The sequence below is a fragment of the Fistularia commersonii genome, chromosome 19 (genome assembly GCF_037954325.1).
Source record: "Fistularia commersonii isolate RoL2024-O1a breed Wild chromosome 19, RoL_Fcom_v1.0, whole genome shotgun sequence".
In the NCBI taxonomy this organism is placed as follows: domain Eukaryota; kingdom Metazoa; phylum Chordata; class Actinopteri; order Syngnathiformes; family Fistulariidae; genus Fistularia; species Fistularia commersonii.
Genome location: NC_141302.1, coordinates 14,623,961 through 14,767,819, shown reverse-complemented (window position 1 = coordinate 14,767,819; position 143,859 = coordinate 14,623,961). Strand labels below are relative to the sequence as shown.

Below are 143,859 nucleotides of genomic sequence, written 5' to 3'. Positions count from 1 at the left end.
TTAGCGAGGGTTAGCTTGCTGACTTACTGATAGATGGCGAAATCTTACAACTGAGTCAGGTACAAGAGTGAGGTGCAGGTAGAGGTGGCCAATTTTCAAAATAAAATACCCCGAGAGTAACAAAAAATAAGTAGTGTCGCCTTTAGGTACAAACCACCTTATTTATATAATTTTTAGATACAAAGCGTGATTCGAGCAAATTTTATCATCGAGATACAAAAGAAAATTCATAATACGAATTCAAGAGCGAGAAAATCAAAATTCTAAATTCACACGGTATGTGCCAAGCAAGCTTCCACGACTCAAATCCACTTGATGACTTCGCTGCATCTTCTGAATTGTTGTGCTCGAGGCTCTCACCTTGAAGAAGCCTCGTAGCTTCCAGCATCCTTCAGCCACTTTGTCTGGGTAGTTGGTACAGTACGCATGCCTATCTCTTCTGTGGCATAACTTTATATCTTTGTGATTATTTTGTGTATTGTTTTAAATAATCATCATGGGCCCAAAGAAAGCAAGTTGTAAGGCTAAGTGGTGAACCCAGAAAGAAGATGCTTTCTATGGAAATTAAGCACAAAACAATAACAAAGCACAAATATGATGTACATGTGACCGATATAGCATGTGAATATAACCACAGTGCATCCATGATATGTATCATCCTAAAGCAAAAGGACTGTATGAAGGCTATGAAGCCTTCCAAGGGCATTACTATTATGTTGCAAAAACAGACATCGAAACACGGCGACATCGAAAAATTGCTTCCGATGTGGGGTGAAAGAGAAAGAGATCGCTGGGAAAATAGGGAAAATGCATTCAAAATACGAAAAAATATCAACATACGAACCCACTTCTGGAACAAATTAAATTTGTATCTTAAGGGACCACTGTACATTATTTTAAGCAACTTTAATTCTTTGCAGCCAGTTGGTTGGGGATCTGTGCTCTACGTGATGCGTGAATTAGAGAATGACTTCAGGATATGCGGTACAAAAAATAAATGCATGAATGTTTCTGCTCATCAGTAGACGTTAGCTGCTGGCATCACCCATATATCGCATGGCTGGATGCAATCATAAAGCATTTGAAATGAAGACTCTACCGTACACGACAACAAGTGCAGCGTCGACAGCTCCGGCAAGCTGCGGCTTCTCCAGCTGAGACCAATTATTGCATGATGTGTAACGTAAACAGGTGATTTAAACGCTATTGCTAAAAAGCTTAGCAAACACATACCGCACATAAGCAGTCACGATTGTCTTCACGTTCTTTGGAAAAACATTGACGGCAACTTTTTTTTTTGTAATTACATCCAGGAGCGCGTTCATTTTTCTGCAAAGAACCGCACCGTAATTGCCCCGGTCCGTCTGACAAGGCTGAAAAGAGTCGAGAGGAAAACAGGAGACAGAAAGAAAGAGAAATAAAGAAGGATTGCTTGCAATGCCGGGGTGGTTTAAGGGTGGCCAATCATCCAATTATCTGGATAAAACAGGTGGCACCTCATTGGGAAAAGCTCATTAAAATGGCGTTCAATCTTGGTTCTTTGCTGCCACTGGAAGGTGAAAGCACATTTTTCTATTCAGGGCAAAAAAATTTTTTCAAATGGAGCAACTTGGCGAGGAGGGAGAGGTATTTCCCTTCTGCTGAATAATTGGTTGTTTGGATCTCAGCCAGTCAAAGATTTACTCGCCATTCCTCTCGCGAAAATCTACGCCGCACTGGTCATCATGATGGAGTTCGGTCTGAGGCCTTGGGCTTTGTCAACAGAGCAGAGCGGCCCATCTGTTCCGGAGTTGTCTTTTTAAAGCGAGGCGCCTCTCCCCGCTATCTTACCGCCCCGCAAAATCTCCTGGACGGCTGTTTATGGCGTGTGACAGTTCAAATTGAACTCGCCGACCAAAAGGGACCCGATACCCGAATGTAGCTTTGAGGTTGCACACCTGAGTGAAAACAAGCTCTGCAAAAGGCTTTCCTACCTCCGCCGCCTCAGAGGGAAAAAATGGCTTCTAAAGGTCAGGGGCAGGGAAGAGTTTAATTGTGGACTTGTTTCCAAAGTCAAGTCCTGATTGCTATGAGGGAAAGGTGGGGAAGGAAAAGCACGTCAAAGTGATTTTCCCAAAGTGTTTACCAGATTGAAGATTCATTCAGTCATTCATTCATCAACTACAATGGTTTTTCCCGCTGTGTGCTGGAGGCCATCCAAGCTGTCATTGGGCAAGAGGGACGGGCCAATTACAGGGCCGCGTATGGAGACATACAAGTGTTCACCAGCTCATTCACATGTCAAATAGAGACAAACAACAATTGACTCTTGTGAGGAGTCTTGTCGTTGCAACTGGATTTGAATTTCTTCTCGTGTAGACATTTCAGCCCTCGTCCGAGAGGCTTCTTCAGTTCTAATTGGCCGGTGGGGAGTTTCTGAATATAACTGCTAGGGTTGTGAGCGGGTCTAGGTGATGGTGGCTTGTTATGCAAATGGAAGAATTAATCGGCTAGGTGGAAGGGGGTTGTTTTACTAATAGGGGTGCCATTCGCTGGGGACAAAGAATCGACTTTTGGGGATTTACCTAGATTGGAAAGTGAAAAGGTAAAGCTAAACTTCTCAGAATGTGAAACCTGCTGGATCACATGGACCAAGGCTCACGTGGAAGTTACCGGGTCTGGTTTTGGTGGTGGACAGTTATATTGGGAAACCATTAGAACTGAAGGAGCCTCTCAAACGAGGGCTGGAATGTCTTCAAGTGAAGAAATTCAAGTCCAGTCGCCACAAGAAAAAGATTCAAACAAGAATTCACCGTGATCGAGAGCATCCACAGACAATTCATTCACACGTGGAGACACACAACCATGACCTCACGCAAACACTGGACAGAAATACAACCATTCACTCTCTCATTCACACATGCTCAAGAGACAAACAAGCATTCACTCTGTCATTCACTAATTTTGACACAAACTGATTGAGCTCATTTGACAACGTGTTGAATGTGTCGAACTCATTTAACACAAACTCACTCACTCGTTCACATATCTAGAGACAAATGATTCACTCCTTCAATCCTTCATTCACACAACATAAAGTCAGATCTTCACCTACTTATTCATATGTCATACAGAGACCATCACTCTTCCATTCAAACATCATAGATACATCAAACCATCCACTCTTTCATTCACAAGGCATGGAGACAAACAACCGTTCACTCTCTCATCCACATATCTGTGCAATTTAGGATCTCCAGTGAACATCCTGCATGTGCTGCCACGGACCATGGACCTTCAGCTCCTAGAACCATCTTAGACCCTACTCTGAAACAACATCTTGTAATGTTTCCACAGGACCTCATAGATGCTTGTTGATTGGCCACTCCATTATAAGATACTTTTTCCATACTGCAGCGCGGTAGCTGTACAAACTATTATGGAGAACAGTCAGATGTTTTCTTGCGACAAAATGGCCAGAAATGGACCGTGGACGAGGCCCAAGCTCTTCTGCTAGCCTTCTAAGCCACAGAAAGGATTCTAGGAACATGTGCGCTCATGCAGTCTTTTGTAGATTCATGATCTAATCTGCCTCTGACTCTTGGCGAGAGGTTCACCATGGACCGGTTACCAGTCACTCACTGGACCACTTATAGAGACTCCGAAGCAGAAATACTTTATTACTCTGCAACCGACTGTGTTTTTGGACACAGACAACCTGGAGGAACCCCACGCAGACACAGGGAGAACATGGAGACTCCACACAGGAAGGCCTCGGGGACCCCTGCACCACAGTGATAGAGTCCTGGGTCCAGTTCACACCTGACATTAGCATTCACACACACAAACACACACACAAACACACATATACGCACACCATGTGTTTCCTCAAGTTGGCATTTGATATGAAAACAGTGTGAGTCAACAAAATCAGCATTTTTTTTATCATGTTGCAGTCAAGTTCTTGATGAACTCATGCACCTAGGTGACTGCTTATATTGGCAGTAATAACAACCGCCGATGTCTTCTAATTTTGACTGTTTTTTTTTTTTTTTTCTGAGCGTGACAGCCCACCCGTTTACAAGAAAGGATGTCATTATGGGATATAATAACGTCAAGACCCGAATATGCAAAAAAGTCATGGATTTAATTGCGCCGGCATGAAACATATAATTGTTTATCCTTCAATAACTACAAAGAAAGAAAACCCAATTCCGTGTAGAAAAAATGCAGGAATAGGCTTTGCCTTTTCACACGACTTCCTCAGACAATAACAAATAAACACCAAAGAGCAGGAGGCATGCTCTCGCTGTTCTCCCTGTATAATTAGATTTGCATTGTTTACGGCGCGATGACATCCCGCGTTCTTTTGAGCAGACGTGCAAATCTCACATAATACAAACAGATCGAAACAGGCTGCAGTGCCAGTCTACGTAGCACCTTAATATGGAAAATACAGTTCGTAAGACCGAAAACAAAGGCGCAGATCGGGGGCCGCGCTGCTTCCGACAGATATTAAAGGTGACTGAAGGGAATGTAGGAGTCACGCTGCTTTTCTCGAATGCGATTCTGTGAAAGTGGCAACGCCATTAGTTGGGAGGTTTATTGTGACGAAACCAAGCAAGATATTCGGGGTTTTGTGCTTCAAAGGACTCATCAATAATATAAAGTCTGCTGTTCTTCTTTTCATTAGTCCTGCACCTCAGACAGGTTTAAAAATAGTACTCGGGCTGTAATGGCATCAACGACGGAATTATTGAGAGGATTTTTGAGGCCGTCAGTGAGACAGCCCGGATCTGGAAATCAAAGTGTACGTCCAGCAGGTGCTCTCTAATCAGCCAAACCACGAGTCGATCGGGGCGTTGGAGTTATGCAAAGATGTTACACAGGTCACCTAGACCAATGATCACAACAAACAATGTGCCATCCTCACGATAATTTTGCTGTTGTTGGACGATGGTGTTAATCAGCAGTGACAGAGTAAGGCATTTTAGTGTTTGAAGACAGAACTCTCTTTTGACCTTCATAAAAAGCTCACCAGAGTCTCTCTCTTACATCTCAGACACATTGCTTAAATCAGACCTACTTACTACTAGGAAATAAAGTCCGCCACCTTCTTCATCTCCACTCCCTGTAGCCTCACTATTCCACTTGGGTTCCTCTTATTTACACACATGTAGTCTCACCTTCATTGCCCTCCTCTCCAGAGTTTATCTCCACCTCTCCGGATCCTCTTCTACTTGCTTCCTGCTCTCACTACAGATCACAATGTTATCTGCAAACATCATGGTCCATGGAGATTCCTGTCTAACCTCATCTGTTAGCCTGTCCATCAACACTGCAAACAAGAAGGGGCTCAGAGCTGACCCCCGATGTCATCCCACCTCCACCTTGAACTTCTCCATCACACCTACAGCAGCCCTGTCTCACAGCCAGCACACATGTCTAACATACTTCTCTGCCTCTCCAAATTACCTTATAAGGTACCATGGTCGTCTCTTGTTGTATGCTTTTTACCTCTCTTGATCAGTAAAGAGGTCCTAATCCACGCATAAGCGTAATGATCTGCATACTTCTCCCCCAGCTTTCAGGTTGGGCAGCACTAGACTTGAAGGAGCATCTTGTCTGTTGAACATCAGCCAGGCCTGATCTGGTTATCTTTGTTTGCTGCTGCATACGAGTCCTGAGCAGGTTTCCCCTGGTTTCTCTGGTTTCCTCCAGCAGTCCAAAACATCCAGTAGGTTCACGCTATGTTTCTCACCCCATTGCATCTCTCAGCACAAAACAGATGGAATTGAACATGCGTATTTATTCATTTGTGTTGCGCTCTTATTCTTTCTCACTGGAAATAATACATATTTACATATAGATATGTATTTTTGTTGTTATTTATTATTGCCATTATTATTGCATATTATTGTTGTGGTTATCATCATCATTATCAATGTTGTTTTATAATTATTACGATAACAAAACTGCATTATGGTGGAGAACAACAAATTCAACTTTACCATCTGACAGATAAATCTGCTGCTCTCGATTAACTAGATACAAATGAAAAACACTGAAATGATAATATTAGATGAATAAGTAGATGTAGACATACATTTCAGCTGAACTCAATCCATGCAAATGATTTCCAATCTATTTTTTTGTAAGTTACTCAAACGGCATCCATTAATAAACAGCAACGGTAGACTAATTGCAACCCTCGACAGTCAGGAATTCATTAGCCTCCTCCATCACTGCTGTCCGCGCTCAATCATTTGATCAATCACTCTGCTAATATTACATCCCGCAGGTGGGAACACCATTATTATTTCATCAGTGTCAAACTGCTGCAGAGAAGAGGCTCACTGTAAGAACGCTAGCCCGGACAGTACCTTAAAATTATCCTTGCACTGTTTGAACATCCAGACACTTTACACACTTGCTAAAATTAATAGCCTTGCTAAGTATGTTTGTCTAATCTGAAGTCTATTATACGGTCCACTCTGTCTTATTGAGATGCCGCATCTCAAATATTATGCTAATGGATGTGATATTTATGATCTCTGCAATATTGTTGTTTAATCATACTGAGGAAGCCACACTGAGATGGGAAGTTAGTAGTTGGTCCTGGTGGTATACCTGTGGAGGTATGGACCTATCTAGGAAAGGCAGCATAAGAGTTGCCGGTTAGATTATTCAACATGACCTTGGAGAAGGAGATACCTGAGGAATGGAGAAGAAATGTGATGGAGTCATTTTTTTAAGAATAAGGGGAATGCGCAGAATTACGGTAGCTGGAGAGATATAAAGTTGATGAGCTATACAATGAAGTTAGGAAATAGTGAAAACTAGAATGAGGGCAGAGGTCAGCATTTGTGAGCAACAGTATGGTTTCATGCCTAGAAAAGTACTACAGATGCAGATTTGTTGCATTTGTTTGCAATACATCAAAAGTCCAATAATTCAATGAGATAATGGGAATAAAAAAAAAATTGTAAGCATAATAAATAGCTTCCTCGGGTGCCGTAGCAGTGTAGTGGTTAGTGTCTCTGCTCCACAGCAAGAAGGTCTCCACGTCCTCCTTGTGTTTTCGAGAGAGTGAATGGTTGTATGTTCCTATGCATGGCCCTGCAATGGTGCGGTCCATGGTGAGCCTCCCAGCTGGGATGGGTTCCAGCAGCACCACTGCGGCCCCTTTGTGCAGGATAAGCACTATAGATAATGAATGAATGAATGAATGAACTGGCTTCCCTATTTAGCCCTACTTATCGCTAAAAGGTTTTGTCAAATGAATGAATGATTCCAGACTACAGTACTGTGTCTAAATTGGGATCTGAAAATAAGCTACGCTCAAGCCAACGTGCATACATTTTGACCGATAATGTTCCATTTACAGAAAAATAGGATTTATTTTCCATTCAAGACGGGCCTAAATGAGCTCTGTGCATGCGTGTGTGCGTGTGTTCCTGCTCTATTTGTTATTCTAAGTGAACAACCACATTGCACTATATAGTATCAAGCAATGTAGGTGGCGGGGGTTTCAAGTCCTTCCTTGCAATTATCTTTCAAGCCTGACAATTACACTGATGTCTCACCTAAATGTGGCATGGTTTCCTTTCTTAAAAACTAACATAACCTCTGGGCAAATTGCGGCGCATGACTCCATGTATTCTCAAAGGAGTGACCAAAAGAACCGAGGAAGCGGGTTGTAAAATGTTAATTTCAATACAGAGTCTATTGGAAAATCCATATCATTACAGGGGCATCATTAGCTGCTTTAACACTGTAGGAACATCTTGCAGTTCCTGGAACCTTTTCATGAACAAGGTCATTCCTTCATGCATTTGTACAGCATAGGAAACAGGAACCATTAACCTTCAGTTCCTTCTTAGCTCCTACACCCTGGCAAGGTCTTTCTGTATGAACTAGTAGGCACTTGCTGATTGGTGGAACTCATAAGCCACGGCTATTACCTGATACTTTTCCAGACCACAGAGAACAATTTAAAAAAAAATGTGGTGGTCACTGGTCAGCTGTTTTCTTGCGACAAAATGAACAGAGGCAGCAAGAAATGGAACGAGGAAGAGGTCCAAGCTCTTCTGGCCTGCTACACCTTACTGGGGTTTCCAGGGCTTGCATAGGAACATCAATGTTTTTGCCAAATAGGTCTGTAGTTAGCTAACAACTTCACACGGCAAGGCAGTGCAGGGAGAAGATACAAACACTCCAACCCATCTGATAGTCCATGGCTCTTATTTCGCCATGCAAAATATAAACGCTTCATTCTCCAGCTTCCTCTTCTTCTTCAGTGGTTTGTTTTGGAGTCTGAAGCTTAAGGTGAACGTTGCAGACACTTGCGTCACACTGGTCCCTGCTGTGATCCCTTAATGCCAGTAGGAAAGCAGAACTAAAAGATACCCCCCTGGTGGTTTCTAAAAACAAATGTGAGCTGGACATTTCTTCAAATTTTCTATCCAAAAGCTACTATTTACCCCGTTACTCGGCGGCGCCAGGGTTCGGTTCGCTGATATTTCAGCTGGGAAGTTGAAGTTTGTGAAGCCATTCATAGAGTGCTAGTCTTCTGTAAATGAAAATTTGTATTGATGACTTAATATGGCAGAATCTGAATCATATCAATTCCTATTGCTATATATCGCAGAAAGTCCACTTTTCTTCCTTATGGCCAGCATATTGGGGAGCCAAATAGCGTTTTACAAGATCAAACACAAGTCAGCAGTGACTTAGTCAGACTGCATGAGGTTGATCCAGTTCCTTTGGCCACCCCTGTATCTGTTTGCGTTCACGCAGCTCCTAAAAGTGGTCTCCTTTTTGCCCTCCAACTTGTCTTCTCTCCATAAAAGTGTAAAGATCGAGCCACCAGTCTTTTTCCAAGTCACACACTGGGTCTGATGATGCCCGAAACTGCTTGTCTACTCATCACTGAGCAAATTCCTTTAAGCATACTGCACAAGTGACTTCTTTCGATCAGTTCAAGCTCAGTGGAAGCATCTGCTTCAACGTATTTCAATTTCAATGGTCTCACAACAACAAAACGCTGACCATTTTAACAATCCGTTGTGATTTTAAGGATGATAACCAGGTCTCCTACTGAAAATCATTGACGATAGCCGAGAGATTGCGTTCCTGCATCGAGACTCAGTGGTCACAGAGTGGTAAAGCGCTTTACACTTCTTTCTCCAAGGCTAGCAAGGCGCTAACCAGACAATCTGGAGCCACTAGGAGTTTCAAGGGATGCCCGCTCTATCTAGTGAGCCCCAAATGCTCTCCAAGGCAAGGCAGGGTTACTTCTTGCTCATATACCTCTGTATTACATGGAGTCCAGCTTTTCAAACATTTAACCACTATCTGGAGAGACAATCCAGAGTTCCTGTAAGACCCCTGGCCACCCAGCAACCCTCCTAACACCACCTATAATGAGAACATAGTGGCCCAGTTGGCCCGGCTTTCTTGAGGCTCTATAGAGGTCAGGAGGCATCCTCAGTCATCCAGAAGGAGTCCAGTAATTCTCCCGGACAGCAGGGAACGGCTGCTATCCCGGCTTGTCACAACCACTCTGGGCCTTCGCCGTTGAGGCCGTCACACCGAAACCCAGCGTCTCACCAAAAAGAACAGGACCCACAGGAGGGCAGGAGCAACGGAGCTCGTAGAGTGGCAGCATTTTTCATGCTACCCAGTACACTACGAGCCGGTAGAAGGAATTATATCAACTCCACGCACGACCGTGCCCTAATCTACATTCCTTATTTACACAAGGACCCGAGGGGGCACAGGACATTAGCTTAGCGCACGTACCAGCTACATCGGATGACGTCTCAGCCACCTCCCTCCACGGATTCACTTCAATCAGCTGACTGACTCTCTGTCTTCTTGCTAAAAACGATGAGTTGAACTACTTTAGTCTGCACACCGCCTCTCTGTGACACACTGTCTGACTCGTTTAATGTCACTCATGTTGTCACTCTCGAACCTCCCCCGTATTGGCGGTCTGTGCTGATTTACATGGAGGCAGACAGCAAAGCCTCGTCACACAATAAGTCCTTCAAAATAAAAGCCCTTTGTGATTTGATGTAAAGGTGTACTACAGGTTTACTTCATATTCAGAACTGACAAATATGTCTCCATGTTCACTCCGGGCTCCTCACAAAGTCCAAAATCCTGCTGGAGGTTCAATGTGGACCCTTCATTTTCCAGACATGTGGATTATGGAGTGAATGGTTTTATGTTTCTATATGACATGTGAATAAGAAAGTAAATTCAGATGCAGAGAGACTTGGATGGATGGCTGAACAGATGAGTGATAGGGTGGATGGATGGATGGATGGATGGGTGGATTATAATAATAATAACAATAATAATAATCTGAGGGCAGGGTAAGCAATATAGAGAATGAATGTATTATTGATTGAATGAATAAATTATAATAATGACAATTAATTGTAGTTATTTTAATTAAATGTAATCATGCAAATGCATTATGTATTCTTTAATAAATAATATTTGTACCTCAAATATATTTTACGCCATTCGGACATTTATGGCTACCCACCATGTGCTTCACGCAGCTCCAGAATCTTTATGGGAATTAATTATTTTCAGCTGTATGAGTGATTCACTTCATGTAAGCCTGAAGTTGATTCACCGTCTCCGCTCAAGCATTTAAGAGCAATTTCGATCTAAATTAAGAGACTATTAACGTAAAAACATTCTTTTTTTTATCCACTTAGCACTGAATTTCTAAAAATGCAATTTACAAATAGAAAAGTTTTAAATTTCAGAAATGTCTCTATTTATTTTTGCTTCTTTACAACCCTCTTTACAACCATACTGGTCTTCTGGCAACATGTGAGCCACCTTCTGGAGATTTGTGTTGGCCTTGGTTGTGAAAAGATGTAATGGCTGACTAATTACCTTAATTTATTGTCTGAAAGACATGCAAAACAACCACCCTCTCAGTTTCATGGTGACGTGGGCTGGGTAATTTTCCTTTAACATAAAAAGCATTACTTCTGCAGACTCACTTTAGCCTGCACAGTTTTGATTGTTCCATTGAAGCTCGACACCTACAGTAAATGAGTTCAGTATAATAGGATGGCAATGATAATGATACCAACACTAGCATGCAAGTTAAAATTTATGTGTTGATTTGGCCGTCATCTGTCATCACAACAACCTGAAGCAAACGAAGCAGGTGTCTAATGTTGTCTTTTGAAAATTAACTGGATTCAGTTTCACTTCTGTACTCGGTGTGTGCTCTGTGCAGAATTGACGTAGTTTCCACCCTAATTAGACGCGCTGCCTGTTTCTTGCAACTCAGAGCAAGAAACCACTTTTTGCATGCCGCTTACATACAAGTCCTTGCGCTCTGTCTTGCTTCCCATAGGACGTGGCTTCATCTACTGCGGCGCCTCACAGGCATCAACCATTATTTCTTTATGAATATTTAAGATGTTAGCTATTCACTGTCAGCTATTAGCATCTAACAGTCAGGGCTACCCTCCTGTCTCTGTCATCCTCTTGCTTTCTATCTATCTGTTCTTCTCTCTCAACTGCCAGGCACCCGCCATAGAGTTGTTTCTCTTTGCTAACCCAACCGGTTGAGGCAGGGGGCTGCCGTCACTGGGATCTGTCCAATTATTTCAGCAATTAACATATTGCTTAGAGCACGACTGGTATTAGTAGAGAAATCCAAACTCTCATAATCCCTCTGTCTCGATCAAACTCTTTTTTTAATCCCATCCAGTCTGTAAGGGTTGGGTTCGCACCATGGATTTCTGTGCGATTGGGAGCGCACAGCTGGCCCTGGTTCCTGGTGTCAGTGAGGGTTTAAAAGCCAAAGCTTTGAGCCTCAATTGCTGCCAGGTCATTCGCCCATTCACTCCTTCCACTCAGCGGTGTAAACCCATGCATCCTGTCAGGCCTCTCTCTCTCATCGGAGTATGCTAGCGCTTGTCGACTAGCCTGCTCCTGCCCTGCATCCCTACCTGGACTGCTTTACATCCACCCGGTCTGTGAGTACCTGCTCATTGGTCCAGGTAAACTTGTTGTTTTGAAATCATTCTGTCTTGTTGTGGGGTCCTGGGGGACAGGGGGTTACACTTACAGAAACTGTAACACAGTCAAGACCGGAATATGTCCACATTGACCGGGGATCTGTCCCAGGTTTCTGCGCCGGTAAGAGACGGTTGCCTCCTCGCCGCTGTCGCCAAGTGCTCACTCATGGGGGAACCACAGGTTTCTGTAGATCATATTAAAGAGAGTGGTCCAGACCTGATCTACATGGAAAGGGTCAAAATTGGGCCTCATGTTAAGAAGTTATGACAACACATGTATCTGTATGTATCACTGCATGTCCTGTGTTTCCATCTCTGATGTCATACAGTACGGCGTTAGCGGCTCTGGGTCCCTGGGATATCCAGGAAACCCCCAGTGCATTTGACAAGAGATTAAATTAACATGTGTGTTAACAGCAGCGGACATAAGCCAAGTGTATTAAACTCCAGTAAGTCCTGTTATGTGTTATAGCCCCCTTACCCCCTTATATCACATTCTTTGTACCTTATGATATATCCCCTATCAGCCAATTTGTTTCCTAAATACCTGATTATCCAGTTCAGGAATGCAATTATCTTGGTGGTACATCCCACAATGCCGCAAGCTCGGTGACTTGTTTTCTATCCACAAGGGTTTGGCTTCACAAGACTTCTCTCTCTCTCTCTGTTGAAGTAATTTAAGGCGACGGGCTTGGAGTTTTATATATATAAATTTTTTTTTTTTTTTTGGTTATATCTTAGGGCTACCTGCATCTCTGTCCCTGTCGCCAGTCGCATTTGAAATTCCATTAGCGGTAGACTTTTTCTGTATAAAAAGAAGAGGGTGTTAAAAAAAAAAAAAAAGAGGATGGGTAAGAATGAAGAGAGAAAAATGGATCAATATTTAATTTTCTCCCCGGGAGATATGTTCAGCCGCTAATCAGCAGCGACTGGAAAAGATGACATCTAGAATAGCAAGCAGTGGCGCTGCACCTTCCACTACATCTTCTGCCTCCCAGGGCCGTTCCTGTCAACCCGGCGTTGCCTGTTTACTCAGTCAAATCAATCGCGCCAAATGTTTGTGCTGTTATATCAGCTCCAGGCCTCCTTCATCGTCCTTTCTCTCTCGCAGGGTCTTTCCTTAGCCTTAGCTTTAGACGGTTTTGAGGGCTCTCAGAAGGCAAAGCGGAGATCCACGTTGACGGCATCATGGGGAAACCAACCCTCACGTCTCAAAATTAGAACTTCCAGGTCTGAGGACCATTTGAGGACAGGGACGTTTCCAGGTGCATTAAGAGAGCGTAGAAACCACAAGCCATGGATCTTCAGTTCCTAGAACCATCATAGCTCCTTCTCCAAAGATCTTTTAACGGTTCCATAACTTATAGGCGCTTGGTGATTGGTGGAGTTCATAGGCCACGGCCATTACCACATACTTTTTGCGGACTGTGACGCGGTAGCTTTAAAAATTATTATGGTCACCGGTAACTTCTTTTCTTGTGACAAAAAGGAGAGAAAAAGCCAGAAATGGACCGTGGAAGAGGCCCAAGCTCTTCTGCTTGCCTGCTATGTGGAAGGTTTTCCAGGAACATGAGTATTAATTCATTCTTTTGTTTGTTCATGATCTATTTTGCTTATCCCAGCTGTCACTGGGCGAGAGGTTTACCATGGACCAGTCACTAAAGTGTCACAGTACACATATAGAGACACACGAACATTCTACCTCTGATCAGAATCTAATGTAGAAATCCTTTTTTTTAATCGCAACATGGCGCCCTCCGGGGCAGACGTGTTTGCTCGCTCCGCAGCTACATTCCAACTTTTTTTCAATTAGACCGGACTCCTCCACTCTGAGGACAACTTTTTCTACTGTGTGCGACTGCCTCCACTATCTGACAGCAGGCAGACGCAGATATCGCCAACCATCAAACACAGACAAAATTTTCACGTTTCATACCACCGGAGTTACAGATCATCGTAGTCTCCGGCAACCACCACCACCCCCAGGATGGCCTTAAAGCACTGAGCCCGAGTGGACAGACCGGCACTAGGATGGTGCCTCAGAGACGCAAGTGTGACAAGCGGGGTGGACTATGCTAGGCTAAAGCCAGAGCGAGCCGATCACCGCTACCTAGCCTCTTGCTAGCTAACGTGCGGTCCCTAGAGAACAAACTGGATGAGCTGAGGGCCAGAATTGCAACACAGCATGAAATCAAGGACGCCCTGATCTTCACTGAGATCTAGCTCTCAGACAAAGTCCCGGAATCCTCCGAGGGGACTGCGCCGCAGCCTCTGGTAAGGCTAAAGGAGGAGGTGTGTGTGTGTGTGATCGTGAACAATGTGTGGTGTGGACACCTGTTGACTGTGAGCAAGCACTGTCCTTCTTATCTACAGAGGGAATTCACTGCCGTGTTTTTAGCCTCGTTTACATCCCGCCGCAGGCTAAATACACAGCAGAACTGGGCAAGCTTCATGACCTCATCAGTGCGCTGCAGACGGTGCATCCTGATGCCGTTGTGAGATCGTAATCCTCACGTACCACCAACATGTGGACCCTGGACCACATGTCCAGCAAACGTCCATGGTGCGTACAGGGCTGCACCCCACCCCCACTTTGAGCAGTCAGATCACATCTCTCTGCTTCCGCACTCCACGTACAGACAGAGACTGAAACGGACAAATGCCGTAACCAGAGAAATCAAACTACAGATTCAGAAAGCATCCTTCAGGACTGTTTTGCTACAACTGACTGGGATGTGTTCAAGACCGCAGCTACTCAGGGGGTCTCTTCTGTCATCATACAGGAGTACACTGAGTATGTGACTGGGTACATCAGCACTTGTGATCAAAACATCATGCCCACCATACAAGTCAGGAAGTTCGCGAACCAGAAGCCTCGACTGAACAGTCAGGTATGCTACGTGCTGCATGTCCGCTCTCATGCGTTTAGGTCCAGCAATGAGATGGAGTACAAAGCTGCTAAGAATGGACTGAAGAATGCCTGAGAACAGCCAAGAGGCAGTACAGGACCCATAGCAATTTGCGTACCGGCCCATACCTCCACTTTTGGCGCCATAGTCGCCACCCTCCGCTACTCCCTCTCCCAACTAGAAAACAAAGACTACTATAACAGGATGCTTTTTGTGGACTACAGCGCCACATTCAACATGGTCATACCCCGCAAACTAACAAGGACAATGTCCACCCTGTGCCTGCACCCCATCCTCTGTCACAGGCTCCTGACTAGCAGACCCAAGACTGTCAGGGTAGGTAAAAGGACCTCAGCCAGCATTGTCATGAACATGGACACTCCTCAGAGATGTGCCCCCAGCCCCATCCTCTACACCCTGGTCACCTACAACTGTGCTGCCTCCCATGGGAACAAGGTCATCCTGAAGTTCGCAAACGACACTGCAGTGATAGGACGCATCACCAGCAGACACAAAACAGCCTACAGGACGGACGTGGCCAGTGGTCTGGTGAAGTGTTGTGAGGACAACAACCTTACCCTCAACACAGACAAGACAAAGGAGATGATAGTGGACATGATGAATGAGAGGTATGAGATATTCAAATGCTCTGCGGACAGCAAAGTTTGACCGTACATGTAAACACATTTCTACACTGTACATGTTACAATAAAAGTTTTGAATCTTCTACTTTGGTAGTTTGTTTTTGCAAGTGGCGCTTAAGGTGAATGTTGCCGCTCCAGACTGTGGTCCCTCACTGCCCTTGGGAAAGCAAAGCTAAAAGGTTCCCCCAGAGGAGGCTACTTCCTGGGATCAAATCTGAGCTGGACAATTTATAGAATATGACTCCTGCCTCATGAGAACATACGATCTCCTCGCTGAACACGTATGATGCTTTGGAGGAAATGCTTCTCGATGAGATAAAATCGCAACACAACACTTGAGAGTAATTTCACCACGCTGGTTGTGATTGGATTAATGAGGCTTTCATGATTTAGCGTTCGGCAAATGGAACTAATTTGTATTTCAAAAGCACTTTTAAAATGTAGCTTCCCCCTCTGACTGTGATTTGAACGAAACCCCGAGCATAATAAGTGTTATTTCCATCTTGAACAAATTCATACAAATTGAGTCTCAGGGCTTAAAATGACTGCTTTGATTTCCGCCGAGATGCCTGCCTGACAGCATCCATCGCGCACCAATAATGTGTACTAATATCTCCCTGGAAGGGAAGTCGCACTCTGCAGCTACTTCATCACAGGTTCTGGGTACCACAGGAAAAGTGGAGAACGTAACTTGTCCTAAATGAAATAGCACGCAGGATGGTGAAGGCCGGTCCAGCTGCTCTCCTCGTCTTTTCCACCTCCTGCTTCCGCTCTTAGTATACTTCTCATGACTATGGAAGTACTCCTGAACTGCTCGCCATGGTCTTGTTTCAAAGTCTTGACGAAGTGCCGTCCTCTCAGGGTTCACCACAGCCAATCATCTGCCTCCATCTAACCCTCTCCTTTGCATCCTGCAACTGACTTCCTGTTCCCTTTCCCTCCATATCCTTTCCTAGCTGATCCAACCTTATCGCCCTTCCACCCGGATCTTCACCATCCCACCCCTGTCTATGTCCAACCCTCTCGGTCTGACTTGTATCTCCAGTACATCGAACTTGTTCCTCTGATGGACTCATTCCTGCTCCTCTCCATTCCTCTCACTCCCAGACAACTTCAACTTCTTCGTTCATCTCCACTGCCTCCAGCTCCACCATTCGTCTTTTCCACCTTTCCTTTTATTCTGCCTGATACTCCTTTCTCCAACCCATTCTAAACCTGCTTGCAGATGTTTCTCCATCTCTTCTGCACCCTCTCCGGGATCCGCACATATATAATTCATGAACATCTAAACACATTCAACACGGCGCTATACGAAGAAGACAGCTCTGTTTACATACGACAGTTGCATGTCATCTTGGAGTGTTCTGCGTTCACTTTCTTCCATTTGTGTTGTTTTTTTGAAACTCTTTACCCTTCAGTATGGATACCAAGTCTTTTTTTTTATTTTTACTGCACAATGTTTTCATGTTCTAGATTTCACCACTTTTTTAGCATAATTAACTGACGAGGACGGATACGATTAGCAATGATTCAATCAGAGGATAGGCACATGTTAGATGTTTTGGGGAGAAGGTCAGAGAAGCCAGATTGATTGTAAAGCAAAGGTTGAAAGGTTGGTTAAAATGAAAAAGTCTTGCTGCTCAGATTTCAACATCAACACACTGAGATGAACAAATGAGTGGGGTTTTTTTGAGGACAGTCTTTGATACACAGTGAATCTGTTATTTAGTGCACCAGAACAAAGACATGGACCCTGGCAGCTCTACAAAATAGTGAAAAGTATCGTCTTCTGATTTATTAACTCAGAAACAGTAAATAGATATAGCTTCCTACTACTATTATCAGTTTTATTTTATTTTTTTCAAATCTCCAAGCTGCTTCAAGAACCAAAAGTATCTCTCCTGTTGAGAATTATCACCCTCTTATTTATCATTTATTTCTTTTTTTAATTAATGTAATTTTTTAATTATTAATTTAATTATTTTTTCACATTTTTATTTCATTTTCTTTTATTTTATGTTAAGGTATATCAAGGTATCGCATTCTCTCATCTACTTCCTGATCAGTGTTTTGCAGCCAATGAATGAATGTGTAATGTGAAATATTCATTGGTTTTTTTTTTTGCATGACAGGCAGTGACACTGCAAGATCCGATATTCTAAATTCAGAACCCTGGTCGGGTTCTCTCATCCACACACGGATTACTCGGGTTTATTGAAATATGATAAATTACCTAATTCCATTAATCCATAATAAAACTATTAGAAAGCCGGAGGGGAGTTTTGTGTCGTTCTTGTTTTTCCCATCCTTATCACAATAATTAACAACTCATTTTACATGGGCTGGGTACAAACGAGTCCGTGTTTTCATTTCAACTCTTTACGACTGGAGTAGGAGATAATGCATTGGTAAGACGGTCAAAAAAACAAACTTAAAAAATAAGACTTGGTATACACTAATTGCCCGTGGCTAGAAAATTTCTCTGTCTGAGAATAATGGATTTCAGTCTCTGTCCAGTTTTTTTTATATTTTTATTTCATTGGCTTCTCTTTTCTTTTTATTTTTCATTGTTTCCAGCTACTCACCCTGACATAACAGCAAACAAGGTCCATCCCCGAAGTCGATTCCAACTTTATTTGTTCGCCGCCAAATAACAACACAGTTGTCTGATGACAAAGCGGCGAAAAAACACTGCCTTTTACCGGCGGCGTAAACCTTGGACAGATCCCGGCTCAGTGTTGGCAGCCTTCTGCCTCGCCCGATCAAGGTAGAAAGAGCAAGCATTGGGAAAAATATGCGAGGAAATGCTCTATCGCCGCTAACACAAGTAGTGCTAACAGTTGAAAGCTAATAAGTGAAGCAATACAATACTAGCTTTTGGTGTTGGTATTGGTATTGATCCCAGAATGGCTCTATACCATTGTGAAAGGTTGTTTCTGAGGCCCCCTACTCTGTTCAGAGATGGATTTTCTGTTTTTGACAAAGATGGCTTATTTGACTCTTGGACAATCTGTCTTCCCTGGCCAGAATGTGGACATTGCTGTCTTCACAGGAGTGTCCCTTATCTTTCATGTGTAGGTGCACTGTGGAATACCGTCCTAAAGTGGTGGCCCTTCTGTGTTGGACCATCCAACGTCCATAATTACAAGGTGTACTTTTATTTCCTCTTCTATCCACCTCTTCGATATTTTCAAGACAAAGTAATCCTCTCCCCCTCTCTCTCCTGCATTTTCACCACAGCGAGTGGTGAGATAAGACTTTCCTAAAGACAAGTGGACCTTGTCAGGTGGACAGAGAGGTTGCCAAAGGATACCCCGAATCCCCTGCACTGTAGAACACATACAGAAAGGGACAGAATTACCATATGACTGCCATTTTGCCCACGCTGGTACTCGCTCAGCTGTCTGCGGGCCGTTGGTGGGTGAAGCTTTGGTCTCGGGGGGGTAAAGAGGATCTTTGAACGTGTGGATGAAGGTCTTATCTGTTGACACGGAGAACAGAGAAGCAATAAGACAGACAGGAAACCTTCAGCCGCCCTGATGGGAAGTCCCTCTGCAGCTGGTGCCTGCCTTCCCATCCGACTGTCTGCACGCACTGTCAACTTGACGTCCCACACGCACAGACATTTTTAATTAACAATGGCGTTGAATCCCCGTGCATGTGTTCACAATCGAACGTGAGGCTGCAGCTACACCACGTGGACTTTTGTAATCTGGAGGAGTTCCAAGTGTTTAGTGATTCTGCAGTACTCATGGGCAAAATTCACCTCACAGCGTGAAGGTCACCGGTTGGATCCCCACAAGGCACAGAGTCTCCATGTTGTCCTCACGTGTACATGGGGTTCCTCTGGGTTCCTCCCACAGTCCAAAACATGCACAAGGATCATGGGTTGTGAATGAGAGGTTGAATGGTTCTATGTCTATAACCTGTGAATTATAGAGTGAAAGGTTGCAGTTCTCATGAATGAATGAAAACAAGGAGAGGGTAGTTACGCACTGAATCCTACAGTTATTTCCGATGAGTTTGTAAAATGTGTACACACACACCCACAAACCCACAGCTTGGGTTTCATTTTCTTCTCCATTACACGCACGTCGACGCCGTTGCTCGGCCTGATCGTCGAATTTCCATTTTTATGGTGCAACTTAAATCGTCTGCAGCCGCAGTTTTCCGTGTCGAGCGCCCGGATAGTTTTATTTTAGAGTTTCACATTTCAGTCTGATGACCTGCCGTTCCAAATATGGAGTTCATAAACAGGGACCATAAAAGGCCTGTTGAAAAGGAGCCGTGGCCAGCCGGGGCCGACAATCCTTTATGGTGTACCTTCAGACAGGACTGTGAACAAAATGTGTAATTATTATTACAAAATTACAACCAAACAGAGTTATCATTGCTGGAGCAGAAACTCTCCTCCTGTCATCCCAGGACTTTTTTTGTCCTCAAAGATGGACATTCCCTTCTTAGTCTACAACATGGTACCATAAAGAATTCTAGCCTCTCTTCAAATCCTACATCAGCAACATCTCCAGGACTTCATACTTCCACCTCCAAACCGTCCCTGCACCCCCCTCTCTGCTGCAGAAACACTCATTCACTCCTTCATAACCTCAATACTTGATTAAGGTCGTAGCATCCTCTGTGGCCTTCTGTCTGCTCACCTCCAAAAAGTACCCAATATACCCAAAACTCACCCCCACCCACTCCATAGACAGCATCGCCCAGATCCTCCAAGAGCTCCACTAGTTCCCCGTCCGATATCGGTGCAATACAAACTTGCTCACCTGACGACCCTCAACTTTCCTCCCTCGTACCCCGCTGGCCTTCTCCAGTACCATTTCGGCTTCCAATTCCTGACCCCCATCGCCTGAGCGAAGCACTAAGGAACTCCCTGCTACCTACATATCAGCAACTTGGACTCTTGTTTTCAAACTTCCATCATCCAAGGAGACTTCCAGCAAATTCTTAAGAGGTCTTCCCTCTCAGTTGGTGCCAAGACTCATTATGAAGAAGAAATACCTTTACTGTCACATTCAGTAAAACATACAGCACAACTTGTCCACTGCATTTAAGCAATCATGGATGACCCATGAGCAGCTTGCGGTTCAATGTGCTTCAAGGCTTTGACTAGCTAGGAGGAGTCCGGAATCGATCCAGAAATGTTCAGTTTCATGGATAAACACTCTGAGCCACGGTGTACTGTATGTACTTCCAGTTACGACCAACGGGGGGAGGTTAGCCTCAGAAAAAAGTGTAAAGGGGTCTTTGATTGAAATTTATAAAATTATTTTTTGGAAAATTAATTGTCTCTTCCGAGAAGAATCCAAAGAGTCCTGGGGAGAGGACTAATACAACAGGAGAGGGATTATGGAGGAGATTATTGACCCCCATACAATTGCTGGAAATATTCTATTGTACTGAATTCTTGTTGAAATCTTCTTGTTGTGGCAACTTGACTTGAATTTCTTCACTTGAAAATGTTTCACTCCTTATCCGAGAGGCTGGCAGTTATATTTGGAAACTCCCCACTGGCCATTAGAACTGAAGAAACCTCACAGATAAGGGTTAAAACATCTTCAAGTTGAGAAATTAAAGTCCAGTTGCCATGACAAGAAGATTTCGACAAGAATTCACTATAACCTGAATGACTGAGAACCTCCATAGACATTTATTGTACTGACTTAAATTTATTCATCCATGCTTTCATTTTCGCTTATCTGCTCTCAGGGTTACAGGCTGGCTGGAGCTTATCGCAGCTATGATTGGCCAAGAGATGGGATTCACCTTGGATTGGTCACATGGCCTCATAGAGACATACAACCATTCTTTCTTCACTATTTCACTATTGGGCAATTGAGGCGAAATGACAGGCATGTTTTTGGACTGCAGGAGGAAACGTTAGAACCCTAAGGAACCCTACGCAGAGGAGAACATGGAGACTCAACACTGAAAGGCCCTCCTGTCAGAATCAAATCAGCAACCGTCGCGCTGTGAGGCAGACGTACTAACTGCGGCGCTAATTCTGGATGTTTATTTTCCATACTGCCTTTCAAATGCCTGCTCCATTTCCATGGAAACAATCCAGGCGTGTGTGACCCAGGAGAACATGCTTTTTTTTGCAGTACTAGAATAAAGTGTAAATGCACATCCACTACAGTAGTTAGCAGCGGCGCTATCATTGTCAGTGTGACTACAGTGTCACTGTGGCTACGAGGAAACTTAACACTTCAAATCTTTTCTGTTACAGACTAAAAAGAATGTTAGTAAAGTTATTCTTTGTTGTAACTGAACTATACTTCTTTCTTTTTTGTTTTCTTTAATGTTAATGAGGATATAATTTTATGCAGAGGTGTTAATGGCAGGTAGGCCTCTATTTATTCGTCTATATGGTTTGTTTTGTGAACCAGAGACGGGTAAACAGCAGTGACGGTGCAATATGTATATTTTTTTTTCACGTTTGTTTAATCCCCCTCGTTTGAGCCGCCAGACAGAAACATCAGAACGGGCGTCAGACTGAAATTTTCGCCCCAGTGATAATGAAGAATGGCCTTTGTATTATTTGGTTCATATTTCTGTTTTTACCTTCAACGCCACTCATAAGCCCCTGTTTAAATTGCCCGTTTATCCCAACACTCTGTTATTAAAATTAAATTTAGCTCTGCAAATCTTCATTTGCATATTCTTCTTGTCAGTATTCAGGGCGATCCCGAAGGCCCGAGTATCATGGCAACTCCTAAGTTCTCTCCCTAATTTTTAATTTAGAACAACGTGGTCCTTGAACTTAAAGATAATGATTCAAATCGGAGTCTCCATTAAAATTAGAGTACTTCGGAGCAAATTATATTTCTGCCCTTTTTTCTTCTTTTTTTTTTCCTCGGGACAGAAAAAGACTTGCCGATGTTGTCGGCGGAGGCTCATCTTTTACATCCCATAATGACTATAGTGAACAGAAGAGAGAAGAAGAACACCAGGAAATTGTTAGGTCTCAGTTGTTGTGTTTGAGTGAATTGATTCATCCTGTCATGAATCCTAAGTTTGTGCAGACAATTAGAAATTAAAATAATGGTGGTTTGGAGCAGAAATAGACATCAGAGGGTTAATTTTCTTGCAGAAAGTCAAATGCAGTCTCAGTTATAGTTGACGGGTTTCATTCATTCATTTATTATTTATAGAGCTCAGCCTGCAGTCAGGGGTGCAGGAGGGCTGGAGTTCATATATTCAATGTTTTTGGAACATACAGAGACATACATCATTTCTACTCTTTCATTTATCATCTAGACACAAACAACTGTTCACTCACTCATTCACGTCATGGGCAGACATACAACTATTCACTCTTGTCAAATAACCACTCACTCTGACATTTTTTGCAATTTAGATTCTCCAGTTAATGCCAGTTAATAATGTCAAAGTCAGCCTTATTGTTATTTTTTCCTCATGCACAGGACGCACACAGAGGAATGGAGAAGATGTTTCTCACTTTCCCATGGGGACAGGAGATTAACAAAATAGTAATAGTGCACATTAAAAGTAAAGTACACAATAAACAAACAAACTATAGAGTATAAAATGCTTGCATATACAATCTACTTGTAATATTGCTTGTAATTATAATCAATAGAATTTTAATTATATATAACAGCTTTGTGTGTCACTATGATACATGGATGAATGAGTGAATGTTGTCCGTCTCCATATGCCTCCATAGAATTTAGCTTCTATATTTAAAGTCAAAGTTAATTTATCCACATGTACTGGACATGCAGAGGAATGGAGAAGACTCGCTCTCCCACGTTGACATGAGATTAACAAAATAATAATGGAGTAAACATTAACAGTAAAGTGCACAAAAAACAAACATAAATTGGACTATGGAGTGTTAAGTGCACACATGTGGGGGTGAAAGGATGATTTAACTGCTTAAAAACCTGAGACATATCAATATATGTGATATTAAATTGAGTAGCAGCAGAGTTATCTATACTCTTTAGTTAGTTTAGTCATTAACAAATACCATAATTATCCATTTTTGGACAATATCTATATTTACATTCATTTTAAACTCCACTTTTCCTGCAGTCAGTGTCATAGGGAGCTGGAGCCTGAGGCCGGAGGTGAGGTTAGCCTGGGACCGCTCATCACGCAACCACATAAATTCAACATAAATTCGCTTTCATATATCTGGCTGTCCAGTGGGTCTCCAATAAACCTCCTGCATGTACTGAACTGCATGAGGAACTCCATGCAAACATGGAAGAACATGGAGACTCCACACGGAAAGGCCCCGTGTTGGTATTCAACCAGGGACCTCTTACTGTAATGTAAAAGCGCTAACCACCGCGCTACTGTGTTGCCGCAGTTGATATAACTTTGATATTACTTGATACAACGTCGAGCCAGCTTCCCGTTCCCTGTTCATTCTTAGTCTATCAAGTATATTCTATTCTGTCCGTATCCATCCATCAGTAATAAAACAAGTGATCAGACTAACCAGCCTATTACATGGACAGCTGAGCTACAAACCAACTTTGTGTTACTCTGTTGATGAAAAATGAAGTAATCTACCAGGTTACTCTGCAGCTGGTTAGGCATGACATTAGGACGCCATGATTTTTCTCATGGTGACCCTATTGTCCTCATATGAGGACGACTTTTTTGCAAAATGGTCTGCCACTGCTCACTGGTGATTTTATCACTCTTCAGAAGCCGTTGAACCGAAGACGGAGTGTTTCAGGAGTAGGGAGTGTTCTGTCCGAGTGTGTCACACTGCAGGGGAGAGTTTACTCTGGAGTTAGTTCAGAGCTCGGCATACCTCGTATGGACGCCACTGGGAGTCTCGTGCGTCAGCAACGCGCGCCGACGGGAACAGGCTGCTTCCTCGCAATTTCCTTCCCCTTGTCCCCTTCCCTTCTCCTGCCCCTGCAGGCGGCAACCGTCTTGCACAAAGTGACATGATGGTTATAATTGGCTGCCCTCTGCCACAAATCAAATCACGACCAGCGCCCGGGAGTGCTCCGGCGATTACCCATAATCCCCCCCGTCCCACAGATCAGGGGTAAACTCCGGAGGGAGCCGAAGAGCCGAAGATTTATGTAAGGGCGATGCCGAAGTAAAAAAAAAAGTGGGCAAGACGGTGTCGGGGATCTTCTCTGATTTCCGAACCGGCAACAGTCGTTTTCTGTCTTGAAAAAAGAAAAGGGGCTGATGAGATGCCCCCGACCTGCGAGCTTATCGACTGGAGGTCGCTTGGGCCTCCCAGACGCTCCATCGACCCTCCACCCTCAGCGAGGAGTCACGCTCCACGTGCTCCTTTATTACCCCAAATTAGGCTTCTGTTTCTCAAAGAAGGGAACATCCATCTCTTTATTCATTTGTTCCTCTTGTCCCATTAATTTACTTAGTTGACTTGGCAGGGGGAGGCAAGGAGGGGGTTGTTTGGACAGAGAGCATCAGTTCCCCCCCCGGGCGGGGACACAAATAACGTCTCGTGCACATTAGTTACACATTACCGACGCCCGGGTGAAGGTCAGAGGACAGGAAGTAGGTGACGCTAAAAGAAGCGAGGAAATATGAAGTGCAGTGGGTGCTTGAAAAACAGGATTAGTGCAATAATGCTAGTAATCCACTAGTAACACATTGGTGTTTTTCATTCATTCACTCATTCATTCATTTTCCATACCATCGCGGGGGACTTGCAGCCTATCCAAGCTCCAAGCTCACCCTAAACCGGTTGCCAGTCGATTGCAGGGCTACATACAGAGACATACACCCATACACCCTTTGATTACATCATATAGAGCGTACAACCAGAGGTTATAGAGAGATATTCCAACAGCGAACCTCTCATTCACTGTAAATCCCCAACTTTTGATCATCACATCATCCAATTCAGATGGAGCCTTCTATCCGTCCTCTGCGTCCACTTTGAGGTCACGGTCGTACGCAGCAGTACCTCCGGGAGTCTTTGGGGTGTGGTTTACGCGATATGCTCAAGAACGACCAGCAAAAGGAACAGACAAGAAGATAGCATCAGTACGACCAGGGAAAAGAATTCTCCATCCGGCCCGTTTCTTAAAATGTCCAATCACCAGCTCCTCCGCCCTCACCAGGAAGTGAGCTCTGCACTCCCCTCCGGTGGACGAGTTGCTTTTCATGACGATGTAAAGCAGGCATTGCTATTCTCCCGAGGTACCGGGACTCGGACGTGTGGATCTGCGAGAAAACGTGTCCGTCTTGGCCGTTAACAAGCAAAGACCAGGGGCCCCGCCGGAAATCCCCCGTGACTGCGCTGCTGACCTTTTCACTTACCACGCCATCAAAGCGTCAAGGATAACACTGGCTAGACGCCAGACACCGCCAGCTAGTCGGCCAGTACGTGGGCATGCTAATTCAATCGACCGCAAGACGCTGAACTTCGGGTCACGGCCTGCCGTGATGATTCCGTCTTATGAATATTGTTAGGAGCACCGAATTGTAAAAATAACCCGGGATGACTCGGAAAATACTGCAATTCACTTCAGATAAGGGAAATTTACAGGCTTTTGCGCGCCCACCCACCCCCTCCTGCCTCCTGCACTCACACAGACTCGTATATCACGCCTTTCCCCACTGTGCCCTTATCACAGACCCTCTTGTAAATCAGGACGCCGTACCTACACCTATAAAGAGCTTCACGCTCGACGCTGCCCTCGCAGCTCGCGGCACAGAACGCTTCTGACTTCATTTGAAAAAGCGCGTTTTACTTCAAAAGGCCCCTTCTCATCAACAAATTGAGACATGTCATTCATGGATTAACGTCGCCTCTGTCCCAGAATAGCATCTTCTGGTGTATCAGGATGGAAGTAGTCCCAGTTTCTGAGCTTTTGTCGCTCCGTCGCTTTGGATACCATTTATCAAACATGGTGATGGTTGTCTTTTCTCAGCTGCTTCTAACCAACGATCAAGACCTTTTGAGAGCTTGCGTTTTTTGAACAGAGTACCGAAAAATACCCCTTTCCTCAGGTAGAAGTCAAGTCGGATTTTATTTCCATGGCGCCAAATCACAACTCGGTTGTCTGATGACCCTTTCCACGTAGAGCAGGTCCAGACCACACTAGATTATCTACAGAAGCCAAAGTTCCTCCAGGAGCAAGCACTATGCAGGGAAGCATAGCGGTGCAGAAATACTGGACAGGGTTTGGCCCAATGTTAACAGTCTTCTGCCTCAAGCAGTTTGGATAAAAAATTGAATGGGTTAGGAGGGTCGGGAGGCACAAATGACCACTAATGACCACTTACCACTAATACCAGTAGCGCTAACAGTTACATGCTAATGGCTAAAATCATAGTACAGATCCCGGATCCCTTGATCATGTTGCGCCGCCACACCTCAAAAGTAACGTAACATTTTAGTGATACTCAACTTTATATGAAAATTGGGAAAAAAAAAGTTTTTGAAGTACTTAAGTTAAAAGTTGAAGTACTCTTAATGTATAATGCATTAATGCCACAAAGGAAATTACAACGCACTCCCCTGCCCGATTAACGAGAAAAGCTATTAATGGATCAAGCCTCTAAACAGATACAAAAGCAGGGATTGTTGTCTGTTAAAAGCATACAAAATATTTTGACCCTGAGTAGAACGCATGTGATTATCATACGTTCCCCGCACATAAACGCATCTGCAGAGCACTCCCCGCCCACTTGAGGTTTTCATCGGCAGACAACCGGTATACTCGCTGGTGCTCCTCGCCTACATGCGGCTGCTTTTCGTATACATTGTGTTTATTATAGATGCATGTTTCACGACCACCGGGTAAGATCTTCATGCTAAAAGGACACAGAGCTACTTGTGGTGCCTGGAGCCTGTAAATGTAGAAACAGGAGTCTGCATTTTCAGTTACCATCTCCTCTGTGGAACAATCATCCAATTGCCCTTCCTTTATTTAAAAACTGTCCTAGAACCTTCCTTCAGAAGAAAGCTCAAAGTTAGCGCAAGGTTCCCCCTTTTACTTTAACCCTTGTGTTGTCTTGCGGGTCAAAAGTGACCCACTACCATGTTTAGCTGTAGAAAAAACACCTTAACCTATTTTTTTCCAACTTGAAATTTTACGACTTTATACTTCTTTTTTGTTTATGTTTCCATGTGGGCTGTACACCACTAGGGTACAAAGATTGTCTTATGGGTCATTTTTGACCCGAAGGACAAGGGGAGTAAACACAATGTTAAGATCCCACAAGGGTTAATGAATATTAAGACTATGGTTGTATCATTTCAACTATTAGGATGTAACTATTAGTGCTGCTGGTTGTAGCAGTAATCTATTTTTGGTGCCCTCCATCCCCCTGTATCTATCTATCTCTCTTTTAATTCCCGCCGGTTGAGGCAGAAGGCTGACGGCACTGAGCTGGTCCAAGGTTTCCGCACCAGTAAAAGGTTGTTGTTTCCTCGCCGCTGTTGCCAAAAAGTGCTTCCTCCTGGGGGAATATTGTGTTTCTATAGATCGTCTCAAGCAGGGTTGGCCACACTTTTTCGTCTTCTGAGCTACATTTCAAATGACCATGAGAAAATAATCCACCAACAAGAAAAATCCAAAATGTATATTTGAAATATATATATCTACTGTATATTAATTATAATTTACTGTTTTTGCACTAAACTGCAGATAACTCTGCTGCTACTCTATATTCAAATTCAAATTTCAAATATTTGTTTGTATTGTTTGTTAATTGTGCACTTTATTATTTTGTTCATTTCCTGTCACCAAGAGATAGTGAGAAACATCTTCTTGATTCCTCTGCATGTCTGGTACATGTGGAGAAATTGACAATAAATTTGACTTTATTGACTTTATTTTACTAGATTATTTGGAGATTCAAAAAAGGGAAGAATCCAAATTTCCAACAATGTGACAGTGTGAGAGGTTGTTCGACAAAGTGAATATATATACATATATTATGTATCATGTATATTGTATTGTATATATGTATATATATTATGTATATTATTGTATCAATTCAAGTGTATGGTTCAAAATATGACCCATACATGGTTCATTGAAAATATAGACTCCAGCCCTCCGGAACCGTGACTGCAGGATGAACTGTATAAATAATGAATGAATGAACCCCATCCACTGTAACTGAGACTACATTTGACTTTCCACAAGAAAATTAACCCTCTGATTCTATTTCTGCTCTTAATGCTCCACCATTACTTTTATCTCCATTTATCTATCCCAGCTTAAAATTCAGGACTGTGGAGAAATTTAAATATTTGGTAGTTACCTGACTTACTCTCTTGCCAGTCAGCGGCATAGTCCGTAAAGTAGCTGCTGGTCGCAGGTCTCTGAAATCAGCCCCAGAAAACTGACTGCTGTCCGAATAACCGGGATCTTATTTCCTTCACCTTTTACCCTCTCATCTTGCTTTTTTTCCGAAGGAAATTCGTGTCATAACTTTAGAGGAACAGTCCAAAAGTAGATGGGCAGCAATGTACTTTGAATGTGACATCGTGACAGAAAAGTCTTCCTCCCGTTGCACATAGAAGGAGTAAGTTTTCAGGTTCTTACTTGATTCCGTTCCTGAATAATTTTCCCCTTTTTAGAGGAAATCATTTGAAAGGCTATCTTGCTGGTTAGCTCGCTGGATGTTGGTGCGTGCCTGGTTTGTGTGTCAGAAAAGACTAGATCTCGGAACTAGTCCCTGGTTTATCATTGGGATTATGTTCCACAACTAGCCACGAGCTAACACATGTATTTTCATTTTATTATTTATAAATATTTCAAAGCTTTATGACCCTCCCTACATTCTTATTAACTTTTCCCATACTCCTATCAACACTTCCTATTCTCTAAAACGAGTAGCGATCGCACATCGATGTTAAAGCGGACAGGACGAGATTGTAAGTGCATGCGATTCAAGGATATTCTACGGTTACTGAGCCAATCAGAGCCCAGGATACAGAACGCAATGTTCTGGTTGGCCCTAGAAAATACTTGTTTTACCATGAAACTAACTGAAATTATAAATGTAAAAAAATGTTGTGGTGACACTACAGTTATGTTGTGTTTACTGTTGGGAGTTAAGTGATTTCCTACTGTCTGTGAATATGTTTGGATGAGAGATGGGGTTGCGAGTACAATAGGAATGGAGTTTCTTTTGAGCTGCTGTTGTTGTGGCTTTTTGGATGAAAAGGAAAGGTTTGTCAACAACAACTCATCCTTAAACACATCCGCTCGGACGCTACAAGACATCTTTACAGTAAAAAACCTCAGCAGGGCAAAAAAATCTATGATATAAAATTGTATCATAATGCAGTGTGGATGGTATTTCAATCAACTTGCAAGTGCCGTAGCGAGGATAGCAACGTTAGCTTCCCCATCCAGAGTGTGGTCCAGACCTGCTCTACACGCGATGTATCATCAGCATCAGACATCCAGGTTGAAATTCGGCTCTATAGAAATACAACAGTCTCGGCTTGATCTTCTACATTTGTAATTGTAAATCTACATTGTCACGTAACCTGAAGCCATTTTTGTTTTTTGCACAAGCCCAGTAGAGTAAACTCAGGTCGCGGTTCCAATTCACCAAATCTTCCTGTTGGCTTGCGGTACAATAATTGCCCTTCTTGTGCTTTTGTACAAAAAAAAAAAAAGAAATTATAATTGGCTAAAGACTGCGGTGACGCATCATTAGGCTGCAGCCAAACCTCCTCCGTGGATTTTTACCCCGCCGGGAAAAGGTGTGATCTATGACATAATTAGCCGCAGCCTGAATACAGTCCATCTGGTGTGTCTCCCCCCCCCCCCCCTCCATCATAATTCATTTCAATTAAGTTGTATTTGTTTAATGGTAAATCATAGCAGATATCGTCCCGGGGCTTCACTCACGCCCAGCTGGATTGAGTGACTTTCTATTTCCGATGCATCCGGTGTTTAACATTTCCTTTGCTTTTTTTTTTCTTTGACCGTAGGGGTTTGGATGCGTCGGATCTTTTGTCATTTTCTTGCCATTAGCCGCCGCCGCCGCCGTCACTGATGCACAGCTCAATTAACAGTCCCATTAATGCAACATATCAATGTATTGATTGATGGACATGGAGCGCGGGGAGCGCCCTCGGCAACGGAGGGGGATCGAGCTAAAACCGCATTTCTTCTCTCGCGGCTCGATCCAACGGAGCAGATGTGTAAACTCATGCGTGTTTCCGGGTTGGGGGGGGGGGTGCTATCCAGAAAGCCGGGTGGTTTTAAAATGCCAAACAAGCTTTATTAAAATTCATAGGTCTGTGTTTTCTACCTCTGATTCTGGGTAAATTTGGAGGAGGTTCGCAGATGGGAGCGGACAGGGAGCAGAGGTTAGCGTCGAGCAGAGACCTCCTCTGTTTCGCTTATCTCACTTTCTCTCTCCGTCTGTTCGCGAGTCGTCATCCAATCTCAAGTCAAGCGAAAGCAAGGAGGGACGCCGGCCGCCGCCGCCGCCCCCACCCGTCCGCCATCGGCCATCTTCATCGCATCTCTGTTTCCTCTCCCTCCCTGCCCTCCCGCCTCCGCCATCCGACTCCGGGGAGGCGCGCTGGCCTTTAAGAAGGCAAAAATTGTAATCTGATAATTAACAATCTGCTAAATTTCTCAAAAGGGAAAAAAAAAGAAAAGAAACCGAGTCATGAGAAATGTCTGTCTCATGCCTGTGAGTAGGATGACCTTTCGGGAACGGCGGCCGAGGCGACTCACTTAGAAGCATTTAATTAGCTCCGCTCGCGGCTGTGTGTGCTGCCGGGGAGCAAAGGATGGAGGGAGGGAGGAGATGCAGGATGAGATAGTGGGGAGAAGGAGAGAGATAAGCGGGCCGGGGTGGAAGCGCGAGGGATGGAGAACGCAGACGTTATTTCACATTTGTTATCCGTTTTAATCCAGCCGAACGCCACAGGAGCGTCACGGACCAAAAGCAACTTCCTGTTTTTATTCACTCTGACTTGGGGAAGAGAAGAAGGACGGAAGGGTGGAAGAGGGAAGAAGAATTCTACTTCTTTTTCTTAGAACAGACATTTTCCTCCGCCACCGCCGCCATGTTTGTTATTGTCTGAAACAGAATTCGGAACCGGGAGGTGAAATCTGGACTCTGCATCGCCCTCTGGTGGATGTAGCCTGGGTGACGGAAACTACGCAAATGTGCAGTGACGCTTTATGCAAATATGAGTCTTTAATAACTTTTTGGAAATGACTCAGAGAATCGAGCCCTAGAATTGAACTTTGCATGACAGTCTGAAAAACAATAAAAAAGAATATAATCGACAACAAATTCAAGAGTCATAAAAAGAAAAATATATAGACTTTTCATACTACTACTAACAATAATTATAACAATTCAAAAAAAATTCAGGAGGTGAAATAATGAAGTCTTTGCAATAATGAAATAATATATATATATATAATAAAATAATATTATAATAAAATAAGGTCTCTTCTATTTTTCGCCCTATATTTTTGCAGACTCATTACCCCCCTCCAACCATGCTGAATAAAAGATAACACAATAATAATTTTGATGGGAAGGATGGATGTAGATGTGAGGTCTGTGGGAAAATGTACCAAATATAAGTACACATAAATTAAACAAAATCAGGACATCTTTTTTTTTTTTTTTTTTTTTTTTAATTTCGTTTCCGAAATAAAAGCCCTTTCTCACTCACTTGAGAAATTAAAATGAATCCAATACAAGTATCTATTTTACATTGGACCGTCCCTTGTCTGTGTGCATGATAGCAGTATTATAAGTAGCACAGATGATAACGGGGTCACTGATGTTTTACTTTAGAGGGCAAAGCCTGGTTTGGTGTTTTGCATGTGCAAGCGTTGAGCTAGTGGGCAGCCCAGCAGCTAGCACTTCTGGCTCACAGCATGAAGGTCCCTGGTTGGATTCCCACAGGGGGGCCTTTTGGTATGGAGTCTCCATGTTCTCCGGGTTCCTTCCAACGAAGTAAATTGGAGAAACTGAATCCATCTGTCAGATCAGGTCATGTGTTCCTCTGGGAATCGTCTCGATGCAAATCTGGAAAAGGGAGAAGAAATTTGATTCTAATGACATCAAAAACAATAGGGTTTCCTGTGTCCTGTATGTGTGTGTCTGTGTGCATGAATCTGTGTGTGTGTGATCTCGCTCTCCGCGAGCACACACTCACCTCTGCTGTGTCACTGGAACGTATGAGCCCTGTGGCGACTCGGCTGCTCGGCAGCTGTAAATAGAAGCGAGCGGCGCCGTGGAGCGACTGTTTCCGGCGTCACAGATGGAGACGTTCGCGAGTCAATGCCCCAGACCAAAAACACACTTCGCTTAAAAAGTCTGAAGCCGACTGGTCGGACATCTCTCCGTGCGGCCCTGTGATTGGCAGGTGAGCGGCCCAGGCTGCACCTGCCTCTCAGCCAGTGACAGCTGGCATAGGCTGCAGCCACGGACGGTAACAGCAATATATGTTTTTTTTTTTTTTTTTGTCCTCAAAAGTATTTCCCTTTCATTAATAAATTTAGCCAGTCGCCTCTTCGTTGTTTATTTCTTCGTTCTTTCATGATAATACGCCTTACAACACAGATGTGTTGTCATTTGTAGATATTTGTAAATATTCTGAGAAGAAAAACTATGGAAAAGAAGAAACAATGGCAGGTGGGGATGAAAGACGGTCCCAAATATGTGCTCCCAGGATATGAAAAATGACGACACACCTATGTAATACTTTGAATACTTTGTTGAAATGCTGCGTTTCCATCGTGCTGTATTGTTGTTGTTTTTTTTCAATGCAGCTTTCTCCCACTCCCTATATTCCTCTATGAGATGCAACCCTAATTCCTACAAATGTTTCTATGCGATTCACAGCAATAAAATAAAATAAAATAAAATAGAATAGAATAAAATAAGATAAAATATGATAAAATGAATAAAATAAAATAAAATAAAATAAAATAAAATAAAATAAAATAAAATAAAATAATAGCTAATTAAATTAAAGCTAATAAAATACAATAAAAAATGGGATTAAATTAAATTAAAACCCCTGATAGACAATCCAGCCAAGTCAATAAAACCTTATTATTCCGGCTCATTTAAAGCGCAGATAGACAAATGGCGAGTGACACATTAGCAGCGGTGGTGAGAAGCTAATGCACTTAGAGGGTTAATCACTGCATTTGTATGCAAATATGTATTTAAGTGTGTCTGCCCTTATGCGGGGGGTTTAATGAAGGAAGTGGGCCCAGGCAGTAGGTGACATTCAGCGCCCGCATAACCTCGGCGGACAGCTTCCCCAACGCCATTTGTGAATGTTAATTGCTTTTTCCAGCCGCCGCCCCCTGCCGCTGTTTTTTTTTTCATCCCCGCCGAAACCGTTTTTTTTTTTTTTTTTTTTTTGTTTGGAAGATGTGGAGGGAAAAAAATCCCCCACAAAGCCCCGAAACTGATGTCAGGCCGCGATTGAAAGCGTCGCGGTGAAGGAGAATAAAAAAACAGAGGCTTCAATTATCGGAGGGTTGACCCTTCGTCTACCTGTCGGGGATTCATCTTCACTCCCTGCACGAAATAAAGCCGACCAGCCTTTGGGTGTTAACTCTCTTGGTTCTTCTGGTCCACATGGAACACAAGCATGAGAGAGAAACTGAGATGTGAGGAGCCTAGATTGGGATCTTTCCATTTCTGACGGAGGCTTTGAATGGAGGTAATCCACTGAAAAAACTGTGGAAATGAAAACCTTGTCTGTTTGGGGAAAAAAAAAAAAAACATGCAAATAGACCTTTTGATTGAGCCGCGGAGGGAAATTTGCCCAAAATCAAAAGATTAGCGGCAATAGTTATGGATTATGCTTCACTTGTTTGCCTCGCTCTCTCTCCCCCCAGCCAGATTTCCCCGTCAGGGTATTAGGATCTCGCCGATTTGCAGAGAGAAACACTTCACACTTGTAAATCTACCTGGGATCTAAATTTGGCCGTTCCATCCAATCGCATCTCTCAGCCTGTTAGAGGGAATCATGGCGGCAAATGACATGTTTAAGGTGGTAAATCAACCACTAAATGGCGCGGATTAAAACTCTAAAATAATCAAGTGTTCGTAAAAATTGCGAGACCTGTGATTGGTCTGGGGGGGGCGACTCAGCGCGAAAGCTACAAATCCACAAAAAATAAAATGGCAGCTTAGCTTAGCGGCTGCGATATTGAAGAAGAAGTCATAGAAACAGCAACAACAAAAGGCCATTGATTTTTCGTGTGTGTGTGTGTGTGTGTGCGTGCATGTGAAAACGGTGCTGTCTTTCGTCATATATTGTGCTGAAAATCAGCCATACAGGACCCAAAGTGTGGTAGAATATTTGTATTGTTATGTTTATATATGGAGAGAGAGAGAGAGAGAGTTGATCTTCATGCACACATACACACACACACATACACACACACACGCACATACACACACGCAAGAAAAATCAATGGCCTTTTGTTGGCATTTCTATGGTTTCTTCTCGAATATTGCAGCCTGCGAGTTGGGCTGCCAATTTTTGGGGGATTCATGTCGTTTGCGCCGAATCACCCCCAACATGAGCCGTCGCCCCGATCATTGGGCCACATAGAGAGACATTCAAGCATTCATTCATACATCATGTAGAGACCTAACACCATTCATCCTTTCAAATAGGGTATATATACAAATATATACAATATACAGTATATATAAATACATGTCTTGAGGTTTTAAGTCATCCAGGTGATGGTCAGTAAGTTATGGTATAACTTACTGACCTTTGAACTTAACTGTACAAAAAAAAAACATCTGTCACTTTATCACATTATCAGTAGTTTGTATCTACATGCACTTTATACCTCATAGTTTGCTTACTGTTGTATGTAATGTAACATTTGCAACAATTTGCATTGTTTTGTTATTTTATTTTATTCATTTCATGTCCCCCGTGGGATTGTGAGAAACGTTCTCTCCATACTTCTGTTTGTCTGGTACGAGCAGAGAAATTCACAATAAAGCTGACTTTGACTTTACACTGGATCCATTCATCCATTCATCCATTCATCCATTCATTCATTCATCCATTCGCGCACCACTAGGAAGTCGGGAGGAAGTGCGCAGAGCTGCCATGCAATGTGCTGAACCGGGCCAGCAGGAGCAACAGAAAATTAACTCAACGCCTTATTTGGTCATTGGTAAATTAAACTCAAATTGAGTTCTCAGACGGACACGGGGTCGCTAATAAAATGTAACAATACGCGTAATTTGGAACTGCGATAAAGTACTCGAGTGCTTTCTGCGCTCCACATCCCTCACGCCCCTAGGATGTTCTGACAGTGAGACTCTTATACAATACACCAACATTGACCTTTGACCTTCTAGATATAATGCAGCTTTAGCTCCTCAGTTTCAAACATTTGGTTTGCGCCTGACGAGTTTCACGGCTGCAGACTAAAAGCTAAAAGTCGGAAGGAAATCTAAGGGGTTTTACTGGTGTCGCTGCTGTCATCTTGATAATAGCAATAATAATAATAATACATGGGATTTTTATAGCGCTTTTCATGACACTCAAAGACGCTTCACAAGTAAAAAACGGAGGGAACAGAACATACACAGAATTATTGGGAAGAAGTCCATAATTGCAGAGCGATGAGCGCCAGTCCAGGGACAAGCTGGAGGAGCTTCGCCGGTTTGCAGCTGAGTGTCGTGCTGCTGTGAGGAAGCAAGTGTTGGAGCTGGATGTCGGAGATGGATTTTTGGTGGAGGGAGAGATGGTGGAGCAGGAGGAGCAAGAAGATTTCGGCCGATGGAAATGCAGTCTTGCTAGGCGCCATCGGGATCCGGAGTTTCGAGAGGCTGGCCGGCTAGCTAGCCAGCAAGCCGGCCAGCTAGGTCACCGTCGAGATCCAGAGTTTCGAGAGGCTAGCCGGCTAGCTAGCCAGCCAGCCAGCCTGCTCAGGTCGCCGTCGGGATCTGGAGTTTTCAGAGGCTAGCTAGCCAGCCACTCTGCTCAGGTCGGCAAGCTAGTTTGGTAGCTTGCTGGACATTGTCCAGGTGAGCCTTTGTCTTTGGTTTGGTTGATTGGTTGGAGAGCGGGAAGCGGCAGCCAAACGCGCCAGCGTCCTCCCACCTGCCATCTTGCCAAAAAAATGATAGTTGATAGTGATATTGTTAGTAATAGTTCAGTATAAGGTGTTCCTTTCCTAGTCTTGGTCTTACGACAGTAAGTGCTCAATATTATCCCAAGTCTCAGTCTCGGCAGTGACGTAACACCACCAACTACCAATAGATGAGCTCACATGAAACCGGAAACAGAGAGGCTGGTAGACAAACAATCACCAGAGGGGTATTGGCAGCAGAGACGGTATTTGTTGGCCGTATGGATGAACGGGAGCGGAGAAGGATAATCAGGATGGAGCGTCCAGAAAGGGGAGCGGATGTTGTAGATGTGGGCAGAACAGCCCAACTTGGACCATCTCAATTCTCCTACGTATCACCACCTAGTGGAGAAAGGGGATGGAAAATTGAGGCTCTGCAAATACAAGGTGAAGTTAAAAGTCAACGTCAAAGTTAGCTTTATTGGCAGTTTTTCCACATGTACTGGACATACAGAGGAATCCAGAAGACGTTTATCCCAATCCCACGATAACATGAGATTAACAGACCAACAATAATAAAAGAGTGCAAATCAAACAATAAAGTGCACTGTTACACTAAACAGTTAACATTTAACTATGAGGTATAAAGTGCACGCAGATAGAAACTGCTGGTGAGGTGACAAGATGACAGACATTTGAGGGCATGAAGACTGAAGTGTATAAATATGTGTCATTTGAATATAGAGGGCTGTATGTACCATCATTTCCGGCCTATTGAGCACACCTGAATATAAGCAACATCGGCTAAAAGTAAACAAATAAATATATGTATATATATAAGCCACACTTGTCTATAAGCCACAGGTTGTAACACGAGATATTTACACAGAAAGATGTTACACAGAAGCATTTTTTTCAATAAAATAGATACTGGTAACATCCACGAATACGTACTGGAAATGCTTTTAACACGGCTCATGAAAAAGACTAATAATAAATAATAACACAAGGAAAAGTCCATCCATCCATCCATTTTCTATCCCGTCTTTGTCCTACTCTTGGTTTTCTACCTGCACAATAGAACCATGAAAGTTGTCTTCTTCGGTGTCGGAATTGATCGGCCTCTGAATTTTCCGATAATTTCATTGGTCCGATGTGACAAGGCTAAATGTTTTGGCAGCGTGAGGCCTGTTAGCACCCCCCCCAAAAAAAATCCATAAATTAGCCGCATCATTGTTTAAGCCGTAGTGTTCAAAGCATCAGAAGATGGATGGATTAATGTTGACTGCCGTGAAAAAAGTAACGGCTTATAGTCCGGAAATTAAAGTAATACCATAATGGTATATGGCACATGCAAGCAGCATGATGGTTTTTTTTTTTTCTGTGACAGTGTAAAATAGCAGAGGTGCAAAAAAGTGGTAATATTGCAACATATTCATAGCGTTTTGGTGAATGGGAGTGCGGCATCCTGACAGCCTGGTGTATGAAGCATTGCATTATGGGAAAAATGCTATAAGAATTGAGTTATAGTTGTAAATAGTGACCCTGGAAGGCTGTGAAAAATCTCAGTCTGAGAGACTAAAACTGAAAAATTTGGCTTTCAATGCGAGCGTCCAAATCTTTCCAAAGTCTTAAGATGTCTGGACGGCACTCGATTGGAAGATCGGCAGAGCAGATCATTTGGGCACAAGGAGGCTCCCAGGATCTTCTGGAAACGAGGTTCGTCATCGAACTTTTAACAGTTCCTAGAACCTTCACGGGATCGAGGCCGATGGCGTCACGAGAAGATGCCCACAACTTTCTTGAACGGTGTAACTTTTTTTTAGAAGGATGAGCTCTTGACACTGAATTCATCATTTCTGTGTTACGGTTAATACCGTGCGGACGGATTAACACGTTCACAGTGCAGAGGAGATCCTCCTCCTCCTCCCGCCCAGTGGTGCAGGACAAACGGGCCTCTGAACTCATAAGCCTTTTTAATCAGCGTGAGAGATCGTCCACGTATCTGCTAATTCTATCACTAATGGCTATTCTTCCTCATTAGGAAACGCCGGCACCCCCCCCCGCGCGATCAATTCCTTTATCATTCGGGAGCAGATCGATCTAATAGCCCCGTCCTCCTTTCTCAACTTCAGTATCTCCTCTGCCCATCATGGTACATTACAACATCTAATTAGTCGCAGAGACCGGGGAGCCAATGGGAATCCGGCCGCTCGCCCAAGGTGGGCGCCCAGAAACATCCCATAATCTCTGTTTCAGATCATTTATCCGTTCGTTTTTGCACCGTCTTCCTCCGATTCTTCTTTCAAAAAGAGAATTGGAGAATTGAATTGAGTGAATGTTTTCATTTCTCTGTATGGCGAGTGAATGAATGAGCAAATTGTCGTTATATGACGTGAATGAACAAGTGAATGGAACCACCTGGCATCGGATGAATGAGTGAATGATTACAATTTTGCATCAAATGTCATTTTCACAACAGCAAAAGCATGAATGAATGAATACCAATACTTTTACAGAGTAATGTGAGAAAAATGTGAGACCATAGACCAGTTTTGGTTCATTGGGACAAAACGATTCTATCCATCCAAGCTCACGTTGATTCAAATGAGAAATCAGCTCCGCCCCCGCCGAAATATTTGTTGATTGTATCATTTATTAATTATCATTATTTATTCACACGATATTTATTTTGCTGTTGTTGTGTCTGAGATTTATTTATTTATTTATTTATTTATCTATTTATTTATTTATTTATTTATTGATTTATTTATATTTGTACATTTTTGGATTTGGCTTCCCTATCGGATCTGGCCGCGTTGGCTCGGGCCGTCTCTTTTGGCAACTGAAATAAAGCTGCTCCTCTGCAAAAGGGTGGCCCTGTCGATCGACTAAAAACATGGCGGTGATAAAACACGGGCGCCGCCCATGCGAGCGCGAAAAGATGAAGCGAAAACACGGAGCATCACATAATAAGAAGTGGAGGAAGTGAGCGAAGATTTTTTTTTTATTTTTTTAAAGCCTCTGCCAATTTTCCTTGGAATGATAATTAGACATACTGTTTTGATGACGGTTTAATCAAGCTGACTTGATTATAACTTCCTCCCTTGCAGCGCGGAATCTATTAACTGCCGGCGCAGGATTAAAAAAAAAAGAAGAAAAAAAAAAAACAATACGCCAGTCTTTGATATGCAACACGTGCGACGGAGACCCCTTTTTGCAATATCACACCAGATAAGGCCGGATTTAATAATCACGTGCTTCTCGGCGCCGGTGAACTACACGTGGATTCACCGTTAAACCGGGTTTGAACCAATAATTAAAAATCGCTTGTTTTCTTCCATGCGACTGGACAGTTCGATTTCTCTACCTTCTTTTTTTTTTGTGTGTTTTTGTTTCGCGTTCCTCGTGGCTCGGCCTTGTACCGAGCAGGTTATCGAAAAAGCCGCTTCCGCTGCCTCTCGGCCGTACGGCTCGCCGTCATGTCGGGGAGGAAGGTGAAGACGAAGGAGGGCTGGGGGGGAAAGAAGGGAAGGGAGATATTATTTATTAATAGCCGGTCTCCCGAAAGCTCTGTAAAACATCCTGTTGAGCTCCCCGAGGTGAGCGCTCGGCTTCAAAGCAATTAAAACCAAGGCTGCGGGAGCGGGAAGTGAAAATGGATGGTGAGACGGAGAGGAGAGAGAGAGACGGGCTCAGCAGAAAGCAACAACGGGGAGTGCGAATCCACCTTTCACGCCTGGGAGGAGCCGGGTAACCGGTGAGGGATCGCCTCCGGGGTCAGGGGTCCCGTGTCTGGGTCGAAAGCCTCCTGTCAGCCGGGGGAGCATGCTAATATCTCCCCGGGGGATTATATAACCCCGGCGAGTGAATGTATATCCTCTCCCTGCCCGTCCCTTTGCGCCGCGCTCAGAAACTGCAGAGGAGGAAGAGCCTTCAAAGGTGAGGAGGAAACGCGGGGGTCTGGAAACATTTGCACAACAGTCGGCGGTGAAGTCAGATCCTTTGCCTTGGATGGAGGACAAAAGAATCTGAGAGAAAAGGCACTGCTGGAAGTCAGATAATCCCTCACTATATTATAATTATTATTGTTTATTATTGTTATTATTGTCATTGTTATTCATTTATACTGCTTACCCCTCAACCAAATTAAACCATTTACTTTATTTCATTAGTTTTATTTTGATTATTAGTGATTTATAATAATAAATGATAAAAAGAATATATTGAAAATACTTTTTTTATTATTGTTGTTATCATTATTGTCTGTGGAGGTTCTCAGTCATCCAGGTCATGGTGAAAGCTTCTTGTCATGGCAACTGGACTTTTTTTCTTTTGAAGACATATCATCCCTCACCTGAGATGCTTTATATTATCATTAATATATATATATATTTTTTTTTTCAAATGCAAATTCAAAAAATGTTATTCGTCCCCCTTAGGACAATAAAAATATTATAATCATTACTATTATTATTTTTAATCATTGTTGTTCTTCTTCTTCCTGGAGACGGGAAGTCCAAGTTGAAGACCGTATTTTAGGTGAAAGTGTATTTTCTTCCGTCATTTTTTTTGCCCTGTGTGGTGTGATATAGTCGTGTTAGTGGTTAAATTGTGTGCGTCTAAGGGTTTCGTGTTTTTTTTCTTCTTTTTTGGTAGCCGTCTCCATGCTCTTTGGCTTACGTCAGCGGCTTCTCCAAGCTAACATGGGAGCACGGTATCAGTACAGGAGCGGAAGATGGAGGAGGTGGCTTTGTCTGTGGGAGCGTTGATCAGTCACAGATCCGTCGGTGCACGGATGAACGGATCTGCCGTTCTGTTTATGGAGAAGGTGGAGCAGGCTCTCCGGCTGGTGGAGACAGAGGTACGAAGCCTTTGACTACATGTTGTTCGCGACATCCTCGCACATGAAGTGTTTCCGTTCATGAAGTCAGTGAACAGGTAAACCCAAACGAAAATGCTGTGACAGAGGAGATGATGGAGCAGGAAGCTTCAGCAACTCCGCTGCCAAAACAGAGGAGGAGCGAGCGAAAGCTGGCGCTGAACGCTACGAGGGCTGGCGAGCAGGTGGCAGGGAAACACGGTCTCGGACGGCGGCAACATGAGGGCCGCTGTTCGGGTGACAGTGATGTTTCACTCCCCAACTCGCCGTCGACCTGCCAGGGAAAACTTTGCTACTCTGCTGAAAAGCCACCTTCAGCAGAATAAATGCATGAAAGCATTTCATACCAGTGTTTTATCATTTAGTGAAGCACAGCTGCAAAAACAGATAGAAATAGATTTTGCCAACTAAGAAGTGTATGATTAAAGAAAGGTATTTCCAGAAGACAACTACATGAGTATGTTGCTGGGCAGAACCCCCATCATCGCACCACCTATTCGCACTCTACATGGGTGCCACCTTTGACCGTTTTACCTTCGTTGTAATCAATATTTATTTGATTACAAACGGAGGTTCAGAGACAGTTCTTTTTCAATGAGTCAATGAGAAATTAAAAGACCGCAGGTCTTGCGAATACATTTTCTTAAGAGGTGATTTTATTTGCACTGAGAACAAACTTACAGCTTGTTCACATGGTCCTGACCGGTTGTGCATTTTTGAACACCATTTTAAAAACTTGCAGGAGATTACTTGTCAGTTATACAGAGCATTCATTGCTTGTAGGTAAGGTTTTTATTAGAAGAATCCTTCCTAAAAGTGTCTACTGGCACTTCAGTTTTAACTCAAGACACACTCAATTATTTCTGGCCTGGTTTTTAGACAAAGGGAAGATAATTTTAGCTGTTAGAGGCAGTGCTTGGACCACAGGAAGGTTCTAATCTGATGTCACATACGCCATCACCGGATTTATCGAGGATCTGGAGACTGACATTGTGGGACTGGGACCAATCGGTGAGTTCACTTGGCTTTTGAGACTCTCAAAAGCAAAGAAATTACCTTGGCCAACTTAGCCAACGGGTAGACACAAAAGTACAGGGTGCGCTGGTCAGGTCCCAAATCACGGATAAGATAAGATTGAGCAAACTTTATTGATCCCCATAGAGGAAATTACGGTTCCGGTAACGGTTATAATGTCTGAGAAAAAAAGGGAAATAAATATGAATATGATATTATTAAAAATATAGAAATATAAATTCATAAATAGAAAGACAAAAGACAGGATTTAGCAAGAAAACAGGCAATAGACAACTATAACAAACAACAATATCAGTGATGACAATGGGCAACATCAAGGAACAGCGCTCCCTGTTGTCAGACACAGGGCAGGAGTTGATAACCAACCAGATAAGAAAGAGGACAGTCAAGTTTCCTGAAAAATGAGATGTTTGAGGACTTCTGTGGAGAAGTACCTCAGGTCTCCGCAGAAATCGATGCTAAGCTTGAGTGCAAAAGATCTCCACATGCAGGATGGACCGCAAAGCCCCAGGCAAAGATGGGCTGGCGGTTGACTTTTATAAAGCTTACTGAGACCTCTTAGCCAATCACGTTGACATTTTAGACAATGATGATTTTCATGAATGTCTGGCTGCAGGTTCACAGCTACCTTCAACAGATAAAAACCTGCCAAGAGGTGTCTCTCCTGTGCGCCGACTATAAATCCTCTCCAAAGTCTTGACCATCAGGCTGAGAGCATCTATGGACCAGGTTGTCCATATTTACAGGTCCACTGTAGATAAAGTCTACCTCTTTCGGGAAGTTTTGAAGGTCTGCCGTTCACTGTTTGTGAAAATGGGTTTGATCTCATTAGATCAAGAAAAATATATTTATCCATGTTGAACACCGCTTCCTTTGGAAGACCATGTCCTGGCTGGGATACACTTCTGGTCTTAGTGCAAAGTCACCTTGAAAGAACTGGACTGGTGACCTGCAGAGGAGGATACGCGCCGCTATTGTAGCGAGCGCATTCTTAGCTAGGATGAATACCTCCATTGTGAGCAAGTGTCCTTTCTGTGAGCTGTCTAAAAATGAATTTAATATTTTCAAGTGTATTTTTAGTGTAGGAGGCTCACTGATCTTTTCAGCCTCCAAACAAATGTTTTCTACCTTTTTGGCCTCACTTACTCTGGCCCTGTTTATATTTGTTGCGTCAAATAAGACAAAAACAATTATATGAAAAGCCAATTTTTGAACTTTTTAATTGGGGAAGCTAATCTGGCTGTTTTACACTCTGTTCCAAATCTATGCCCTGTGAAGGCAAGGCCTTCCACAAGGCCAAAGGGGATTTGAACACATTTCCAAACAACAGCTAAAGTTCACAACCATCCTTTCTTGAGTTATATTAAGTCACAACCATGCTGTTGTTAGCATGTCTCCACCTGTAAAAATCCCCCCCGCAAAAAAAAATCTATTATTTTGAAATATATTGAATCATTATTGCTGTTGTTGTTGTTGTTGTTGTTGTTGGTAGTAGTAGTAGCAGTAGTATTAAGATTATTATCATATAATTATTGTTATTATGATTATTGACATCTCACTATTATTAGTATTATTGTTGTTGTTATTTTGTAGTGTTTTTTTAACCAATACTGCCTGAATTTTTCAGAGTCGCATCCAAGCACTCTGTTAAAGGTATTAATGGTATCTTTAGATACTTTTCCCACTATGTAGTGATTTGTCTCTGTACTGCTACGTTCCCCAGCTGAGCCAAGAGGAATCTTTGATTTCATTTGGTTTGTGAAGCGGGATGAGACTTTTTCTTAACCAATAATGACATCTACTCCACGACTGAGTCGAGTGGATGACGATAACTGAGAATTCAACACAAAACCGGAGATACGAAGAACTGTAACCCTGCAAGATAACAGGTGCTTTACTTGCAGGTAAAAGTGACAGAGTAGAAAGTACAATGACTTCCTCTGAAAAGTAGTGCGGTAGAGGGAGTCGCTGTCGGACGGCAGGTACAAGTCTGGGAGGGTGGAATCTAATATCCAGAATTTATTAAGTAAACAAAAACAAACAACAGGAAGCAGAGCTGGAAACTTAATAGAATAGAATGCCTGAAACACCATGGGAAGAGAAAGCGGAGGCAAATAATCCGGCAAAGACCTAAACCAACCATGCAGCTGTATTTTCACACTCAGTTTCCTGTTTGGGAATTGAAAGCATCACCTGCAAATCTCTCTTTGCTGTCCTCGTCTCATAGAGTGCGTTTAGGCGTCTTTTTTGGACACCTGAGCAGAGCTCGTAGTGCTATGCTGTGGAGATAGGTGGAAGGGAGGGGCAGAAGGGAGTCAGGTACTGGAGGGACGTCAACAAGGTAGCACAGTATTGTCAGGCAAGGGATGGACAGAGGCAGTCAGGACCTTCCAGGATCTTCTAGGATCTTCCTGTATAGGGAGTACGTGGCGCAAGGGGTTCAGGGACTGGAAGGATATCAGTTATGTCCCACAGAATGATCAGAGAGTGGTGCACACGGAGTTAGGATCTTCCAGAACCTTCCAAGATCTTCTAGCTAAGCGAGTACGTAGTACAGGGGAGTCAGACAAGAGATGGACAGGGGCAGGGAGCACGTTGCCCACGGTGTTCATGGACTGTAAAGATGTCAACAGTGTAGCATGAGGAGTCAGGATCTTCCAGGGTGAGGAGTATGTAGCACAGGGGTCAGGGACTGGAATGATATCAGCGATGTCCTATAGGGGGGTCAGAGACTGGAGCACATTCAGCTAAGGTTCTTCTAGAGTCATCCAAGATCTTCCTGCAAAGAGAATATGCAGTACATAAGGATCAGACAAGAGATGGACAAAGGTACTCAGGATCTTCCAAGACGTTCTTGGATTCTTCAGGACTTTCCTGTATAGAAAGTACATAGAGTTGGGTGCTTAAGGGTGTTGTTTAAGGGCGTTGACAATATCTCTCAGGATCTTCCAGGAATATGTGGCACAGGGAGTTCAGGGACTGGATGGACAAAGCACAAGGAGTTAGGATCATCCAGAATTTTGCTGTCTAACAAGTACGTACTACAGGGGGTCTGGAAGGACATTTCCAGTGTAATACAATGAGTCGGGATAACTTAGCATCGGAACTACATGGAATAGGGGTATCAGGTCCTGGAAGGGCATAAGGTACATAGCTCAGGGGGGGTCAGGAACAAGACGGATGTCGGCAACATGGAACTGGGGCACCGGAAGGACTTCAACATAGCACGAGGAGTCAGCACCTTATAGTAAGAGGGGTTTGTAATACAAGGGTGATGGGCTGGAGGAACATCGGCAACCTAGCACAGGGGAGTCAGGAACAGGCAGAAGTTTGGCAACATAAAACAGGGAGGTCAGCCAGGATCTTCCAGGATCCTCCTCCCTGTTTAAGGCGCACCTAGTGCATGAGGTTCAGGAACTAGAAGGATGTAGCACAAGGGGTCAGGATCTTCTGAGATCTTCGTATCTAGGGAGTACAGGGTGGTCAGGGCCTGGGAGGACATCGACCACATGGCACAAGGAGTCAGGATTTTCAGGGATACTCCAAGATCTTCCAGGTTCCTCCTGTATAGGGAGTCAGATGAGCAGACACAGGAGACTAACTCGGGGTGCATGCTGACCACCATGTGGTCGACATGATGGTTTAAATCCATCAAGACTGTTTCAGAGACATTGGAAACAGCCTTAGCTGTGACAACTATGAGTCAAAACCACTTTGTATTTCATTACATTACATTACATTACATTGCATTTGGCAGACGCTTTTATCCAAAGCGACTTACAATAGAGGACATAGGGACTGCAAATGCACTTGCAAATACACTTGCAAATTTCACCCACACCCACACACACACACACACACACACACACACACACACACACACACACACTGATTTCTCAAATCTTCTTATCGTCACTGTCACATCAATATAATTTGGCCTTGATAATTCAGTAAACTATGAGCTCCTATGATATAATAACCATCTCGTGTAAAGCCATCATGTTTCTGTCCACCGTTTCATCCTCAAGTAATGAAATCCTTCTGGTTAGTTTTGCTTTTTCTCCTTCTTTTTTTTATTTTTTTGACACTGTCATAGCGCGGGAGAAGCAGTGGCAGATTCATATCCTGCATGTTGCCTGATAGCAGAAACTGTCAGGGCATCAAATGCGGAGAATACTCTCCGCAGCCTGAGCCGTAATACCGATACAGAGACATCATTTCAGCTGTTAGGCAGGCTCCGCTGCACAGTAACGCCGGGGGACTCTAAGCTCCTCCAAATTAGAGAAACTGAATTCTGCAACACACTTCCTGTATGTTCGCATCTGGATATGCGCCTTTTTTAAAATGTTCAAATCTAATCAGGAATAACAGGTCATTTTCCTGGTTCACTCCTGCTTCTCCAGGTTCACACGGTACAAACGCATGCAATGATTTAAGACTAATTTTCCAAAGGTGAGAACGACAGAGTGAATGGTTGCATTGTCTCTATACGTGATTCACCCCTGCATCTTGCCAGGTGCTCGCCATTGTTATTTGTTTTATGACTATTACGGCTATTATTGTATCATGTCAGCTATTAGCATGTCGCTGTTAGCACTGCTGTTATTAGTATGAGGCTGTCCCTCCCAATCCTCATAGCAGGTTTACTATAGCTCTGTCCTTCCCTTTTCACCTCGACGAGTCGAGGCAGAAGGCTGCCCACATTGAGTTAGGATCTGTCCGAGGTTTCTGCATCTTGTTCCCGGGGAAACCTTGGGTTTCTGTGAATAATTTTAAAGAGTTTTGTCTGTGGAGGTTATTAGTCATCCAGGTAATGTTGACTTCTTGTCTAAATCTTCTTCTTCAATCTTTGGCCAACTTGACTTGAATTGCCTCCCTTGGAGATGTTTCAGCCCTAATCCAAGTGGCTTGTTATGTAAATGGAGGTTACCGTCACCTGGTCCTGGTATTGGATTCTTCTGGATTGTTTGGAAGGTGCAGAAGGTCTTGGTCCGTGTGTGCGTACCTGTCTTGGTATCGATCACAGTACGATGTTGGATGTTGGTGAAAGGTTGTGTCTGAGGCCGCCTCCTCTGTTTAGAAATGGATTTTCTGTTTAGACAGAGATAGCATCTTTGACTCCTCTTTCCGACCAATTGTCTTCTCTTGCCAGAATATGGACATTGCTGCCTTCAAAAGATTTTAAAGAGTGTTCTCCAGAACCGCTTTACATGGGAAGTGTTTTGATCTGACTTGACGTGAAGTAGTGGTTAGCACTTCCACCTCACAGCAAGAAGGTCCCTGGTTGGACTGGCCGTTTCTGCATGGGATTCTCAGGGTTCTCCAGTTTCCTCCCACAGTCCGAAAACATGCAGGGTGGTTGATCTGAAACTCTAACATAAAATACCCGACGTATGAATGGGTGAAGGTTGTTTGTGATCGGTTGGTGACCACTCCAAGATGCACTCCGCCTGGACTCCAACATACCTTCAATCCTGAATGCAGGTTAAGCGGTTTCCATAATGAATGAATGAATGAATGAACCCACAGATGCGTGATGTTTTGCGTAAACCACTTGCACCACTCCGGAACCCGAGGTGTTAAATAAAATGCACCGTCAAATTAGCAATGGGTACGAGATGGCTGTGAGTTTTGCGATATGTCCTTAACCATCGGGCGCAGGAACAGCAGGCTCCAGAAACTGTATCCAGAACTGTTAATCTGTAAACCCCATAAACCTCCAAATGAAGCGAGGTAATGAGCAGCCCAAATCCACTAGCACTTGCTGCCAGGCGTCATAAGGGGCAGCTTAAGTGGTCTTTAATATCGGTGGGTTTTACACGCTCCTCAGTCAGTTTCTCATAAAAGCCCAAAAAGGTGTCGGCGAGTTCGCCACTCTAATGGGCTTGTAAAACCTCAGCGTCATCCTTTCAGCCGCAGCAACAAAAGGAATATCTCCCGCTGAGGTTCCCCGCTCCTCCGACTGTCTCGTAACCTTTGCATTATGACCCCCAGGTGACGCACCGTCCTGGTACACCCAGACGTTGCACCATTTCCCTTCCTCCGATCTTGTCACTTGTCAACCACATTTAAATTCGCCATGAGCTTGATTCGATCGGAGGGTGGAGAATGGGAGACCTGAGAGGGAGCTGTGAATAACTTATGAACGCTCGCCACTTGAAACTGAGGCATCATGATATGTATATTAGTTCCACTCCTTTCACATTCAGCGCCCAACGTCAAGGTGGGTTACGCGAGCAAGCACATTCTTCAGGGCGGAGAGGTTGTTTTTTTTTGCTCAGGGGAACCGAGGAGACATCCCCGGCGCTTCCAGGCATAATACCAACAATAAAAATACAATAAAAAAGACGATAAGTAGCAGATAAATTCCCAGCCACCTTTGCTCAGGAGGCATTGAAGAGGACAGTTCTTTTCAAGTGCAAACAGTTACCGGAGTAAACACTCATTCATTTTCCGCTGCTTATCAAGGAGCGGGCGGTGGCAGCGGCAGGGAAAGTAATAAAGGAATAAAGTGCAAATCAGGACTTTAAGTCCATCCCGGTGGGTCCGGAGTAAAGGGGAAATGCTTTACTTCACGGACACGGGAGTTCACTTCCCTTTGAAAAGTATGTGATCGAAGGGACGAAGAGCTGCATTCGAAGGAAAGAAAATCCACCCATCAGCCGAGCAGGTGACATTATTCCACGGTGACAGAGGCACTTTAACAAGGTCCGAGTGATGGCTGATGGTTACTAATCATCTAATGGTCATCTAACGATGGGGTGACAATGGGGGTATGTCTGCTGTTTCTGTATCCACCTACAGAATCGGCAAGTGAAGGCGAAGGCGCAGTGATAAGCTAAATGGTGTTTAGTGCTTCTGCTTCGCAGCAAGAAGGACGCTGTGTGGAGCCTCTTCTTCCATGTGTGGGGTTCCTACCACAGTTTGAAAACATGCAGGAGGTTCATGAGAGACCCCAAATTGCCCAGATGTGTGATTTTAAGAGAATGGTTGTAGGTCTCTAGACGTAGCCCTGCGGTAGACTGGTGACCGGTCAAGGGGGAAACCCCGCCTTTCGTCCAATGACAGCTGAATAGGCTGCTGGAAGTGCAGGATAATTGTTAGATAATGAACGAATGAATGAGTTTCATGAGCCCAATCTGAAGGAAGATCACATTTCATAGGAGAATATGTTGGATCCATTGTCATCAGAGCTTCAACGGAGGTACCACCTGGTGGCGGTGAGCAAAAGGCATGAGGCACAGCTGGAGGATGGAGAGGATCAGGGATGAGTCCATCAGAGGGGCACAAGTGTTAGATGTTATGGAGATAAAGTTGGACTGAGATAGTTTGGACATGGACGGAGACAGAAGCACTGTGAAAAAGACTGGAGGAAGAACTGGAGGTAGCAGAGATAAAGATGTGGAGCTTCCCTTTGGGAGTGAAGAGGACAGGATGAGTCCATTCAGTTAGATGTTTCGGAGATGAGGTCAGCTAGAGGTGGTTCAGACATGGACAGAGGAGGGATGGTGAAGATCTGGATAGAAAGATGCTGAGGTTGGAACTACATAGAAGACCAAAGAGGAGGATTCTGGATGGAGTGAAAGAAGACAGGAAGTCAGCTGGTATGAGAGAAGAGGATGCAGAGGAGATCAAGGCAGACGATTGGCTGCGACGACCTTGAAGGGAGCAGCGCGAGGGAGAAGAAGAACCAAAGTGCTTAAGCATTAACTTTTAACTCACAATATGGTAGTGATATATATATGTAGCTTGTTTTTGGGTGGGATGTCACCTGTCAGTAATGTGCCTTAGAAGATGAGCGATCAGCCCGTGTTCTCGTCCAAGGCGTTCTGCTCATACATCACCGCAGACAGCGTGACAGATGAGACGTATCGGAGGCTCATTTTTGTTTTTCTATTCGGAATTTGACTTTATTTGTTCTTTTCAATTATTTGTAAAGCGGCCTCGCAGCACCGCCGTCCGTCAGTCCATCCATCCGCCTGCCCGCCAGTCCGGATTTCCAGCCGCCTGAGTGACCTCTGACAGAGGGACGGCCGAAGGTGTCAATAATTCACATCAGTTTCAGGCAAGACGGACATTGACTCGACAGATGTTAAATTTTAGATGAAATTGAAAATGGGGTTTCCCCCACGCCTCCTCCCCGAGGCCTTTTATATCCTGTCAAAACTTTTTTCACAAGTTTCGCGGAGGTCAACATTTGGAATTTTCGGAATATTTGGTAAATTCACAACGCAGTTTACACAACGCGAACAGCATTCAAGGGATCTCAAATCAATATTTTACTGCCCATCGACGTGTTGGGGAGCCCCTGAGCCGGGATGTCGGACGTCTGATATCCTGGAGAGAGGTGAAATTCAAAGTGCGTGTATCTGCACCTTCATTCTGCCCTGAAAGCAAGAAAACTTCAGGCCAAATAAATGTCATTCCTTGTATCTGGGAGGTTGTGGCTCGGTTGGCTGAGCAAGTGTCCCTCTAATCGGCAGCGTCCTTGGGAAAAACACTGAACCCCGGTTAGCGGCGTGAATGGCACGTCTCTGTGACTTGTGAATGGGTGAATGCTCTCCGGTGTCAAGTGCTTTGAAAGCTTACCGTAAGTGGAAACCATTTACCGTTTATATCTTCAGCCTTTTTCCTGGTTCTGGTTCTTCCCGCACCTTCGGAGCGTAAACGTCGCCCGGCTTATTGGTTCCTCGAACGGCACGACGGCGCCTTGAATAGTATCTGCCTCCGGATTCAGACTCGCCATCTGGCTCATCGGATGGTATTTAATGTTTCACGATAACAAGTTTAATATTCATAGATATCGTGGTAGCCAGACGTATCGGTGATGACAGCGCCACGGCAAATCCGCTGGCTACAGCTGCAGGGTTACCGTTAGCAGTAACACTGCAGCAGATAGAGAGAACGGAGGACGACTGAATTGGAGCAGCACCACTATGGTCCGATAGATGAGGTTTGTCTTTAGAAAATCATAATTCTCAACAAAATCCAGGAAACTGTTTATTTGACGTTGTCGTTTTTTATTTTCTTATCTGAATCGAAAGTTCTGTGCAAAGAACAGATGAAGGATTGTACGAGATTGGATCTACAAACTCTATTCTGTTTTACTTAATTTTGTTGGATTTAATTGAAGGTAATTTCTTTGCGTGATTGTGATTTATTACATATTATTTTATTTCACTTTACTTTATTCTATTTTCTTTGTTTTGTTTTGTTTTATAATATTTATATACTATATTTAAATTTATTATTATTGTTATTATTATTATTATTTATTATTTATTATTTATTATTTAATTTTATATTTACATTATTTTGTTGTATTTTAGCTACATTTTGAATTGTATTTTATTTTTTCAGTAGCAAGCAGAAGGTATTAATCATATGTTACTGGTATGAAGTCAAACATAGACAGTCAACACGTTTGGATTACATTAAAGTATTACATCAGTGTTTTTAATCACAATAATAATAAGGCAGGAAATATCCAAGCAAATATATTATATTATATCATCTCGTATTATAATATGTCATGTATCAAAGAATACTTTGGACAAAACTCATAACGCAGTTACTTCGCCTTTCATATTCATGTGTGATGTTACAATTTTGTGAGCGGTTGACTAAGTATCTGTTTGACTGCGCCAGCAAAGAATCTGATGGAATAAATGAGAAGACTAAAATGAAAATCATCCTCAGCGAAAAAGCATCCGGGCTTTCAGGAAGGGATCATGGCCTGTTTTTTGGAAAAAGTGCCATTTTTGCTTTCATCGTCTATCACATCCGCACCTTCATAAATCCCTCCAACCTGGGCGATCAGCGGGTAAGAAGTAAACCCGGCCAGGTCGGCGGTGAAGTCGGTGGGTGAGGCTGGTTGTCATGCCTTCTCTCCTTCATCTAAGGTTTCGAAACTCCTGACAACGGTGGCGTCCGTTCTGTAGATAAGTGTGAGGTGCAAGGTTATCTGTGACATGTGATACAATCTATGGCGCCATCCGTCAAACCCCCACCCACCGCTTCCACCTCCACGAATATGAAACGGGAGCTGCCGCCGCTGCAGATGAGACGTCATTGATTTTGTGTCAACCCCACCCACCAGCGATCGCCACCAACCCCGCCACGCCTACGTCACTGATTTGATATCGCCGACGGCTAAAAGGGTCCAGGGGTGAACGACGGGTGAAAGGTTGAGAAATTGTAAGCGTGAACGGTTACATGTCTCCATTTGCGTCCCCGTGATTGACCGCTCCGAGGCGAACCCTCGTCCAATGACAGCCGGGATAGGTTAGGATTGAAAATCTTTGAGATGAACTTCACAAAGCCTCATATGCGCAGAGAGCATCGTCCGCTAGCGTGCACCGATGACGCCTTCAAGTGTGATTCTTCATTTTAATTTTCCCGCCGCGTCTCCTGGCATCGCTTCCTCCACTCCGACGGAGAGTCTTTCCTGTCCCTCGCCGTAGCTCCACATTGCCACCAAGTGGCGAATCGCGCCTCCCCCTCGCTCCCCGGCATTAGCAGGAGGTAATCATCTCCGGATGATTCCAGTCGGGACACAGATGCGGGCGTCATGGTAGCATCGAGAGGACACAAAGCGTCTGTCCAATTACAGCCTTACGAGTAAAAGGTGCGGTCAATAATCCCTCTATTTGTTCTTACAAGCGCTCTGAAAGCGATCAGGAACATTTCAAAGCGTGTTATTATTCCTTTCACCTGATTATGAATTACTGGGAATATCCGCAGCACAAATAACCCCCTGTCCGGCCGATCAAAGTAGGACCCCGTGGACCGCCAGCCGGCCAATGGCGGCACGGCTCAAAGCCAATCACGGCCTGGATCTTTCCTCTCCTTGTCGTCAAGGTCGCAGCGTGAGAGAGTGCGAACAATACGCGGGTTAATCCCCACCCCCCCTTGTTTTCATTACGATGTAATTAGCCAAATTGCTATTCGGGTCCTCTGCTTTTTTCTTTTTTTTCCCCCTTTTTTTTGGATCAATATCACTCGCGCTGCAGGCTGAATGGTTGAGCTGCTGGGGAGTCGGGGAAAAGAAAAGAAAAGAAAAGAAAAGAAAAGAAAAGAAAAGAAAAGAAAATATATAAATAATACAACTTTACATGTGCTCCTCTGTGAATAATGTAATTGTCATGGTTTTGCGAAGACAGGTGGAGTCTGCATCCATTTGGGGACTCATTGCGCCTTCTGGTGTTCATAATTGTAACTACATGCTGAAAATCAATATTTTATTCAACAAAAATGATAAAGGGGAGAGAATGTGAAGTGACTGAGGGGGGAAATGAAAATTTAGAAGAAATTTTTGATTTGCCTTTCCAGATTATTAACAAATTGGAATGCCGTGACGGCCTATGTCTCTTCTTTGTCAGCAAACATCATCCATCCATCCATCATCTGCATATGCAGTTTAGATGGTGGGGTTCACCCTGGACACAAAATAGAGACGCACAACCATCCACTCTTTCATTCACACATCTGGACCATTGAGCGTCCCCAGTGGACCTCTTGCATGCTTTTGGACCGTAGGAGGAAATGGGAGAACCCAGAGGAACCCCACGTAGACAGAGGGAACATGGAGACTCCAAATTCCCTGTGGGAATCTTGAATTATAGAATGTTTGTACGGCACATAGCGCAAAATAGGAAAGGCACCATTGGTGCCAATAACCTACAGGGTACCACTGGAAATTGGGATTGAAAAAAGAGAGGAGAAAGGTGGCAGAGAAAAAAGAGGAAAGGCAAGATTCCGGGACTGAGAGGCGGGACTTTGAATATTGGGACGATGACAGGTAAAGGTAGAGTTGGTTAACATGATGCACCAGAGGAAGGTGGATATACCGTGTGTCCAGGAGACCAGGTGCAAATGTTGCAGGTTTCAAGTTGTACTATCATAGTATTGTCAGGGAGAAAAATGGAGAAGGCGTTATCTTGAAGGAAGAGTTTTTTCGGAGTGTTCTGGTGGTCCAAAGAGTTTCAGATACACTGATGAGTCTGAAGCTGGAAATTGAAGGTGCAAGGGATGCTTAATGTTGTTAGTGGCTATGCCTTGCAGTGGTAATTGGTGCAGACTTCAATGGACGTATTGGTGTAAGAAAGTGTCCCAATGAAGAAGTGATGAGAAGGTTTGGCATCCAAGACAGGTGGTGGTAAACTTTGCAAAAGGGATGGAAATGGCTGAAGTGAATAACTTTTCCTGAAGAGTCAGGAACATGGGGTAACTTATAAGGTCGGATGTAGGAGTGCGCATCTACACTCCTACATCTTGTATATAAAGAGAAAGAGGATAGCAAAGAAGAAGTGGGGCACTAAGGGAGCACAGGGAGATCCAGGACAAGGTAAAGGAAGAGGTAGCAAAGGCCAAACAAAGGACGTATAATGACTGATATGCTGTGTTGGACAGAAGGGAAGGAGACAATGATTTATAAAGGTTGGCCGAACGGAAAGATAGAGATGGAAAGGGTGGACAGCAGTTTCAGGCGATGAAGGATAGAGAGGGAAATGGATTGACAGATGCTAGACTTCCAGTGATGGAAGATGGAGGAAGTTGATGAATAAGGAAGATGAAAAGAGGGAAGGATAGAAGAGGTAACTATTGAAGAGGGCATTGAAGAGGATAGAGAGTGGAAAGCCAGTTGGTCCAGATGATGTATCTGTGGAGGTGTGGAAGTGTCTAGGAGAGGCAGCGGTAGAATTCCTGGTTAGATTATTCAACAGGTTCTCAGAGTGAGAAGATCCCTGAGGAATGGAGACAAAGTGTGATGGTGCCCATTTTTAAGAATAAAGGGGATCTGCAGAATTGCGGCAACTACAGAGAGATAAAGTTGATGAGCCATACAGTAAAGTTATGGGAAAGAATTGTGGGAACTAGATAGAGCAAAAGTCAGCATTTGTGAACCGCAGTATGGCTTCATGCCTGGAAAGAGCGCCACGGATTGCAGTAATTGCTTTAAGCATGCTGGTGGAGAAGTACAGAGAAGGTCAGAGGGAGCTCCATTGTGCCTTTGTAGGCCTTGAAAAAGTATAAAACATAAAACAAGATGCAGTGAGAGGAGCTCTGGTATTGGATGAGGAAGTCTGGAGTGGCAGAGAAATATGTTAGACTGGTGCAAGGACATGGAAAGATGTGCGACAGTTTTGAGGTGTGCTGTCGGTACAATGGAGAAGTTCAAGATAAATGTAGGATTACATCAGGGATCAGCTCTGAGCCCCTTATTGTTTGCAGTGGTGATGGACAGGCTGACAGATGGGGTGAGACAGGACTCTCCATGGACCATGGGTTTGACCATAATGTTTACAGATGAAATTGTGATCTGTAGTGATATGTATAGAGGTGGCGGTATGCTCTGGAAAGGAGAGGAATGACGGTTAGCCACACCAAGACAGAATATATGTGTGTGAATGAGAGGAACCCATGTGGAAAGTGAGGGAGATAAAGAAGGTGCAGAATTTGAAGTACTTAAAGGCAACCATCCAGAACAATGAAGAGTGTGTAAAAGAGGTGAAGAAACGGGTTAAAGCAGGTTAGAACGAGAAACTTGTCAGGGTTACGATGTTAAAGAAGGATACCGGCCTGAATGAAAGGAAAAGGTGTACATGACGGTGAGACCAGCGATGCTGTGTGCTTTGGAGACAGTTGCACTGAGTAAAAGACAGGAGGCAGAGCTGGAGGTCGCAGAGATGAAGATGTTGAGGTTCTCCTTGGGAGGGACCACGATGGATAGGATCAGGAAGGAGTCCATCGGAGGGAGAGCACATGTTAGATGTTCTGGAGATCAAGTTAGAGAAGCCAGACTGAGATGGTTCTGTCATGCACAGAGGAGGGAGTGATTATACTAGAAGAAGGGAAGTCGGGGTGGAAGTGCTGAGCAGGAGGTCTCGAGGAAGAAAAAAGATTTATGGATATACACTGCTCAAAAAAATAAAGGGAACACTCAAAAAACACATCCTCGATCTAAATGAATGAAATATTCTTATGAAACACTTTGCTCTTTACACAGTTGAATGTGCTGACAACAAAATCACACAAAAATGATCAATGGAAATCAATTGTATCAACCCATGGAGGTCTGGATTAGGAATCACACTCAAAATTAAAGTGTAAAAACAAACTCCAGGCTGATCCAACTTTGATGTAATGTCCTTAAAACAAGTCAAAATGAATCTGTGTTGCTTCCTGAGTGGACACTATGATTTCACAGAAGTGTGATTGACTTGGAGTTACATTGTGTTGTTCAAGTGTTCCCTTTATTTTTTTGAGCAGTATATTTAAAGAAAACATGACGATAGTTAGTGTGAGAGAAGAGGATACAAATCTAACACCTCCTATCTTTCTATTACTGAAGATCAATAATAAGGTTGCAGGGTATGATTTGAACAGTGTTTCGGCTTCATGGGTTCAATGCAAATTGCATCCTCTTCGCCGCCGCGTGCGCTCGTTGGCAATCGATCGGCGAGTTATGAACACATCGGCTCATCGGGTCACGACGAGGGTCCCCGGCGTCCTAAGGCTGAGCATCGGCGAATCAATGTCCTCCAATCAGTCAGGAGGGGAGGGATCCAGGAGACCGGGAGTTCTGGGTTTCACTTCCTTTCTGAGTAATTAGACATGGCATCGACCACGAGGCTCATTTGGAGCTGCTTTATTAATGTCCGTAATAGACACCGCACGTGAGGGATGGCGCGACGGCGGCGCTCGTGCGATCAATTCCTGAACCCTCCACAAGAAGCTGAGAGGATACAGTTGCAGGTATTTTCCTTTTTTTTGCCTAGTGATGTGTTGTAACTAACTGTTGTAAGAGCGATCAGGACATGGATAAAGTCATAGGTGGTTGGTGTGCACTTTGGTGGAGGGGATTGGTAATGAATTGTTCTGTATTAGATGGAAATAAAAGGGATTGGCATCTTGCGTGTTCTGTTTTAAAGCACTATAGCTTCGGTGTTGCACCTCCCCGTCTGATGTTTTATTCAACCACGGCGCCATCATGCAGATCAGGCTGCTGCGCCGTGCCGCGCCGCGGCGTGAACGTCGCTGTAGTCGCAACCGATGCGCCTCCGTTCCGAAAATGTCAAAAACGTGCAGGACGGATTAAGAGGGGGAGATGATGAGCATCAAGTTCGACTGCATTTCCGGTGAGAAGTTATGTGCTCCAAAAAAAACCTCCAAGCGATCGCAGACTCTTCAAACGCGGCTCTCGCTTTTTCTTTTTGCTAATAGATATAAACTTGAAAAGCGCTGTAATTGACGTCCTGTCACGCTCCATTGCCACGTTAATCGGTAACGGCTTCAGATGTGAATGGGCTCCTCTGATCAGAGAGATCGCTGGAGGCCAAAGTTGTCGGCCTAAATAGTGGTGAGATAGCGTTGCAGGACCCAAACAAACTAGTCGCATTTATTTGCTCATTACCTTTCCCGCTGATACTGCAGTCAGGGTTGCTGGAGTCTATCCGGGGTGTCATTGCGCAACAGGCAGGGTTTACCCTGGGTCGATCATAGAGGTATACAACTATTCACCCTGTTTGAAACATCTGGAAAGAAACTGGAGAACCTATAAAGATATATATTCAATAAAAGTATATACTGTATCTTGGTGGAGGTATATTCCTATATAGCAGTGCTTCTCAATTATTTTCTGTTACGCCGCCCCCTAGCAAGAAGAAAACAATTTGCGCCCCCCCCACTCTCCGCCGGGACTATAAATAATATAATTTGTCTATAAAATTCTTATAAGTACTACACTGCATAGAATTAAATCCTTCTTAAAATTAAAGAAAACAAAAAACAAATATAGTTCAACTCACAACAAAGAAAAACTTTATTAACATTGTTTTTAGGTCTTTCCTCGTCTCCCACTGTAGCCGCAGTGAAGCCAAGCGCTACATACGCTTCGTCATATTTCCTCATCTTAGCTTTCGGGTGACTTTCTTTTGTCTCATTATCTTCGTCTTACGCCGCCTTTTTTTTTCATCCCTGTTAAAAATGTTTTCATGTTGTCTCTTGAGGGTTTTGTTTACTGCACTTCATATCGCCTGCTCGGTGTAAAAAAAAAAAACCCACGCATCTAGCTTGACATCTCTATATGACCTGTGAATGAGAGAGTGAACGGTCGTATATCTCCATAGGGCGTGTGCATGAGTATGAGATGTTCACTCACTCATTCACATCTTATTAATTCATCCTCTCATTCACACATCACAGAGACATACAATCATTCACCCTCCTGTTCTTATGTGTGGACACTTTTTTAGCATGTGAGCTACTTATAAAATGATCCACCCACAACAAAAAGGCAAAACAGTCTTCATATGAACAATGAGTGTTGACGTACCTTGCATGAGCCAATGTTGCACAACACAAAATAAATATGTATTTTTTGTCATTACTCAAGTTCAACCTATTGACTTGCACTGAATTGAATCATAGTCGGGACAGTCGCTGCTTATTAACGATGACGTGACTCACCAGGAACGATGCTTCGGTCGCGGCTTGCGCTTTTGAAGTATGTTGCGGGAAAAATGACTGCACGGACAATTGGGATTTTAGCTCCTTCACCTTTGTCTTTCTCAGCTCGCTTTTCGGCGGGATGCCCGTGTCGTATTTTCCGTGAACAGTCCGAAAATGCCGCTCCACATCTTTGTGGACCGGCAGATGAAGCAAACGCTCTTCGAAAATGTTATTATGAAAAAAAGTCCTCCTCCAATGCCGTAAAAAGAACAACAGTGGTACCAATAACGGTACATTTATGTTACACAGAACTGAATAGGTCCTTGTGATAAGTTTTTGTCTTCTTACTTGGTCCAGCTCCCCCACTCATTTTATACCCTTAAGTTTAAGAGAAAAAAAACGAGGACTAAAAATTGGGGATAACTTTTTGCTGCATTTTGCATCTTTGTCTATGCATTTGCGGTGTCCTCAGTGTCAGAAAAATCAGATGTCATCTGACTGGCTGCCCTGACATCTATTTTTATTAATGTCCAGCGATCTACCAGTAATACCTTCGCGACAAACTCGACCGAAAGATTGCGATTGACATATTTGCTCCGACCTCTTGCATGTGTTTGGAATGTGTGAGAAACCCGGAGACCATCAAACGGACACGGGGAGAACATGGAGCCTCCACGCAGAAGGAACCCCGCCGGGAATCCAATCCATCCAGGGAACTTCTTGCTGTGAGGCAGGAGTACTACCCTCTGTGCCAATATGCTGATAGTATTTGCATTTATACAATTTTCACATTAAAGTTTCCCATTATAGCTTTGCCTCCTGAAGGTTCTGTTTAGATCCGCAATCAAGATGATCTTCCAGAAGTCATGCCTTCTTTTTTATGTTTCTTATTACAATTCAATCCCCAACCCCCTCCTCAGCAAAGAAAATGCTGCTCTCATCATGTGTGTAACATTTTTATTTCTTAAATATGTCAGATCCAAAGTGGGGAAATCCTGAAAGAGGAGACGTGGTGCATTTAATGGCGGGGAGGGATAATCTGGAGAGCACGGGGTGGGAGTGGAGTTACATCGGCCCACGGGATTAAATCACAGGACAATAATGCATCAAGAACATCCTTCATCGAGCAGGGGAGCACGAGCTAGTTGGTCTATTTACATGGAAACCTCGTTTCCCTGACTCACCGGAAGGACCGATAACTCGGCGAGGGGAGTTTTACGAAAGACTGACTTCCCGGCATGCATGATGAACAAAACCCGAACAAATTCATGCTACCATCGAACACGTGTTATTTCTGTTTTGGTCGTATCGTTTTGACGATCCCGCGGTCTCGCAACGCCATCCCCGTTCGCCAAGAGGAGTTCTGGAGAGAAGCACAGTGCAATACAAAAACAGCACAACAGCGACACCTACAGGATACTGATGTTCAGGTGGAGGGTACGGCGTCAGCTCTCGTTGTCATGCCAACGCAAAACAAAGGTCGGTCGTCGCTGAGGAGGAAGTGAGGAACCACACTCGTGACCAGAAGAAACACCACTTTAGAAGTTTTAAAGAAAATGAAAAATAAGAATGGGGAGACAGCCGTGGCATCTCGACTGGGTTTCGGTGCTCGAACCTTGAAAATTAAACTCTAACGACAGGGAGAGACATTCGTGCTTTTGGCCGATGAACGGTGGAAATGCGTCCCGTCACATTGCCACGCAGTGAGAGTAAAGATGGGAGGCGCCGTTGTCGTAGCATCGTCCACCATGTGGCTGCACACCGGCGTCCCGGCTTGGGTGTTGAATCGCACAAAATCAGATGTTCCTCCCGCGTCTCTGTGACGACTGTCACCGTCGCACGCCAATCCTATGAGGTATTCTGAAATCATATTGATTGAACGAATTAGACTTTACTGCCTCACAGCGTAAAGGTCCTGGATTGGATTCCCACAGGAGGCCCTTCTGTGAGGCTTTTCCATGTTCTCCCAGAATCTGTGTTGGGTTCCTCAGAGTTCCCCGGGTTCCTCACATACTCCAAACACAAGCAGCAGGTTCAATGGAGACCCTAAAATTAGCCAGACGTGTGAATGAGAGGGTGAACGATTGTGTGTTTCTGTAAGTCCTTTTGTCCAGGATGAACCCAGCCTGTTGCCCAATCACAGCTGAGAGGCTCCAGCGGCCCTTCAACTCTGAATGCAGGATAAGCGTCATATGTAATGAGCAAACAAATTAATATAAGCGCCTTTCTTTTGTTTTCTTGCAGAGTTCACATTCCCACCACTAGGTGGCAGCAAATGTAAAGAAATGACAACTTCCTAAGTCAATTTCAGTTCCAGAGGGGACCCAATCACAAGTTTCTGTTGCTAATTCTCAAACACGTGTAATTTGAGGAAATAAATCAGCTTTCATTTGTTTATCTTATCTAAGCTGACATTGAGAGAGAAGCAGGGTTCCCCCTCGACCAATCACAGGGCCACATATTGAGATGTCCAGCCATTCACCCTCTCGTTCAGAACTCATATCGTGACATACAACCGTTCACACGTCTGGACAATTCGGGGTCTCCGATGCTGACTGTTTTTGGACTGTGGGAGGAACGCAGTTTGAGAACAGCGACACTTTCATGGACTTTTAACCACCTAATAGGGATATTCAAACAAATACATGTATATATTTGTAAAGACAGAGAAATAAGTGGATACCCACTCATATCTAAATGTATTTATCTTTAAATGAACAGCTCACAAGAAACTTGAGCGATTCTGTGACTGACTTGTGTGAAAATGAATAAGTAAAGCACCCTGAAGAACCAGGGAGGGGTAGAAAGTCAAGGTTGAAGGTCAGCATTTCTTTGTTTCTTGTTTGTCGGATAAATGGTCGATCATTGGTTTAAAGCATTAGTCAGTATCTCTCACCTGCTTATAGGTGCACGTCAAACACCCCCTCCTCCACTGCCTCCACGTCCTCTTCAGCGATCACTGTGTGGGAGAAAGGTGCGTGAAATAGGTATGGGTTTGGGCGCCGACCAAACAAGATGGATTGCAAATTAATCTGCATTGTTTGAGAACATCTCCCGAATGACGGCGCGCCTCATGAGGAAGCGTCAGTATTGCAGGGGGCCGTGGGAGGGCACGGGGGGCGTGACATGAGGCTCGAAGATGAAAAACTACATGAAGCGATTCTTTTCTGAGAAGAGGAAATTCAAGCTCTTTGTGGTTTCTCAGACGGTGAGTCTTTGTGGCAAGACACCATTCTGAACAAAGTGCTCGGATCTTATCATCTACCTCTATCTAACTTACTCCTTTCACACCAACATTGTGTCTTCTCTCCCTCCATCCATAAACCCTCGCGACCTCCTCCGACCGTCCCTCCTCTGTCCGTGCCCAAACCATCTCAGTCTAACTTCAGAACATCGAACATGTGCCGTTCTCTCCATCTTCAAGAGGAACCTCCACATCTTCGTCTCTGCTGCCTCCAGCTCCTCAGTGTCTCCAAACCAGACAACGTGGCTGCTCTCACCTTTGTCTTCTCAAACCTTCCTGGCATTCTGACTGATGCTCTTGTAGCGCTTTTCTCCACCCGTTCTAACCTGCTTACGCACATTCCTCCACTTCTTCTCCACCCTCTTTTGACCTTCGGCACTTCAAATCCTCCACCTTCTTCGCCTCACCAGCCTGAAGCCTCACTCTCCATTCAGGCCCTTCTCCTTTACATATTAGCAATATAGCTAATGATGTTACCATCTTCCGGATGATGTCTTCATTCCCATCCCTGGTGCAGAGTGACATCTTTGTTGAGCTTCATATTCTCAAACTCCCGCTCTTTGGTATTTTTTTTTTTGTTTATTCGTTTCCAGAAGAGGAGCTGGAAATCCAAGGCCAGGTGCAGAAGGTGGAGGTCAGACAGAGGGTGTTACATTTTGTTTGCGATTTCGTAGTGCACTGACGTCACCGCCTACATACTTCCAACTTTAAGTTGCCATGGCTGTTGAGCAATATATCCACTGGAAGGCTGCACAGAGTCCACCTCCTGTTCCCAAGTTCCAATTACCGTAACTTCTGGACTATTGAGTGCACCTCAATATAAGCCGCACCGGCTAGCCAGTCGCTATCTCGGGCTTTCTCCTGCGCACTAAAACCGTCAAAGTCGTCTTCTTCGGTGTCGCAGTTGAACGGACTCAAAATTTCCCTGTTATTTCATCGGTCCGATGTGACGGGGATAAATGTTTTAGCGGCGTGAAGCTCGTTAGCCCCCCCCCAAAAGTCCATATATTAGCCGCATCGTTGTTTACGTGAAAAAAGTTGCGGCTTATCGTCCGGAAATTATGGCACAAACATGTCGTTGGCGGAGGAGCTGGTGACGGTGCAGTAGACAACGGCCATAAAGCACAAGGCGCCATGTGGACGGAGAATTCTTCGCTCTGGTTATACCAACGCCATGTTGTCTTTGTCCGGCACATTTGAACATACAAAGAAAATCTACTCCCCAGGTTACCCGGTGGTCCTGCTCCGTTTGCTGTGTTAGGCTACGCATCCGCTAAAACGAACGTAAGTATGCACAAGATGCATACAAAAGGACAGATGCAAGGCTATATGATTATTTGAAATTGAGCATTAATGAGCTTTTAAGAAGACCACAAGTTGTGTCCTGGTGGATTCTTGACAACTGCTAGTTCTGTGGCATTAACTTCTTACAAGACACTGTATGTTTTAATGTCATTTCTCTTGATATTATAGGGCTTTTAAAAATGAGTCCCTGTTGGAGTGAGGTAAAAAGATAAACCCTGCAGCTACTATGCATCTGCTAGCTTCCCGAAAACGTACAGTATTACACAGGAGATGAACACAGACGGGCCGTCTGTACACACCTGTGTTCTGCAGACTCGGCGGGTTGTTGGCAGGCGGCGGGAAGCTGTAGGATCTGGCCTGGAGGGCAGGCGGCGTCTCGTGGCTGATGCTCTTGGTCCTCTTCCGGCACTCGACGGCCAGGCGGCTTCGGCAGGCCTTGTGGCAGTTCACGCCGCAGGCTGCTCCCAGGGCGTCCACGCCGGCGGGGAGAGACGGCGGCAGGGAGAGGTTTCGGAAGAGCAAGGGACGTCGGGAGAGTCGGGGAAGGGGGAGGGAGAGTCGCCGGGAAAGGGGGCGAGACGGCGAGGAAGAAGAAGAAGAGGAGGGCGGAGAAGAGAGGAGAGGGTCAGAGGGCAAAAGAAACATTGGGGCGATCGGGAGAGCGAAGGGCGACAGCGCCGAACTCTGGCAAGCCATGCAAACACACAAACAATGGCACACACACACCGTGAGGCTGAGCGTCTCTGACAATAGCGCTGCCAAGTGGGGGGAGTCTGGGCCAACGGGGGCGACGGGGGGGTTCATTCGAAGCAGATTCTTAATCGCGTCACAGAAGTTCAAATTCATATTCGGATCATTTGGTTCATTCGATACCTTCACTGAACTTCTTTTCAATACCTTCACTTCAGTATCTTTGCTTTAGCAACTCTACTTTCGGACCTTAACCTTTATTGCCTTCGCTTTAGAAACTTTTCTTTAGTACCTGCACTTTAGTATCTTCCTTTTTGTACCTTTATTTTAACATATTTGCTTCTGTACCTTAACTTCAGTATCTTTAGCTTAGTTCCTTTACTTCAGCACCTCAACTTTAGTACCTGTCCTTTCATACCCTTACTGAACTCCTCATTGTTATATTTTGGAGAGCCTCAATTTCCCTCCTTGTGAAAGAGAAAGTGGCAATATGTTGCCATATTATGTGTAAATGAGAGGATGTGAATGTTGTATGTCTGTATGCTGTGTGTATAAGAGGATGAATGTATGTGTTTAAGAGGATAAATGTATGTGTATAAGAGGATAAATGTATGCCCCTATATGGCATGGGATTGAGGGAGTGAATGGTTATATCTAGGCTCCAGCACCTTCTGCAAGCCTGATGGCAGGATAAGCAGTATAGACAATGAATGAATGAATGAATGAGAGGGTGAATGGTCCAAGGTTAATCCTGCCTCTCACCCAATAACAGAGAATGAATGAATAAATGAATAAATCAATGAATGAATGCAAGTAAAGTAGTCAGAAGGAAATCACGGTCATTTTTCTTTCTTCTTGTTTGTTTCACTTGAGAATAATTCTATTTTGTTGGATTTATTGAATTCTGTATCAGTAGTTGATATATAAGGAATCATGACAGCACCGAACCGCCAAAACAAAATGGAAGATGGTGAAATTACGCTCCTCTCTGACAGCTAAAATCCTTCTCTCCTCCTGAAAACGCATGCCGACTTTCTCGCTACACTCCAGCGCCGCCACGGCGGGCGATTTGTTCCAATTACGGCGCCCGCCAATCGCTCTGCCTTTCCGGGTGCGAGCTGGCAGTGCTAAATAGCCGCGGGCTCCTCTCATTGACTCCATCTTGTCTCAATGATGCACTGGATCAACATGGAACACTCACACATTCTGACTCACACACTTTTTGAGTAGTATTGTGTGTGTGTGTTCAAATTGTGTAAATTAAGGCGTGCCTCTGCTGATTCCATTCTACCTCCATACCGCTTTCCCTTCTTCCTCCTTGCTCCGATGGTGTTTGAATAAGAGTACTTTCCAGACGAGCATCACTTCGTGAATAAGCTGGGAGGTTTTTTTTTTTTATTTTGCAAAAATACATCTCTGGCAATGAAGGAATTAGCCTGTGACCGGAACCGCATCCTTCTCCTTTCAGACGGTAGCGCTAACTATTCTTGTTGCTATGCAACGCACATTTTTGACATTAACATGTAAGTTGTTTTTTTTTCTTAAATGAGAGGAGCCAGGAACGTAGAGCTGACGAGACAAAACACTCGATTATTTAGTTTATTTTTGGACGAGTTGTTAAAATATAAATAACCAAAAACCTGACATCAACATCGGATGTAAATATTCTTTCCACTAAAATACAACATATCCTCTTTAAGAGCAACCTGTGTTCACCAAGTATATAAATATATACATACATACAGTGGGGAGAACAAGTATTTGATACACAGCTGATTTTTCGTCTTTTCCCACTTGCAAAGCATGTAGAGGTCTGTAATTTTTAATCATAGGTGCTCTTCAACAAAATCCAGAAAAACACATTGGATGATTTTTAAGTAATTAATTTGCATTTTACTGCATGACATAAGTATTTGATAGATTGGAAAAACAGAACTTAATATGTGGTACAGAAACCTTTGTTGGCAATTGCGGGGATCAGAAGTTTCCTGTAGTTTTTGATCAGGTTCGCACACTGCAGCAGGGACTTTGGCCCACTCCTCCACGCAGATCTTCTCCGGATCCTTGAGGTTTTGGGGCTGTCGCTGGGCAATATGGGCTTTCAGGTCCCTCCAGAGATTTTCTATTGGGTTCAGGTCTGGAGACTTGCTAGGCCACTGCAGGACCTTGAGATGCTTCTTACGGAGACATTCCTTAGTTCCCCTGGCTGTGTGTTTCGGGTCGTCATCATGCTGGAAGACCCGGCCTCGACCCATCTTCAAGGCTCTTACTGAGGGAGGGAGGCTGTTGACCAAGTTCTCGTGATACATGGCCCAATCCATCCTCCTCCAAATACCATGCAGCCGTCCTGTCCCCTTTGCAGGAAAGCATCCCTAAAGAGTGATGTTTCCACCTCCATGCTCCATGGGATGGTGATCTCGGAGTTGTACTCATCCTCCTTCCTCCAAACACGGCAAGTGGAGTTTACAACAAAAAAGCTCTATTTTTGTCTCATCAGACCACATGACCTTCCATTCCTCCTCTGGATCATCAAGATGGTCATTGGCAAACTTCAGACGGGCCCAGGATTTTAATCCATAAGGGCGCAGTGTGTTACGAGTGGCTTTCTTTGAGACTGTGGTCCCAGCTCTCTGCAGGTCATTGAGCAGGTCCAGCTGTGTAGTTCTGGGCTGATCCCTCACCTTCCTCATGATCATTGAAGCCCCGCGAGGTGAGATCTTGCATGAAGCCCCAGACCGAGGGAGATTGACCGTCATCTTGAACTTCTTCCATTTTCTAACCAATTTCAACAGACCGTTGTCGTCTTCTCACCAAGCTGCTTGCTTGTTGTCCTGTAGCTCATCCCCGCCTTGTGCAGGTCTACAATTTTATCCCTGATGTCCTTACACAGCTCTCTGGTCTTGGCCATGGTGGAGAGGTTGGAGTTTGTTTCATTGAGTGTGTGAACAGGTGTTTTATTCAGGTAACCAGTTCAAACTGGTGCAGTTAATACAGGTAATGAGTGGAGAAAGGGAGGGCTTCTTAAAGAAGAACTAAAAGGAGATCCCCAATTCTTACTGATTAGTAAGTGATCAAATACTTATGTCATGCAATAAAAAGGAAGTTCATTATTTTAAAATCATACAATGTGATTTTCCGGATATTTGGTTTAGATTCCGTCACTCACAGTTGAAGAGTATCTATGACAAAAATGACAGACTTCTACATGCTTTGCAAGTGGGAAAAGCTGAAAAACTAGCAGTGTATCAAATCGTCACCCTCTTTAAATAATCGCCTAAGTCATTTTTTCAGATTTTTCAGGAAACACAAAAAACTGAGCCATTTGACACACTCTTGACATAAGCAATTTCTACTAAGGGGGTAGAATGGCACAATCTGTTTAACTAAGGATGTAGACAATTTTGCCAGAGGTGATCAGCATCATGAGGAGATGATTTAGGCAAAAAAAAACATTTTTGTAAAAAAAATGACTTTGGCGATTATTTTAAGAGGGTGACGAAATACTTGTTCTTCCCACCGTATATATGTTTATATGTGTATATAAGTATGTATTTATACATATGTATATATACACATGTGTACATGTGTGTATATATGTGTATGTGTATATATGTGTGTATATACATATATATATATATATATATATATATATGTGTGTCTATAAATGTGTGTGTCTGTATATATGTATGCACATATATACATATATAAGCATACATATATAATATAATTTCTGGACTAGTAGCCGCTAATTCTGTACACGCTTTAAACACTGCGGCTTAAAAATAATTTGGCTAATTTATGGATTTTTATGAGCTATTGGGCTTCATGCTGACAAAATATTTATCCTGGTCCCATCGGACCAATGACAAGTGACGATGAGAGCAATGACGAAAGAGACTGAGAAGTGTGTGACGGAGGAATTCTGTGTATTGCACACACACACGCACGCACGGACATCTGAGCCGTTTGTGTGTGTGTTGCCATTCCCGATGTATAGACATGCAACCTTTCACTCTCTCATTCGCACATCATACATACAAAACTCAGTAACTTCCCTTCTCTCTATTGTGTCTGAAGTACAAACCCCAATTCCAATGTTGGAACATTATGTAAAACGTAAATAAAAACATAATACAATGATTTGCAATCATTTTCAACCAATATTCAGTTGAATACATTCCAATGACAATACATTTAATGTTCAAAATATGATAAGTATAATAATAATAAAATAAAAATAAAATAAGTTATTGATATTATTTTGCAAATATTCACTCATTTTGAATTTGATGCCTGTAACACCTTTCAAACAAGCTGGGACAGAGGAAGTAAAAGACTGAGGAAGTTGAGTAACACTTAAAAAACGCCCGTTTGGTATTGGAAACAAGTGTCATAATTGGGTATAAAAGAAGCATCCCTGAAAGGTTCCACTGTTCACGAGGATGGGCCGAGGTTGTAAAAAACTACGTGAGGAAATAGTCCAGCTGTTTAAGAACAACATTTCTCAATGTGAAATTGTAAGGACTTTAGGGATTTCATTATCTACGCTCCATAATATCGTCAAAACATTCTGAGAATCTGGAGAAATCTCTGTGCGCAAACTGCAAGGCCCAAAACCAATATTGAAAACCCATGACCTTCGATCCCTCCGACAGTTCCGCATTCAAAAACGTCTTCTTTGTGTAAAGCGTCGTGCCACGTGGCTCAAGAACACTTCCGAAAACCATGTCTATGGAGGTTTTCAGTCATCCAGGTCATAGCGAATTCTTGTCGAAATCATCCTGTCTTGGCAACTGGACTTTCTTCACTTGAAGACGTTTCAGCCTCATCAGAGATGCTTCTCCAGTCCTAATGACCTGTGGGGAGTTTCCTAATATAATTGCCAGGGACCCTAGCCCGGATCGAGGTTATGGCTTGTTGTGTAAATGGAAGGGTTGATCTGCAGAAACTAGGTGCAAGTGGGTTGTTATGCTAATACAGGTGTCCTTGGTTAGAACAAATGGGTAACTTTGTGGGATAACCTGGATTGGAATGTGATTAGGTAAAGCTAAACAGCGAAATCTGTTGGATCACATGAACTGAGGCTCAGGTGGAAGTTACCGGGGACTGGTTCTGGTGGTGGATCTTTCCTGGTTGTTTGATGGGTGCAGATGGTCCGTCTGTTGGACTATTTGCTCGCACAGTTGTTCACAAGGTGGTGAACCTCAGTACATCCTTGTGAACAACGGAGCCATTCGTGGATGCTCCTTTTATACCCAATTACAACACTCACCTGTTTCCATTTCCAAACAGGTGTTTTTTGAGCGTTCCTCAACTGCCCCACTCCCCATTGTTGCCTCTTTCCAAGCTTTTCTGGAATGTGTTGCATCAATTCAAGATGAGTGAATATTTCCAAAAATTCAATAACATTTGTCATTTTGATCATTAAATGTATTGTCTTTGGAGTACATTTAACTGAATATTGGTTGAAAATGATTGCATATTTATGTTTTACACAATGTCCGAACGTCATTGGAATAGGGGTTTTATAATGAAAGCATAACTGTCCTCTCAGCACGGTTCAGAAAAACCCAAGAAGGTCTTTGGAAACTAAAATTCCCCACGTAATGCCTCTCTCGTGCTCTTCATCAGCCCTTAACCTCGGCATCAGTCTACCAGACAGAGTAACCATGGAAGGACGGAGTAGATAATTCAGATGTAAAATGATGCATCTTTTTTGTGAAATCACAGTCCCACCGCGTTCACTTACTGCTGGGAAATTTGACCACTTTTAAAAGAGCGTCCGCCCATCCATTTAAGGGCAAAATGCCAGTGAAAGTAATGTTATCTGTTAACCCCGCAAATATGGCAGAAAACACTGGGACGTATTTACCAGGGCGGCCATGTTAATGGTATTTGCACAGCACTCCAGCTCTGCAGAAGTTCAGTGTGTGTGTGTGTGTGTGTGTGTGTGTGTGTGTGTGTGTGTGTGTGTGTGGCTGCAGCCGGCGTATCTGTGGTGCAAAATGGAATTGCTCTCTTACCTTTGCACTTGTAGCCTTGCTTGTAGAAGCCCCATATCTTGAAAACAGAGAGAGAGAACAGGTTCAGCTGAGGAGGAGAGGATTATGTAATGCTCTCGTTTCCATTAAGATAAGAAATAAAGTGTTAAGAGACTATTTCATATGAGTCAACGACACACTTTCAAACATATGAGGCATTGCATGCCGTTGGTAGAAGGTTCCTGCTTCTGAGGCTTCTACAGTGGCCGAAGGGGCGACTGGGATTTCTGGCCTCCAGAAACACCCATAGGACGGCAGACCACAGACTGCCCGGACCAGTGAATGAGAGGGTGAATGCTTGAAAGTCTCTATATGGGATGTGAATGAGAGGGTGAATAGGTTTCTGTCTCTGTGTGATTCCAGAATGAGAGGATGAATGGTTGCATGTCTATATCTGACAGGTGAATGAGAGGGTGAATAGTTGTATGTCTCTGTAAGATGTGTGAATGTATGAGGGGGCGAATGGTTGCATGTCTCCATTTTATGAGTGAATGGTTTTATGTGTCTATATGAGTTGTGAATGAGAGGGTGAATGTGTTTGTGTCTCGATGTGACATTTGATTGAGGGTGAATGGTTTTATGTGCCTATCTGAAACGTGAAAGAGGGAGTGAATGGTTGTATGTCTCTATATGACACGTGAATGAGAGGGTGAATAGTTTCATGCCTCTGTAGGATGCTTGAATGAGAGGGTGTGATTGAGTAAGTGAATGTTTTTATGTCTCTATACATCATGTGGGGGTGAATGAATGAGGGTGGATGACTCGTAGCATGTCTCTGTATGACCCCTGAATGAAAGGGTGAATGGTAGCCATATGATATATGCCCGAGTGATCAAGGAGGAGGTTGAGCCCCACCTCTCATCCCACAACAGCTGGGGTAGGCTCCAGCTGCCCATGACTCCTAAGTGTAGGATAAATGGTATAGAGAATGAATGAATGAATGAATGAATGAATGAATGAATGAATGAATGAATGAATGAATGAATGAATGGAAAAACAAGCCATTTTTTAAAAAATGAAACACAGTATACATACGCAGATACAGCTAGAAGAACATGCAAACACTACGAAGAAGGTAGAAGATACAACAAACTCACAGAGTGGTTGTTGTATTTATAAAAACACCTCAGTGAACAGATGAATGGCACTGAGATCGATTATCCTAATTCTGTGATCATTCTGGTTTAATGTACTTGCCGTCAAGCCTTTATCAACGTTATCATCGGGTTTATGGCCATAAATCACTACCTGAGTCGTCGCCTGGTCGTTGATACATTCAAACCCGTCAAATTAATCGGCACACACCGGTATCCAGATATTATTTGTGGATGTTAAGGACAGTTTTGTCCATTAACTGTCACATGAGGAAATTACTTATCATAGCATTATCATTAGCATCATCTGTCTCTTTTAATTGATGCTTCCATTGGTTCCTTTCAGGAGGCAGTTTTACGAAACATCTACATTTTCCTGCTCGAACATAAATATGACAAAAGGATGTTAAAACTGATGTACAATTACACACAATTACATTGAATTTTTACCATAAAACTACCCCGATTAGCAGAGATACTTTTATGGTGCTGCAGAAACAACTAAATCCCCATAAATACATAAATACATAATACATTTATGAATATAAAAAGTATTATACTAAATATAAATAATACTTGGAAATATTTCATAAGCACGTGGTCATTCTTTTATTCGGCTTATTTGTGCCGCATTTTTTTAAAAAGAATTTACCTTTAAGCACTTCCGTTCCAGTTCATTAGATACTGTTTTCACATTATTATTTTCACTAAAATTACAGGATGAGGTAATTTCCTTCAATTCTGCAAGAAATACCAAGGGTTTGTTGTTTTCAGTGTTGTTTTCTCATTGTTATTATTTTTCCTTAAATTTGGATTATTCCCACAGTCTGAAAACATGTAGTGTGAATGATTTCATTCATTCATTCATTCATTCATTCATTCATTCTCCAGGGGTGAGTGCTCACCAATCAATCACAGGAGACATACAACCTTTGATTCACTCATTCACAATTCAAATAAAGCCATGCACGGGGACTCCTCACAGAAAGGCCCCGCTGCCGTAATCCAACCAGGCTCGCCAGGGAATCCAAGGAGGAAGCGCTTACCACTATGCAATCTTGTTTAAATACAGTTGTCCCTTAAGATAGAAATTTGATTAATTCCAGAAGTGTATCTTAAATGAATCTTCCCTATATGAAATAACAGAAAACTAAAAAAGAAATTACTAAACTAACTAAAACAAAATGAATTTGTTCCGCTATTATTTTGTTATTTTATTTTATTTCTGGGTTCCCCACTTGCCTTACAACTTGCTCTTTCAGAGCCCATGATGATTATTAAGAAAATAAACAAAATAAGCACAAAGATATAAATGATGCCACATGTATATTGTACTAACTGACCGGACGAAGTGGTCGAAGGACGATGGAAGCCGCAAGGCTGCAAGGTGAGAGCACCAACTCAGAAGATGCAACGGTGACATTAATGGTATTTGAGTCATGGGAGCCTGCTTGGAAGATACTGTGCAAATTTCTAATTTTAATTTTCTCACTCTCGTATTAATATCATGATTATTTTTTTTTTGTATTTCAAGGATAAAATTTTTCGAATTCTTCGAATCGCGCTTTGTATCTTAAAAAATTTGTATATAAAGTGATTCGTATCTTAAGGGGCCACTATCATTGCTGTCAGTGTTAGTTTACTGTTTATTTTTTTCACGTTCTCTCCATTTTAGGACAGGCTTTTATCTGCTTTTCGCAAATAGGTGATATCAGAGAGGGGAGGGACAGCAGGAAGCAGGGGCTGGCAGGACAGAGGGGTGGAGGTGGAGGTGGAGGTGGAGGTGGGGGGGATCAAGGGGGACGCAGGGAGCGACCAGACAGTGGGGGGAACAATGACATGAAAGCGGCGAGCTGGAGATCACACACCGCCCTGGCACATCTGAGGAGGCAGAAAATATCCTGACCTCTTCACACGGAAGCCTGTGCACAAAAAAAAAAAATACTTGCAAGCGAGTGCACACAAAGACACACACACACACACACACACGCATGCAAACAAGGAAACACACTCCCACAGCCTGAGGCTGTACAACAAAGAGGAGGGTAACGTACAGAACATCTAAACACAACTTTCACCATGGCCCTGCCTCCACCAGCTGACCTTTACTGTCCCCGCAGACACACACACACACACACACACACACACACACACACACACACACACACACACACACACACACACACACACACACAGCAGCGCTGGAAAAACACTGTGCGTGCTACAAGTGCACAGGATTTTGAAAACTACTCTTATTGCAAATATTACAAAACCTGCAGACAGTATATTTATAATACTGAATCTGCATACGAGCAAGCTTGTTATTTTTGTTTTACCATAAATTCCGGACTATTTGGCACACCTGAATATAAGCTGCACCAGCTAAAAGTAACTAAATAAGCATATTTGTGAATATATAGGCCGCACTTGTCTATAAGCCGCGTGTCCATGTTGTAACATGAGATTATTACACAGAAACTTTTTTTTTTTTACTTATCATTAAATGCATACCAGTAGCATCAACAAACGCGTACTGGAATTTTGTTTTTTTCTGAACAGTTCCTTTGACACGCTGATGAAAAAGATGAATAATAAATAACTCAAGGAATAGTCCATCTATCCATCCATTTTCTATTCCCGCTTCGTCCTACTCCAGCTGATCTTTGTCTTCCTCCTGCGCACTAAAACCATTAAAGTTGTCTACTTCTGTGTCGGAATTGAACGGCCTGAATTTCACGGTCATTTCACTGGGCCAATGTAACAAGGTTTGTTTTGGCGGCATGAAGCTCGTTAGCCCAAAAAAATCCATAAATTAGCCGCATCGTTGTTTAAGCCAAAGAGTTCAAAGAATCTGAAAAAAGTAACAGCTTATAGTCCAGGGAAATTATGGTGTGGTCAAATTTGCTGCAGAATGACAGAGGCAGAGTAACCGGATACTCAGCTGAAGTAAAAGTACTCCTTCTGCCACCCTTCTGCACAGTAGGGATTTCTATTTTGGCCCATGAGGCGAAGGTCACGCATCCAAAACACATGTGGAGGCGAGGTGTGATCGCAGCTGATGGGTTTTTAGGGTGCGTGCTAAAGGTGTGTTTCATTTTATTTGCAAGAGACTGGACAGCCGGATCTCAACTTGATTTGATTTTGTTTGTATGAAATTATCATTTTGTTTATTTATCGTCACAGTTGTGTTGAGGCATTTTGTGGCGCTTCTGTATTTTGTTGTTTAACAGCCACTGCGGGGAGCTAGGAGTGGCGTGAGATTGAATATTGAATATTATGTGTGTGTGTGTGTGTGTGTGTGTGTGTGTGTGTGTGTGTTTTGTAATTCCAGTTCATAAAAGCCATCAATTCAAATTGAAGTAAGCAGACAGTGAAAGGAAACATGAGCGATGATGCCGTCTGGAGTCGCATAAGATCTGATTTACATTAAACAAAGTTTCATTCATTCATTCATTCATTCATTCATTCATTCATTCATTCATCATCTCCCCCCCCATATTGTTTCGTTCGTCAAACCAACTTCTTCATTTTCCACCTCAGCTGAAATAGACGTGCAGCATCTTGTTCGAAGGCACGTCAGCAGGCCAGGAGGAGCATGAGAATAGAACCGGGGACATTCGCTTGCGAGACTGCAGAATTCAGAACGTTTTTTTTTTTCTTTCCATTTCTAAAAACCAGAAAGGAAGCGACGCTTTATCGGCTCCGAACAGACGGCATGAGTGTGTCATCCTTTCCTCCAAATGCGCTCGGCTGTGCCGCGAGGGCCAGCAGAGAGCGACGCCCGCGCTGCCGACCCCCATCCGAGCCTGTCATTGGTTCCTTTCGTGTCTGTCAGTCACACCACTGACTTTTTTTATCAAAATGTCTCAAAAAAGCATCCACAACTGTGGCAGGGAGCTACGAAATGTGAGCATACACACAAAAACACACACACACACATACTCCAGTGCAGCGGGGTTTGACGCCTTGATCATGAGACTATAACCATTCCAGCTCCAGGCTTGACCGTCCAATGTTTTTACATCATCGTGAAACCAATCTATCACTTTAAATTAACACATGGAGAAAGATGCACCAGGCGGCAGGGTGGTCAGCGAGTCCAACTCCCAGGTTCAACAGTGGATAAGAGGCTGAGTGCATGTGTGTGTATGAAGTGGGAATGGATTAGCAGTTGCTAGCATGGAGGGGGAAATAACAAGGTGGCACAGAAGCAAAGGAATGTAGGACTCAAAGCGCCGACGTGTCACTGAATCAGCTGAAAGGGCACGCCGTCGCCTGATTAACCCGACGGCGCCGCTACTTTGTCCTGTCCATTCCCAGGGTGCCGTGAAGAGAACGTACCAACGCTACAGGGGATGAACCAGGAAGTGAATCTGACCTCTGCGTGGCCCTCTATTGGACGCATTTATGACTTCCTATCAAAATTCTTATGATGGCATTTAGGACTGGGGTTGTAATGGGAGTTGAAAATGTCAGTTTAGGGAAATTATGTTTCACTTAAATATTAATTCTTTCATTTACTACACTGCTTATGTGGCCATGGGCGAGGCTGGAGCTATAGCTGTTATTGGCCGAGAGGCGGGTTCACCCTGGATCCACCAATCACAGGGTAACATATAAAGACATACAACCATCGCCCTCTCATTCACGTCCCATCAAGAATTTTTGTGGACTGTGGGAGGAGCCAAGAGAACGTAGAGAAACCCCACACACACACTGGGAGAACATGGAGACTCCACGCAGAAAGCCCTCCTATGGGAATCCAACAGGGGCCTTCTTGCAGTGAGGCGGGAGCACTAACCGCTGCAATGGCCGCTCGCAAAAACAACTTTTCTTGACCTTTTTCTACAAACGAGAGTAATAAAGGTAATAATAATTAATCCCCTGGGATCCAGGGCTGGGCAGAGGCCTTGCAGGGGAGCGCCCTGGTCCCCGAAGGCCCCAAACAAGCATTGCGGAGCCGCCGCATCTATCGAACTGACAGCGACAATCTGTTCACGCTCCCCATTATTACTCCATCATGAGGTGTCGTTGAGAGGCGAACACCTGTCAACTGTCTCTTTCTTCCACAAGGGCAAATCCAGATGGGTCCTCTGTCAGTCTGCTCAGTAATCTAATGCTCTGACATCCCATCATGTCACCAGTGAACTCAATCCGCCGCACGAATCATCCTATCAATTATTAATGGCTGTTCTTCAAACTGGTTGTTCGCTTTGTCGCTGTCGGTGCCCGAGTTATGGAAATCTCACAACGTCTGTGTTTGTCTCCCCCAATTCGCAGGGTTTTGTAGAGTTGCCAGAAAAAGTTTTTCAGTCTGCATGGGGTTCCTCCGGGTTCATCAGTTTCTTACTTCTTCCAAAAACATGAAAAAGGTTCACTGGAGCCCCTAGAATGACCTTAGATTGTTTACCTAGTGGCTTCCCAGCGAGCAGAACGAGACCAGGGGTAGGCCAGTGTTGACCCATTAGCCCCTTTTCCTTCATTCGCTCAATCGTCAAAAAACCAAAAAGCTTTTGTGCCTCTCGCTGTCATTAAAACGTGTCGGGAGCCTCCAGCCGAATCCTCACTGTGCCATCCTGCGATCCAACAACGCTCAGTGGGACGTATTCCCACTTAGCACATTTAGTGGAGTCATCAGAGCGCCATTAAGTTGTACGGGCAAAAGCTGGCTGCGAGCAAGAGAGAAAATGATCAGGAGGTTCCCAATGATTTGGGGTGCTGGAGGTGAAATATGTTAGCCCTGCCCGCCTCAGCTAGCGCAAAGTGCTGAAAAAGGGGGGAAAAATATTGTTTTTGTACGGCGGCCAAGAGGAAAGCGTGGAGCAGACAGATGAGGAAGCGGCTGCTGTATCTACCTCGGTCATACATCATTGCACATTTTCAATGGTGGAGACACTCCACTGCAATGCTTATCTCGCCTCGCTCCTGAATCCACATTTCCCCCCGCCGGGACGATATGAAAACACACGCCCCCGAAGGATGAGTATGTCTCTCATGCTGCACTTTGGAGAATGACAATCCACTTCTCTTGTATACAGAAAAAAAATCCAATATGAGGGTTCCCATTGCTATTCTCATTAAATTCTGACTCACTGTCAGCATTTAAATAGCAGATGATCCTTGGGGACACGCACAGCCGCAAAGATATCACAGCAGGGTCATCATTTCCCCCAATTACTGTCCTCCAGTTTTTTCCAGGGAGCAACTTCAGCAGCATGTGGCTCTGGCTCAAAGTAATTGCCGTTGGCCTGACCCGAAAGGGGGAACCTGTCAGACACGAGGCCAGCGAGCGCTCGAGGCAATACCTAATGAAAGTCGCCTCTGCGGGCTCACATCATGGCGGCGTGGCAGTAAGAACACCTTTGACCTTTTTAAACCAATGGCGAGGTATAGCGTTGATTGGTTCGCCGCAGACATCGATGCATTTGAAAGCACAAAAGGCTAAAACAACAGGGATCGATCGTAGTTGAACGCTCACGGTATGTTCATGGATCATGTCAACGATTCTGTGCTTAAAACGATCCCCGCAAAATCTATGTCGGTCAAGCATAAAACTAGAGCCGGCTGGCCCTTTTTCACGGTATGGCTGTTTGACCAACATGATTTACGCGCAAAATCCAGAATGTGGTGTTTGCTGTCGCATCCAGTGAGGAATGCAATGATCCATTTCGGAGAGATAAACAACCTCTGAGCTAACAGGGCTTCAGGTCAGGACTCCATGGTCCACGTATACCTTAAGAACAAGGGCCAGTCAGCAATGTCAAGCACACCGGCCAAAGAAAAGAAGTGGTTTGAGAGGATTCAATGAGGCCATTTTTGTCCAATTGGACCTTCACTGAACAGAGGAGGTGATGTCCGACACAACCTTTCACCTACATGCAACACTTAGATCTATCCCAAGACAGATCAACACAAGCATACCCACAGATCCAACAGGCAACTCATCCAGAGATGTGAGCCAAAACCAGAACCCTGGCAACTCCCAAGTGAACTTAAGGACTTCATTTTTTTTAAACATTGGCCTCACAAATATCTGTGAGACCATTTTTACAACCTGAATTACCCAACTCAGGTGAGCTAGTTCCCAATACGACATGTAAAAATGCACACACTAACTCGACAACCTCATTCAGACTTGTTGCTGCAAACAGACTCATGCATGAACACAATGAACCCTCTCAACTTGGACCAAGAAGAAACAGCCAACCTACCAAAATTACTGTTGTGATGTTAAAGTAATATTTCAGACAGTATTTTTGACTCCATGAAGAATTAAAGCCATTTTTTCAGTTTCCGACATGTAAGGGATCAAGCTAGATATCAAAAACCAAACAAGTTTTTACTCACAAAGCCGGCGCAGTGCTCACAGAACGTCGGCTTGACATAGGTGGTCTCGGTGAAAGTGTGGATGAAGCCCATCTTGCAGTTGAGCAGAGAGCTGGCTTTCATGAAGTAGTCGATCATCTCCTCTCTGCTGATCTGGCCATCTCTGCGAAGCAAAGCGGGTGGGCGTACGGGATTACCGACTGTCTCTCACATCTGAGGGCCAACGTGCGATTGGCTTACTGGTTCTTGTCCAGCTCTCCAAACTTGCTGAGGTACGGGAAGTTGTTCCTGATCGCTTCGAATTCGTCTCTGGAGATGTGGCCGTCACCATCTGTGTCGAAGTTCTTGAAGACCGACTGTAAGCGAGGGGGTTGCAGAGATTGGTGTCAGCGGGTATTCCAGCAGATAACATGCAATTACGTGATTATGCTAGCAACCAAACCGTCATTAAAATCCCTGAATATGTTCACTGACACAACAATAAATTTTGTTTAATGATGTTTCATTTCAATACTTCTCCAAGAAATAAATATCTTCTTTTTAATAATCTAGTTGTTGGTATTTTGGAGTATTTTGAAAGAGTTTCATGGATTCAGAAAAGACGTTTCCTTTTGGGGTTCCTTGCCATTCCAAGGGTTCCGACAAAAGTCCAGAAACATGCAGGAGGTTCTTTGGAGACACTAAATTGTCGAGACGTGAATGAGTGGGTGAATGTTTTTTGTGAGCATTCGACATATGAGTGAGAGTTGTATGCATCCATTTGACACATGAATGAATGAGTAAATTATTGTTTGTCTCTATATGATGTGAAAGAGAGAGTTAATGTTCATGTATCTCTATCTGTCGCGCAGTAGTCGACTGTGCTCCCTGGAAATATTATTATTATTATCATTATCATTATTAGTATTATTATTATTGTTGTTGTTGTCTGTGGAGGTTCTCAGCCATCCAGGTCGTGGTGAATTCATGTTGAAATCTTGTCATGGTTGAATTTCTTCCCTTGCAGACGTTTCAGCCCTTATCCGAGAGGCTTCTTCAGTTCCAATGACCTGTGTGGAGTTTCCCAATTTCACTCCCAGGGTTATGCTGCCTAGGTTATGGTGGCCTGGTATGTAAATGGAAAAGTTGATCTGCAGAAACTAGGTGCAAGGGGGTTGTTATGCTCATGGAAGTGTCATTCGGTGGGGACAAAGGTACAACGTTTGTTGGATTACCTGGATTGGAATGTGAAAAGTTAAAGCTAAACAAAGTTTGAAGTCTATTGGATTGCAGGGCGGGTGATCGGAGGGTGAAGATGGTCTGGTCAGTGTGTGCAAAATCCCCAACTATGCTTTACGTTTTCACATTCCAGCCCAGGTCATCCCCGAAGTTGCTCCATTGTCCCCAATGAACAACACACCCATTACCATCACCCCTTTCGACTGGTTTCTGCCGATCAACCGTACCATTTACATAACAAACCACTGAAACCTAGACTCGCCCACAACCCTGGCGGTTATATTAGGAAACTCCCCACACATCGCCACGTGTTTAGCGATGTTGTATGTGACGGAGTTGATGCTGCGGATGAACTGAAGAAGCCTCTCGAATGAGGGCTGAAACATCTTCAAGAGAAGAAATTCAAGTCCAGGTGCCACAACAAGAAGATTTCAACAAGAATTATTGTTGTTTTGGTACAATATTCCATGAACTTAAATGCATTAGCAGATAACCCCCCCCCCCCATATGACTGATATTAGTAAAAACATAAAGCAACATTGCAGTGGATTTCAGCACAGTTCTCCACATGTTGCTCGCTCCTCACATCCACCATTATATTTTAATTGTATTTATCAGGACAGCGTTTCCTGAGTAGCTCTCACAGCCGTAATCATTTTGCACGTAACATTATTACACTTATCAATTCTGCTGAGGAGCCTCGAGTAGATTTGGAGATGCCGGGCAAAGACGACAACAACAGATAATTCACCCCCGTCTTTCCACGCTCATTACGTCTGACACCATGCGCCGCAATTATCTCCGGGGGAGGACGTTTGAACGCACCTCCACCATCTTCTCGATGTGGTTCTTGATGACGGTGGGGTCGGCGTTGGGCTTCACGGACACGGCCCACTCATCGATCATAGAGGACTTGGGCTCCGGAGCAGGGGTGGGGCTGGAGTTCTGCTGCTGGTCATTAAAGAACAAAAGACCGCCATGAGATTGATGGCGCGCCCAGGAAGAAAGGTCACTTCGGTAAATCAAAATGTATCGAAAGGACGGAGCCAGGCTCACCACCGGTTTGCGAGGCTCCCTCTGTAAAGACATCTGGTAGATCTCCTCCTCAGTGTGGTACTGGTCCAGAGAGACCTGAGAAGGACACAGGGTAAGGAGAACCACTGTAGAGCCCCGGCGTATGGCTTACTCAACCTCAAATCCGGCGTTTCCAGGACATTTGGGTTTTCCGGTCACTTTCGGCGTGGAGATAAAATGTTTTGGAGGTTCTCAAGATCTTCCAGGAACCCCCAACATGACACCACTTTAACATACATCGATAGTGAACAGATTTATAAACTCTGTTGGTTGAATGGGGTTGACTAGCCTTCACCAAGACTGCAGCGAATATTGACGTTTGACCTATTTGGTTTGAAATGCCAAGCTGAAGAAGGTGGAGGATTTCAAGCACGAAGGGTCAACAGTCCAGCAGGTGGAGACGAGGTGGAGCGACGTGTGCAAGCCAGTTCTGATAAAAGAGTACGAAACAGAATGAAAGGAAAGGTGGAGAAGACGGAGGTGAGAGCAGTGTCTGTTTCAAAGACACTGAGGAGAAGTTCGGAGGCAGAGCTGGAGGCAGTAGAGATGACGATGTGGAGGTTCGTCTTTGGGAGTCAGGAGGATGGAGAGGATCAGAAATGAGTCCAGAAGGACAACACATGTTAGATGTTCTGGAGATCCTCGTCAGGCTGAGATGGTTAGGGAAGATTTGGAGGTCTAGAGGAAGACCAAAAATGGGAAAATTATGGATGGAGGGAGAGAGGAAAGGAAATGAGTAGATGGAGACCATTTAGCTTAGCATCTAAACCCACCTGACACGCTCACCATTTTGAATAGAAGGAAACTATTGGCGGTTGGTGTTCCATATTCTGACTATGACAATGACGACATCGAGCCAAAATGGCTCACAGTGCTCACAGTGTTACAGCTAAACAACCTTCCCCTCCATCCATTATGGGTCAAGCGCTCCTATTAGCATTCTTTTTCTTTGAGTTGAACTGGTAATAGCTTGACCGTGGGTTTATTCTGGTGTGAGTCCACCATGTGTCATAAATTGCTCAACACTTTAAGGACAATTCAGAATCTCCCTCCCAGGAAAGGCTGATGTAATAGCGTGAATAGAGGAACTATTTAAAATACGCGATTGACTTAATCAGCACGTGGGCATGCCTTCGCCCATTCATTACTTTCAAAGATTTATTGACTCCTTTTCTGTCTCCTCTGCAACGGGCAGCTACATCGACTCCAGCGCACACAAGCAAATAATAACCGTGTATCGACTCTGTCCAGCAAGTTTCCTTCAGCCGGGGGAAGAAAAACAGGCTGTTTCCTTTCAGCCCACTTCAATCTCACACCAGCACCTGCAGGTGGACAGTGTATTTCATCTCCTTGGATTTACTTCCACTAGGACAGTGCTCCTATACAAATACAACTCTTATCGCCGTTTGCCAGAACTCGCTCAACCACACACACACACATGTGTGCGCAAGTTAAAGGACGTCCTGAAGAGTGTGGAGTCCTGAAGAGCTCCCGGCGGCAACAGCCGGAAGTAGTTCAGAGGCTGTTGTGCATTTCCTCAAAGCCGTCTGTCGTACAAGGACTCGCTGAAAATACAACAAGTCCAATTCCTTCAGCGCTCATGGTAGGCTTGACAAAATGATGCCTTCAGCGTTTGGCAAGTTGAAGCCAGTATCTGTCCACATCTATTTTAGCACAATTGTTCTCCCAGGCAACATGCTTGGGAGGGAGTGATTAGTATTCCCGCCTCAGATTTTGATTTCTCAGTGAAGAAAGAGAAAGCGTTTCTGACATTTTTAGTACTTATGATCAACAGTGGAAAATGTTTAGGTGCTTGTGCTGGAGTAGAGTACTTTAGAGCAATTTTAAGATTTTTAAGATACTTTCCACTCCGTAAAGCCTGCTTTCACTTCACAGCAGTTTTGTATTTGTACATCAAAACATGTATTCAGCCTTATCCCTATTAAACTATGATTGGACATAAATCCAACAATAAGTGGCTCCATGTTGATAAACTAAACCTCCAGTCTAAGGGTTGGCCGTGCTATCCTTGGTTCCTCCTGTCTGCATGCCAATTGTCGCTCTCTCTTCAGTGAAAACCCCCAGAACCACAAGGTGGTCTTCTTCTGACTTGTATCTCCAGAACATTAAACCTTTGCTGTCCCTCTGATGGGCTCATTTCTGATCCGATCCAACCTCTTCACTCCTAAAGAGAACCTCGACATCTTCATCTCTGCTTCATGTCTGTCTTTTCCTCAATGCCGCTGTCTCCAAACCATACAGCATCGCTGATCTCACCACTGCCTTGTACACCTTTCCCTTCATTCAGGCTGATGTCATTCTATTGTTTAGTTCCCCAGACACTTTTCTCCACCGTTCAAAACTGCTTAACCTCTTTTCCACACTCTTCATCCCAAGTACTTAAAATTCTCCAACTTCATCTCCCTGTGGCCTTACCTTTCCACTTTGTTTGCTCCACATCTTCATCTCTGCTACCTCCAGCACTGCCCTCTGCCTTTTCTTCAATGCCACAACCTGGTCTCACTTCTGACTTCACAAATATGTAGTCTGTCTCATTGTGGCTAACTTTCATTCCTCTCCTATCCAGACCATACCTGCACCTCTCTGGATTCTCCCCCACCTGCTCCCAGCTCTCACTATAGATCATAATGTCATCTGCAAGCATCATGATTCATGGAGATTCCTGTCTAATCTCATCTGTCAGTCTGTCCATCCCCACTGCAAACAAGTAGGAGCTCAGAGCTGACCCAAAATGTAGTCCCACCTCTATCTTGAACTTCTCTGTCACACATACTTCACCACTGTCTCCCAGCAAGCATACATGTCTTGCGCCAGTCTAACATTCCTCTCTGCCACTCTAGACTTCCGCATACAGTGTTCCACAAGGGCATGAAGACCATTCATATATCATTCTCTAAAAGTATTTATATAAATATAGATTGATATTCATATTTTGATATTTCAAGTACAGTTGAGTAATACTGATAGTTTTGTTTAAGTAACAGTTTATTCTCAGGACTTAAGATTTTGATTAAGTATTTTAGACTGAAGTGTCCATACACTTAAGGATGGACTGCATCCATTAGCTTAATGTTTCCATATCCAACTTTGCAGTAAGTACTGGCTGGTACCCAAGAAAGACAGAGATCAATGGTAGTAAACTAATCCATATAATTTAAAATACACTCACTCTTAAAAAAAACACAGATTTTACATTCTGCCAGAGAGAGAGCCTTGGGTCAGCCAGAGAAGCCATTTTTTCTTTAATAAGGACATCAGGTCTGACAGGGAGATACATGAAGGTCAACGTGACTACGTTCAACGAATTGGAATCAAAAGATAAGATATATATATATATATATATATATATTCGCGTGAATCGTACGATTCATAATCTCGGCACCTTTAGCCTCTGTCAGCCACACTGACATGTGACGATATATTCAAAATGAAAAAAAAAAACAGAAGAAAAATCAGGACACAGCAGCCTCTTTGCAATAATATCCCAAAGACATTCAATTTTTTGTAACATACCAAAATCAGCACACCTGCCAGGTCTGACAATATTGAGATAGAGGGTGGGGACCAATGGAAGGGCACTATCATGTCCTATTCGGACGCCCCAGGAAGGCCCCTTCCGGTGTCACCATTAAACTACTCGTTAGCCTAACTCGTTCCTGCTGAACTGAAAGGGAAGTTGAACCCATTGCGGTCTGACGCCGCAAACAAACCGCCATTGCACTCACTGTCAGCAGGTTGAGCAAGTCTGTGTTGGCATCGATGTTGGGTGGCGTGTTCTGGATCAGCGCCAGCTCTTGGAGGATGGTGTACAGCTGCTGGGTCTTTGCCAGGTTGACCCGTGTTTTCTCTTTGTCGGCCCAGTCCGGCAGCGCCACGTGCACGGCTATCAGGTCCTTCAGGTGCACTCCCAGGATGGGGAAACGAAACCCCGAGCACTCGGAGAAGCGCTTGCGATACTGGCTGTAATTGCCACACGATGTCACCAGTTCAATGAGCCTGTTGAAAAGCTGTGGGATGCGGGGAGATGAAATGAACAAAAGGGGGGGGTTGGATGGGAGTTGGCAGGAAACAAAGTCTGTCTCAAGAGAGATTTGTGTAGAAAAGCTTTGCTCCAGATGGAGTTACATAAGACCGTCTGACTGTAACTTCGCCGACTGTTGCATTCGACTTCCCAGTCATATGGCACAGATTCACGGCTTTTAGGAGACACTGCGTGGGAGTACCGCGCACACGTATGCAGCTCGCACAGATACGTGGGTGACTAAATCAATACCGCTCATTAGCTGAACACACTGACATGCTTGTTTGACGGCAGATGCGGGAATGGCTGTCTCTCCAGGGGCTGGGCGTACCTTGTTGGTCTCTGCACTGATGTGGCTCTGCGTGTCTTTGAGACGAGAGATGGAGCTGTTGCTGAGGCCGCCCACCACCGCCATCAGGGTATTAAAGTTCTGCAACTGGAGCAGCTTCTGTCAACAGAGTGGGAGAATGTATCAGGGAGGGCTGTGAGTGATGGTAAGACACATGGATAGATGGAATCGGTCTAATTCATCAGATTCACCAGATGTCAAAAGGTGTACTGGACAGTTGCGAGGCCAGCGATACTAAATGCTTTAGAGACAGTGGCGCTGAGGAGAAGACAGGAAGCAGGGCTGGAAGTAGCAGAAATGAAGATGTGGAGGTTCCTCATTGGTAGCGAGGAAGATGGAGAGGGTCAGGAATAACAGCACATGTTAGATGTTCTGGAGGTACAAGTCAGACTGAGATGGTTTGGACACAGACAGAGGAAGAATAAGGAAGATCTGGGAAGAAGGATGCTAAGATTGGAGGAGGTCTAGAAGAAGACCAGAGAGGAGGTTTATGGATGTAGGGAGAGAAGACATGGAGTTAGTTGGTGTGAGACGAGAAAGTTAGATAGAGGCAGATGACATGATCGAAGCACTTTGTTTACAATGGTTTCATTGTTGAGGTTCTCTTTGGGAAAGCACTAGCTAGATACTCTGGAGATAAGGTCAGACTCAGATGGTTTGGACATGCAGAGAAGATGGATAGCGAGTATATTGGTAGAAGGAACTGTCAGGCAGGAGGTCGAGGGGAAGACCAAAGAGAAGATTCATGGACGTTTCCAAAGAGGATATAAATGTAGTCGGTGTACAAAGAATAGGGTTAGACTACGGAAGTGATTCACTGTGGCGACCCCTGAAGGGAGAAGCCCAAAGACAAAGAAGACCAGATGTCTCTTCTGCTTCACCACAAGGGGCAACATCTGAGTCAACCCTTTGCACATATTCACTATTATCCACTGAAGGTACATGGTGGGCCCGCTTGGCCGCCCAGTACAAGTCCATTTTTAAGACTTGTCACACCCAGAGTGCAGGTTTGAGGTTGTAGTTGTATTTCTGACTTTCAAAAAATGCAGCACAGGGAAAGTGTAGGAAGCAGACAAAGCCATCTGAAATAACCGTACAATTTCCAAAAACACACAAAACAACTTCTATGGCCGCTTAAGATATGAATTGCTTTATATATGATTTTTTTTTTAAGATACAAAGCGCAATTTGAGCAAATTTTATCCTCGAAGTATGAAAAAAAAAATATGATACAAATATAAGAGCGAGAAAAGCTACATTTACAATTCGCATGGTGCACGCCAATCGAGCTTCCACAACTGGAATACACTTCATGATGTCAATGCACCGTCTAAATTGGCACTGCTCACTGCTCTCTGCTCTCACCTTGAAGACCGACAGCTTCCAACATCCTTCGCCCATTATGTCCGGATGGTTGACACAGCACACGTCTCATGTTGTTTTACGATCTCTTGTGTTGCATAATCTTAAATCATTGTGCTTATTTTGTGAATTTTTTAATAATCATCATGGGCCCTAAGAAGAGAGTTGTAAGGCAAGCGGTGAACCCAGAAAGATGCTCTCTATGGAAAATTAAGTACGAAATAATAGCAAAGCACGAACATGGTGTACGTGTGATCGATATTGCATGTGAATGCAATCGCAATGCACCCATGATATGTACCATCCTAAAGCAAAGATGGGGAAAATTAATTCAAGATACGAAAAAATCAACATATGAACCCATTTCCGGAACAAACTAAATCCGTATCTTAAGGGACAACTGTATAACCACCACAGGGGATATGGTTTCCTCCCCCGGTGTCGGCCTTCCACAGATGAACATCTGAACCCATTGGCCAATGTGTGCTGACTCAATTCTTTTGAGATTATACACACTTCACAAATCAGATGTGGATATCATGAACTTGTTTTATAATTGAATGCCATTCAAGGGTCAGGGTTGCGAACCTATCCCTGCAGGGTTCACCCTGGACTGGCCTATTACATGGCCACACTCTTTCATTCACAAGTCATTGGAACATAAAACCAATCACCCTCTCAAACATCTGGACGGTTCAGGGCAGGTGAGCCCAATAGGTCGATCGCGATCTACCGGTCGATCGCAAAGGTAGTGTGTGTAGATCGCATGGCATTAAAACGTAGACATCAGCCGATCCTCCTCACTATGACATTTTCACTTGATTGACAGTCGGTCTGTCCAATCTGACCTTTGCTGACACAGGCGTCACTGCGCATGTGCACATAACGGCGCATTCTAGCAAGCTAGCAAGTTAGCCTCCGATTTACGTCTTCTAAACTTATGGGTTATAAAAATGAATGAGGGAGCTGGACCAAGTAAAAAGACTAAAACGTATCACTTCCATACTGAATAGGAGGTGGACTTTTTTTTACTGTTTCATTTTCAAAGTGCGTTTGCCTCATCCACTGGTCTGTCATTGCTATATCGAAAAAGGGAAATGTGGAGCGGCATTTCAGACTGTTCATAAAAACTACAGCACTGACTTCCCTTGAAAAGAAGAAAGGTGAAGGAACTAAAATCCCAGCTGTCAGAACAGCAGTCATTTTTCTGACAGCTAACTTCAGCTATGCTGCTGACTCTATTCAAGTCATCAGAATTAGGTATTTACCAAAAAAGCACCCTGTCGTGTGCTTTAAGGGTTCATGCAGTTGTGCAAGAACATTCATTGTGTTAAGTATACTCAGTAGATGTATTAATAAATATATATTCAGCATTTTTAGTGGAGGTAGATCTTTTCACATGGTCATTTTAAAAGTAGCTCACAAGGCAAAAAAGTGTGGGCACCCCTGGTTTAGAGTCTCCAATGAACCTCCTGCATGTGTTTGGAGGAACATAGAGAACCTGGAGGAAGTGCACTCAGACAGGGAGAACATGGATACTCCACAAAGAAAGGCCATCTGTGGGAATCCAGGGACCTTCTTGCTGCGAGGCTGAAGGGCTAACCCAGGGGTGGGCAAACAACGGCCCGCGGGCCACATCCGGCCCGTTGTCTTTTTTTTTAATCCAGCCCGCCAAAGATCGGTACAGAATTCATATTTGATGTGAATGATTCAATGATTGGATCAATAAATGTAGGAGCTCAAACAGGAGATTACTTCATTTTTGGAGCAACTTGAGAACACTTGAGAATTTTCCTGAGCTGATTGACACAGATTGGCTTTGTGATTTAGCCTTTACTGTGGACGTACTGACACACAAGAATGAGCTGAACGTGAAGCTACAAGGGAAAAACCGGTTCGTGCATGAAATGCAAGCAAACGTCAGAGCCTTCGAAACCAAGCTGGTTTTATTTTCAAAGCAAATGTCAGACAATGTTCAGATAAATGTCAGACGAGTCTGATATAAACAGTAAACAATGCGTTTTTTTTTTTTTTTATATGTATCATATCTTGTGCAGAACTGGTCCTTCTAGCAAATTTTAAGAGTCAGTGCAGCCCCTGAGCTAAAAAGTTTGCCCACTTCTGGACTAACCGCTGCACCTGCATGTGAATAACAATTGAAGTTCCTTCAGGAACAAAGTAAACTTGAATTGTTCACTGTGTGAACTCATCACACGGTGAACCCCAGGGTTCTGATTTGTTGTTGAAGGCAAAGCAATGCAGCTTAAAAGTATTGATCGACTGAGATCATTGAGCACATGGAAGGCAGCCAGTGACTTCCCTCTTTAGATGATCAGCCCCAAAAACGTAGCACCAGTTGGGCTCTAGAAGATAAACAGAAGCTTAGAAAGGACTTTCAGAGCGGGAGAACTTTGCAATATCATAATATTTTCACAGCTTGACCATTTCATTTTGAGGCACCAGGGTATATAGAGAATGTTCAGACCCACCTGAGTCAAAGCTAAGCTAACACTTTGTGAATGGCGCTCCGCGGGGCTCCACACTGCCCTTCAGCTCCTGTGGCACCTCACTCTGAATCAATGCTGGTCACAGTTGTGTGGGAGGGCCGCCGGGGGGATCATTTGATTCGGCTCAAACAACCTTTAGAATCAATTGCCAACTGAGAGAGGGAGCGGCATTTGCGTGCTCGTGCACGTGCCGGCGGGAGCGAGTCGCCGGGCATTGTTGCATATTTTTTGCACCGCGGGCGGGATGAATGTACAATAGCGAGGTGAGCTCCAGTTCCACTGATCAACCGGCTGGTTGACGGGCGCGAGCACGCACCGAGAAATTAATCGGAACCAGGGGTTTGCGTTTCGATTCACACCGCAACTCCTCGCGGGCGAGAGAAAAACAAATGGCGCGGGGCTGATGCCGTGCACTCAAAATGGACAGCTGGAATGGGGCCCATGCCGTGAACCCCTGAGGGAAGCTCTGTGAATTGTTGGGTCTGTCAAGGCTGCCTTCTGTGCAGACTCTCACACCGAGCCGCGATTGTTCAATACAAACGTACGAAGCCTTTCGGCATGTAGAGGAATTACCTATAAAGGAGGACTTTCAAGGACATCTTTTTATCTAGCAGACAACCATTCCAACCGCCAGTGATGGGGAACCAGAGCAGTAGGGTTATCTTTCAGACGGTACAAATCTTAATTCATTCATCCCGGCATTGAGAAAATAAAACCTTTCGCCTAATGGAAATGGAGCCGTCATATAAAAAACATACTTCAATATTTGTGCCATAATAGCTTGCAGAGCATCAAAAACCACGGAAGGGATGGGATCTCGGCGAGTGGAACTACATATCTGCCTTTCTAATTCCCGAGTTTCTCTTTCTCAAACCTCCTGGAAGCGACAACTCAAGCCAAGTCATGGTTTAAATCACAACAGAGTTGCCCCCTGCCGCTTTCCATACAGAGCAGGTTGGTACCAAGCTACGGAAACCCAACCTGCACCCCAGGGATGGTGAGGAAACGCTGCCTTTTACCGGGCAGAAACTTTGGACAGATCCAAGCTTAATGCTAGCGGCCTTCTGCCTCAACCGGCCAGGGGAGGTAAGCGCTCTTGCCCCCGTTGTGCTTGTAGAGACCCTTGGGAAAACATGTAGCCCCGTGTCCTGGGACGCATGGAGATCTGACCACGTGGTAGGGTTCCCAGAGTTCTTTGAGATACGATGGCGACGAGCCCTTGAGCGCTTTATGGACAAGGAGGATTTTAAAAACTTCTGCCTCGACCAGTTGGGATAAAAGAGTGTGATAGAGGGTTGGGAGGGATGGGCATAAATGACCGATTACTGCTTCCGGTAGCGCTGACAGCTTCATGCTGACAGCTGAAATGATGCAGAATAAGCTTTAACATTCATTAAAGAATGTGAGTGCAGGCAGGAGGACAGAGAGGTGCGTCATGGGATATCCATCGGCAGAGTAAGCCTACGACAGTACATTAGCCAAATGCGCTAAATATAAACTTTCTTAGGGCGTCAGTCCCACAAATGGAGATCAGAAGATGGGTTGATGGAAGAGGAGCTCAGGAACTGTATGCTCCGGCCCAACCTCTGCTTTTTGAGACCCTCGGGACCACAAACAGCCCTGCATCCTTGGAGCATGGAGATCTTTGAGATATGATGGAGCCATTGAGCGCTCTATGGGCGAGAAGGATTTTAAAATGTACTCTAAAGTGTACTGGGAATAGAAAATCCTGCCTATACAACCCCTTGCACTAGATCTTGTCGGAGAGTGAGCAGGGAGACGTTCCCCTTTTCAGTGCCGAACACTTGTGAGCATCTAAAGATCAATACGCAACGCGACATGAATAGTTTTGGGACTGTGGCGCAGTGACGACAGAGGCGGTGTTCCATGATGCTCCCATACAGGGCAAACCTGGGCCATCTGGCAGACCAAACAAAAACAACAGAATCACCTGGAATCGAATAAGCGACAGTGCAGCTGGGGACACCGTTCCTAGGGGCTCCTGCAGGAAGGGGAGGCAAGACTGAGGCGGTATCACCAGAGAGCCATATAAAGGCAGGAAAGTGGCAAATTAATTTAAGGGCTGGAGAGAGAACACAAATTAGATTAAAACCAATCTGACCGGTGGAAATGATTATGTTTCATGTCCAAATAAAATACATCAGAGAGATAATCTCATAAACCTTTTTATATCATTTGTGATTTACTTTCAACAGACTGAGGGGACGTACTTAAAAAGATTTAGCTCAGTGATGACTCTTGTGACCTAATGGTTTTCACAAAGCATTTTAAGAGGCTGTTGTGGCGCAGTTTAATCAGAAGTTTGGTGTTTTGATCCCCTGCTCCATGCCTAAGTGCCCTTGGGCAAGACGTTGAACCGCCAGTTGCAGCTCCGCCACCATCAATGTGTAATGAATTGCTGTATAGGAGGAGAACATTTAGCAAGTGCAAAATATCCACCAAAAACACTTGTGGACAAAAATATAGTCTGGTGATTCATTTTTTCATTTAATTTCCACAAAATGGGAAATTCCAATGCTGATTTTAATGCTGAATGGTCTGAACTTGCCGGTAGAAGGAGCTGGGAATTTAACCACCAACGTTCCAATAGGAGGGAGGCCTGAGCAAACAACTGGCCACAGTTGTCCAATATGGCTTTCTCTACACTTAGAAACATTGGGAAACCAGAAGCTAACAAGGATCTGGACAAAAGATCATTGATGTCAGGCCAATATCTCAGCTTTGATTTAAAAACTGAAACCAAGACCTTGATTGCGGGACACGTTGAAAACAAGCAGCCATTGAAAAGCCGAAAATGCACAGAGGGAAGACGACTTTACCAGCCATAGGGTTCCAAAGGGAATTTGTTATTCACATTTCAGTTGGACAAATCAGGAACAGTTATCTCCGGAACCAAGATGATTGGAGAGCAAAACATTAAATGAAAAACAAATAAATGAAAAAGGACAAAGGTAAGAGACTGTGTTCATTATTATCTCAAAACTACTGCAAATCATGAAATGATTACCAAAACAGCCCCAGCATGTAAGATAGATATTCTGCTCATGCAGGTAGACGTATCTCAGACCATTGCACATTCCGTTTCTTTATGACAGAGTGAAAATAGAGCAGTGTGAGCGGAGTAGCAGCAGGCTCCAAAAAGATGGAGCTCAGCGTTGCGGGTACTTCTTGTGACACGGTCAAGTGAGCCGTGTTTTTCCCAAATCGATGTTGGTATCACAGAGGGCATTTTCTAACCGAGCACAAATAACACAGAGGGTTCCGCGGGCGAGTTTTATTATGGTTTTCTGGCTCCGGTGCCTTTGTTCATCCAAAGCACTAAACATTGGTCGTTTGTACCACTTATCTTTCATTCAGGGTCACAGCAGTGAGTTGATTCTGGCTGGCGCTGGCAGAGCCAGAGCACATTCTGGCCTGCTCAACCATCAATCACAAGGCTCCATATAAAAACATACAACTTTTGGTCCTCCCATCAGTTGGCGTTTTGTCTGGTTTTGGATGATGGAAGGAATCCAGGAGACCTGAAGAGAAGCCATGCAGGCACTGGGAGAGCATGGAGACTCCACTTGAAAAGGGTCTACCTTCTTACTTAGGCCGCTTTTATACTGCAGGAACTTTCTCTGTTCCAAGAAATTGGGCCACTTCCTGGTACATTCAGGCAGCAGAGGAACCAGGAACCATGGACCTTCAGTGTCTAGAGCCATCTAAGCTCCTATGACAAGGCATGGTCTTTTTCCAGTTCCATAGGAACTCATAGGTGATGGTGAATGGTGGAACTCATAAGCCATGCCCATTGGCAGTTACTTCTTATGATCTTGTGAACACCATTTTTTTCAGCTAGTTTTGTCACTGGACAGCTGTCTGTCTGGCAGCACAATGGACAGAGGCAGGGAAAAATGGAGCGGTCCAAGTTCTTCTGGCCTGCAAAGCCTCAGAGGGGTTTCCAGGGTTCGAATAAGTCACACAGTGAAGCAGCGCAGAAGATAAAAACAGCGATCTAATAGTCCATGACTATTATTCCATGAACGCTGTGGCAGCTTCCACCTCAATGTTGGCCATGTTGTCCTCTTCTTCTTCTTCAGTGGTTTGCTTTGGTGGAGTGCTTAAGGTGCACGGCACAATGGTCCCTACCGCGCCCTATACTGCGTGTGGGTATGCAAAACTCAAAGGTTCCCGAGGAGGAGGCCTCTTCCAAAAACGATATTTGGGCTGGAGGGTTCTTGGAACTTTTTTGTCAAAAACTTGCTCATGAGAAAGGAGCTTTAATGCAGAAAACCGGTTTAAAATGAGATTTTGAATTATAATTAATGAGCATTGTGCCAAGCCAAAGCTTCCCTGCCAATAACAGCTTCAACCAGAGATTATTCACAACGTTTGCAACATTCATATTTAATTTCTTTCCAGAAAAAAAAACTATAAAAACAATATTCCCTGCCAGTCACCAGCAAAAAGAAACCCTTTTTTTATAGCAGAAACAACTTACTGTGTTTTGGTTCATCTTCAGGGGTCCTCCGACATATCATTAACTTAAATAAGCACCCAGATTGAAGAAGACTGGATTCATCTTTTAAATTTAAACAACCAAATTGGACATAGATGAGTGCATCATTAATCAATCCTCATTCAATGTAGGATTAGAGTTTATGACATTCCGAGGGCGATGGCAAGAAGGTCCCTGGTTCGATTCTGTGTGGAGTTTGCATATTCTCTGCGGGGTTCCTCCAGGTTCCTCCCACAGTCCAAAAATATGCAGGAGATTATTGGAGACACTAGATTGTCCAGATGTAAGAACGAGTGTGTGAATGGTTGTATATCTGTATATGTGGCCCTGCAATCGACAAATGTCTGGTCCTTTCACCCAATGATGGCAGTGATAGGCTACATTAGCAGCCCCTAACCTTTTTTGTAGCAGGGACTAGTTTTATGCATCAAAATGTTTCCATGGACTGATTGCAGGCGCGGGGTTTCAAATAATAAAAACTTTTGTATTTAATCTGAAAACACTTTATAGTAGGCAATTTCAATAATCTCATTTCATTTTAATTCCATCCATTCACCACAAATAATGGATAGCGGGCGCAGAGCTTTTGTATCACTTATTGAGATGAACCCGTAACTTAGGTAGGAATCTTGATATTTTCTTTTAAATGCAGCGTTCTTTTTGCTGGCAATCTGCAATGCTTCTGTGGTCTCATCATTTGCTCGTTTCCTCCCAAAAAAGCTCTCCAATGACTTTTGTTTCTGGCACATGTTTTTTCAAGGGCTAGCTTATGGTAATTTATGTGTGAAACAAAGTTAAGTGCAGCAATAAGGTGAGGGCAGAAACAGTTGTTTTTCAAAATAAGATCCAGAGGGTCGAATGAAAAAACTATCATTTGTAACAAGAAGGATTTTCTTTGCAGACCGGAACCAAATGATCCTCAGACCGGTACCAGTCTGGGGACCAGGGGTTCGGGACCCCAGGTGGTCTGGATAATGAATGAATGAATTCTTCTCACCCTGGATCTTTGACGAAACCCCCCAAATACAACTCGCGGTACAAACACACCTGCGCCACCCTGATGAAGTGGGAGATGACGACGGCCCTCTGCTGAGCCGTGGGCTTGCTGAGCACCATGAGTTGGATCCACTGGGAGACGCTGTTGAAGAGTGTGATGAAGCGCTCCAGGATGGGATTGTCCACTGTGCAGCCGTGCATCACGAAGCTGTGGTAGTCCTGGAACTGAAGGGGAATGAGTTTGGATTCAGATTAGAAGCACTTCTACCCCGGTGTAGATTAATCCAGGATTTAGGCATTTATCTTCAACTATGGTGGCACGGTGGCACAGCAGTTAGACCTTTGAGAACATTTCTGCGTCAAGTCTCTATATTCTCCCCATGTCTGCGAGGAGTTCCCCCGGGTTCTCTGGGTTCCTCCCACAGTCCAAAAACATGTAGGAGGTTCTTTGGAGACCCTGCATTGTCCAGATGATGTGTGAATGAGAGGAAAGCTGGAGGAACTCAATGTGGGAGTTGTCGTCGTTGTTGCTATGTGGGAGTTTTCTTTATTTCTATACATGGCTTTTTTTGGAACGTTTGTGTTTCCAGGGTCAGTTTTTACATTTTTTTGTGTTTTTTTTTTTTTTCTCAAGAACCACAATCCTAATGGAGGAGAGCTGAGGTCGAGAGCTTTGTAGTTCTAATAAAAATAGACTATAAATCCCATAACAATACACTAAAAAAACAGTGAGGAGAGCTTCCAGGGGAATGTCAGTTATGTGCCTGTGATGTTTTGTGGGAATAAAATAGAGTCACCGATCAACACACGTATCATTACGTCCCGATCAATAACACACTTCGTGAAATAAATGAGTTATTTGGATATCCTATGACGTGCAGTCATTTAAAGTCTTTTGAAAAGCTACTCTGATCCTCATACTAACCAGACGAAAGGCCCAAAAAGACTCACTAGAATCTTGCAGAAGGACTTGTACTCCAGGTAGGTCAGGTGTTCGGCCAGTTCGCAGGAGTCGAGGTGATCAAACAGCAGGGACATCTTCCTCTTCTTGGTCACCGATGGGACACGCTGGGTCACCTGACGCTTCCATTTGTATGAGGGCCTACGAGGGATGAGGGATGGAGGCTTTTCTACGGTGTTCACAACCCGTTTGAAGACTCGTTCTGTCTCGGGCAGATCAGACCGGCACTCTTTAGGACAATATACAGAAACCCAACATCCCCCCCTAGGACCAAGTCGGCAAGGAAGCCAGTGCAGAAATCTTGGACAGATCCAAGCCCACTGCCGGTGGCCTTCTGCCTCAACCGGTTGGGATAAAAAGCTGAAAAGAGAGTGGGGGACGGGCACAAATGAGCTACGACTGCTTCCTGTAACGCCTTCCTGTAAATGATGCCGTATTAGCTTTTACATTCAAAGGAGTAACAATGGTGGATGCCTGGGGCAGTGGATTAGGCCACGCTCCCTGGGAACCTGCAAAATGAGAGAGCCTAGGGACCTGGGACAAGATCACTTTTTTCTTCTCCACCTTTTGGCTTTTCCCTTTAGGGGTCGCCACAGCTAAAATCGACTTTCTCCATCTAACCCCATTCTCTGTATCCTCCTCTCTCACACCAACTACCTTCAACCTTCTCTTTGTTCTTCCTCTAGACATCCTATGTGGCAGCTCCAATTCCAGCATCCGTCTACCAACATATTCACTATCCCTCCTCTGTACATGACACAACCATCTCAGTCTGGCTTCTCTGACCTTCTCTCCAAAACGTCTAACATGTGCTATTCCTCTGATAGACTCATTCCTGTTCCTATCCATCCTGGTAACTCCCAAAGAGAACCTCAACATCTTCATCTCTGGGACCTCTAGCTCTGCCTCCTGTATTTTGGTCGTTGTTGCTGGGGATAAGATTAATATCATGTAGTGATACAGCGATGTGAGTATGTGTAGTACAACAAGGGGCTAGCGCTAGATAAAAACTTTCTCAAAAAGGTTTTAAACCTGTTCTTAAACAGACAGATCTGAAGGAGATCTGAAGATGGTTCCGCAGAAGAGAAGCTCTGTGACTGAGCGCTCTGGCCCCTGCTCTGCTTTAAGAGGCCCTGCGTCCTGGGAGCGTGGAGCTCTGACTGGGTGGTAGGGTTCTCAGAGTTCTTTGGGATATGATGGTGACAAGCCATTGAACTTTTTATGGGTGAGGAGAAGGATTTTAAAACCTTCTCTTAAGTGTACTGGGAGGAGACAATACTTTGGATTTAACCCCTCATACTAGATCTTGTCAGAGAGTCTCTAACTTGTTAGGAGACAGAATAGACACAAGCAGGAGTCAGTCAGATCACACAGAGGGGACAAAACGTCATGGACAGCACAACTAATACCCCCTGCTGATGACAAATGGCGATGAATCTGGAAATTGAAAGCAAAGGGAATGCTCACAAGGGAGAGCAAATCCCTTGCGGGAGCAGGAAGTTGACTTCTAAATGAGTACCGGCACTGTACTACAGCAAGGAAAGCAAAGGCTTCTCCTACAGCCGAAGTCAGAGCAGAAACGGACAAGTCGGTGACCCCCGGCTAGGTTAGGCTAGGCTAGGCTAGGCCACGTCTGAGAGCAAGCGATGAAAAAGGGCACACTGACAAACCGAGCTGAGGACGGAAGACCTTTTTGCGGCGGCCTTCGGCGGCTTACAGGCTGTCAATGTCGATTAGCCGACTCTGGCTCTCGTCGCCCTCGGTGGTCAGAAGGTCTTTGAAGCCCTTGATCTGCTCCGCCAGCTCCGGGCTCAGGTTGAACTCAGCGGGAAACTCTGAGATCCAGTACCTGGGAGGCAGAGTCAACGGCTTTGAGGAACTCAGAGATAATCACTGCTCACGTTTGAGTTTTTTGAAAGTTTTTGTATAAAACATAAAATAGAAACGGCAGGGGAATACTTGACTAAGTGGCATATTCTTGTGCGGTACTCAGCTGTGCAGCTCTCCTCTTGAGATCTGGGACAAACGTCAAGGTACAGCAGTTCCTCAAGTTGTTTCTTTCACATTTAAAAAAAAAAGATCATTTATATAGCTCAACTCTGAGGATAAACAAACAACAAAAGTATCAAAGGATACTTGAGCACAAGCTTCTTGGCCATGTCGGTGGAAGGGATGTACCAAGGATGCATCATGAGGAACATCCGGACCAAAGCCGCATCCTTCAAAGTGCCCTTCTCGTCTGAAGCAGACACAGATGCCTGAGTTGAATCTTCTAAAATCCACCTAATGTTTCCATTTTAAACCGATTTAAATAGGAAAAAAAAATTACTGACCGAATGCTTGAACGCAGGATTCCACCAGCTCATCCACCGTGGCCGACTGCTCCGACCCCGCGGGCTCCATCTTTCTTTTCTGCTTCCGTTCCCGATCTCCGGTCACGTCTTTTATACCAGCGGCTCTGGCGGCACAGGACAGTGCAAACAATTAGTCGAGGCACCGGAATCGACAAGGGCGGCGCGGCTCTGTGTGTGCAGAGACGAAGCTCCACAGTTTGATTCTGCGTGGATTTTGCATGTTCTCCTCGTATCTGCAAGGGGTTCCTCCAGTTTCCTCCTGCAGTCCAACATTGAGGAGGTTGAAAGTTGACCCTAGATTGTCCTCACATGTGAATTATTTGTCTCTATATGACATGTGAATGAGTGAATGGTTGTTTGTCCAGCTAATAGAGGTTTAAACGATGAATTATGAAACAGAACATGTGACCTTAAGTTTAATGCCAGCCTTTAAGGAACCTGCAGCCACCCTTTGTTCAAATTCAGTGGAAATGCATTTTTAGTTTCAAACAGGAAACAGATAATCTCACAATAATAAAGAGGACGCAAAAAGGAATTTTAAATGATTTATAATCTTTTTCTTGAATTGTTCATTTTGCTCTCGGGAGCCGTTTCTCAGATCTGTAACCTCTGCAACCTCTCGTCTACTCCCCGGAGCTGCAAAGGCTCATCTTTGGCCACCGCAAGACACACACACACACAACCACACACACAAGAGAGAGCCTCCGCATTTACATAGTGAAACCATTTGAATGCACTTTTAGGCTGCTGGAGATGATAGATAGATAGATAGATAGATAGATAGATAGATAGATAGATAGATAGATAGATAGATAGATAGATAGATAGATAGATAGATAGATAGATAGATAGATAGATAGATACTAGTGACACTGAGTGTAGATAATGAATGAATGAATGAATGAATGAATGAATGAATGAATGAATGAATGAATGATCGAGTTAGTCCTTGCAGCAGGTAACCATGGCAACTAGTGTATAATGTCCAGTTTACACACACACCCCTCTAATTCCAGTGTGCGCGGACACACTCTTTCCTGGAGAGCTCACAGCAGCCCAGGAAGGTTCTAATAATAGATCTGCGGGATCAATAGAAGGCGTGCTTGCTGGAATATTCTAGATCAAATATTAAACACTGGGTGTTTTTTGGTTAGTGGAGGCAAGGGGCAAAGTTCACCCGCGCGACCGACAACAGCACACCCCGCCAGCGCGTACAAGTGTGTGAAGGCTGGGACGGATGTATTTACAACGGCCAGCAAAATGGAAGCCTCAGCTGTAGCATCACCGCCGCAGCACGGTGGGCAGACGGGCTCCATTACACGAAGACGGAAGATGGAGGGGAGAAATGGACGGTGAATGCAACCGCCATCTTGCAAAGATGCCACGTGACCGGTGGGGTGTCGAGGGTCTATTGTCATCGATCCCGGATCAATATTTCTATTGATCAGGGCCACTGCCACTCTGCCGGCAGAGCTCGGATGGTTAGCAGTTCCATTCCCGGCTCGTTCCATCCGCATGTCGAAATCACTAAAAATCCCTCCACTTTAACAAAGAATGAATAAATAAAAATGGAATGATGATCAATAATCAATAAATTAAATTAAAAATATATTCATAAATACTGAAAGAAAGAGAAAGACAGAAAAACGAATGAAAAAAGCAATGAATAATGAATAAATGGATCAATATATATTAATGAATTAATTACAAAATTTCAACAAAAGATGAAGAAATAGATTATTAAAAGTGCTGAATAATAAGATGAGTAGATAAATAACAAATAAACATATCAAGTAATAATTTAAAAATAATGGCCAAAAAAATAACATGAATCAGAGCTCGGATGGTTGCCGGTTCCGATCCCGGCTCATCCTGTCTGCGTATCAAAATCACTAAAAATCCCTCTGCTTTAAAAAAGAATAGATAAATGAAATGGGCAAATAATAAATAAATGAAATCAAAAAATAGATTCAGAAATACATACCGAAAGAAAGAGAGGAAGAAAGATAATGAAAAAACAAAGCAGATGAAAAATAGGTCGATATATATGAATAAATTGCTAAAAAATACAATTTAAAAATAAACAATAGACGAATAAATAGATCAGTAAAAGTGCTAAATCATTAGATTGGTGGGTAAATCATAAAATAAATAAATCATTTTTTGAAATGTTTAAATTTTTAATAAATAAAAAATGGATGAACAAAAAAATAACATAAAAAAATAAAAGATAAATAAATACATAAGGAAATTAAGTCAGACAGATGGACGGACTGACAGACAGACAGATAGTCTTTATTGTGAAGCGTGGGGCAGAAAAGGGCAGTGAGGTCACCACAAACGAAGCAGGCTGTTCCACCAAAGTCCGATTCAAATATGAATTTCTGAACACGAAAAAAAGAGACTTGTCGCCTCAGACTCTCCGAAGTCAGATCCCACCATTGATGTCTCAGAGGCGTCCTTGGCGTCCTTGGAGTTTAGTGCGGCCCCAACCAAAGGAGTGTTTATGGGGGCTGAAAGCCGTCTGTGTCCAAGCACAAATCGATTTCCGAGTGACAGAAGTGAATCTGGTATGCTTTTTTACCTCTCGGTTTGTTTCAGGCAGAGGGTGAACGAGGACAAAAAGCTAATGACGTTCCGCACCAAAGCGCCAAGGCTCTGAGGCTTTAATTCGGCGAGCTGGACTTTTTTGTTTTTTATTTTAACTAACTAACTGGTCTGCAAATGCGGTACAGGCTCTGCCTGCCTGATGATGATACCATCTTGCCACCGCAGTGGAATAAGACCATTCATCATCCGGCTGACAGGAGCCGATGCCAAAAAACAATTCATTTTGCTCTCAGGAGAATTGAAATACCAATTTCTCCTTAACAAGCGCTTCCCTTCTACAGCCCTCATGTCCAAGAGGGAGCCAGGGTCTAACATCAGATCTTGATATATCCAAGTCCAGACTTTAAGGTGTATCTCCTCACCACTGGCATAACACCATCTCATCTATCCCACTCAGGGATGTCATGCAATCCTGGACATGCAGGGCCCCGAGGTCCGGGGATGCTTCTTACCTTCTGGAAGGAATGAATGAGTTGAATGTGAGTTGCTATTCATGTTTGTCGTACACTTATCTCCACTCACTTGTGCAGCACTTCGATGAAACATGCTAATGAATGTTTTTGTTGTTATTTCTTCATAATCATATCGTTATTATTAGTAGTAATATTGTCATGATTAGGATTATTATTGTTGTTGTTGTTGTTGTTGTTGTTCCACATTATCATCACTGATATTGTTATTATTACCATTATCATTTTTATCATTATTAGCATTATAATATAGTAATTCTAATTATTAATAGCCATATTTGCATTATTATAATTATTATTATGATTATTATTGTTTTTGTTGTTATTGTTGTCACATCATCATTATTATTATTACTAGTGGTAGTAGTAGCATTATTAGCATTACCATTATTACCATTAGTATCATTATTTTTATTATTATTACTATTATCTTTATGTGTTGCATATAGAAAACTTCCCCCTAAGAGACACCGAACCAGAGAGTCTCTCCAACCAGAGAAGATGTTGCTGTCATCTCATTAGTATAACAACCCCCTTGCACAGTTTCTGCAGATCAACTCATTCATTTACATAACAGCCATAACCTAGACCCGCCCAGAACCCTGGCGGTCATACTGAGAAACTCCCGACAGGTCATTAGAACTGAAGAAGCCTCTCGGATGAGGGGGGGGGGGACATCTTCAAGTGAAGAAATTCAAGTCTTGTTGCCGCGACAACAGATTTTTGCAAGAATTCACCATGACCTGGATGACTAAGAACCTCCACAGGCATAAATGTGCTTTCCATGGTCTCTGCTGCCCCAAAAACCTCTTCGCCTCCTGAACGTCTCGCCGCTCGTAGCTCCTTTCCTCCTTCACCCAACCCACAGTCGACGGCGGGTCTGACCGATGAGGAGATGCTAGCATGATGATATCTATCCTGCTATTGATATTCCCATTATGGACTCATTTCCATGCTAGTAACTACCTGGAGCAAATGCACAGTCTCCATAAAAGCATCGATTTACACCCTCCAGCCCACCATCCCTCTGGCATTTGGGTGACACCGGTGTGATTAGTGCATTCATGGATCATTGAGCAGAAAAATGTGGATCCAGTTTTTCACTCTCATTAGCCATGCAGATACAATAATAAAGCAATCGCTTTCCGGGCTGCGTTGAACAAGCAGATTAGCATCTGATGCCTTTTATTCTCCGCTGACGGCCTCGACCTTTGACCCCCTGAGTGCAAATATTGAAAACCATTTGAATTCATCCCTTCGCTATCTATGAGAATGGCGTTTCGTTTCGTAGGACTTTTGGAAATACTGTCAAGGACTGGTTAGAACACTGAGCCGAGAGAAGAATGAGAGTATGAATGGTCGTACGTCTCAATATGTACCCAACAACCCTGAGTGCAAGATAAGTGGTATAGATAATGGATGAATGAATGGATGAATGAATGAATGTTTGTCTTCTGAAAATCACAACATAATTTTCAAGAATTTTCATTTCCTCATTTGCTCCACATGCTAGCAAATCCCTCTTGTGACATGTTGCTCTAATCCCAGCAGAAATCCTACGGAGGCCTCCAACCAGCATGTTGGCTATCCCCCCCAACCCAAAACACACACACACACACACACACACACACACACACACATCATCCACTGTAGCCTATCCTCTCCGCATTTACAGCCTCTCCTCACCTGGTGAAGTTCATCACCAGCTCACTTGCATTCTTCAGAACCATGCTTTTTGTGCGCACAACCCATAATTGTCATACTGAGTCGCTTTGTGTCAAAATGGCGCCTCATATCGTCTCTTTCCCATTTGTGCTGTTACTACCCGTAGTGTCGTGTGTGTTTTTGTGTGTGTGTGTGCGCGCACTGAAGCGTTGAGCAGCCACGGGGGAACCGACTTCTTTTGTGTTTGTTTACTCGGGATTGCAAAGATTAAGTCCACTTGTGCGCCGTTGTTTGTCTGATTTGCGAGGCGACGCGCAACCAGGGTCTCATAGGAGGATCCACCGAGATCTATCAGAGGGACTTAACGTCACAGGATGTTATCAGAACAAATAAAAGAAATGTAGAAATGGGCCTTTTCCCAGGGCTGTGTCTCCTGGAGCCACATCTTCCAAGTGTGCCGTCGAACAGATTTCATTAGAAGGGGATTTGAGTTCCCTCCAAGTGGACGATTGCGATACTGCATGGTTTCTATTAACATTCAACATTAACATCAGAACAGTTGAGCGTCTCCGATGAACCTCCAGTTTTTTAACTCCGGGAGGAAACCCGACCGGTGACAGACCACTGTGCCACCCTGGGCAAATGAAAATTTTCCAAATTGTTCGAATCATAGAGAATCCATTAAAAAAAGTCTTTTTGAAAGACTTGTTTTTATTTCCACTGGAATGGAAACAGGCTGCAGGCACTTCCGTTTCCAGATTGGCTTCTCCACCCCTCTTTACGGGCTAAAATAGAGGGGCATATTCCCTGTAAATGTCTTTGGTTCACCACCAGGAGCCTCCTCTGCTAATTCCTTCGCCTTTTAGAGCAGAAAGGAGGGGGAAGAAATGCAGATCTCGCAGAGCACGTTTAGGGAAGCGATTCCTTGTGAGTCCAAGTGTGCAGAATTACAAGAATGCAATGGATATAAACAACCCCCCACCCACCCACCCCGAATTTACACACACACACAACACACACATCGCTGCAGTGGGTTTCAGGAAGTCGACGCGAGGGTGTTGCATGATGGGACAGATATAGTTCTCCAGAGGGGCCCCGGTGGCAGCCTCTATTTACGGCCAGCGGGGCACCGAGTGCAGGAAGGGAACATTTCCTTTTCTCTGGACACGTAGAACGCCACAGTGGCGGGGGGGCGCCGGCTGCAGAGCGAGATTAGCCGCTACATTTGCTCCTCCGGGAGGCAGGAGGTGGAGGGCGCAGGAAGGAGAGGAGGGAGATAAAGAGGAGGTCAGGGAGGGAGGAAGGAAGCCAGTAGTCTGGATGGGTCATTTTGGCTGAACCTGACAGGAGAGTCGTCGTAATCGTGAAGAGGCTGGAAAAACAACGAGTGAAAGGATGAAAATACGTGGAAATACAAGCATCCCTGGTGGGATTCCCTGGATGTTCTCCGTGGGGTTCCTCAGGGTTCTCCGGGTTCCTCCCGAAGTCCAAACACATGCAGGAGGTTCAATTAAAACCCCGAACTGTCCAGATGCAGGAATGAGAGCGAATGCTTGTATGGCTCTTTATGTTGTTTGAATAAGAGGGTGAATGGTTGTGTGTCTCCGCTTGTGAGCCCTGCCTGTTACCCAGGGACAGCTGGGGTAGCCCTCAATAGGTGATGAAGAAATGAACGATTATCTTTACGAGATACATTTCATCACAGTGTTATCAAGACAAAGACACTGTCAGAACGTCACGTGTATCGCATTTCACACACATCTGGTGTGTGATGTTTGTGAGATGCAAGACAAAACAAGATGTTTGCCCGCCTGCTACCCTCACATATGACAATAGATCATTGTGCGTATTCGTGTGTGTGTGTGCGTGTGTGTGTGTGTGTGTGTGTGTGTGTGTGTGTGTGTGTGTGTGTGTGTGTGTCTTCCGCCTGTTTCTGCGCTGCTTTGTCTTCACACTTCCTACTCTAACGTCTGTCCCTTTTGCCAGATGCGAGTTTTGTTTCATAACAAACACCGGAAAAGCTGCATTGGTGAGCATGTGTGTGCATCCAACTGTGTGTGTGTGTGTGTGTGTGTGTGTGTGTGTGTGTGTGTGTGTGTGTGTGTGCGTTTGTGTGTATGCACATATTTTCACAATCCTGCCGGTTTCACAATGCATGCATCAAGGCTCATTTCGCTCAGACCTTTGTTTTTTCCCTCCACATTCCTTTTCATTATTTCGTCTCCCTTATCTCACTGGACTTCCTGCTCGAACTGGGCTCACGCCGCGCTTCCAGGAATGCGCCATCGCCACATGAACAAGCCAATATGCAAGCAGCATCTCTTACAACAGGCGCGGGCGGGCGTGTCACTCACAGTTTCAGGAAACCGTTGATGAAATTCAGACCGTGTTCATCTGCGGACGAAAATAGAAACGTCGCTTCCTGTCGTTATTTCAGAGCTTGGGAAGATCAATGTGGTCTCCGAGGTTGACCTTTGAACTCTGGGATAGAAAACACCGCAGTTTAATTTGGCGGCTTTAGAAATGGTGGTAAATGTAAATCTCTCCAGATGCATGCCTCTCTTAATGATGTCATTATTTTACTTTGTTCTTGTTGTTCGACGTTTTCAGTATGTTCAACTTTGCAGCCCCGTGCAAACTTTAAACAAGGGGTCCTCGATTTATCTTGGAATTCCGTTCCTGCGGCGCAATGTAGCATGATTTTCTCAGTTAGTCGGACATTGCATATTGTATATAAACACCTATTTCACTCTCCTACGCTTACACAGTGGTGAAATCATAATCTAAGACATAAAAATAAAAAAAATCGATCAAAGAAAGTCATAGGAGCCATCATGAAGGTCAACAGGTTTCCAAAAAAACAACAGAAATGGAAGAAAGTGAATGTAGCTCAATCCAATATGGCGTACAACCAGCCAAAAATCCTCATATAGCGCCGCACAGCGATGTAGTCATCGGCTTCGCTTGCCAGCTAGTTCCCACGCCAAATGTGTTTTGTCTCAAACACCATGCGCCGGAATGATAGAAAAAGACTTTCTTGATAAATATAATATGGGAGATGGCAATCTTAAGACCAAACGGCGTAAACCAAGGCGGGCTGCTTTGCTTAGAAGACGTCGTATCCGGAGGGTTTGGTTTGCCTTCCAATCAAATCGGGCCCACCAGGCGACTGTCAAGGGTGGCAAACGATGGCGGCCAGCAGGTGAAAAGCGCCGGGAGGCCCTTTTATAGCTGAGTGAGTCCAGTGAACGCAAGAAAATACAACTCCTGAGACAGGTTACAACATTCGCCGTTGCAAATGCTGAACCAAATACTAAATACTGATTTAATTCCCAGGATATAGACGGGTCCCGTTTACTCAGAACACCTGACATGGGTGAGGTGAGCTCCTCACGGACAGCCCAGAATACTTAAAACTATCCCCTGGCAACTAACACAGAACTGCTGTGTCCTGAATACCGAGCAGCTTTTCACTTATCTGTTCCCATAGCCGATCACACATTTACTTTTTAAGCAGTTGTGAGCAAGAGAGTCCCGGGTTGGATTCCCACAGGGGGGCTCTCCTGTGCAGAGTCTCCATGTTCTCTGTAAGGGGTTCCTGCAGGTTCTCCGGGTTCCATGAATGTTGGAACGGTCTATTTACAGGACTTGATGCCATCATGAAATATCAGAGCCAAGAGCTTCTAGGAGAAACAGACCCGCCATTTGCATCAACAAAATTCCAACACCAGCAGCTTCTCCTGTCTCCTGTGTGTGTGTGTGTGTGTGTGTGTTTGTGTGTGTCCATGACACAATCGTCGAATCGTCGTCCTGGCCAGGAAGTGTCACGCTGAATATAATCGACTCACTACTCCACTCCACCAGATGTGACAACGGCGAATGACTAATCTGACCTTTTTAGATTCAGGTTTTTAATTGCTGGACTCGTTCCTGGTTTCTCTCCGTCCTCCTCGCCCCAAACAAGAACCTCCATGCTCCATCTCCTTTAGTCACACTTTACAAAAGCCGCTGCCGACAAGGCCTCCTGCCAGATGGGTCACACAGGGGTGGGAGCCTGTGCGTGTCGAACCTGAGGAAACACCTGCTCAGACGTTTCATTCGGGGAAGGGATGGAGATCAAACCGGTTTTGATCGCTGGAGGTCCCTGCAGCTGAAGGCCTGCACACACACCCTGCAGAACATCCTGCACTCCACGGGCTTTGTGTCAAGCATGGGGCTTTTCATCAACAATATTATCTAATGACATCCCTATGACATTATCATAGGGATGCATTCATTCATTCATCATCAGTTAATCTGTGCTAAATGGGTTCACTCCAACCCAGCCAATCATAACATGCGAAACATGCGACCATTCACCTTCACATTCACATGTTATATGGAGATATATAACCATTCACTCACTCATTTATAAATCATTTAGATACATGCAACAAGTGCTCTCTTTCATGCATCTTATGGAGACATACAACCATTCACTCCGTCATTCATTAAAATTAAGGGTCCCCAGTGAACCTCCTGCATGTGTTTGGACCGTGTGAGGAACCTGGAGAACCCTGAGGAGAATAGAAAGGAATCCAATCAGGGACTTTCTTGCTGTGAGGCGGAAGCGCTAACCACCCTGTGACAGTGCCACCCCATTATAATCCAATTTTAATCCAAAAATCACTAATAGTATTAATTATTATAATAATATTGCAGCAGAAAGCCTTCATTCCTGCTCCAAGTAGAATCTTGATCCTAATGTTGGCCAAAACAGAGCCCCTTAGGGAACATAAGGAGTTAAAAAAAAAATTGAGAGATCTCGCAAAACTTCTGCCAGGAGAAGGGTGAGAAAAAAATGCAAACTTTCGCAAGATGTTGCAAAACTGCTCCAAATCCTCTACCATGACACCCTTTTTTACAAGTAGCGACCACAACTAATCAACACCAGAAAATACAGAACATTCCTCTGAACTGTTGTTAATTGTCTTTTTTTGCCCCCCAATTTGCGAGAGATCGTGCAAAGTTTTTACGAGAGATCTCACAGATTTTTTTTTTTTTTTTTTTACCCTTTGAAATTTGTTGTACCGGCAGCTTCTGTCACAATAGAATTATACCACCGCAACCCGGTGCAGACAACACGCTCTTCAAAACACAGACGCTGCCTCTGGCAGCTTCCAATGCATGTTGTGCTTTCCCTGTTGCCTGGAGGCTCCCGAAGACGAAAACACGATGTAAAATCCTCACGTTTTCTGGGGGGGTTCACGTTCATTTCTGTTCACAAGCATACTTTTAAAGCACATTAGCCCTAAGTGGCATCCTCCCCAACCCTGGGGGGCGGGGGACCCTGAATTTCCTGTCGGCACGGAACGTGTTTTTCACCACCAACCCTTCTTTCAAAAGAAAGGCACGCCTAAGGAGGGCGTTTTGTGTTGCGAAGCGAAACCCGTCGTCACAGCTGATAACTACAAGCCGCGGCTGTTTTTCAATCCATCCTCCCGTCGGCTTGATTTATCACCCCTTATGTGCGTTGCTTTCCTTTCCCAACCCCCCCCTGCTCCCTCTCCCGTTCTCTGTCGCCTCCCTCATTTGCGCCGGAGCCTTCTAAGGTGAGGAGCGTATTGAAGATTGTTTTGTTTTTTTTACAGCGCTGTGACCCTAGCTTGAAACCGAATTCCAGGTCTTCCCAAACCACAGGATCTTTCCTCCATGGCCTCGCTGGCTCGCTTTGAAAGTGACCATTGTCCGAACCATGAGCGGAGACAGTTAGCTTAGCTGGAATCTGACCGAATGCAGCAAAGTAAGGGAGGTTCATTAACAAGGCCACGATGGACACATGAATGCATGCATTCACAGGGTCGCAGGGTTAACCCTGGACCAATCACAGGGCCACATATAGAGATACACTCATTCAAGCCTCAAACAGAGACTATAATTTTTCATTCATAATTTTTCAATTTTTCAGACATACAGCCATTCACTCGTTTGGAAAATTTAGTGTCCCCTTTGAACCTTTTTGACATGTGAGAGGAATCCAGAGAACCTGGAGTTGTTCCGTGTACACATGGGGAGAACATGGAGACTCCGCAGAGGAAGGCTTCCTACAGGAATCCAACCAGGGACCTTCTTGCTGGGGGGGCGGTAGTGCTAACTGTTGTCAACCACTGTGAAAACAATTCTCAAAAAATTCCAAACACTATACATGTGTTTTTAAGTATAGGTTTGGAGGTATTAATTTCCATTCATTAATTCAGTAGTAAAAAAATTATTATAATATGCAAAATATAGTACTATAATTGCACATTTATTATCATTATTATTATTATTATTATTATTATTATTATTATTATTATTATTGTGCTTACAGACAGCAGCCTGTAACACACACATTTCCCCTTGGGGACAAATTATGTATCATTATTTTTTTCTTTTTTTATTATTAGTAGTAGTAGTATAGCACTTCTACATATGAGAGTAGGACACATATGAATTAATATTAACATACTGACAGTGCAATTGCTCTACATATAAGAGTAGACGCCCATGAATTTCTTAATAATGTAACTGAATTGGAATCACATTTACGTCCTGTATTAAATAACATGCTGCCTGAAAAAATAAATAAATAAAATAAAATAAAATAAAATATATATATATATATGTATATATAGAGAGAGCGAGAGAGAGCCCGCAATGAACAATGAAGCAATCAATCAAAATAAATATGTTCAAAGTTAATTATTCCCATGTAGATTTTCACTTCCAAAGCTTTTACCCCGTCCTACTGCTTCTGATTTTTGAAAGATACACAATGGTTACAGTATAGTCGTGATAGATGTAGTCGTAGTAGTAGTAGTAGTAGTCATTATGTGAAATAATAGGGTTGTCCCCCATGTGATTCAGTGTGTCTGTCTGAGCATCTTCTCCCAGTAATTATTATCATTTCCGCCTAATATTCCTTGATCTCCTCCCCTCCTCACCCTGTCACGTCTCTTTACCACCTGTTGCCGCCGGTCCTTTTGACGTGAAAGGGGGTTTTGGAGCGGAGGGACAACGCTAAATATCAAGAGTGGCCGAGATGGGGGCTTGGAGTAATTGCACTGCAGCAGGAGAGGAGGAGGAGGAGGAGGAGGAGGAGGAGGAGGAATGCAGAGCTTTCTCTTGTCACAATCACTTCATTACCGCAGCCTTTCGTGGACGCTTTTCCCAGTTATGTCTTAAAAGTGCCTCATCTGCATCCCTCCAATCGCGCTGCTGGGGTCCAACCTGCTCCCCGCTGGCTGTTAAGTCCTCCTAACGTCCACGTGGGCAGATGACCACGGATTAGCGATCAAATCCGGCGCGGTGTGAGCCAAATATTTGGGGATAAGGCGCTGAAGAAGCTGCAGAGCAATCATCAGACCGCGGTGCGTTCAAATGCTTCACAATCCTCCACACATCTTGAGCTTCACCTTGAATTGCTCCAGAAGATGGTGAAGCTAGAGAGGTTGATCCAATCTCTGATTGGTTTAATTCAAAAACCCGAGGTCCGGTGATTCCCGACGCCGCAAGAAGCTTTCAGGGGTGTCAAACTCAAATACACAGTGGGCCAAAATTCAAACAAAATTGCGAGCCAACATTGATATTTATTAAAAAAATCTTCCTCCAGATATAACAATGAACCTTTTCATATGGATCCAAAACTGAATATTGTGTTTCATTTAATATTGTCATAAAATGTTGTACTCCTGGGATGTGTAGTATTAGCGATACATGCCCAGTAGGCTATAATACCGGTGGGCCAATATTATTTGGCTTTGCAAGCCAAATATAATTACACTGTAGGCTAAATTTGGCCCGCAGGCCAGAGTTTGACACCTATGGTCTAGAACAGGGATGGGCAAACTTCTGTCCGCGGGCCACATCCAGCCCATTGGTCTTTTTGAGACTCTTTTTGATACAGATTGGTAAAGAATTCATACTTGATGTGAATGATTGAATGATTGAATCAATGAATGTGGGAGCTCAAACAGGAGATTATTTCATTTTTGGAGCTACTTGAGAATTTTCTTGAGCTGAATGACACAGATTAGCTTTGTGATGTAGCCTTTACTGTGGACATACTGACACACATGAATGAGCTGGACGTGAAGCTACAAGCGAAAAAACGGTTTGTGAATGAAACGCAAGCAAACGTCAGACAATGCTTGGACAAATGTCAGACGAGTCTCATATGTACTGTTGCGTTTTTTTTTTTTTTTTTTTATATTTATCGTGTCTTGTGCTGACCCGGCCCGTCTGTCAAATTTAGAGTCTAGAGCACGTGCCAAACTCAAGGCCCGCGGGCCAAATGTGGTCCGCCACATCCCTTTCACGTGGCCCACAAGAACATATTAGAAGGTCTGATTTTTAAAATAAATAATTTAAACGTGTGCATTGACCATAAACTACATAAACTATCGTGTTCATACCAAAGTGACGGCATCCCACCGTTAGATCGCAGTGAATCCATATCAATGCGGTTTTCAACGAGTGAAATTGAGAAATACAAATAATCCCTAAAGGTCCAGGAAGAGAAAAGTTGATGCAGATGGAAGGCTGTTTCAAGAAAGATGGGTATGCATCAAACATTTTGGATTGGAATGAGTTATAAATTCAGAGTTATAAGAAGTAGTTACATTTATTTTACATTACGTCACATTCAGTTATATTTATACGGTTACCATCACATGTGGCCTTTGAGGGCAACCGTTATGCTGACGTGGCCCCCGCTGAAAATGAGTTTGATACCCCTGTTCTTAGATTCCCCTCTAAGCCTGCAAGGCTGCAAGGCTTAGAGGGCAAAGGATGGGTTGGATGGGTTGGAGCGAGCGGCACACATTTACAAGAAATTTACAAGAGGAGCTTTGTGATATAAAATAAAACAGCGTTTGTCGGTGATGTATCGAAGAATCCGGTCTAAGATTTGTACCGATTCGGATTCAGGAAGTAGCCGCCTCCAGTGATGGACCAAGGTAGGGACGGGTGTGACGTGCACCTTGAGCTCCACTCTCAAAAACAAACCACTGAAGAAGAGTAAGAAGAAGCAGACTCGAACATCATGGAAGTAGAAGCTGCCACGGCATTCATGGAATAACTGGTTGGAGTGGAGTTTTATCCTCTCCCTTCACTGTTTTGCCGTGTGAAGAACCCTGTTAGCTGTTATTCTGGCTGAAACGTTGATGTTCTTCTGCGAGCCCTGGAAACCCCTCTGAGGTGTAGCAGGACAGAAGAACTCGGACCTCTACGTCGCTCCACTTCTTTTGTCCAGGATAGTTTTTAAAAAAAGTCCATTAAAAAGTGTCTTCTGAGTTCTACCACTCATCAAGCGCCTATGAGTTCACATAGAATCGTGAAAGGAAACTACCTCAGAGTAGGAGCTAAGATGGTTCTGGGAACTGAAGATCTCTGGTTCTCAATGCAGCAAATGGTCAAGTTCATGAAAGAGTTCTGGGAACTGCAAAAAGTTCCTACAGTAAGAAAGCGACTCATGGTGCTTGGGGTTGATTGGCGGTAATGCTAGAAATGCTAACTGGATAGCATTGAGAAGCAAATGGAGATTCTGTAAGAATTTAAAAGCACTTTGTGCATTCAGGGAGTGCAGAGTGACATCCCAAGGACTGCTGACGCTGAAGATCCAAGAGTCTATACTCCTTTCCAGGTTCTCCTTCCTCTTCCTGCCCTTCAACACCTATGAGGAGCTTCCACAACATTTTAACTTTTTTTTTGGAAGGGAAAATCCAACTGTTTACTCTTTGGAGCCGATTTAGGCATTGAAAAAACTTGTTACAACTCTCCATGTCAAAATACAAACCACACTTGGACAATGTCTATATGTGTGTGTGTGTGTGTGTGTGTGTGTGTGTGTGTGTGTGTGTGTGTGCCAACAAACAGGGGAGTAATAATTAAAAAAACAAACACTCCCTGAGGCTATTTCGGGAGCAGGCATTCCTGCATCCCTCCCCCGGCTGCTGAAGAACACTTTGCACAATACATCCAAAAATCCTAAGAAGGTCTGCTTATTATGGGATTCTTGCATCACCTCCATGCAGCCATGGGGTCATTGCCTCATTGCCTAAAGTGCAAAACAAAATCCCGGGTCTTTGCAAAAGTCAGAGCAACAACAGCAACAACAGCAACCCACGTCTGAACTCCGGAGTCTACATCCTGATGGATGGCGCAACGCTCGCAGCAAGAACACTTTTGCAGCACATCATCCATGCACTAACCTCCTAACGTGCACACGCCTTACCTTCTCAGAATCCCAGGGCTCCCATGCCCTGCGTGGAGAGAGAGAGAGGGAGAACTGGGTGCGCACCGGGATGAGACGCCTTACATCACCCAAGTGAGAGGAGCACCAAATCGGCTGGTGAGAGGAACCCTGGAGAAGTCATCCGAGGGAGCTGCAAGGCTCGGTCCTCCTGCGGTGCGTTCAGGTTCCTCCCCCCCACCCCCCACTCCCTCCGCGAGTTGTGGATTCGACGGCGACCCTCTGCGCTCGGGTTCCAGCGGCGCACTGCAGAGCCACAGTCCCGCCTATCGGCCGTGTCACAGCAACACCCCGGCACACGCACGGCGTGTGCGTGCGTGACGCGCAATGCAAAGGGGTGGGCAAACCGCGCAGTCGTTTTAAGATGATTTAAAAATGTATGTTTTATAAGTAAATGCAAAGTAAGCGTGCACTGAGGAGGTGCAACAATAAAAGCAAGACTTGAGTGCTGCGTTCAGGTAATCCTCAGTAACTTCAGCGATTAAATGTTATCAGACCGGAAATCATTTAACGTGCACGATATTTAGGAGATTAATAATCTCTTTTTCTATCTTTAACACTTTTAAATCACACAATTGAGTTTCCCTTAATTCACATGTCAAGTGTGTTGCGTTCAAGTGATGCAGGAATTGTGTCCGCTGCGTGCGAGGCTCTGACAATACTACAGTCACATTTCATGGAAGAAAAAAACTTCCCAAATAATTATTAAAGTCACTTTTATTCAGAAGTGTAGATATTTCTTTGACATTAAATCATGTCCTTCGCATTTCTCACCGGCCGGACTCAGATACAATATAACATTAACACATGTGCGATGGATGTGTATTAAATTATACAATACTATAATTTCTCAGACGAATGTTTGATTATATTGCGTACGTTTAATTGATTTGCACTGAACAACTGGTAAGAAAATATGATACAGTTGTATTTACGTTTAAAATACCTATATATGAATTTTAAAACAACCGTATACCTCTTAAGTTGTTTTATTTTTCGTAAAGTTAGTTTCAACTGCTCTGAGAATAAATTACACATCTCTCGCCGCTAACTCTTTAAATTACGACTTTTCTGTCAGTACGTGAAGGCAACGTCCAATTTCCGGCCCCGCCCCTTTTCCCTCCCTGTGACTTGGACGAGGAAGTGACAAAGTACCAAGGTAACTCCGGCTTATGTCGAATTAATTCGAATGTTTCGTTTTTTTTTAAAGACGCTAATTTTAATCAAGAAACTGATGTCGTCCCAGCTAAAGGAGGCTTATTTGTGTTTTGAGATTGTCTTCTACATCCTGGCATATTAACGATTCTGTTTAACAATTTAAAGCTGTGAATATGAGACTATTTAATATCATGTGCTGATAGTTCGTAATAATTTCTTGAGCAATAAATGTAAAAAATAATAATAATAGGAATAAGCTCAGTTTTCATTTTCAAGTTGTGTTCACGTTGGGTTTCATTTGGCAACAACTGAGAATCTGTGCCTCCTCTCTCTCAGAGGTTCTCCTCTTGAACCTGTCTTTTGCAGGACAAACAAACAAAGAAAACAGAGTTTCTTAGCTGGAGTATCTGTTCGTGGAGGATGGACAGCCAGGAGACGGAGGATTTACTGGACGGGTGTCTCAAAGCAGCAACGGCAGCAACATCTGGACACCCGAGTCCACACGGCGAGGCGGACAAGCTCCATTACTGCAGTTGCAGAGGTCAGCCACTAGATGGCGCCGTTTACCCCTTTCGACGCAGCCCTTAGATTTTCCGCCGACAGTGGATTTTGGAAAATAATAATAGTCTGTTGTTATTGCAGAGCTCAAATTCTACTGTGCATTAACATAACACAGAATATCATTTGAGTTTTACAGATTACCTAAGTCTTTTTTAGGGAGGTAAAATGGTCCAGGTGTGTTGCCTCTATTGCATCTGGATTCCAAACTTATAAGTCTTCTATTGTTTTAATTTTTGTAAGGTGACCTTAAGTTCAGGAAGGCGTCCATTAATAAAATTATTGAGAATAAATATGATCTTGACTAGAGAAAATGCAGACATACAGATCTTTTGCACATTGTTGTGAGTTATGGGTATAAATATGAAAACATTGAGAATAAAAGAATGAAGGGAATCCAAGTGATAGTGTTGTGCAATGTGCATTCACAGATCCATACTTTGTGGTGCATATTCAGTCATAAACTTCATAGATATTATATACAGCGCAGTGCCAATAGTCATCCAGTTAAAAAGTAACCAGTGATTTCATTGCAATTTCCGGCTGACCGTATATATCTGTCTAAATACCAGGCTAATAAATAAAGGCTACTCACAGTCAGTCCATTTATAATATTAACATTTTACAGTGTTCGCTAATGTGATGATTGATCTCTCCGTGGAAAAAAAAGAACTGATCAATATTAAGGCTCTATCAGAATTGTCCCCAAATCTTGCCGGGAATAAAATAAAAGGAAAATTAAGGACTATAAGGTGACATGATGAGGAGATATGAAAAGGTGGGCATTTAAAGCAAAAGGAGAATTCAGGCGTGTTACACGGACCTACTTTTACTAATACGAGATCAGTTTCTGAGGAAAAGACTGTGGCTACTGAAACACGGCAGCCTGTTTTCCACCGTGAAAAAACAAAAACATCCGTAGTCAAGTTAAGTTGCTCTTCTCCAAAATAAGGAACCGCTTAAATGTTTCCACTATTTCTCAAGAATCCTGAAAGCAATTTGGGTTTCACATGAAAAAAGGTTGGTGGGGGAACCACATAGACTCATAAAAACAGGAAGTGGGTGTGAAATTCTGTTGTTATAACATTATGATGTCTGACAGAGAAATACACTGTTGTGATATTTTTACATCCATCTGGATGAAAGGTCAACTGTGTGTTGACCAGTGAAAGAAAAGAAAAAATCAGGAGAGTGAACTTGAGGGCAGTGTCAGGGAGCGGCCGTCGCACCGCCTACATGTAACATTCATTCATTCATCTTTACAACTTATCCTGTCATTAGGTGAGAGGCGGGATTCAACCCGCCTGTCGACCACAGGGCCACGTATAGAGACAAACACGGGTTTAGTCACTCATTCACTCGCCATATAGATACAAAAAACATTCACGTTCTAATTTACCGTTGCTGTGACAAACAACCATTCACCCTCTCCTTATGTCATTCAGACATTTTCATATCGTAGAGAAATAAAACCATTCACTCTCATACACACATCATAAAGTCAAACAATCATTCACTAATTTAACAGTTTTTGAAGACATTCAACACATTAAACATTAATCACCCGCTCACTATATCACATGTCTTATGAAAACAAAAAACATTCACCTTTCCCTCATTCACATATCTTACAGAGGCAAAACTTTCCAATTTACCATTAGAGATAAATTAGAGATAAGCGACCATTCACTCACTCACTCATTCACACATATAGAAAAAAAATACATTCACCCTCTCACTCTTTCACATCTTATAGAAGATAAAACAGCCATTCAGAATCAGAATACTTTATTGATACCCCAGGGGGAAATTGCTTTTTGTTGAACACAGCTCCTGCTACAGAGTAAAGTAGGGAATAATCAAAGTAGAACTCTATATAAAGAATAAAATTGCAAATAATAAAAGTAAAATAAAAAAAACAGTAAAGATATAAACTGAAATAAATAAATAAAAATAAAGTGAATATGTAGAAATATATGTGAAATAATCTATCCTTTAGTAATCCCTTGTGGGGAAATTGGTTCTCTGCAATCAACCCCTTGTGGATGAACCATGAGCAGGAGGCTCCTGTCCATCAACACTGGCGGACCAGTTAGGGCTTCAGTGTCTTGCTCAATAAAACTCCCGACAGATGAAGAGGAATTTTCCAATGACATTTGCACCACCTCCTGCACCACACCGCACCCAAATGTGATCACACTGATGGAAGGGGGCACCCAGATTTGAACTGGGGACCTCTTGATCTGCAGTCAAATACCACTGAGCTATACCCCCTCAGATTACAATTGCATTTAGTAATTGTGTCTTTTTGTCAGAGTTGTTGTACAATAAAACATATATTGCACAGAAGACAATGGAACTATTGCACATAATGACTCCAATGCCAAGTGTCTGACACCCAAAGTGGGGAGTGGTTTCTTATGGCGCTCGGCGATGCATCGTTGTGGGATCAGTCTGGAACTGAAAGTACCTGACCAGCACATCGTAGATTGGGTTGGTTACAATCTCCAATCTGATATATAGACATACACCTGCTCACGCATTCACACGTCTTACAGGGACGTACAACCATTCACTCTGTCATTTACCCATTGTATAAAGACATAACACACATAAATCACATAAAACATAAATCATCCACTCACTCATTCACACGTTTTATAGAGACAAAAAAAACTCCACTTTCTAATTTACAGTTGCCGAGAGACAGGCAACCATTCCCTCACTCATTCACTCATCATATAAACATAAAACACTCACCCAGTCACTAATTCACATGTGTTACAGAGACATAACATTCACTCTGTCATTTACCCGTTTTTAAAGACTTAAAACACTTAAAACATAAATCACCCATCCTCTCATTCACAAGTCACAGAAATAAAACACATTCACCCGCTCACTTGTTCACATATCTGATAGAGACAACCATTCACTCACTCATTACAGGGACACATAACTGTTCACTCTGTCATTTACCTTTTTTAAAGACAAAAAAAACATAAATAACCCAATCACATATCTTATAGAGACATACAACCATTCACCCTCTCATTCACATTGCATTTAAAGTTATTATATTCAGTTTAGTTTAGTCTCAGTGCAGCGCGTTCATATAAAATGGACAATTCATCATTAAGATCGATCCAAATGACAGTCTGCATTGAAATTTTGAGGCTCACCGCCTGCTTGCTTAAAGAAACGCCGTGTCTCCTGCAGCCTCGCTGTGTGCAGAGCTGGCCTGTCTCCTGCAGGAGGCCTTGGACATGAAGTGGCCTTTTGTGCCGGAGAAGTGGCAATACAAGCAATCAGTCAGCGCCGGCGATAAGACCAACCTGAATGACCTGATCAGCCAGCACCTGCCTCAGCTGCTGGTAAGAAATTACACCCTCGGCCATTTCCCATTGCGGTGTTAGAAATATGTACTCCCTGTTAACAGAAAGTCCTGAAAGCCGCCATCGTCGTCAAGGAGACGCAGGTTGCCCTGGCCGTAATCTTCCTCGTGGATCGCTTCCTTTACTGGAAGGACGAGTCCCGGCGGCTGCTGACGATCACCAGGCTGCTCCACAGAAATCACCCCGAAGCCCCCGTGGCCCCTCAGCTGGTCATTCGACAGGCCAGGGTCTATCTGAACGCCGGTACGGTTTAAGTGCATAAATCCTTTATTTTGGGGTTTATTTTCTGGGTTGCATTCACCGGGCTGTGAGTCTTCAGTTAAGCTGCTGCGTGTTTTTGGACGGCAGGACACAGCGCTAACGGCTGTGTCAGCGTGCCATCCTGTATTATATCAGTGTATCTTAATTTTGTAATGAATGCATTGTTTTTCATTTTATTTTCACATCCTTATTTTTGTGTTGGACAATCGCCCGCAGGAACTCTGCAGGAGGCTGAATACATTCTGAGCAGCCTGATCAACAAAAGCGGGGCCACGGGTAAGTTCCCTGTCACCTGACCCATAGATTTAGCAAAAATCAAGGCCTTAAATGGCATAAAAAAACATGAGATTCAATGTCTAGCCACATTTATATACTCTTGATGGGGAAAAAGCATTATTATTTGCAATTTATTTTGATTAGGATAGATAAGCATTTAATCATTTTGATTGGGAGAGTGTGATGATCCGTGATGATTAACAAGTGGAACCCTTAGATTGGCTATTGCTACGGGCCGGTGTTTTGATGGTGCATGAAGCAACAACACCAGAGTTGGAGCAAAAAGGAATTAAAAATAAATTAAAATAAATGTAAAAAAAAAAAAAATTACAAAAAGCATCAATAATTACAAATAAATATGCATTGATAATCAGACACAAATTCAAATCTATGTGATTCTTTAGTTCTATTGTCACTCAGAATACCATATGTACATATCTGCTACTGATATTGCTGATTGGCAGTGTAAATAAATGTATCTGCAGTTGGACAGGGGCATTACATTTGTTCAAGTGGCATTTAAAAGAGCTTTAAAAAGCATTAAATTCGATTAGGTGATATTTGCAGAAACCCTGTTTAAACTGCACATGCTCTCTGTGATGTTTATCAGTGCTGTCATTAGCATCAAGCTAACCCATGTCAAACAGGCTGCTGGGTGTACCAGTCCGACAGCGACAAGGCTCTCGTGCAAGCTGTGAGCGTCCAAGTGCGAGGACAGATTTTAGAAAAACTAGGTAAAGTGAGTCTTTTGCGCTAAAATTCCACGGCGTCGCAGCCAACTGATGCCGCGTCTGCTTCCGTGGGATGTTTCAGGCCTGTGGCTGGAGGCTGCAGAGCTAACCTGGGCCTCTCTGGTGGGCTACTATGCGCTACCCCAGCCTGATAAAAAGGTGCGTCTTCATCACCGCAGCCATTTGATTGTGAAACTCTTGCGTTGACCAACCATATCGCTTTGCAGGGTATCGGAACATCTCTTGGCATTCTAGCCAACATCTTGGTGTCCATGAACGATGAGGACTTCCACACATTCAGATCCAGTCCACATATTGATTTAGTGAGTCGCGGTGACCTATTATATATATTTTTTTATCACCTGACATAATTGTAATCTAATTGTTCGGGGCAGTCCTTACTTGGGGACGGAAGTCATCGTCTCCTGTCAGCAGCCGAGGCGGCGAGGATGGCGGTGGTGTTCAGCCAGTACACGGCACTCTACGTGTTGACCAACGCGGTAAGAACAACTCCTCAACTCCTTTTTCCAGATAGCCCACGATGACGGCAATGATATTATTCGGTTGACTCAAACTGGTCAGTCGGTTATTAAACGCTTCTCCTGCTGGAGCCGATCCTAGCTGTTGTTGGGCAAGAGGCAGGGTTCAAATGGGAGTATTCTGTCGAATGGCCGAGTATAGAGACATACAACCATTCACTCCATCATTTACATGTCATACAGGCATTCAACGATTCACTTCCTCATTTATTCATCATGTAGATATACAATCATTCACCCTCCGATTCACATGTCTCCAATGAACCTCCCGCATGTGGATGGTGGGAGAAACCCGGAGGAATCCCTCACAGGCAAGGGGTAGAACATTGATACACAGAAAGGCCGTCTGTCCGGAATACAACTTGGGACCTTCTTGGTGCTAACCACATGTAGATGTGAACAGCTAATCAGTTCATGGCTGTATTTCACAACTGGCATGAATGTATGAAGTTATAGGTTTAAACAAGGTGGAACCCTAGACAATAGATCCAACATGGTTGTCCAATAATGACAATAATAATATGGTAGTGACTCCCAAACCCCATGGTTTTGTTAGCATAGATTTTTCTGACCTCTCATCTCTTGGCCCCTGGCCTGTCAGTCATACATCTTCTGCTCCCTTTGCACTCAGATGAGTTGCTGTTTGGTCTTTTCAACAGAGAAACTGTTGTTTCGAATCGTGACGGCAAAAAACAGTTGTTCATTTTGGGAAAGAATCCGGTCGTTTTCGGTTTTAAATCCATCCAATCCTTCCGAAGCGGTTCAGAGACACTGGAGGTGCAGTCCTTGTCTCAAGTTTTGTTTCTTATCCATCCGTCCTTAACAGATTGCTGTTTATTTTTAGGCCATCCAAGGAACTTGTTTGCTGTCATACAGTTTCTCAGTGGAGTGTCCGTCTGCTGAGAGGCATGCCTTCCGCCTGCAGGCCAAGGAAGCTTTCGAAATAGGCCTTCTCACCAAAGCAGAGGGGGAGATGGTCACCAGCAAGCAGGAGCTTCACACCTTCCTCAAGGCTGCGTACTCCCTCGCTGTCACTCACAAATGGCTCGGCGCATCTCCCGAGGTCGTGACCGCAGCACAAGTGGCTTGCCAGAAAGCCTTAGCCCATTTTTATGATTACTGCCATGCAGACACCCAGGAAAAAGATAGTTTTTGTGTCGAGATCATGCAGTTGATCGACCAGGTGAAGGTTCTGCTGCAGGTGGAGCCTTTTCCCAATTCAGATAAGGCTTCTTTTATCCCTGACAGCTACAGAAGTGTCAAAGACCAGTTTGTTAATTTCACTTTGGAGGGTTTCTCAGTGTTAATACAGAGATTTCAGAAGTATCACGCTTCACTCAGCGACGCCTCACAGAAGCACTGCAAAGGAGCCACGGAGCCAATGGACGGAGCAGGGCTCTGCATGACGGCATTTGGGACCACTGTTGGGACACTCAATACAGAATGTAGCACTGAGATGCTAAAGGATGCACAAACAGCGGGCAAAGAGCCCAACCAAAGCTGTCCTTCCACTGAGACCAATGACAATGATTTGGTCAGCAAAGTGGAATCCACTGGTAAAAGCACACAAGGTTACAAAGCACAGAGACCTATGTCTTCCACTTCTGTTTGTACGTCTGACAACTTTGCAGTGATAGAATCTCCGAGTCAGGCACTGGCTAGTACTGAGGACTGTGAGAACAACCTAGCAGGTCAATCAGTGCCGACAACTGGAAACGAAGAAGCTCCCCAATCCTTGTCGCAGCTCATTCTGAGGACAACCTCGAGTTCTCTAAGTAACAGTTTCGGTTCCCTGTCATCTTGGGACAGACTTTCTGCTGATCTGATGTCCCCCACTGATAGAGTACCTCCTGACGCAAAAGGCGGAAGTTTACCAAGCTGCAAGTCATCAGATACGAGTGAGAGCTTCTTTTGGCTTGGGACGCCTGATTCTGGAGCCAGTGATTCAGCACACAATCCCACAGGGACTGTCCAGAATGATAAGTCCAAGCCTGGGCCTCTTGGGATCCCCGATGTAGACCAGAATCCGAACCCTAAGGATGATTCTGCAAATGAAAAACATCTCCCTATGAGCTCTAAGGCTACTCCGAAGTTCAAGCACTCGGCTCCAGATGAGTATCCCACCACTGAGCCTCCCACAGAAAACTCATTTGAGATGCTGGAGATGTATGAGTGCATGAACATAGAAGCCCCTTGCACGAAGGAGGTACCCATCCCAGAGGAGGGGAACCCTCAGTGTTACAGCTGCCTCAACCACGCCACTACAGCTCCTGTTGATCCGGTGAGGCAGTACCTCCTGTCACTGCAGGATTACCAAAGCCTCCTGGCCGGAGTGTGTCATCAGTGTCTGCTGAAGAGGCTTCAAAGTGACAAGCATACATTCCAACTCAAAAAAGACGAATACGAGTCGGCTTACAGTAAGTTCGAACACCTATTATGAACTCAAAGGCTTAGAAATTAATCACAATTCAGAAACGCTATTGTTTGAAAGACAGCAGATTTGGAACCGTTTCCGAGGCCATTGTCCTCTCAACCCTGCCCTCCATCTTTTCTAGATGCCCTCCATTTAAAGTTCTCCAAAGCTTCAGGTTTGTGGACAGCGAGGGAGACCTGCGTTTATATCGGCCAACCCATGAAAAAAAAAGGCAAGCAAAGATCGGCCCTTTGGGTGCAGTTCTTACACCAAGAAGAGCGGTTGAGCAGGTGCGTAGCGAAACGTCCGGGTTACTTTTTCAAGAGGGTATGAAGACTAAGTGACCTTCTGCTTTCTGAATCCTCAGTTACGTCGGAAAAGACTACTTGGATCCAATGCAGATCCAGTTTCACCTGAAAGATGTAGAGAGGCAAATGACGGCGCAGTATTATGTGACGGAGTTCAACAAGAGCCTCTACGAAAAGGAAGTCATGGCTCCGATTTTCTTCATCCCCTCCGAAGCCTTGCTGGTGAAGACAAATCAAACCAAAGAGATGATGATGCCTTCTCATAATGATGTTTCAACTACAAGTACACAAATACAATTGACTCTTTCTCTCCTTCTCTTTGCTGAACTTGGGAGCAGATGTTAAACGGGAACAAGATCGTAGGCTGCGTAACCGTGGAGCCCTACATGCTCGGCAGCTTCGTGAAGCTCACCAACAACAAGGAAAAGAAGAACACCAGCTTACAAGCGACCGAGTACGGCCTCGCCTTTGGACATTTCACCTACCAGTTCTCTGGCCGCCAGGAAATCGTGGTGGATCTGCAAGGTATGACTGTTTTCGTCGCTGAGTATTAAAAAAAAAGCGGCAACTGAGCAATATTTTTATATACGTTGATGTATTACTCACATGGGGGTCTATAGCCAGCACTCGGATCTGGATGGGTTGTTTACCTTCTGCTTGTTGGCTGATGTTGGCGGCTGGTTTACTGAAGAAGTGTTTTCTCTGATGGTCATGTGACCCTGCACACATTCCTTCCTCAGAAAAGGCTCAAGATCTTTCTTTTTGAAACAGCTTATAGTTAGCACAAAGTTAGCAAGCATCCTAGTTATGCTGCCATAGATTTACTCTGCTGAAGGATGATGCACTCCTCCCACTTCTCCTATTCTGCATGATAGTAACATCATATCAACTCCAGAGTTCTGAGATTTCGAATTCACAGGGAGGCGTGATTGATCTCCTGCACCGTCTTGCCACGATTGCCCACCATTCGTGTAACTTTAAGCGCTAATGATATTAGCAGTGTTAGAACATCAGTGCCTCAATACCCTCGTACTCCCTCTGCCTTTACCACATTCTTGCTTTCTATCTCCTCTGTCCTGCTGGTCGAGGCAAAAGGCCTCGTGTTCCTGGTTCTCCTGGGGAATCATTGGGGTTCTGTAGATCATCTCAAAGTGTGGTCCAGACCTGCTGTATGCGGAGTTACATCAGGCAGCTGGGTTGGGATTTGCCGTCATGTACACTCCCTCCGTTCACAGGTTGGGTGACGGACAAAGGGCTGACGTACCTCACCGACCCTCAGATCCACTCCATCAAGACAGCTAAGGGACGCTCCAACTTTGCCGACCGGGGCATCAAATTGTTCCTGGAAGAGCAGCATGGGCCCAAATGCAACAAGACTTGCCAGTTGCTGAAACTCCCCCCTGTTACTGGAAGTTCAGTGCCAGCTCCTCAGAAAAGCCAAAAATCTGTACCCTGACTCATGGAAGGTAAACCAGACCATTTTTTAATTCATAAGTTAAACAAGTGAGCATTGCACTGACTATCTTATCTTATTGCCAAATGATGTGTCAGATGTTTTCATTTCTTCATCAGCTACTCCACTGGAATGCCATTGAACTGGAAAAGTGAAGGAATAGACGCCCTGAGTCGGGCTTGGTGCAGCTGATTTATGGAAGCTTTCAGAGTGCAAACAACTTCTAATGACCGAATATACCTCTATTTTCTTTGTTCTGATTGAGGCTTATCTTTATGCCAGGTCAACACTGGTGACTGGAGAATCAGTTTTAATTGTAATTTAGTAAATTATATTTCATTCATTTAACATTTAATTAATGCCATGCAATATCTGGAAATCATCTGCAAATCTGATGTATATTTTTACTAAGAAAACAGAAATAAAGAGCATCTAAATACTGTCTGGTTCATTTCGGCTGCCTCATCAGGTAAATGTTGGCATGTTGTAACTGAAGATGGCGGAGAACATAAATGTTGTTTTTCTGCCCTCATGCAGGAAAGGGATGTACGAAGGATTCAATGTCAGACGCCATCAAGTTAGTCAGGTTACAGTTCTTTGCACAATATAGTTAGCATTGGTAAATGAGCTTCTTTGACTTTTATCCCAAGAACCTTCAAAAATATAATGATGTGTTTTAGTCATGGAAAACACCCGGTTGACGGTAAAATATCCTTCTAATAAGCAATAGCTGCTGTTGGCCACAGCCACGCCACACAATACTCAATACAACTAACTGTTCCCGCTCACTTCCAGGTAAAAAAAAATATATATATTCCTTGCACCCGAAACCACACCCACGAAACTCCCAGCAACCCCAAAATCATATAGAAAACAAGCATCAACATAAACCCCAACATTCGTGACTTGGTACGATAACAATAATTTCAAATAAATTTTCGTACCGAATCAATTCGTACACAAGCCAGTGGACTCGGTCCACTCGCTCAAGGCAACAGACTCGTCGGAGTCAACATTCAAGATTTTTTATTGTCATGTACGTTGTAAGGATGCAGTGATTCAAACGATGCATTGAAATTCTTGCTTTGTACTAATTTGACATACTAATGCAGTACAGTCAGTAGGTAGATTATTGCACAGTAATAAATTAAATAAGTACTAATAGTAATTAAAAAGGAAATACTAACTGTTTTAAATAAAAGCGGGGAGTACAGTGGCTCTTGTACAGTGTTATACGTGTGGAGTTTAGGAGGCTGACAGCATGCGGGAAAAAAACTGTTTGCACCTCTTTTAGTTCTTGTTTCCAGACTAGTGAAACCTCTACCTTCTTCTTAATGGTTTAATTCGCATGTTTGGTTTTGGCAAAAGTTTTACACGGGATGCCTTTCCTGACGCAAACCTCTGCATTTATCCGGGCTTGGGACCGGCTCAGGGAGACACCGGCCTGTGTCGCCCTGACGCTGCATTCCTGAAACCTCTGATGGCCGAAATATACGAAAATTCGTAAATGTTTTGGAGAAGCGAGAAGGCTTGGTTGGGAGACCAAGTGAGAGGAACTAGTTTTTTCACCCTGCGTCTCCGAGTGCGGCGGACCAGTTTTTCCTGTATGCATGTTATAGTGCGTCCAGTGTATCTGGGATGGTTCTTTCACTTCATTTTGTGTGGGTTCCTCAAGATCTTCCACCAGTCTGTGGTAGCCAGCGGGCTCTTCTTCGCCAAGACCGGTGAAATCAAGAGGCCAAACAAGCGAGTGAGGAAAACTGTCTCAGTGGTTGAACTAAACTTGGACAGTCTTGAAACAATGGCTGAGGGGAGGGTGGAGGACAAACTACCTATCCTGGACAATCACCTTCTGCATGACAAGCTGTGGCAGATGAACAGCCGTTCAGCCAGCGGATCGTCCCATCCCAGTACAGAACCAAACGCTTCACATGTTCATTTGTGTTATTCAAAAGTTTTATGCTGGATACCCTTCCTATCGCAACCCTCTGCATTTATCCGGGCTTGGGACCAGCCGCCCTGAGGCTGCATTCAACTCTGACCAGTGGTAATAAAGGTATTTCTTCATCGTTGGCACTGTTAAATGTTCTTTGATACCTATCCTAATCAAAATCCTTTGTGCTGCTTTTTCCACTATGGGGATCAATAAAGTATTATCTTATCTGAATGTGAGAGCGGTATTGGTGAGACTGATCTGGCCAAGCACTATGACACAGCTAAGTCAACCATCTGTATGTTTCTGAAGAAAAAGATGCGCTTAAAGACAGCTGATGTGGCTAAAGGGGTGACATCATTAACGAAGCAAAAGTCTCGAGCCTTAGAAGTGGAAAAATTATTGTTAGTTTGTATTCATGAAAGACAGCAAGATGGTCTCGTGATGAAGTATTCATGCGAGAAGTCTTTATTTTGGCTGATTTAGTTAAAAAAAACACTGATTAAAAGTGCTGGTAAGAAGAGGAAAAACACCAGAAACAAAGTAATCATTAAAGTTATCTTTAATTCCTTTCTGTATTTTTGCCAAAACAAACCCATATAAAGGTTTCAAAAGAGTGACATGTCACTGACATTTCGGTTCATCAACAGAGTCAAAGAACAAATTCAATTCGTAAGCCGAGTTTCTACTGAATATAATTTATATATTTTGGTTCACTGACTTGCACATATTGAATTTTTGTTTGTACAGCTTTATAAAACATGAAGTTCTTCACCCAATTGGCCCATGTGAACTATGTCACTTGAGTGAGTGAATCAGACTAGCCCAGGTCAACAGAATGAACCCAGTTTACCACCACTAGTTAATAAGTGCTTGTGTTTAATGATGAGCAGCTCAACTTAAAAATATTCATCCATCAGGGAGCTTTAGAAACTGCTCAGGGGAAGAATTCTGCTCAAAAATTCCGGGGCCACTTCTTCTCCCAGGTACCATTAAACTATATCTGCCACTCCATCACATATAAAATGCTAGTTATATAGCAACTGTGGCAAATAAAGACTTCCTTTACTATCCTATAAAAAGGATCTGATGAGTTTTGGTATGCGCTTATATCACGGCAGACACCTCTTACAGATTTGTTAGTTGAATAATACGAATATTTTGATTACGTGGTGTCAATTTGTGTGTAATTGGAGCACAGGTAAATCTCATGACTTTGTCGCCACACCTCCAGACCATCTGACTTTCGCGTCATCACCTGCGAGTCCCGTGCTCTGACATTTAGTCTACAGCAGCCTCGTTCAGACCATTGGATTCCCTCTGTTGTGTTTTTCCTATCTAGATGTGGATCAGATAACTTCCTTTCAAGGGCCTGGCCGGGGTGAAACGTAAAAGCTGGAGGCAGGACTTTGTTCCAGAGCCAGTGACTCTGTGTTTATAAGGAAGAGAAGCAGCACTTGCCGGTAAACCCCGGCAAACGAGTTGCGAGGAAATATGAGACTTCTGGTTTTAACATGTGTGCTGGCAGCCTGCTCGGCCCAGAGGCCCTGCCCTTGCAGTAAGTGCTTTTGTTTGTTGGTATACACAAATCAGGATGTTAACCTTGATGTAATTTGCTGTCTCAATTCAATTAATTAAATGTATACAAATATGCATTTTTACTGTAAAATTGCCCTCTTTCTCTGAAAAAAAAGCAAGCCCCTCTCTATTGACTGGCGCCCTCACCATGGTAAGTGACAACAAGCAAGTGTGTGTGTGTTAGCGACGAAGAACACACACACACACACACCTTGTATCCACAGTCCACACAGAGCGAGGAGCTCTGGACTTACGCCCTCTACATGTACGACGCGCTGGGAGAGCGGATACGGCTCTATGAGATCGGAACGTACAAAAACACCAGCTTCACCTATGACGTCCTGCTGCTCTACAAGGAGGTGAGAAGGTTCCACGACCAGAACGGTCCACTCTCAGATGACTGATACAGATCCTGATACTGCAAGTCACGTCATCCTCACTTATTCCGAATCATGTGGCGACGTCTCCGGATCAGGGTGTCTTGTATGAGATCGACAGCGAGGAACAGACGTGCGTGAAGCAACCGCTGAAGATGGACTTCCACCCCTTAGCCATCCCGAAGAACGCCTCCCTGCTGGGGCAGGCCGTGCTGGGCAGCTCCTCCGGGCCCGGGCAGGGGATGCTGGTCAACACCTGGAGCGGAGAAGTGCCGCCTGACAGAGGTGAGGGGAGGGAATGACCGAGGGAGGTCCTTTTTGCCGTCACATGTGACAGAACAAATAAGTACAATGGGTTTTATCTGTATTCAAAGTGAAAGTGATTTTGAAAAAAAAAGGAATTGATTTCGTTACTTCAGACTGTTTGGAAATCTACAACCCTTTTTTTTTTTTTTTTACAAATGTTAATAAACAGCTAATTAATTATAGCATTCATTCATCAATTTTCTGCTGCTGCTTATCTAGCAGTCAGGGTCATGGGGGGGCCGAAGTGGGTCAGAGAGAATATTGTGATAAGATTCTTACTGTTCTGTAATGTAATTACAAAAACAAAAATGTCATACATTCTGGATTCATTACAAATCAACTGAAATATTGCAAGCCTTTTATTATTTTAATATTGCTGATTATGGCTTACATCTTAAGAAAACTCAAAAATCCTATCTCAAAATATTAGAATATCATGAAAAAGTCATTTTTGTTTTTTCAATTGCATTACGGAAGATAAAGAACTTTATCACAATGTTCTAATTTTCTGAGACAGTCCTGTATACTTTATTACATTAAATATTATAGATTATATCTTCTTACATTAATTATATAATCTGCATGACCTCATTAGCAGTGGATATTGATCAAACTCGTTATTTGATCGACATGCTTCAGAAACACATTGATTCAAATTGTCGCTTCAATTTCTCAAGTTTTTGTTTTTCTTATAACCTCCATCACCAGAGAAGTACATGATAACCGTTACGGAGTTCGGATGCATCCCTGTTTCCTTCGTTTACCACGACAAGCGGTTTGGATGGACCTTGACTAGGTAAGCGTGCGTCACATATCTCATATTGATTTGTGATGGGAAAGCAAAAAAAAAAGTCCATCTTTTTTTTCTTTTCAGCTACTTCAACAACGTGATTGGCATGTCCGACCCCAACGTGCTCTTCCCTCCCAAGTTCTGCGAGAACGCCATGAGCCGAAAAGAACCAGCGGACTTTTTCAGCGTGCTGATGACCAAGAAGTGAAGATCCCGAATCCCGGATGCCCTGGAGCTTGACTTATTAGCGCTTCCCTAAATGAAAGCGGCGACGTAAAAGAACGGAAAACCGTTTCGTTTCTATGGCAAGAAACTATTTGAATGAACATGTACTGCCTCAGAATGTGATTACAAGTGAATAAAGATATAATAACCTCGGACCGCTTATGTGTCTGTGAGTGTTTGTGTGTGATTGCGTGTGTGCGTATAGGTGTGTTTCCATGGCGCCGAATCACAACCCAGTTGTCTGATGATACTTTCCATGTAGAGCAAGTGTGGACCACACTGTTTGAGATGATTTACAGAAACCCACCGTTCCCACAGGAGCAAGAACTTGGATACAGAAAAGATGAAAATTCAAACAGCCTTCTGCCTCAACCATTAGGGGGAAAAGAGTGAGACAGAGACAGGGGCGTCCTAACCAGCCTTGTCTTTTTGGGTCTGTAGCCTCGTTTTTGACTGTTGAGGGACACTAAGATTTAGACCTTTGGGTCCAGAGGGAGCATTTAGTTACCGAGCTTTTCTTCTGTGGTGCCAGCTTCCAAATGACCCTCTTAATTTAAGAAAAGGCTCAAAACCATTCTGGTCCAGTCTCGAACAGACACCAGACCAGACCTTCTTTACAAAGAAAGTGTCAACAAACTAATTTGAAAAGACATAAAATCTTGACTTCGCCTTCAGTTTAAACTCCTTTACATAAAACTATAAATAAAAGAGTACTTATGCATCCCATCAATTTTCATTCCTTTTGTGTGAACCTTTGTTATGATTTTTTTTCTAAGGATCGGGAGGAACTTGCCAGCTTTTGGCAGCGGGAGATTCCCTGAAAACCTGGCAAAAGATCCAGACCAGAAGCCTGATATATATATATATATATATATATGTAAAGTGAGTTGATAGACGTGCACTCGCTCTGAGGACGACATGAGGCGTCTCGTAGTGTGTGGGTCGTGTGTGTGTGTGTGTGTGTGCTGCCTGGCGCAGAGAACTTGGACTATCAGTCTGCTTTGGATGAGATGTGATTCAAAGGCTCTTTTTCTGTCGACCGCCTCTCCCCCAACAGCATCACCGCCACAGCTGACTGGCAGCCTCCTGATGGTAAGTCCTGTGCTTTAAGGTCATAGCCTGTACTGCTTATTACCGTTCTCTGAATAAATCGGGTTTCTTTCCAATATTTCACAAGGTGAGGACCTGGGGGTGGTTGCCAAATTCAGCTACAGTGCCCTGCTTCAGCGCGTTTACCTCCGGGAGATTGTACTTCTCAAGAACAAGACCCTAGACATTAACATCTTCCTGCTCTTCAAGGAGGTAAGAAGAATCCTGGCACCAGGAAGCCATGGATTAAGATGATTTGAAGCAGAAAGCTCTCTGCCCTCCAGGGTGTCATGTTTGAGGTCAACAACAATGGTGAGAAGCCACCACGCAGCGAATTCCACCCCCTGGCAATCCCACAAGACGCTTTCCTGATGGGGCAGGCGGTGCTGGGGGTCACATCTGAGGTCGGGTCGGGGCTCACGGTCAACACCTGGGTCAGGATATACAAAACTGTTCAGGAACCCGGTGAGCGTCTCAAGTGGTCGGGCCTGGTTCGCTTCGCAACCAGGTGACCTTTTTTCCTCCCCACAGTGAGATACATGACCATAGACACCGCGGTTGGAAGTGTCCCCATCAGCACCCTGATCAACGTCCAGAGCAAGGACTGGATCCTCGCCTGGTTAGTACACCCTCCTACAAGCGGCTGCTCTTGTCTATTCGTTCTCGTTCCTGCATTGTGTCTTTTCTGAAAGCTATGATTTCTTTCTCTGATATTACAGTCTTTCAGTTTCTTTAACAACGTCCTGGGTATCCAGGACCCCCGTTTTCATCCCCCCATCTTTCTGCACGGAAGTCCGGCTGGAGCAACAAGACCCTGTGACCTTCTACAGCATCTTCTGAGAGGTGTCTGCTTTGTAACACCATGATGAGAGTGCAAAAAAAAAATCAAATCCTGAAACTCCAGTTTGTCATTGCTCGCAGCACGTCCTCAATTTGATGCAAAGGTGCACATAAAAAAAAAAAAAACAAAAGCAAGTAGACCTGCTGTAAATGCCATTTTTAAAGAAATAAAATTCAGAGCACAGCTAGGTAAAAAACTTTGAGACTGCTTAGAGTATGCATCTGAATTTTCTGACTGACCTTTTTTTAGGGTCCGTACATACAATGGGTAAAAAAAAATAATAATTCAAAGTTTGCTCTGGAATAAAAGTTTAGAGAAGGAAAAAAAGAATCAAGTATGCATGAGTCCACTGTATTTTGCACAGAGCGTTTATGGAAGCCATGATTTAGTATCTTTTTACAGAATACACATGCATTTCCATGCCACAGGTCTCTCATTGTATCATATCTTAGCCAGCACACAGGTGTGCAGCGGGGCTGTGGCCAATCCCAGGTGAGACACATGATTTAACCCGGATTGATCGCCAGTCGATCAGGAGGCCACGCAATCACTCATTCACACTTGTGAGTTTATCCTACCGAGTGAACGAGACAGTACATCTACTGGCCACTAGATGGCAGTCATCAACAAGTCACCGCCTCTGAGCTCCTGGAACAGCGAAGAAGCACACTCTCAGGATGAAGAAGAATTTAGTCAAGGTCTTTGAGAGGCGGAGTTATGGCTGGGAGAACAGGTTGAGGGGTCACTTGGTAGCAGTAATAACACACTCCTCTTAGTTCCCCAACTTCCTGTACAGTTACGTCCGCCGCCATGGCACCCTTCTCCTGGGTTTCAGTCTCCAGCCACAGCAGCCTGGCATCGGGGTCCTCGTCAGAAAACTGGAGCAAGGTCCCGGAGCTCCGCAAGACCTTCAGACATTGCTTCATCACCAGGCCGGCCTTGCTTTTCCCCTCCTTGGACCGCAGCAAGGCATCTGTGGTGCCTTTGTCCACGATGAGGTCCAGACTGCCCGTGGCAAAGCGTTCATGCATCCGTGTGCAGTCGAGCTCCACGAACTCTAGCGTGGAGCGAAAGCTGTGAGGCTGGAAGGCCGTTGCCCGGGCATATTCCCGCATTAGGCTCACAGCCACGGGGGAAAGATCGGCGCACGTGACCTGGACAGTGTGAGGGGAGTGTCTGTATATGCAGGGGCCCAGAGCAGAAGTGCCACAGCCCATATCCAGGACCCGTAACGGGGAGGCTGGGTCTGACCCGGGCCGTAATAGGGGCATGATAATGTCTCGAACAGAGTCAAATCCAAAGAACCACTCGAAGTTCTTGAAAGCGGCCGTTCTGCTGCTGTTCTCGGCATAGAAGCGGTCCCACGTCGCTTTCTTATCCATGTTCTCTATAAGGTCAGCTTTATACAATAGGACAAGCAATATTATTACTTGGGGGTAGGTAACACCACTCACCACGTTGGTGCTCATATATGTTATTTATGACAAATGGCATAAATACTAAGCATGAATCTGTTTGCATACGCATTTTCCTCAAATATATCTCCATCACAACCACTATAGCCACCTGCTGCCCTCTGAGAGCTTTTTCAAACTTATGAACTTGTCCGAATTCAGCTTGTCGAAGTTTTTTAAAGAACACTTAGACAAAAAATAACTGCAGATGAGAATTATGTTTTTTTTTGTACGAAGGAAAGGGATGTCTAAGAGTCAAAAACACCTGTGTGATGAAAGGTGTGTGTCATCAGGGCATCGCAGCTAGTTTAATTTGTTATGCTAGCTTGTTGCTAAAATTAGCCACCACGGGTACGAAGTTAGCTTGTAGCCTACACGGGGCGCTTCGAAAAGCGCTGAGAAAAAAAACTCAAACTATAAACAACGGCAACTCTGACTTTAGGCTTACCTGTAAGAGAGGAGTGATACCGCACAAATGTTGCCCATATTCTCCTGCTCGTCTCCGTCAACGACTTTGACAAAGTGGCCATTTCTACCCGGCGAGTTTGGCACCTATCTTTGTGCCCACGGTAAGAGGTCTCACTCGAAGGATGTTGAGATTCGAGCTCACAGGCAGGAGGTCCGGAGGAAGACCAGAGGTTTATGTATGGAGGGAGGGAGGAGAGGTTAGTTGCTCTGAGAAAAAAGGATGAAGAAGGGTGTCAGAAAAATAAATCATGTTATTGTCATTTAAATTATTATTGACCAGTTTTTGCCAGATGGATAGTGATCCATTACAGAATAATCTGCATATTCAAGAAAAAAAAAATAATATTGAGTTTTGTGGAGCCTGCAAGGTACAAAAAAAAAAAAAAGACTATAACAATCCCATGTATCACATTACCTGCAAAAAAGCAGTAACTATGGAAATTTGGGTGAATTGTTTATTTAAATGGGAATTTACTCATTTTGAGTGAATTATATATCAGCGTGAAACACACACACACACACAGTACAGCGGTGTAGCAGCTGGGCCTCAAAGAAGATCCCTGGTTGAATTCGGGCAGGGGGGCCTTTCTGTGTGGATTCTCCATGCTCTCCCCGTGTGTGCGTGGGTCTCTCCGGGTTCATCCCTGTCCAAAACCAGAGACCCTAACTTTTCCAGACTTGTGAGCGAGCGGGTGAATTGTTTTATATCTCAAAATGTGGCCCTGTGATCAATCCAGGATGAAGCCTACCTCTTGTCCAATCACAGCTAGGATAGGCTCCAGCACCCCTGCAACTCCTGCAAGATAAGAGGTATAGATAATTAATCATTTAAATTTCTGTAAAACCTCAAACTTCGAATTGCACGGCAATTTGACTGAAATCACAAGAAACGTCTGATCTCAATTTGTGCCTTGAATTAATTTCTGTTAATTTCTGTTCTACACCTACCAAAACTGGAGGAAAACTCTACATGTTAGATAAGACAGTATTATTAGGGGGGGAAATAAGAGACCAGATAAGATGTAAATCCCTTTAATAAAACTCAATGAAACGCAGTGTAACAAAGGAAAAGAGTCCAACGTAAAGCAAGTAGATAACATTTACAACCACGAAAGAAAAAAAAAAAACAACCTGTACAACTCTAAATGCCTGGAGTCACTTCTATTTTTCCAAAGATTTTTATTTAACCATCTGATGACTGAAGGTGGAGGGGGGGGGGTCGGGGGGGGGGGGGGGGGGGGGGGCATGAATTGTGATTCAATCTTTTTTTTGTTTGTTTTCTTCCTTATTTTTTCAAAGTAATGAGTGTAGTCTCATACACAGACGTATGCTTCTTCAACTTGGCTGCTGAAGTTTCTTTTTTTTCTTTTTTTTTTCTCCAAACCAGCTGCTGTTGCCATCAACAGCGGCAGGCTGATGAGGTTGTCTGTGGCCGCAGAGTGCGTTATTTGTACAAGATGTCATAGTGGCCGGGTCTGTAGAGGAGGAAGATGCGAGGGTCGCCTCCTTCGGGGAAGACGTGGTGGTTGACTGTCCCTCCCTCTCCTCTGTCCATGTACTCCACCAGGATAGATACGTTCAGGGCCTGGGCCAAGGCGATGATGTGAATGTGGTCGCTTTCTTTAGACATTGGCTCTACCTCCTATCAAGGGGGAAATAAAAGGGCATGGTTAACTTATTTACACACGATCTCAGACATGGGACTTGAATTTGTTTCACATATTCAGCTCTGTTAATTGGTTTTCTACTGAGTTGTGATACCTTAGAGCGCAACCATGGCGCCCGAAAGGACTCCATGCGCTCCTTCTATTCCTACATCAGCAAAATCGCCAGGACTTCACATTCTACCTCCTGCACAGGATGGGCCGACTCTGTCCCTCTCTCTCCATCACAGAAATACTTGCTTGTTCCTTCAAAATCTCCGGACTGACTTCACTCCTGCCATAGTGGAGTGGAGCCTTTCCTCTGCTGACCTCAAAAACTACAATATGTACAAAAATTGCCGCTACCTGCTCCAAAGACTACATCGCCCCCGTCCACCAACAGCTCCACTGGCAACAGCTCCACAGGCGCCCTGTCTGATATTGTATACAGTACAAACTCCTCATGTTCCCCTAAAAAGCCCTCAATAACCTTACCTCCGACCTTCTCCGCTACCATCCCCCCCTCCAATCATTTCCAACCACCCGACCCCCGTCACCAGAAGTGAACACCTAACCACGAGGTGCTGTGCCTTTACCACTGCTGCCCCCAACCCCATGAAGTTTCTTGTCACCGAGATATCAGATCGGACTCTTTCTTGACTTTCAAACCATTTCTGGGGCTTCACCTCGTATTTCGTGGCTACGTGCCCATCTCCAATAAATTTGTTAAGAAAGTCTGGTTCCATCATTCAGATGTATGGCATTTGCAATGTAACAAATTTGGCGTGGAAACCAGTTGCATAGCTCATGGCTATCTTGTAATGCGGCACTATATGAGGAATGTGCATTGTTTACGTTCGCTAAGTGAACGCCATGTTTGTTTGTGCTGCATTATGTTTTAGAATTACTATACAGGGTTTATGTCGTGGATTATGATTTGACCACTGTGTTATGCCACCCATACATCGTTAGACTTTCTAGAGAGTTGGAAAAGACTCATGGAAAACTATCATCTCACACTTGCTCACATCTAAAGATCAGTTTTTCAGGTTTTTAGTCTGAGTGAAATTTTACAAACACTGTTCATCCTGCGGGGTCACTATTTACAAGACTACGACTCATTCTTTAAGCATTTATCCACAGTGCAATGTTTCACGGGGTATTTGCAGAGCCTCCACTATTTCAGTCCATTCCCTTTCCTTCTTCCCTCGGCAGGGATACATTCGTGGGTTCACAGCATCCGAGCCGGGCTGTTCTGCCCACAGTTCCACCATCCGCTCCTCTTTCTGGATGCTCCATACTGATCAGGACCGTCTTCTCAGTTCCCGTTCATCCATTTCACCAACAAATACCGTCTCTGCTGCCAATACCACTCTGGCGACTGTTTGTCTACCGGCTTTACTGTTTCTGCTAATGTTGTAGCTCATCTATTGATTGTTGGTTATGCTATGTCACTGAAAAGACTGAAAGTCAGAGACAAGGGGATGATGTCATCTAAAACAGCTCAGATTACCACCAGTGCACTGCAACTTCAGTAAAATGCCTAAAATTTCCTTCTGACTTTCAGTTTTTAGGCTGCGACCATGAAAATCTTTTGGTGCAAGCCCTGCATTAGTGTAGGTGAGTGAACTCAAAGTGAAGTCAAAAATTTGATGCCCAAGCAGGTGCGTGCCTGAACGAAGGACGAAAATGATGCCCGTACAGTCATAACTTTGCCTGTCAGCGGATTTCTCGGCCCGATCTATCAACACACTCCTCCAGTGTTCAAGGTCTTTGTCCACTGAGGTGATAATTCAAAATACAAACTTGTCCTTCATATCCACGGCCCTGTCGCCTTCAATGACACTCGCCAAGGTGATGACTCACTATTCTATTAAAGACTGTCTCAGGAGAAAAGTGGTTTCAAGACCCAGATTTTTTTTTTCTCCTGATGAACTAGAAGATAATTTTAAGTTCATCAAAATAAAAAACGCTACCTGCTGACAGAACTCTTTGACGGAGCGTCCTCCCTCGATGAAGTGCTGGAAGAAAGCCTGCTCTCGCTGCAAGTAGCCTGAGGTCAGCAGCCGCAGGTACACGACCACGTAGTCGGACACATTCTGGTCATTGAAGGAGCTTAGGAGCTCCTGCAGGCTCGGCTGTTTCTTACACAGTTCGATCAGGTCCATGAACTGAAAGGATAGAAAGTGCTTGCATCAACTGCGTGGAACTACAGAGTCTGTGTTTCTTCAGTGTTTGAGCAGACACTCACGGTGTTGTGAAAGTCTTCAATGGTGAACTCGGTGAAACCCTCGTTGACCAGGTCCAGTTTGCTTTTGCCTGCGACTGCTTTGAACCTGTCCAGGGAAGGAAGCATATATTTCTGGTGAGGCGGCCTGCACAGCTTGATAAGACCACAGCTATAACGGTTTCCCTGTGAATCAAAGTGAACGTACAAAGCGGGTCACTGTCTTGTTGGGTGACTTATTGAACATTTAGAAGCGCGAGGGAGACACTCACAAGCACCGCACTGGGGTGGGAAAGAAGAACGTATGAGTGCCTGCCCCTCCCGAGTCCATCGGAAGGCTCGCAGGTGACTGACAATGAAAGTGAATTCTGTTACCTCAGCAAGACACCACTCTTTTCCAGTTACTCAACCCCTACCCCCGATGAGTGCCCAGCGGCATCATCACAGTGACGGCAGAATAAACATTTACAGGACAGTGTGATCGGAGCAGATTTGCTGTTAGTTAATCAATCACAGATTGTGTCATGGGTCGTCAAGAGGTGGCGTAAAGTGAGCTTCAGCGGCCTGATCAGGACGTCAGTGCCGAGGAGCACCTTGACGAAGACACGCACCCTTCCTAGTTCAACAGCTCAATAGCCGGTGACCGTGGGGCCAACAGACGTGCCTGCACTTGTCGGGCACACAGGAAAGCAGTGCGAATTTACGTCAGCCACGAGCGGGCAGGTCGACGCCAGACCGGGAGGTGTATTCAGGATGACAGCACTGTGAGACAGAGTCAACAGACCAAGAGGGTACGAGAGACACTCACTTCTGTAGCTCCTTGCTGTCATCTAAAAGGGACTCGAGATGCGCGAATCCAAATGCTCTGTAGAAACAATTCCCATCCGGTCTCGTCTTGCGAATGTATGAGTATTTTTTGTACAGGTCCTGCAACAACACAAAGGGAATAATTACACTGAGTGACGATCCAACGGGTAAACAAAAACTCCGCGTGCAGTAGGGCAATGCTGACAGAGGAAATTCGCCCTCACAAGGGTGCAGTGATGCTGTTTGACTGACCTTGATCTTGAGCTGATAAACAGTGTCTTCCTCAGCATATTCCCTCTGCAGCACCGACAGGTTCTGTCTGTCCGACACCAATGGGTTACTGTTGGCTATCTAAACACGGACACACACGTGGGGAAAAAAACAAAAGCGCGCTTTTGAGAAACTTCACTCATGGTTGACTGTCCTGACCGGAAAAATAAAAGTAAAATAAAGACATCAGTATCTTATTCTGTATGGTGAGTGTATGAGTACCCCGCAGTATTCCGGAATTTTTTTGCTCAAAGGCGGAATGCAGTCGAGCAATCTTTCTGTGTTCGCTGTACAAATAAAACAAAAGGATTCCTCACCTCCTGTTGAATTCTGTCCTGTTGAGCAATTATCGCCTCATCATACGCGAGGCAGTTGACTCCTGGGAAAAATAGATGAGAAAACATCATAATTTGGGTTTCACATACTGAGAGACAGCACTGCATGGCAAGCGGGAGGTTCAGGCCATGGGATTGGTGACATGACGTGTTCAAAGCATATGCATTAAATAACCTACATCAGATTATGACCAGCTGCTATGGCTGCAAAATTGCAAATTAAAAACTTTATTTTAGAGGCCAACCTCAAAGATCAGTTGGCCAATCTTAACAACTCTATACAAAACTAAGGGCCAAAATTTGGGGATATTTAAATAATATAGAGGGGTGGCTGTGGTATCCATCCAATTTGAAGGTTGGCTGTTCGATCCCTGGCTCCACCTGTCTGCATGTTGAAATCTCCTTGGGCAAGACACTGAACCCCGCAGTTGCTTTCCAAGGCCTGGGGAGTTCCTTGCATGGCATCAGTATGTTTATGAAAGGATTAATGTAATCCAGTGAAGTGCTTTGAAAACTGTGCACGTCAGTGCAGCCCATTTTTATTTAGTCAGTTATTTCTACAGTTAACTTTATTCTATTCTACACTTCGAAGAATCTATACATGTACACTTGTGTACATACGCTTTAAAAATACTGATTTGATTAATTATATCGGATCAAATGTGTTGGTGTCTTTATATTAAAATGCCAAAAAAAATGGATTGGTAATCAGAATACGCAACATCTCAAGATACTTAATTGTTTCTTTTTTACCCATCTAGGCAGTACCAACTATTTAACACTTGGACTTGCCAGCCATCCACAGCTGTTATTTCTTTTGTATATACCGTTATCAATTTTTATCCTTGTTGGTCTACCTCCATTCACATCTTTTTATTTTTGTCATTGCTATTGTTACTGTTTATGTTCTTATCCTTGTTGTTTTGGTTGTCTGTTTTCACCCTGGCTGTCTTCGCTTTTCCATTCTGTTATCTATTATTATCCTTGATGTTGTTGTTGTTCAGTCTGCTGTCTATTTATTTGTGAATGTATTTTGCTACCTTTTAATTGTTTCTCTACTTATACCCAAATATATTGATACTGTAACTGTTGCGCTGCTGTGACAATGGAATTTCCCCTGTGAGGATCAATGTAGCATATCTTTATTATCTTACCAAAGCCATTGTGTATCAAGTCAACTTTAATCATGATACTGTCACCTCTATTAATATTAGCAATAATAGATCATTTGTGTCCGTCCATACTCGCTCAGTCTCTATCGCACTTGCTTCTAAGTCCGTCTCCCTCTCTCTCTTTTTACCCCAACCGGTCAAGGCCGAAGGCCGCCCACAATGAGCTGGGATCTGTCCGAGGTTCCCACACCTGTTAAAAAATGCAGTGTGCCCTCGCCGCCGTCACCAAGCGCTCACTCCTGTGGGCTTGTTGGGTTTCCATAAATGATTCTAACTGTGGTCCAGACCAACTTTGTTGTGACTTGGCTTTACGTTCAGTTAATATAATTGCTGTCTCACACTCATGAGGTATAACACACACTGTGGTTGCACAACCCAAACACACACTGTGCAATCGTTTGACACAAAATCCTATGCTATTCGTTAGATATGCAACGCTGGCGATTACTTTCTATCCACATACGGTCTCCTCTGGTGACATGCTTTGGATTCCACACCGCGTCCACATGTATGCCAAATCGGAGGCATCTCACTGAACCTTAAAGTTACATGGTAATGTTTTCCTGGTGGCAGGGCGAGTTCAAGGTCGTGAACACTTAGTCGGTCGATTCTCGAAATTCTATTTTGGTTGTTTGGTCTCTGCACGTTACCCACCGTTATCCGCAGGAGAGCCGTTTCTGGCTTGGAGAAGCGACTGTAACGTTCACACAAAATTCTGGCATTATACAGCATTTTGGATTAGCGTTTTGGGGGCTCTAACGTCCCTGGAAGGATCTATCACATCATTGCAAGTTCACAGAAGCGTGAACACAAGTTGTTATCACGGCGCAGGCTAACGCCTGTCAAGCTAACGTCCAGTCGGGGCTAGCTCCGGGGCTACATGAAAACAACACAAATTCGGCTGCCGACGAACATCGACGTTTAAGCCACCGAAGCGAGACTGTCATGTCTTTATTGGCAAGTATATAGATTGTATTTCTTCTTAGGTACGACTCCAAGGGGGTGTCAGTTACTGCGGCTCCGTCTGTAACTAAACAAGCGTTTTTTTCTTTGTGTAGCGACGGTTGCATGCTAACGTGAGGCTACAAGCTATGGCCTCTCTCGTCGCTGCGCGTTGGGACGCCTCCACTCCGAGCGGAGCGACAACTGGCGGACGGAGCGCCCACACGGGTGGATATAAACCCCCTCCGGCGTGGGACTCGACCGCACCGTTTAACCGATGTCCGGCGAGGTAACGGTTTCTCTCACCCTCCATCTCTCCCTGCGACGTTTCCTGCTGCTCTTCCGCCATCTTAGTTGTCGGGATCTGTTTCCTCTCGCGGCGTGATCTCATTCATTGCACACTTCCGGGAGAAGTTCGGCCCGCACGTGCCGACGCGCTTCCGGTGCCAGCTGGCCCTTCCACCCATGTGGGACTCAACACTCAAGAGTTTTGTGTGTATAAAAGTGCAGATATTTTCATGTAGATTTTAAGGAGATTAGATTTTAACAACAAGTTCTGTGCTGCAGAGGAAGCCAACATGCATTTGTCATAATCCCATCTTGTTTGGAAGGGTATAGATTACAGTAGGTTAAACCAGTGTACTCCTTGAGCCTAGATTGATAAGATAAGATAAGATAAGATAAGATAAGATAAGATAAGATAAGATAAACTTCATTGATGCCCGTAGGAGGAACGTAGATGAGCAACAGGGCAGAGTGTGAAAAGTCACGTGGAGGGTACTGGGGACGAAGTCCTACCACCATGAGCTCAACATCAGGGATGCACACGGAGACCTTCACGGTGATATGACCAGAGTTGCAAGATTTCTTTTTAACATGGACGGCAAGCACTCCTCCTCTCTTCTTGCCGCTCCACCTCCCCCGGCTGGGGTGTTCACGCTTATCAGCGTGAAGCACATCTATTGGGCCGTCTGTTTTTTTCACCTGTAGCCAGGTCCCTGTGAAGCACAGCATGCTACATTCCCTACTTCCCAGTTGGTCAGATTTGTTGGCGAGTAACCTCACGTTCCCCATTATGACCAAGGGCAGGAAGAGCTTGCCTTCTCTGTCTCTGTCCCTCTCCCTCACATTCGCGCCGTCTTTCCTCCCCCGGCTGGTGCTCCACCATAGCACCTCTGGGATGCGCCCGGCTCATTTACTCATTTGGAGAAGTTCCTCCTGTGGCAAACAACACTGTGCACCGGAGAAACGGTACATAGTCCCAACCGCGAAAGAGGGTGGACAGGTAAATAAATAACTCAAGAAAATAAAGAGATAGAGTAAACGATACGCAGACAGTTGTGTTAGAAAAACCAACCAACATTAAAACTTGTGCCAGACCAAACATGCAAATTGGCCGCTAGTTATGCTAATTTGCTGTGGTAACCCTTGAAATGAGCAGCCGAAAAAGGAAAAGAAAACAATACTCAAATCATTCGGTTTGGAGCCACCTGCATTTCAGACCACATTATTAATTCATAAATGCTTATCATGCACTCAAGTCTATCCCAGCTGTTATTGGTCAAGAGGAGGGGTTCACCCTGGACCGGTCACCAGCCAGCGACCACAGAGTCATGCAACCATTCATCCATTCATTAACACATCCCCGCTGAACCTCCTGCATGTTTTTGGACTGTGGGAGGGATGCAAAGGAAAACCACGCAGACTCACTGTGCTGTGGGAGGAACGTATGGAGGAGGTCTTTGAGGGGAAGAGGGAAAAGTATGACAGCCTGGTTTGCAATCGCCACAGACAAGGCTGGGAGGCTCGGTGCTTGCCTGTGGTGGTGGGTTACAGAGGCTTTGCCGGACAGTCTCTGTGCAGAGCTTACACTGCACTCGGCATCACAGGAGAGAGAAGGAGGAGGGCCATCTTCAACAACTCAGAGGCAGCAGAGAAAGCTTCTAGGTGGCTCTGGATAAAGACAGTGGGTCTGTGGTCAAGTGCTGCTAGCGCACAAGTTGGGGCCTGATCAACCTCAGCTGGGTTGCCTGAGAGACGGTGTCTGATGTTCGAAAGACCTGAACCATCCAGATACATTGCTGACGACGTGGCCTAGCTATGCATCAGAAGATGTTTCCCTACAAAAAAGAAAAATGGCACTAAATTCCAACCCAGTTGTCTGAAGACATTTTCCACGTAGAGGAGGTCTGGACCTCCACTCCTTTTTAAGACTATCTACAGAAATCCAACATTCCCCTAGAAACAAGGACATGGTGAAAGCGGCGAGGAAACTGTCTTACCAGACAGAAACCAAGGATAGATCCCAGCCCAGAGTGGGTGGCCTTCTACCTCATCCGATTTGGAAAAGAGTGGGAGCGAGACCTTTGAGAGAACCTGAAGACTTGGGAGAAGATATGAGTTTACTATTATGCATTGGTAAGGGGACATCAGTGCAAACAGGATAGGAAGAGTAGGAGGAAAGAGAGGCACATCAGGGGCACAGCAGATCTGTGCCATGGCAGCATACCTGCTATAGGCTTACTTGCTGTTTAGTTATGATGTAATAAATATGATTGTCATAAACTTCTATATGGAATGGGAAGGTCACAATTCTGTTTTATTTTGGAAACTACAAAATGGTGTCAACCAACTCGGGAAGTGGGAAAAGAAAGGGGCGATCAACCTTCACTGGGAGTAAGAAAAAGGTAAACCCATGGCAGGTCGTCTTAAAAAAACTGAAACCTGTTTCTTTTCCTAGTTTAAAAAAACAAATGATTTGAAATTTAAACTATCCAGTCTGTGAATGCATGATCAGCTTCAGAAAATGTCAAGCAGGAATGGAATGGAGAGCAAATATTTCCTTTTTGGGCCTTTATCAGATGGAGGATTGGCCACAGAGGTGTGCCATGTGGCTTTGCAACCAAAACCGCGTTGTTCATGGTGTTGTATCAGCTCAAGCTGTAAAAATAAAAAAACTAGGTCACGCGACAAACCAGTCACTAGTGTACGAGGGTACAGCTATCTGTCAAACCAAGACGGTGCCAAGATCTAATCGGTACATGCTAGTTCCAGACTACAATTACAAGGAAAGGCCACAGTAGCTTCAGTTGATGCCCTTTTTCTATTGACACAAGCAAAGGGGCATTTGATTGTCATGCGCAATTTGGACGAGTATAAGTACCTGGGTGTCGATATAG

The 143,859-nt window shown here is 44.1% G+C and overlaps 6 protein-coding genes across 9 annotated transcripts; 3 read left to right on the top strand and 3 right to left on the bottom strand.

Annotated features, from left to right (window-relative positions):
• Positions 1-59,976: 59,976 nt before the first annotated feature.
• Positions 59,977-113,324, bottom strand: LOC147223911 (RAS guanyl-releasing protein 2). Of its 2 annotated transcripts, none has more exons than XM_086165845.1 (17): positions 113,114-113,324; positions 98,096-98,220; positions 97,899-98,001; positions 97,722-97,778; positions 97,480-97,611; positions 95,753-95,903; positions 94,853-95,026; positions 85,397-85,513; positions 84,770-85,051; positions 81,006-81,080; positions 80,775-80,900; positions 78,972-79,087; positions 78,753-78,894; positions 70,294-70,330; positions 63,880-64,038; positions 61,928-61,990; positions 59,977-60,891 (listed from the first exon to the last, which is right to left on the bottom strand). In XM_086165845.1, exons 2-16 carry the CDS (start codon positions 98,163-98,165, stop codon positions 61,932-61,934), a joined length of 1,800 nt encoding a protein of 599 aa, XP_086021971.1. In that variant the 5' UTR covers positions 98,166-98,220; positions 113,114-113,324; the 3' UTR covers positions 59,977-60,891; positions 61,928-61,931. The 2 variants fall into 2 exon arrangements, with proteins under 2 accessions (XP_086021971.1, XP_086021972.1); XM_086165846.1 differs by having other exon boundaries at positions 80,775-80,897.
• Positions 113,325-113,571: 247 nt separating this feature from the next.
• Positions 113,572-124,664, top strand: alpk1 (alpha-kinase 1). 3 transcript variants are annotated; one of them, XM_086165368.1, is made up of 16 exons: positions 113,572-113,589; positions 114,210-114,290; positions 114,656-114,830; positions 118,067-118,221; positions 118,287-118,485; positions 118,720-118,779; positions 119,427-119,513; positions 119,593-119,669; positions 119,738-119,833; positions 119,906-120,010; positions 120,894-122,466; positions 122,605-122,752; positions 122,830-122,992; positions 123,109-123,295; positions 124,006-124,236; positions 124,343-124,664. In XM_086165368.1, exons 3-15 carry the CDS (start codon positions 114,710-114,712, stop codon positions 124,224-124,226), a joined length of 3,192 nt encoding a protein of 1,063 aa, XP_086021494.1. In that variant the 5' UTR covers positions 113,572-113,589; positions 114,210-114,290; positions 114,656-114,709; the 3' UTR covers positions 124,227-124,236; positions 124,343-124,664. The 3 variants fall into 3 exon arrangements, with proteins under 3 accessions (XP_086021494.1, XP_086021495.1, XP_086021493.1); XM_086165369.1 differs by lacking the exon at positions 113,572-113,589 and having other exon boundaries at positions 114,626-114,830; positions 124,322-124,451; XM_086165367.1 differs by lacking the exon at positions 113,572-113,589 and having other exon boundaries at positions 114,211-114,290; positions 114,626-114,830.
• Positions 124,665-127,465: 2,801 nt separating this feature from the next.
• LOC147223909 (ependymin-like) lies at positions 127,466-129,587 on the top strand. Its single transcript, XM_086165370.1, has 6 exons — positions 127,466-127,714; positions 127,851-127,885; positions 127,959-128,093; positions 128,210-128,396; positions 129,126-129,213; positions 129,292-129,587. Exons 1-6 carry the CDS (start codon positions 127,651-127,653, stop codon positions 129,413-129,415), a joined length of 633 nt encoding a protein of 210 aa, XP_086021496.1. The 5' UTR covers positions 127,466-127,650; the 3' UTR covers positions 129,416-129,587.
• Positions 129,467-131,557, top strand: LOC147223908 (ependymin-like). Its single transcript, XM_086166243.1, has 6 exons — positions 129,467-129,480; positions 130,490-130,524; positions 130,610-130,734; positions 130,806-130,986; positions 131,053-131,140; positions 131,241-131,557. The coding sequence occupies exons 1-6, from the start codon at positions 129,467-129,469 to the stop codon at positions 131,359-131,361; spliced, it is 564 nt and encodes a 187-aa protein (XP_086022369.1). The 3' UTR covers positions 131,362-131,557.
• Positions 131,558-131,713: 156 nt separating this feature from the next.
• Positions 131,714-133,697, bottom strand: cskmt (citrate synthase lysine methyltransferase). The gene is made up of 2 exons (XM_086166491.1): positions 133,265-133,697; positions 131,714-132,761 (listed from the first exon to the last, which is right to left on the bottom strand). Exons 1-2 carry the CDS (start codon positions 133,344-133,346, stop codon positions 132,052-132,054), a joined length of 792 nt encoding a protein of 263 aa, XP_086022617.1. The 5' UTR covers positions 133,347-133,697; the 3' UTR covers positions 131,714-132,051.
• A 751-nt stretch (positions 133,698-134,448) lies between these two features.
• Positions 134,449-141,098, bottom strand: LOC147223906 (ubiquitin thioesterase OTUB1-like). The gene is made up of 7 exons (XM_086166490.1): positions 140,987-141,098; positions 138,549-138,610; positions 138,214-138,312; positions 137,963-138,081; positions 137,179-137,263; positions 136,904-137,098; positions 134,449-134,926 (listed from the first exon to the last, which is right to left on the bottom strand). The coding sequence occupies exons 1-7, from the start codon at positions 141,069-141,071 to the stop codon at positions 134,729-134,731; spliced, it is 843 nt and encodes a 280-aa protein (XP_086022616.1). The 5' UTR covers positions 141,072-141,098; the 3' UTR covers positions 134,449-134,728.
• Between the last annotated feature and the right edge of the window lie 2,761 nt (positions 141,099-143,859).

What these genes read in the sequence shown, in the direction of transcription:
- alpk1 (XM_086165368.1), top strand. Translation starts at nt 114,710, where the DNA reads ATGGACAGCCAGGAGACGGAGGATTTACTGGACGGGTGTCTCAAAGCA. An exon ending in CAACAAAAGCGGGGCCACGG is followed by an intron (nt 118,780 to 119,426) that starts GTAAGTTCCCTG and finishes CATGTCAAACAG; the next exon opens with GCTGCTGGGTGTACCAGTCC. An exon ending in ACAGATTTTAGAAAAACTAG is followed by an intron (nt 119,514 to 119,592) that starts GTAAAGTGAGTC and finishes GGGATGTTTCAG; the next exon opens with GCCTGTGGCTGGAGGCTGCA.
- LOC147223909 (XM_086165370.1), top strand. Translation starts at nt 127,651, where the DNA reads ATGAGACTTCTGGTTTTAACATGTGTGCTGGCAGCCTGCTCGGCCCAG. An exon ending in AGAAGTGCCGCCTGACAGAG is followed by an intron (nt 128,397 to 129,125) that starts GTGAGGGGAGGG and finishes CTCCATCACCAG; the next exon opens with AGAAGTACATGATAACCGTT. An exon ending in TTTGGATGGACCTTGACTAG is followed by an intron (nt 129,214 to 129,291) that starts GTAAGCGTGCGT and finishes TTTTCTTTTCAG; the next exon opens with CTACTTCAACAACGTGATTG.
- LOC147223906 (XM_086166490.1), bottom strand. Translation starts at nt 141,071, where the DNA reads ATGAGATCACGCCGCGAGAGGAAACAGATCCCGACAACTAAGATGGCG. An exon ending in GACAGCAAGGAGCTACAGAA is followed by an intron (nt 137,264 to 137,962) that starts GTGAGTGTCTCT and finishes TTCCCTGGACAG; the next exon opens with GTTCAAAGCAGTCGCAGGCA. An exon ending in TCAAAGAGTTCTGTCAGCAG is followed by an intron (nt 134,927 to 136,903) that starts GTAGCGTTTTTT and finishes CCCCCTTGATAG; the next exon opens with GAGGTAGAGCCAATGTCTAA.
- LOC147223911 (XM_086165845.1), bottom strand. Translation starts at nt 98,165, where the DNA reads ATGGAGCCCGCGGGGTCGGAGCAGTCGGCCACGGTGGATGAGCTGGTG. An exon ending in ACTTCATCAGGGTGGCGCAG is followed by an intron (nt 85,514 to 94,852) that starts GTGTGTTTGTAC and finishes CTCTGTTGACAG; the next exon opens with AAGCTGCTCCAGTTGCAGAA. An exon ending in GGAGAGCTGGACAAGAACCA is followed by an intron (nt 78,895 to 78,971) that starts GTAAGCCAATCG and finishes TTTGCTTCGCAG; the next exon opens with AGATGGCCAGATCAGCAGAG.
- cskmt (XM_086166491.1), bottom strand. Translation starts at nt 133,346, where the DNA reads ATGGCCACTTTGTCAAAGTCGTTGACGGAGACGAGCAGGAGAATATGG. An exon ending in GTATCACTCCTCTCTTACAG is followed by an intron (nt 132,762 to 133,264) that starts GTAAGCCTAAAG and finishes TATTGTATAAAG; the next exon opens with CTGACCTTATAGAGAACATG.
- LOC147223908 (XM_086166243.1), top strand. An exon ending in TGACTGGCAGCCTCCTGATG is followed by an intron (nt 130,525 to 130,609) that starts GTAAGTCCTGTG and finishes ATATTTCACAAG; the next exon opens with GTGAGGACCTGGGGGTGGTT. An exon ending in CAAAACTGTTCAGGAACCCG is followed by an intron (nt 130,987 to 131,052) that starts GTGAGCGTCTCA and finishes TCCTCCCCACAG; the next exon opens with TGAGATACATGACCATAGAC.